Below are 140375 nucleotides of genomic sequence, written 5' to 3' on the forward strand. Positions count from 1 at the left end.
TAGACAAGTTCCTCAGGTTTCTTCCCCTATTTGAATAGGTGCTCATAAGTTACACACAGCCAATAACAAGGATGCCAGGTGCTCACTGAGCCACCCACACTGGTAACCTTCAGTGAGCAGATTTGGTGATCATGAGCTATTTGCAGAATGATCATTTTGGCCTCTGTGCTCCAAAGTGATGGAAACTTTTAGGGGTTCTATTCAGTGGGGCCAAGCGGATTAGCCAAGGAAATGGGATATCTTGTTTCCATAACTAGCAGATAAAAGAAACAGATGAGTTGTGCCAAATGGATGCAGCTCCATGCACCCCCAGCCCCCAAGCTCATTTCCACTCCAATTCAGGGCCATCTCCAGAGCAGCACAAATGGGTGGAGGGGAAGCACCACTTTCCAGCTATGATGCAGGGGCCTGAAAATTCACCTCCACTCTGAAAGGCGAAGAAAGAACTCTGCAAGCTGTACCCAAGCGTGTTTTTATTAGAAAGCAGGACAGGTGGGGGGCAGGGTGCCTGTGGCAGTCACAGCTCGAAGGTGTAGGAGATGATGTCCGAGCAGCGGAGCAGCGCCTCCCTGTGCACGCCCAGCGGGGTCTGCAGGTCGGACACCTGGAAGTTCAAGATGTCTATGTCTGAGGCGTCGAAGAAGGCCGAGACATTGACTCTCTCGTACATTGTGAAGTGGATGGTGCGGCCAACCATGGCAAACAGGCTGCGCAGGTACCGCTCCCGCAGAGCCACGCGGCCCTGCTGCTCCCGCTCCAGATCTGCCTCGTTCCCACAGCCCACAGTGGAGATGCTGATGGGGCTCAGAGCCTGGTACCGAGGGGAGTTGGGGTCAAAGCCGCGGCTTGTGCCATCCGGCCCACGGGGCAGGCGGGTCACGCTGACTGGCACCTTCATGGCAGGCTCCTGGGGGCAAAGGCAGCAACATGTGAGCTGGCAGCACAAGTGCCGTGCTAGAGCAATGCCTTCCACAGACTCGGGATGTAAACAGCAGTTAAAAAAGGTAACCGTGCAACCGATTACAATTTTATCAGTTACACGTTTAACCGGGGAACTAGCGGTGCAGGGGGTGCTGCAACACCCCCACGTTTTACGTGGGGCCCTAGCGCCCGTGCCTGGGGATGCTGGACCCAGGGGTCCCGGCTGCTGCCCCGGGACAGCAGCAGCGTCCTGGGCTCCGGCCAGCAGCAGGGTTTAACGGTTAGACTGATGCTTACTGGTTAAACTTTTACATCCCTACCACAGACCTGCTTGGGAAGGGCAGGCCCCTGGCTGCCACCCACCCCTGCCTTCCCCACAGAATTAACCCCTACGGGCAACCATCTTGATACACCAATCCCCCAGCCGCCACTCCCCACTCCCCCTAGAGATACCCCTACCAGTACCCCCCATACCCCCCCGAGTAACCAACCCCCAATACACCCAACCCCAGCTGCCACTCCCCCCTCCCCCAGAGATACCCCTACCAGCACCCCCACCATGCCCCCCCCGAGTAACCCACCCCCAATACACCCATCCCCCAGCTGCCACTCCCCCCTCCCCCAGAGATACCCCTACCAGCACCCCCCATACCACCCCCCGAGTAACCAACCCCCAATACACCCAACCCCAGCTGCCACTCCCCCCTCCCCCAGAGATACCCCTACCAGCACCCCCACCATGCCCCCCCCGAGTAACCCACCCCCAATACACCCATCCCCCAGCTGCCACTCCCCCCTCCCCGAGATACCCCTACCAGCACCCCCCCGATACAACCAGCACCCCCATACCCCCCCGAGTAACCCACCCCCAATACACCCACCCCCCCCCCCGCTGCCACCCCACCTCGACCCAGCTCCCTCCGGAGATACCCCATCCCCCCCGCCCCGATACACCCAGACCCCGAACTCCCAATTACCGCCCCCTCACCCCACCCTATAGCAGCCCCCCCTCACGCCCCCCCGAAATCTCCCCGCCGGCCCCCAGGCGCCACCCCCCGCGCTCCCTAGGCTACACCCCGCTCGCACCCCGGCCGGTCCGAGTCAGACCCGGAGGCTGCGGCCGGTCCCGGGCGGCTTCCGGCGATCGGTGGACTCGGTGCAGCAGCGAACAGAGCCCGGCCGGGAACACGAACCGCCCGTCTGGTTCCGCCCCCCGCGGCCCCGCCCAGCTCCCCCAGACCCGGCATAGCCCCGCCCCCCGCCGCTTCGTCCCCCCCAGACACCAGCCCCCCCCCCGCTCCTCCGACCCCGACACCTGCCCCCTGGGCCTCCGTCCTGGGCTCCCTCCGAGATGTGCCACTCGCCCTGCCCCCCCGGACACCTGCCTTCCCCCGACACCTGCCCCCTCGCACCTCCCCCGGACACCAGCCCCCCCCACACACCTCCCCCTCCCGACATTTGCCCCCCCTGCTCCTCCCCGCCCCTCCGACCCCGACACCTGCCCCCTGGGCCTCCGCCCTGGGCTCCCTCCGAGATGTGCCACCCGCCCTGCTCCCCACACCTCCGCCCTGCCCCCCCAGACACCTGCCCCCCGCGCCTCCGCCCTGCCCCCCCAGACACCTGCCTTCCCCGGACACCAGCCCCCCCCCACACCTCCCCCTCCCGACATTTGCCCCCCCTGCTCCTCCCCGCCCCTCCGACCCCGACAGCTGCTCCCTGGGCCTCCGCCCTGGGCTCCCTCCGAGATGTGCCACCCGCCCTGCTCCCCACACCTCCGCCCTGCCCCCCCCAGACACCTGCCCCCCGCGCCTCCGCCCTGCCCCCCCAGACACCTGCCCCCCGCGCCTCCGCCCTGCCCCCCCAGACACCTGCCCCCTCGCACCTCCACCCTGCCCCCAACACCTGCCCCCCCAGACACCTGCCTCCCCTCGCCTACGCTCTGCTCCCAGATACCTGCCCCCCACGCTTGCCCCTCCGTACCTTCCCCCTGCCCCCCGACACCTGTCCCCTGTGCCTGCCCCTCCAGACACCTGCTCTCCATGCCTCCGCCATGTCCCCCCAGAGGAGCCCTGCCCCAAGCCCGCGGTCACCGCCAGAGGCGTGCGCAGCGGGTGTGGCGGGCGTGCCCGGTCACACCCTAATCAGGGCCGCCCCAAGCGCAAAAAAAAAAAGGGGGGCGGCCGGAGATGGGGGCAGGGGAGTCCGGGCTGGGGGGGCCCAGCCCCTCTTCTCCGCCCCTGCTCTCCCCTGCGGGGCAGAAGCGTGGTGGGGCTGCGGCCCGGGCTCGGTCCTGCTGCTCCGCGGCAGCCGAGCTCCCGCCTCTTCCCCCAGCGCGCTGCGGACTCGCCCGCACTCCGCTCCCTGCCGCCGGTCCGTGGCGTGCGGGCAGAGAGAGGGGGAGGTGGAGAAGAGGCGGGGGCAGGGCCTCGGGGAAGGGGGTGGAACCGGGGTATACCCCCTCCAGCCCCCTGCTGTGAACCGCTCAGGGCAGGGGGCTGGGAGCACCCCCACCCCCCCAGCCCACCCCCCCCCTCACACACCCAGCCCTCTGCCCTGACTCCTGCACCCCCCCTCCCCTGACTCCTGCACCCCCCAACCCTTGCCCTGACTCCTGCAGCCCCTTACACACCCCAGCCCTCTGCCCTGACTTCTGCACCCCCCTCCTACACCCTGCTGTGACTCCTGCACCCCCCTCACACACCCCAGCCATCTGCCCTGACTCCTGCACCCCCCCACCCTGCCCTGACTCCTGCACCCCCCAACCCTTGCCCTGACTCCTGCAGCCCCTTACACACCCCAGCCCTCTGCCCTGACTTCTGCACCCCCCTCCTACACCCTGCTGTGACTCCTGCACCCCCCTCACACACCCCAGCCCTCTGCCCTGACTCCTGCACCCCCCTCCTACACCCTGCTGTGACTCCTGCACCCCCCTCACACACCCCAGCCATCTGCCCTGACTCCTGCACCCCCCCACCCTGCCCTGACTCCTGCACCCCCCAACCCTTGCCCTGACTCCTGCAGCCCCTTACACACCCCAGCCCTCTGCCCTGACTTCTGCACCCCCCTCCTACACCCTGCTGTGACTCCTGCACCCCCCTCACACACCCCAGCCCTCTGCCCTGACTTCTGCACCCCCCCAACCCCTGCCCTGACTCCTGCACCCCCTTGCACCCCCACACCCTGCCCTGGCTCCTGCACCCCTTTACACACCCCAGCCCTCTGTCCTGACTTCTGCAGCCCCCTCCCACACCCTGCCCTGACTCCTGCAGCCCCCTCCCACACCGCAGCCCTCTGCCCTGACTCCTGCACCCCCCTCCTACACCCTGCTGTGACTCCTGCACCCCCCTCACACACCCCAGCCCTCTGCCCTGACTCCTGCACCCCCCCAACCCCTGCCCTGACTCCTGCACCCCCCCACACCCTGCCCTAACTCCTGCACCCCCTTGCACCCCCACACCCTGCCCTGCCTCCTGCACCCCTTTCCACACCCCAGCCCTCTGTCCTGACTTCTGCAGCCCCCTCCCACACCCTGCCCTGACTCCTGCAGCCCCCTCCCACACCGCAGCCCTCTGCCCTGACTCCTGCACCCCCCTCCTACACCCTGCTGTGACTCCTGCACCCCCCTCACACACCCCAGCCCTCTGCCCTGACTCCTGCACCCCCCACACCCTGCCCTGGCTCCTGCACCCCTTTACACACCCCAGCCCTCTGCCCTGACTTCTGCAGCCCCCTCCCACACCCTGCCCTGACTCCTGCAGACCCCTCCCACACCGCAGCCCTCTGTCCTGACTCCTGCACCCCCCAACCCCAGCCCTGACTCCTGCACCCCCCTCCTACACCCTGCTGTGATTCCTGCACCCCCCTCACACACCTTAGCCCTCTGCCCTGACTCCTGCACCCCACACACCCCAGCTGGTGACCAATCCCCCCCATGCCCTGCTGTGCTCTGGCCCTTGCCTTGCTCCAGCTGGGGACCAATCCTTCCCGTCCCCCCATCCCCACCATGCCCAGCTGTTAGGGTGGATAAAAATCAATGACTTTAAAAAAAATCAAAAATATTGGATTTTTTTAAAATTTAAATTGGATTTTTGAGGAAAAAACATATCTAAAGATAGTTTTAATTAAGATACATTATATCTCATCATGCAATAGGGATTATGAATTCTAATTCTATAGTATGAGACAATATATTCGTGTAATGTTTAAGAAAAGTTTTGTAAATGAGTTCCAATAGTTCATGGATTAGGGACCCAACCTTATGGGGTTCCAGGGACTTCTGTATAGATTATTTAGGTTAATCTTTCTATCTACCCAATGGGACTCAGTCTAGAAGATACCATCAGAGATGCTTAGTTTTGCAGTTGTATTATGTTGTACTATGCAATAAGGGCCGACTTGCATAATATAGATGTAGAAATGTATAGAAAGCCTGTGTTCGCTCACAGCATGCGTCCCCACTACTGCGGCACCATATTACCGTTGGTTCTCCCCTCCCCCTCCGACTACTATTCTAGAAAATTCTTTGAGCTATATAAGCGGCCGCGTCAGGCATGCCCAGCACAGTGTCTACAGTGTTTGTAATCTTTGTTGCGCGTACTCTACTGAAATAGCATAACAAGCCCGTGGCTTTATGTTTTAATTCAGTCGTATGATACCCCCTTTTAATTTTAAAATATGGATCGGTTCATTGTTAATATAAGAAAAGGAGCAAACTGAATTATAATGAATGTGCTGATAGAAGTGCAAATACCTTGGACTCCTCGGTTAAGAACTTACATGAAGATAATGCCGCCACCAGTTCCAGTGTGTGCAATAAACTGAGTAATGACCAACAGTAACAGACTTTGTCTCTTAGTTCAGGTCAGTATAGTTCCTATTCAAAGCCATCAAACATTCCATCTGATGACCCGGTCTGTGATATTCCAAAAAATAGATTAGAACGCCAGTTTCGATTATCTAGAGGTCCTTATTACCCTAGATTGAGTATGTTTCCTAGAAGTAAAATAGGGAATAAACAAAGAAGCATTTATTGATAAGGGATTCAGAAACTGATATAAGGCCAACGAATGTTTTTAAAACCACCGACTGTCAAAATCTCATGTGTTGAGCTGTTCTTCATGGTCAAGTTTTAATGAAGGGAAACCTATTGATATATTGTTGGATGAGGGCAAGCAGGATTATCTGTCTAAACAAGAAGAAGAACGGTGCCATAACCGAAGTGTAATGGAGCAACTGATTGACATTGTTCTGTGTTTGGCGAAAGGTGGGAGACCATTCAGGGGTCACAATGCAAAAGCTGACAGTTTTGAGAAAGGTTTATTTCTAAATCTTGTCAATATGCTCCAAAAATATGATCCCATAATGGCAAAGCATGTGCAACAATCTCCTTGAAACGCTACCTCTCGGAGTAATCGCATCCCAAATGATTTAATTGTAGCCTTGCACAGCGTTGTGCAACAAAAGATTGTGTCTTCACTAAATGGAAAAAATGGTCTCAATAATTGCCAACGACACTACTGACTGTGGACACCATGAACAGATGTCCATTGTGGTGCGGTATTTTGACAATGAAAAACATAGTCCAGCTGAACATTTTGTGTCTGTTCAGAGACTATTAACAGTTGATGCTCAGTCTATTTTTGACCAGTTAAATGACGTCCTTGGCATTCTTAAAATTGACTGGACATCAGTGATGTCTGTCTGTTTTGATGGCGCGTCTACTATGTCTGGATGTACTGTGGGAGTTCAAATGAAATGTAAAGAAAGAAACAGTGAAATACTCTATGTACACTGCTATGTGCATTGTTTGAACCTCATCCTAGAAGATGCATGCACTGCTAGTAAACAGAACAGAACTGTCTTTGATTTTTTCCATGTTATTCAGACTCTTTATGCCTTCACGGAGGGGAGTCCTGTGCGACATGCAGTAATGGAGAAGATTTCACAAGAAGTAGGATCCCAGTTGAAGACTTTGAAGTCCCTGTCAAACACAAGATGGGCATGCAGAGCAGAAGCAGTGGCTGCTGGAAAGCAAAACTACTCCATCATTTTACAAGCTTTACAAGAGATTATCGAAACAACTCGCCTTGCTGATGCTAAAATAAAAGCCAGGGGCCTTATCCATGAACTAAATTCATTCAAGTTCATCTTTGCCCTTCACATGTTGCACCCTATTCTCCAGATGGTGGTAAAAGTGAGTAAGGCTCTTCAAGCTCCAGATCCAGGGCTGGCTCCAGGCACCAGTTTTCCAAGCAGGTGCTTGGGGCGACATTTAGAATGGGGCAGCAGTCCGTGTCCCGCAGCAGCAATTTGGCGGCAGCTCCGCTGCTCTTCCTGCCACAGCGGCTTGTGGCGGTGGCAATTCAGTGGCGACTGCTTAGGGCGGCAAAATTGGTAGAGCCATCCCTATCCAGATCTCAACTTACTGCAATGACAGGGGTGAAAAGATTGTGTAATTCTTTTGCTGCGATGAGAAGTGGCCCAGAATATTTTCAATCTATTTTCAATGAAAATGTGTGTAGAGAATGATATATCGATTCCTCCAGTTAAGAAGAGAAAAACGTCCACTCGTATTGATGATGCGTTTGAGTCCCAGCATCACTTTGATACAAAAGAGGAGCAGGAGAGAATAACTTCAGTTTACCCACTCCTAGACTCAATGATTACCAACATTGACCAGCAATTTGAACAGGAGACTTGTAAAATTGTGACTGCAATGGGAAAACTGCTGAGCTTAGACATTGGCCGGGACGATATGAGAATCATTGCCAACAAATTTAAAGTGTCCTTGGATGAGTTGGAAGCTGAAGTTGGATTGCTTTGGGGTTATGACGGATCTGTTCCTAAAGGTAGCACTATGAACACCACCAGAGTGTGGCTTGATTCGCTAAAGGAATTGGATCGGTCTTCCATGTTCCAGGCCTTTTACAAATCTATTCAGTGCTTTGCAGTCTTACCTGTTACAAGCTTCAGAGTAGCAGCCGTGTTAGTCTGTATTCACAAAAAGAAAAGGAGTACTTGTGGCACCTTAGAGACTAACCAATTTATTTGAGCATAAGCTTTCGTGAGCTACAGCTCACATCCGATGAAGTGAGCTGTAGCTCACAAAAGCTTATGCTCAAATAAATTGGTTAGTCTCTAAGGTGCCACAAGTACTCCTTTTCTTTTTGCTGTTACAAGCTGTTCATGTGAAAGAGCCTTTTCGAAACTAGCACATGTAAAAAACAAACTAAGAAGTACAATGTCCCAACAGCGCCTCGACTCACTCATGATTTTGTACATTGAACAAGAATTGGCTTTGTCAGTTAATTACAACAATGTGATTGAGGAATTTAAGTCCATAACACCTGGTGAGCGATGTCTCATTCTCTAGGACAGGAAGATGAAGAAACCTTAATCTGTTTTGGTCAGTTTGGGTTAGCTCATTATCTGGTTAAAGATAATGAAAATTGACTGTATCTTTGTATATGCCTGGTTAGCACTACAGAAAAATTTGAAATTTTGTGTCTCATTTTTTAAGTTTGTATTTTTTAAGTACAGTTTAGTTGTTAATTTAAAAAACATTAAGTTTAGTTAAGTTTTAGTTTCTTTAGTTTGTTTGATGAATAAAAATGTCCTTTATGATTGAGTATTCAATAAATGTTCGTCTTCAAAAAAAAAATTCCCTGGGTGCACACTCTAATGAAATGTGCACCCCAGCTGTGAATCACCAGATACGCCCACCCCAAGCTGCGACCATCCCCTCACACTCAGGGCGTAGCCTGGGCTGCAAGATCTGCACCAGAGCTAGGCCCTGATCTCTTTCAGCAACCTGGGCCCAGCCGCTCCCTGGCTCAGTTTCACCGACCCTGCAGCAGGGGCTGCTCCTCTCTGCACTGTCTGGGATACTTGTCCACCCTTTCCTACTGCAGCCTTGGGCAGCCCCCTCTCAGGTCTGTGGGGGAGCTCAAGGACCCAGGGCAGAGGGCAAATGAGGCAGATAGGTCCCTGCTTCTCCCAGCAGGAGAGTGTCCATCTTAACCATGCCTCCAGCCCACTCTTCCTCTCTAGACAGGAGCCACCCACTCCACATGCTACCCCCGGTCCCACTACACTGCCCCGCTGCTTGCGATGCTGGAGCAGCCTCCATGCTGGGCTCCTAGCCCCGCCATCGCTCCTTCTGTTACTAACTCTTTTGCTAAAACAGAGTGCTCAGCTGGGGAGAGCAATACACTTTTTTACAGAAGACTGGGAGCATCTATTTTAGCAGTCTGTAAGGATTTTTTAGGGGACCTATCTGACCAAAAGACTTTGGGGAGCCTTACAGTATACCTCCCGCTGGGTCCCCCCTTAAGCCCGTCTATCAGAGCTGGAACAAAAGAAACCACCCCACGGACGTAAACTCAGAACACCACTTTATTTACTAAAGGAGGGGGATGGATTAAGGACTCTGGAGATTTGGACTATGCACACACACTCGAGAAGGCAATGGTGCTCTTCTGCCTTCTTCAGGTGCGGCTGATGGAGTGGCTGCAGAATCCGGATCGGCGATGGCCACCGACGGTGGATCACAGGTGTAGAAGACAGGTATGTAACCCTATCTCAGACCCCTCCCCCCACCCATCCCTCGCTGCGCTGTCTATGGTCGTATGCCTGAACTAACTAATGGGACCGAGTCCGCGCTTCCCAAAAGAAAATAACAAACAACCCCCCCCCACCGACAGTGCTGTTTAGTGAGTGGCTGCTGCAGGCCAGTCCCCAGTGTGAAAGGGGGTCCCACACCACAGAGAGAGAGTGTCGGACACCTGAGCCCCCAAAGGCTCCAGAGCCCCTGACCCCTCCCCTCATCTGCCTTTATAGGAACCGGTTGCTTAGCAACAACAGATTCCCGCTCTTTCTACTTTCCCGCCTTTTGCTCAGCCTAGGGGAACAAGAACCTGCCACAACATGGAGGTCACCTTGTTCTTATCCCAGACCAAGATGGCCGCCGAATAAACAATACCTGACAACCCAGCTTTGGTGCCTTTCCCAATAATTTGGCAGGGGCGAAGCTGTGACTAACCTAGGGAGGGAATGGGGCAAGCTGCGGGGAGAAAGCGTAGAGAGGGGGGATGCATCGGGGCAGGAGCTGGGGGGATGGGAAGCTGCAGGGGAGGGGAGAGAGCCAGGGGAGGTAGTGGGGAGGCCGTAGGGAGGGATGCTCAAGGGGTGGTAGGCACGGGAGGCGGGAGCTCGTACATGGGTTGGGGTGTCAGGCCATCTCCTTGTGAATCCCACCAGGCTCCAGGGAACCCCACGGCCAGCAGATCCCCCGGCCTCACAGCCTGGATCCCCAGCATGTAGTCTCGGGGGGTGGGGGTGGGGGGCGATGTGACTGCCTCAGGGGCATTTACCCCACTCCCACCCCAGGAGGGAAGTGAGGCAGAAGCACAGGACCTGCGCTGCGTGCGTGGAGGCCTTGAGCTCCCCCAGCAAGTGCTTGGGGCAGCCCGCGCCCTGCGCACCATGTACAACCTCAACGGGTGAGCCGGGCACTGGGGGTGGGGGCGCAGAGTGAGCCTGGCAGCCAGGTGGGCGAGCAAGAGAGAATAGACCCCCTGGGGGGGGGACACTTCCAAACCCCACCCCACACTCCTTGGTGACCGCAAAGTTCTCAGTGGGGCAGGGGCTTGGAGAGGGGTTCAGACGCTCTTGGTTATGGGCCAAGGGATTGGGACACCTGATAGGGCAGGTGAGACTCTATGGGGGATCTATCACAAGTGGATCTCTCATGCATGGATCTATAGGGTTGGGATCTATTATTAGGGGATCTTAATCTGAGAGCTCTGTAGTGAGGAGATCCATAGTGAGGGGATCTCAGTGTTGGAGATACATAGTGAGGGGATCTCTCAGTGTTGGGGATTCATAGTGAGGGGATCTCTCTGTGGTGGGGAATCTCTAGTGAGGGGCTCTCTCAGTGTTGTAGATCTCTCTTTTGGGGGATCTCTAGTGGGGGCTCTCTCATTGTTGGGTCTCTCTCAGTGGGGATCCACAGTGAGGGGATCTCTCATGGGGGAATCTCTAGTGAGGGGATCGCTTGTGGGGATCCATAGTGAGGGGATCTCTCGGTGGTGGGGAATCTCTAGTGACGGGATCTTGGTGTTGGAGATCCATAATGAGGGGATCTCTCAGTGTTGTGGATCTCTAGTGAAGGGAAATTTTGTGGGGATCCCCATAGTGAGGGGACCTCTTGGTGGTGGGGAATCTCTAGTTAGGGGATCTTGGTGTTGGAGATCCATAGTGAAGGGATCTCTCAGTGTTGGGGATCTCTAGTGAGGGGATCCATAGTGAGGGGATCTCTCAGTGGTGGGGGATCTCTAGTGAGGGGCTCTCTCAGTTGTGGGGATGTATAGAGAGGGGCTGAGACAACCTGTAATAGGAGTACGGCTCCCCTTTGGGGATCGATGTACAGTACTGGGGTCTCTCGCTCAGGAGATCTATAAGGGGTGATCTGCAGGTCAGCACTCTCTCTCAGGGGGATGATTATGGGGTGAATTGGAACTCTGCCATGGGGTGGTTCTGCCTATGGGGAAGGTGGGGCTCCCTTTCTCCAGGGACTGCTCTATAGGGTGGGGTAGGGGCTCATGGAGGAGGCTGGTGGCACTGCAGTGCCGGCATCATGGAGTGATTTTACCTCCCCCCACTCCGGCTGACCCCAATTCATTTCCCTTTCGCTCAGAGCGATCCAGAGAGCCGGGATCCTCCCGTCCTGCAATCACAGCTACCAGGTACCTCCTTGCGCTCCTGCCCCACAGGCTTCCTAGGGCCCTGTCCCTGGTGTGAGGGGCTCGGCTCATCCCCGTCCCTTGGGATCCCTGGCCTTTTCTGGCTGGGTTTGGCCTTGGCCGCCGATGGTTTGTGGAGGGGGAATTCCTACCTCCCTGTCACCACCCCTGTGTCTTGTTCTCTGACTCATCTCATCCTGCCTCCGAAGCTCCACTCCCTTCAGGAGGCTTTGGTTCCCATCATGGGAAAGGAGCATGAGCTGCAGTGCATGGCCCATGGGCTTTCTTGTGCTCCCCAGGGACCTGCAGGCGACAGCTATGGGGCAGGGTAGGGGACACTGGGGATTCTGGGTAATATACAATGGGGCTCTGGGTGTGGGCAGGGGCTACAGGGAATTCTGGAAAACAGAGACTGGGGTGCCGGGGTTGGGCAGAGCCCCAGGGGATTCTGGGTAACAGAGAATGGGACATGAGAGTTGTGCAGGAGCAATGGGGGATTGTGGGTGCTGAGGCCAAGCAGGGCTTTGGGGTCAAAGAGAATGGGAACATGGGGCTGGGTAGGGTCGTATGTTTTTGCTGAGTTGAGCTCCTGCTCCACTCCCAGGCCTTCTCCAGAAGCTATGAGAGGACCTGGCCCTCCTGCAGCAGGGAGTTCCGCAAGTTGATGCATGGCAAAGCTTTTATTTCTGCTCCTTGGTTGTAGGCCTCACCACCTTTCTTCTCTCTCGGTGTGCTGCAGGCCCGCCAGGTCCTCTTCAGCAACTTCTCTGCTGGGTGCCTGGAGCAGGGAACCAGGGATTTTTCCCTCTATCGGCCCTACGAAAACCAGAGACGCATCTTCTACTTCCCTCCAAACCAGAAGAACCCACGGGACCCCTGCCCCTGCTGGTGGGGAGTGGGACGGTCTTGTGGCTCAGCAGCAGAGAGCCCATTTGGGAAGGTTCCCCCCGGGGAGGTTGGAAATCAGGGTCCCCGTCATCAGAATAAAGTCCTCAGTAAGGATCGACTGAGTCTTGTGCGAGGGATTATTTTGTTAGCATGGCCCCTGCTACAGAACAAAGGCTACACGGCACCCAGACGTCCGGGACACATAGTGGTTATAAGGGAAATAAATTCCTCCGGCGGAGGGGGTAAAGGGAGGGCAGCCCCTAGACAAGATGGGAAGCTGCGAGGTGGGTGACAGCAGGAAGGCTGAGACTCACCAACTCATCACAGCAGTGGCTGCACAAAGTGCCACCAGATCCTGTGTCCCTGCACCCCCCCTCCCTGCTGCATCCCGGGGGGGGGTCTGGTGACTGCAGCCCCCGCCACCCGCTGCACCCCAAGGGTCTCTCTAGCTCACTGCAGCCCCGCTGCACCCCAGGGGGGGGTGTCTGGCTCACTGCCCCCCCACCCAAACACGGGGCTGGGGAAGCGTCCTTCTTGCGCTCTAATTGGTGAGGGCTCTGTCTCCTCTTCCTATTGGCTGTGTCGGGGGGGGCGGAGCTTCCCAGGGCGGGGGCGGGGGCGGGTGTCAGGGCGCCCCGAGGCTCCGGGAGGCCGCTCTTGAGCAGCACGTGGAGTAGGGTAAAGGAGGTGGGGCCGCCTTGAGTTCCCCCCAAATACCCCCCCAGCCCCCTCTCCCCAAATGCCCCCACCCTCCCCCTTTTCTAGCCCCTGCTGCCAAATTCCTGTCCCCTCTTCTACCCCTTGCCCCCAAATACCTCACCCCCCCACCCAAATACCTCCCACCCCTTCTTTTCTAGCCCCCTGCCCCAATACCTCTCATCCTCCCCTCTTTTCTAGCCCCCCACCCCCAATATCGTCCATTTCCTTCCTCTTCTAGCCCCAAATATCTCCCATCCCCCTTCTTCTAGCCCCCCTTCCCCAAATACCTCCCTCCCTTCCAGCCCCCCAAATACCTCCCATCCCCTTCCTCTTCTAGCCCCCTGCCCCCAATACCTCCCACCTTTCCTCTTCTAGCTCCCCCATCCCCTCCTCCTCTTCTAACCACCTGCCACCCAAATACCTTCCACCCCTCCTCGTCCCTAGCCCCAAATATCTCCCATTCCCCCTCTTTTAGCCCCCAGCCCTGCCTCTAGCCTCCAAATATTTCCCATCCCCCCTCTTCTAGCCCCCCCCATACTTCTTCTAGCCCCCAGCCCTGCCTCTGTCCCCTTCCAAACACCTATCCTGAGCCCCCAGCACTCCCTCTAGACTCTCCCAAACACCATGACCCTTCCACTCCCTCCATTTGTAGACCCCCTCCCCTAGTACCTACCCTGATCTCTAACATCCTTTCCTGTAGCCCAGTGGTTTTCAACTTTTTTTCATTGGTGGACCCCCAAAACATTTCAAATGGAGGTGCGGAGCACTTTGGAAATCTCAGACATGCTCTGCAGACCCCTAGGAAGCTGCGTACCATAGGTTGAAAACCACTGACCTAGACCCCCCCAAATATCTACCCCAGCACCTCTGTCCTCTAAGCCCCCTGTCCACCCCCTCTTTCCTTCTCTAGCCTTCAGAGATAAAAGGAACCAGAAAGGTTCCCGAGAGCTGGGCAGGCGAATGTGTTCTGCTGAATGTGTTGCCCGCTCCACAGGCTGGATGGGGGGAACGGACTCTAGTGTTATTTATCCAATCCGAATAAATAATCCCTCTCCAATTGTAATCTCAGATCCTTCCCTAATTTGCCTCTGGCGCTAATCCTGCCTCCTACCCAGCTAAACCTGCCTGTTCCCTTTACCCTGGCTATAACCCTGCCCCCTCCTCTAATCCCACCTCCTTCCTAATCTGTTTCTGGCACTAATCCCACTTTCTCCTCCAATTCCCCCCACCCCCTGCAATGAACCTAGCCCCCTCTTCTAATTGGCTTCCCCAGGACCCATCTCTAATCCTGCCCCCTCCTCTAATTCCCTCATTCTGGAACTAACTCTGCTTCCCATGCTTGGCTCTAACCTCCTAATCTTCCCCATATCTAATTCCAGGCCCTGGTCCCCTCCTAGCCCCCACATTTCCCATTCTGCTGTCTGACCCACAGCTGGGCTCTTGCTCCTTTCAGCTGGCATGGAGGGGCTGCACCAGATGGTCACCAAAAACACCGGCTGGGGACTTAGCTCTGGATCCAGCTCTTGTCCCTGTGCGAGTGCCTGGACTCGGAGGGGAAGGATCCCTGGCCCGAGCCTGGCTCTCCAGGTTGCGCCTCCTGGCCAGGGGGTGCTAGTGTGCAGGGGGCAGCTGGTGGGGGTGAATTTGGTTGAGCAACTATCAGGGCTGCATTAAACCAGACCGCAGTCCTAGGTGCTGCATGGCATTGGGCTCTGCCCCCCTCGCTGTGTCTCTGCCCTACCCAAAGTGACAGGGGTGACGCTCCCCTCCCCGAGAGGCAAGGGCATTGGTATGGGGCCCTATCCCCAGGAGTGGTACAGGGTCTGCTCTTCTCTGGTGCAGCAGGAGTGACAGTCCTTGCAGGGGGCCATACTAGCCCCAGCAGCTGGGGTGTGTCTGCTGGTGTGGCCTGCTGCACTCTCCCCCTCCTGTCACACACAGCTCCCGGGGTTGGGGTTGGGGTTGGCCAGGCCCCCTGGAGCATAAGGCCTGGAGTCAACACCCAGTGAAGCTGAGGCAGCTCCCCCTCACAGTGATAGGCTCAGGCTCTCGGTGGGCTCAGGCTGTCGGCGGGTTCAGGCAGCGTTGGTCACATCCCGAGCAGCTTCCCCCTTGCAGCCATGGTCTTAGGCAGCATTGTTACCTCAGTTACGCTTGGGTTACATTTTTTGAGCTTTTCTTGCTAACCACAGGAACGGTATTTTGCTTTTGGGTGCAAGGCGAGATTCTGCTGGGGTCTCGTGACTCTGGGAGCCTCTGCCATCACCCCTGGTGGTTTGGGGACAGGCTGGCACATGGCAGGGAGCTCCCAGTACAGTTTAACCAGACAAGAATGAGATGGAACAGCGGGTAGGGAAGAGTGGACCCTGTTTGGGGGGGGAGCCAAGGTGGGTGAGTAGGGCGGGTGTGTGGCTGCAGGCTGTGGGGGAAAGCTGGACATCATGGCATAGTGTGGGGTTGGTAGAAAGGGCTGGGGTTGGATGGATGGATGGTGTGGCATAGTGTAGAGTGAGGATGGGGGGTGTGTATGGATGGCATGGCCTAGCATGGGGGGCCAGGAGGTGGGGTACAGGGGGTGGCTGGATGGCTTTGTATGGGGTGGGCAGTGAGGCAGGGGTGCAGTGGGTTTATCTGGAGAGATTCATGCCTGCATTTCCCCCTACCCTGTGCCAATATCTGTCCCTGGTGTCTGTCCCCCCTGCAGAGCCCTTGTCTGGGCCGATTCCACCCTGCGTCCCCTGTGAGTGGCAGTTCCTGAGGACGTGCGCCAGAAACCCCGAGCCAGCTGCTCCATATGGAGACGGGGAACCCAGGTGAGTCTGAAGGTGACTCCGAGCAGAGCAGCACTGGGCAGCCAGCCCCATAAAGCCAGGTGGGGACCCCAGAACCCCCAGCCTGTGCTGATAATGCTGAGCATCAAAGACCTTTAATCTCTAGGGAGTTAGTGACTAAGCTAGGAGTAGAACCCAGGCATCCTGGTTCCCAGCCCTCCCCCCAACCCCCTGCTCTAAGCACTAGACCCCCACGCCCCTTCCAGAAATGGGGAATAGTGATACCCCCTTCCCCCCTGCTCCGTGTGCTCAGTCTGAGCTCCCCGCCTCCTTCTCCGAGTGCCTGGTTTGACTCCGTCGCACTGCTCCCTCTCCCCCGTGTGCCCGGTCTGACCCCCACCGGGCATAAGAGGGTTATCCTGACGCCCATCACCGCAGCGCCTGGGCTGAGTCCCTCAATGCCCAGGAACCAGATCTGCTCTCTTCACATTCCCCGTCCCCCTGCTGCAGAAACCGTGTTCTCCCACATGCATCGTTGTGCGGCCCTCACCAGCGACACGTTCGACCGGCTCCTGGCAGGGGACCCGCAGTACTGGGGCTGTAAGAACAGCGTGGCAGCCTTCATCCTGGAGCGAGGTGAGGAGCATCTGGCTGGTCAGGCCCTGCCCCCGCCCCACCGCCAAGGCCGGATGGCTGCAGGAGAAGCTCACCCTTCCCCTGGCACCTTGAAGGAACCGGTTGAGCAGATGCAGCCAGGCAGCTGATGGCCTGCGGGGGCTGACCCAGGCTACACTGCGGTGTGCGTTGGACAGAGGTGGCACTCTCCCCAGCAGGGGAGATGCACCCAGCCCTATTGGTGGGGAGGTGGTCTATGGACTGGGGAGAACCCTCCGCAGATGAAAGAACAAATGGGTGGCTGATGATAAATGGGTTGGTGCGTTCCCTGGTGCTGGAAGCCAGGACTCCTGGGTTCTATCCCCAGCTCTCAGAGGGGTGTGTCATTTAAGGGTCGGAGCCAGGAATATTAGCTAGGAAACCTGCCCACTGCCTTCTTCCAAATTCTAAGTGATGCGGAAGTCCCAGAACCAGGAATAGAACCCAGGAGTCCTGGCTCCCAGACCCCTACCCTCTTTAACCACTCAAGCCCACTCCCCTCGCTGAGCTGGGAACAGAACCCAGGAGTCCTGGCTCCCAGCCCCCTGGCTCTGATCACTAAACTGGAGGAGTCACAGTAGTTTGAGGCTGGGGCAGTGATGAGGGCAGGTTACCCCTGGCCCCGCTGCCGCCTCAGCACTGTGGTTGAACCCTTCTCTGCCCTGCAGAGGTGATGGACACGCAGCAGGATTGCAGGGAGAGCTTTGAGCTCGTGGCGCTGGGCACTGGCGATACCTGCCACGGTGGCTGGCTGGATTTCAGTGGCCGGCGGCTCCATGACATGCACGGCATGGTGGTGGCTCGCCGGGCGCTGCAGAGGTGAGAAGTGCTCCGGTCACTAAGCTGCAATGTGAGGCTGGCTGGACAGGCTAGAGATGGGGGGCCGGGGGGGTGGGATCTGGAAGAGCCAGCCTATAACAGTCAGGGAGGGGCCCCGATCCTCCTTATCGAGGATGGAGCCTAGCAGTTGTAATAGGAGACTCCGTCCCTCCCTTAAGCAGGAATCAGACCCTAACTCCCCAGCTCTGCTCTAGCTACTGGACCCCACTCCCCTCCCAAAGCTGGGAATAGAACCCAGGAGTCCTGCCTCCTAGCTCTCCTTCTGTAACCCACTGTATGGACAGGGTGGCTGAGTCCTTGGGGGTGGAGATGAATTTAGGGTGTTATTTGGGCTGGAGAAGTTGGGGTGAGTGTTGGGTTTTAAAGCGACGGGGGGCAGAGAAAGGGATCTAGTCCTCTGTCCCATTGTGGATTTTCTATGGATGGATGTGAAGGTTGGGGAGATCAGTCCGATCCTGTGGGGGTGGGGGCGGGGGCAGAGTTCGGAGCTCTTGTGGGACCAGTCACTACTGTGATGGGGGATCTCTGCTTCCCCACTCCCCCCAGCAGGTACCTGTACAAACAGCTGTTGCTGGGGTGTAGCGTGAAGGAGCCGGTGGACCAGGAGAAATGCATCTTCCAGCCCTCGGCGGAGGGGGGGCGGCTGGCCCTCAAGCCGAAGGTCTTTGTGCACCTGTATCTGAGCTGCACACCCACAGGGGCCTCCGAAAACTTCCCGTGAGTGTGGGGGCGGGGCGGGGGGCTGGTGGGTAGAAGGGTCGAGGGTGTGGGGCGGTGCTGGGGAGTGCCAGGGCAGTGCCGTGGAACACAGGAGTGGGGTGGTGCTGTGGGGGGGTGGGCTGGGGAGGCAGAGCTGGGGATCAACAGTGCGGTGACGGAGGCAGAGGAGTGGGACAGAGCTAGGGGGCAGGGTGTGGCCATGGGGCAAAGGAGCATGGCGGAGCAGGGGAGCAGTACTAGGGTATGGCAGGGCAGTGGGGTAGAGCTGAGGGGCAGTTCTGGGCGGGGGGCAGAGGTGTGGGGCAGTGGGGTGGCAGGGACATGCTGGGGGTGTGGTGCTCAGGATGGTGGGGATCTGCTGAGGGACAGAGGCATGGGTTGATGCTGGGGGCGTGCTGCTGTGGGGTTGGGGCCTGTTTGTCTTTTTTCCCTAGAAATCAGCCCTCTTTCTAGTGGCTGATAAACCCTGAGCTGCCCCCAGCCCAGTGCCCCTGTTCCCTGCCCCCCTGTGACCTGCCGTGCCCGTCCCCCCGCCCTGCTCACTGCAGCATCCCGTTCCCTGGGAGGAAGCCCTCGGTCGGCCTCTACGTCCATGCCAAGGGCGCGCTGATGCCTGTCCCCAGCTGCCCCCCAAGCCTGCTGGCCGCCTGCGTCTGCTGCGCCTCCGGCAGCGACAAGCTGAGCCGCTGGAGCGTGCTGGGCCTGCAGGGGGCGCTCCTCAGCCACTTCATGGAGCCGCTGTACCTCTCCAGCATTATCCTAGGTGCGAACTGAGGCTACTCTGGGCAGAGGGGTTGAGTGGAGGGTGCTGGGCTGCAGGGGCCTCAGTGGGGAGGTGTAATGCGGGGGGGGGGGGGGGTCAGTAACAGTGCCAGACTGCAGGGAGTGGGGTGGAGGGCTCGTGGGGAGCACGATGATGCAGGTGGGTTCAGTAGGGGGCACTGTGCAGCAGGGAGCAGAGCATGGAGGGGGCTCGGTGGGGGTACCGTGCTGAGGAAGTGGGTGAGGGGGTGCTCGGGTCTGTGGAGCCGGGTGGAGGTTCAGTAGGGGGCGCTCTCCCCGCACAGCCCTGACCCCAGCATGGCTCAAGGGGATGCTGTGCTGTGGGACTGGGGGGCTCAGTAGGGGATGCTGTGCTGCAGGGGGAGGGCTCAGGAGGGGGCGCTCTCCCTGCACAGCGCTGATGCCAGCGTGGCACAAGGGGGCGCTGTGCCGCAGGGAGCGGGGCAGGGGGCTCAGTAGGGGGCGCTCTGCCCGCACAGCGCTGATGCCAGCGTGGCATAAGGGGGCGCTGTGCCGCAGGGAGCGGGGCAGGGGGCTCAGGAGGGGGCGCTCTCCCCGCACAGCGCTGATGCCAGCATGGCACAAGGGGGCGCTGTACCGCAGGGAGGAGGCGGGGCTCGGGAGGGGGCACTCTCCCCGCACAGCGCTGACGCCAGCGTGGCACAAGGGGGCGCTGTGCCGCAGGGAGGAGGCGGGGCTCGGGAGGGGGCACTTTCCCCGCACAGCGCTGACGCCAGCGTGGCACAAGGGGGCGCTGTGCAGCAGGGAGCGGGGCAGGGGGCTCAGTAGGGGGCGCTCTCCCCGCACAGCGCTGATGCCAGCGTGGCACAAGGGGGCGCTGTGCCGCAGGGAGGGAGCGGGGGGCTCAGTAGGGGGCGCTCTCCCCGCACGGCGCTGATGCCAGCGTGGCACAAGGGGGCGCTGTGCCGCAGGGAGGGAGCGGGGGGCTCAGGAGGGGGCGCTCTCCCTGCACAGCGCTGACGCCAGCGTGGCACAAGGGGGCGCTGTGCCGCAGGGAGGAGGCGGGGCTCGGGAGGGGGCACTTTCCCCGCACAGCGCTGACGCCAGCGTGGCACAAGGGGGCGCTGTGCAGCAGGGAGCGGGGCAGGGGACTCAGTAGGGGGCACTCTCCCCGCACAGCGCTGATGCCAGCGTGGCACAAGGGGGCGCTGTGCCACAGGGAGGGAGCGGGGGGCTCAGTAGGGGGCGCTCTCCCCGCACAGCGCTGATGCCAGCGTGGCACAAGGGGGCGCTGCGCTGCAGGGAGCAGGGCGGGGGGCTCAGTGCCTTGGAAGGGGCCCTGCAGCAATGGCTCTGCCTCTGCCTCTCTCTTCCCCCTGCCCAGCGGACCCCGGCCCCGACCAGCCCGCCCTGAACTGGGTCATCAATGAGCGGCTGCAGCTGGGCCCCGAGGCCGGCCTGCCAGCCCCCTATGCCCAGCACCAGATCTGCTTCTTCCTGGGGCCCCGTGTCGGCCCCCTCAGCTCCAGCGCCGAGTGCTGCAGACTCAGCCTCAACTGGTGCCGTGGGGACGCAGCCCCAGAGCGGGTGGACGGCGCCACTGGGCTGGCCGTGCTGAAGTGAGTGTGGGGACGGGGATCACGGTGCAGGGGGGTAATGAATCTCTGGGTCCCCTTGGTACCCTGAGTCCCCTGGCTGGTCCTGTAGTGCTAGCAGGATGGGCGATGCTGGGGGATGAAACCCAATGGACTGGGTGGCGGTTGTACCCGAGGGGCTGCTCTCTGAAGCCAAGCTCCTCTGTTAGATCCCCCATGAACACAGTGCTTGGGCTCCTCCCAGATGGTGTCTCTGCCTCCTGCAGTGCCCCCCATCTAAGCCCCCTCTGCAGTCCAAACCTCTATCCCCCTGGAGCTGGGCACTGGAGCCTGGTTCACCCTCCGGTGCGGCCACAGCGTGTTGACACGAGCGAGCGGCTCGGTTCCTAATGGCAGAGAACAGCCGACACCCCAGTGTTAACTGGCTGCGGATGGGTGGGCGGGTGGTGGGGCACTGGGGCAGAGGTGTGTCTGTCCCCAGGCTGTGGGTAAAGCCGGATCGCTGGCACCCACGGCTGTTGATCAGCAGCTGGAGCTGCCCTTGCCCCCTCTATCTGAGCGTCTCCTTCCGCCCCCCCCCCCTCCAGAAACCCTGCCGCGGAGGACCGGGTCTTCCCCAGCCAGATCTGCAAAGCTGCCATGCTGCGATACTTCCGGCAGTTGGTGCACCAGATGAACGAGAATGCTCTGCTGGCGCTGCCCACTTACCACCAAGCCAAGGTTGGGCACTGTGCGGGGTGGGGAAGGGGGGGCTGCCAAGTGCTGAAGGGAAGACACAGGAGCATGGGGTATGTGGGTGTCACGGAGTCCCCGGGCGATGCTCTGGAACTGCTCCCCATGAAGCCAGTCAGGACTCTGGGGAAGTCTCCTTTCTGGGAGCAGCCTGTCTGCAGGACACACAGCTCACACAGCTTCCACCTTCCTGGGTCTGACCTCGGAGCATTCAGCATCCTCTGCCCCTCCGTGCGCTTCCTACAGCGAATCCACCCAGGCAGGGTCCTGGGGAAGCCAGAGGGTCCTGCCCCCCAACTCCGCAGTCAGATGTGACTCTTAGCCAGTCAGTAAAACAGAAGGTTTATTAAACGACAGGAACATGGTCTAACACAGAGCTTGTAGGTGCAGAGAACGGGACCCCTCGGCTGGGTCCATTTTGGGGGGCAGTGAGCCAGACAACCACGTCTGCCCTTCACTCCATGTCCCAGCCAGCCCCCAAACTGAAACTCTCTCCAGCCCCCCTCCTCTGGGCTTTGTTCCTTTCCCGGGCCAGGAGGTCACCGGATTCCTTTATTCTCCAACCCTTTAGCTCTCACCTTGCAGGGGGGAAGGGCCCAGGCCATCAGTTGCCAGGAAACAGGGTGTCGGCCATTCTCTGTGTCCAGACCCCTGCACACACTTGCCCTCTAGGGCTCTGCAATGATCATACACCCTTACCCCACCCCCTAGAGACTTAAGAACTGCCTAGGGGAAACTGAGGCACCCCCCCACTATTCAGAGGAAACATTAAGAACAGTCCCACTTCGTCACAGTGGGTATGTCAGGAAGAATGGTAGGAGTCAGGACTCCTGGGTTCTGCTCCCAGCTGTGGGAGGGAAGAGGGGTCCAGTGGTTAGAAGAGGAGGGGATGGGGACTTGGGGTCAGGACTCTGGGGTTCTGTTCCCATCTGCCACTAACTCTGCATGTGACTTTAGTCAGATCACTTCCCCAGTTTATGCCTCAGTCCCTGTTCCGTCCCCCGCAGCTCCAGCTCTGTAACACGGGGCTGATTCTGACCCACGTCTGACTGCGAGACTGAAACCCTTTTGCTCAAGCGTCTGTTAAACCCTCCGTGCCCTGGCCAATTCCCACTGTGCCTCTTTCTCCCTCTTTAGACCCAGGCTGCGTCTTACCAGAGTGCCAAGGAACAGCTCTTCGCTCACCTGATCACCCAAGGTCTTGGCAAGTGGCCTGAGAAGCACCTGGTGGACAACTTCACCGGTTAGGCAGTGAAATAGACCCGGGGGGTCTGGGGAAATGCCCAGGAGAGGCCGGGAAGGAGTAAAATCTAGAGACTGTTGGAAATTTCGGGAGTTGGGGTTAGGGCTTTTAAACTCTGTTTGCTATGCTGCATGGGGGAGGGGCCAGGGCTGTGCAATTAACAGACTAGGCTGTGAAGAAGGCCCACTTTTCATTTGATTTTTCTTTGAAGTGCGAGGGCGATGGAGTCCCCAGAGTGCTCCGGCTGGTTCAGCCCTGTTGGCGCAGAGCAGCTGCCAACCTGCTTTCACGGATGGGTTAGGTCACCAGACTGCACAGCCCTGCCACAGCAATGCCAGCGCAGTTAGCCCAGAATTTCTCCCTCTGTATCAACCTTGTCCAGTGGTGAATTACACTTGTTTATTAGCTAGATTGAGCTGCTTTTAGTCTCGCTCGCTCGCTCGCTCTAAGGCAGATTTTCCATCCCTGGAATCATTCTCATGGCTCCTTGAGCCCTTTCCAGTGTGTCCTCAGCCCTTCTGAAGTGTGTCCATGAGAACAGGACGTGTGCCCCAGGCTGCATTGAAAGGTACCACCCCCTGTCCTTCCTCTGACAGGATCCCCCTTGGCTGTTCACCCTCTGAGCCCCAACAGTGCCCGAGTGCACCTGTGCAATTGTCTGCCACCAGACGCAGCGAAATCCTGTTCGTTCTGCTCCGGAGCTGCTGGTGGTGGTTTGAGTCACTGCAGTCTGGCCTTAAGAAGTGCAAGAACCTCAAGGAGTGAGCTGGAGCCTGCTGGCTGGGGAATGTGATGCAGGCAGGAGGGAGCATGGCCCAGGGGTTAGAGCACTGGACACCTGATTCTATTCCTAGCACAATACCTGGGCTTTTTGGGGGACCATGGGTGAGTCATTTCCCTGCTCTGTGCCTCAGTTTCCCCATCTGTAAAGTAGAGACAAGGCTGCTGACCTGCTTTGCAAAGTGCTTTGTGCTGGACTGATGCACAGCTGTAGCTGAGAGCGAGGAATCAATTTGAGGTGGAGCCTTTAATTCGCAAGCCCTACAAATCTCAGCGGTGTTAAATACTAGGAATAAATTGCTGGCCCTTGCCAGCATGTGCCATTTCTGGGCCCCACGACCGACCGCCAGCAGTGGCTGGTGACAGCCAAGCCCTGGCAGACATGCTCCTGTTCTGAGCGTTAACTTTATTTCAAAGGCAATAAGATAACTATCAAGAACAATTTTTCCAAGAAGTCCATTAACCCAGCTGCCAGTTCCAGCCCTCTGCCACCAACACCCATAACCTCCAGCCCCATCAAACACACATCCCTTAAATCCCCCATGCCTCAGGAGAGGGAACGTCTGGCTCCTATCATGCATTAGCCAATTAACACAGCAAGGTCCTCGTCTCTCCACAGGAGCACTCAGTGGGGAGAGATCCTGTCAAAATATTAGTTGTGAGCCAAGGGGGAAATGTTGCAAAGGGGGGGTGGGATGGGATTCTGCCAGGGAGACAGGAGATCCTGGGTTGAAATTTTCCCCTCTGTCACCTGCTCCCAGTCTTTCTAGTCAAAACCCGCCCAGTTCACATAAGTTTTGAACGGCCCATTCTGCTCATCCCATATGACCTCCTATGTAACCCAGGCTGGAGCCTCACAAACCCGAATTCCTGCATTCAGCCCCTAGCTGGTGGTGGGGCTAGCTTGGCTCGAGAATGAGGCAACAATCTCGCTGAAAAGCCAGAGTGCTGAAGGCTCCATCCTGGCTCTGAGCTGGTCCAATGGTTCCCCACCCACCGTGTTACAAACCTGCACCCCGTTTCCCAGCTGAGACTCCCCAGTCACAGGATCTCACGCTGCATTAACAAGGCCCCTGCTGTCAGAAATCACCTGCTGCTGCAGGCCCTGCAACACCCACATCACTTTGCCTTTTGACCCAAGCTTTGAATTTTCAAACAACCCTTCCAGCCAAACTCAGCCTCCAGCCGGGGTTGGGAGGGGAGAAGTTCAAGCGCTCATGATCTGCCTGCAATGACATGTCTGAAGAGAGACCAGTGGGGTGCGGGAATGTCATTCGTTGGCCCACTTCTTCCGAGGCTTTGGAGCTCCGGAGAGGCAGCCCCCAGCAGAGTCTCTCACCAGCACAAGTTGGTCCCCATGACCATGTTCCCTCCCCCACCTTGTCTCTCTTATGCCCCAGGACCAACAGCTATGCCAACTCTGTAGCCTGAACCATCAGGACATTTCCCCCCCCCCCCCCCCCATCCCATTTCACACCAACAGCAGGAAGAACCAGGGTCTCCGGCCGTGCCCCAGACACTAACTCAGCTCTCGGCTCCCAGGGGGCTGTGCTAAGAGGGGATGCAGACTGCGGAGCAGCTTGAGAAGACTCCTGGTTGTCCTGGGCATCGCAGCCTCGCTCCATGGGCTGGGTGGCTGTGTTGCTGTAACAAGAAGCCACTTCCAACACCAGCCGGGAAGGTGCTGTGCTGCGTATCCTCCGGCATTCAGGGGTTCCTTCCCCGGGGGTTTGGAGCAGCTTGAGCCCCTCCAAAGGCTGGAAGAGTGCAGAGCAGGGCTGGCCGGTGCAGTGGGGATCAGGAGGGATAATCCAGGGTGGGAATGGCTGGGGGAGGAGAGGATGGATCCTGGTGTAGCTCAGCCAGGAGCCCAGATTAGTAGCCGGCCCTGTGCACCGTGTGGCTAGTGAGGGGGAGAGGTGCACCCATGTGGTTGGAGAGGGATGGGGGGAGCTGTATCACAGCCTAGAAAAATCTATTGCAAATAAATAGGGCACTGCAAAGGCCCCCCCTGCCCAGCAGTCCTGGCCCCCAGCCATAGTCCCAGACACAGAGCAGCTCCCCGCAGGGGAATGAGGAAAAGCCCCTCTCCAACAGCAGCCCATGCCCCCATCTCTGCCCTCCCTGCGCCAGCCCAGCCACAGGGGGGCACTCTGGGGGTGGGGGTTGGGCTTGTGGTTGCACGGGGGGGCCCACCTGGTTCATGAGCTCGGCCGCCATGGTGACGGAGGGCTGCTCCATGTTGGTGGCGTTCTTGGGGCTAGTCTCCAGGAACGGCACCTCCAGCACGTCTGTGTCTTCCTGCCCGGGGGGCATGTGAAAGGCCACAGGGTGTGCCAGGCAGCTGCTGGGCAGGTGTAGGTACAGCTGCCCCCTCCCCCGGCATGCAGAGAGAGGGGCTGCCCCCTGGTGCAGGCAGTGATCGAGCAGTGCAGGGCATAATAGCAAAGAGCTTTCCATTATTAATTGGATCCCTACAGCCCTAGGAAGGGGGCTTGTAGATCCCCCCTGTGCCCTGCCAGCTGACCATGTCTTACGCTAGGCTCTCCTTGTTATTCATGGGAGACCTCCCCTCCCTCAGGATTATCGGTGCTTATGGGCTGGGATTTCAGGGTGTGAGGGGCGCACTAATCTGCCCCTCCCAAGGCCTGCCGTAGGCATTGGTGTAATCTGGTACCTTCTTGAAGGTCAGATCAGCTTGTTCCCATTCTCGCTGGCTAGCGGCTGGTCTCCTCCAGCCACAAGTGCATGTTGCTGAATGAGTCTTGGGAGAGGCTCCGAGAGCATCCAGCCCCTGCAGCCACTTCCACGGAGCCCAGCTTCCCTCCCCCCCATGAAGATCTGCTGCTGGGGAATCAGGGCAAGAGCATCGCCTGCAGTCTAATGCCTATCTACAGATGGGAGCAGCCTCATCAGCCTTCGCCTAGTCCATCCCCAGCCAGGGTGGAATTGGCCTCTACAAGTCCATTTGCCCCTTGCGGGGGAGAGAACATGGCACCTTGCGTCTCAAATGCAATACACCTTCTCATCCAAACCAGGCCCACCGGCTTCTATCACACACACATATCCCCCAGAGCGGCCTTTAACTGGGAGCAACTGTCAGTCATTACTCCCCTCAGCGGGATTAGAACCCACAGCCTGGAGGGAAAGGCTCCCTAGCCTCATTCCCAAGCAGCTGAGCTAACCAGTCTCAGAGCAGCTGCTCTCTTAAAGAGACACACACACTCCTGGCTACGCAGCTGCTGGGATTCAGCCCAGAAGATTCATTTAAATGTCCAGGGAGACTTGATTTCTACCCCTCAACTTTAAAAAGTTTGTGTTGTTATTTGTACAGAGCCCTGGGCTAGCACTGAGGGGTCTGAGAGAATACAAAGATCATTCATATGCAACGCTCCGGTCTCCCACCAAACACGTGCAGCTGCCTCTAAGGTGGAATGTGGCAGCTGTTTTAAACAACACGCAGAGCACCGCTTCATTGAAGAAGTCCTGCGTTTGAGATCAGTCCATGGCAGAAGGCAGCCAGGTCTGTATTCTCTACACAGACGCCATAGAAAAGGGCAATTCATTTAAAAATCATCTCCCCATGCAGTTACCATTAAACTTTCCCCTGCCCTTCCTTAGGATGCTGGATTCGACTTCCTTCCCCATCTTAAAAGGATGCAGTTTCTATACAGCTGTTGAAACATCTCCCATATCCCAACACAGACGTAGCTTTATCTCTGCAATAGGTGACATGATCCCTGTATATAGAGCCACTGTGCCTCACCCCAGAGGTGGCTGCATCTCAGTGCTGGGTGATGTGATCCTGGCATAAACAGCTGCCGTGTCCCACCCCAAGGCTATATACAGGTTGTGAAATATTTCAGGATTAGCCACAGCCATTTTTAACCAAGGGCTACAGCAAGTCAATTCCCCGCGTAACAGCACCTCCTTGATCATTCAGTTATTATCCACACCAAGCATCCATCCACATACATCCTCTGTCTCTATTTTAATCACAATTGTTAATACAACAAAAGGGCGGGGAGTCTCTGGGTGCTGTTTCTGTTGTTCGAGTATTGCTTTGAGTCTCTCTCTCTGTGAATTGCTTTGAGAACAGACTCAGTCTTAGAATGTACGAACACAATTAGCAGCTTGCAGGTTTCACACATAGAGGGAGAGAATCAGCACCAAAAACCAAGAGACCTCTTAATTAGTAATACCCTGGACTTTCAACTATGGGGAATCAAACTCATTTGTGATTTTAATACAGAACTTCTTTAATATGATCCAACACCGCTCCCCACAGTCGCAGACGTTAGGCCGGAAGGGACCTCTGGGCTCTTCTAGTCCCAGCTCCTGCAGACCCCAGGCCAGAGCCCCTCCCTGCGTCCATGCCACTGGAGCCAGGGGGTCTCTGGATCCCCGAGTGGGAGGATCACTTCCATCCCGGTTCCTCCTTCTCGTGACAGTGCAGAACGGGGATTCATGAACTCTCCCCACCCATAGCTCCCAGCCCACCTGAGCGGCTCTTTCCACTTTCCAAGCTGCCGGGTGCTTTGGCCATAGGGTGTAAAATGGTCCCATCTCTGCTTCCTCTCCCACCGCTGCAATGACGCAGAAGCTGCTTTAATAGCAGCTCCCCCTCCCCCGCCCCCGTACTGTGTCCCAGGCCTTGCTAACGCTCAGAGCCACGGCAGCCCCAGGAGATGATTGCTGCGGGGGTCTCGGCCCGGGGAGAGGCAGTGACTCCTAGAAGCAGGGAAAGCAGCAGCTGTGTAGATCAGGGAGGTCTGGTAATGCCAGTGGCTGTCTGGGGTCTGGCACCCCAGGTACTCAGAGCAGATTGTCAAAGGCCAAACCCCTCTCACCACCGGCTCTGTAGCTCCCCTTGCTTTCGGTCTGTCTTAGGCACCATCCTGGCTCTCATCCCCCTGGCATCCGAGCACTGCCCAACCTCGATTGCATTTATTCTAACTGCCCCCTTCAGGGCAGGGCCTGGCTGCTACCCTCACTGTACAGACAGGGAACCGATGCAGAGAGAGAATAAGGGACTTGCTCGAAGCCAAACAGAGCATCTGTGGCAGACCTGGGAAATGAACATGGGTCTCCTGGGTCCCGGGATGGCACCTTCTCGTTCAACCTCCTGCCCCCTTCGTCCCTGGTTCAGTGGGAGCTGTGGGAGCTCTCTGGGGCACAGGAGCTGGCTGGTGCCCAGATGGAGCTACGTTGCCTATTGCACAGATCTCGCTTTTCCCGAACATTGAAAATGTTGCTCCAACCATACCTGGGCCCGCCAGGATCCTTGCAGCTGGTCCGTGCTAAATTGTGAACTGTGCCCTGGCCTCCCAGAGCGGGGCAATGGGAGAGGGGGGGGCTGGCCCAAGGCCCTGCTGGATTGCGGCTCACGCGTACGGAGTCCCAGTGCTACAGAGCTCTGTGCTGGGACGGCGCTTTGTGGGGGTTTCGCAGCTCGTCTCTCCAAGGCCTGTGTGGGAGCAGCCACTGCAGAGAATCCCAGGCCTGATTCCCCCCAGGCTGGGTCTCCTGAATGGCCCCTGCCCTGGGGGGCTCCATTCCTCACCCAGTGTCTCCTGCTGACTCTGCAGCAGCTGCACGGCAGGCGTCCTAAGGCACCTCTAGTCCTCTCCAGAGCTCAGGGGGACTGTCCTGGCATCGGACTGTCCTGGGGAATGGAACAATGGCTCCGGGCAGTCGGAGAATGCCTGTTCCCCCGGCAACCTCAGTGCCATTCCCTCTGGAAGTGATGGTGTCCGCAAGGGTGCTGGAGGTGGTCAGGCTTCGTGGTTGGAGCTGGACTCAGGAGGCCGGGGCGTGGGTGGAGCGAGGCTGGAGCGAGAGCAGGGCTGGAGCAGGGCTGGAGCAGCCTAAGACTGTTGCCAATGTCAGGCAGGAGCGAGTTCCTGGCTCTGGAGTCGTGTTGAGCAGACTGAGCTGCTGCTGTGAGACTGAAATACTTGCTCCGGGAGTCACGGGCCTGTTCCTGGCTTGTGGATTGGCGGGAGCCCGGCACAGGAGGGACTCAGGGCCTGACACATGGCTCCAGGGGGCGCTTGGCTCCGGCCCCGCTGGGCACTGACAGGCCAGGTACAGGGGGCCAGGCGCAGCACCAGGGAGGACATTGGGGAGGCAGGAGCGCTGAGGTGGGGCTGAGCGGGCAGGTGCTGAGGAGCTGTGGCCGGCTGGCCAGCAGGGAGGAGGAGCAGCACCCAGCTGTGGAGGGCCCAGCTTCAGCTCCACACGGGGCGCGGCCAGAGCCTGGCAGGTGGCTGGCTGAAGTGGCACTTTGTGATCTGGCGCAGGCGGGAGCTGGCTCCCCACATCTGAACGCTCTGCAGCGCCGGCGGATTCACATCTAAACCCGGATCTGGCTCCCAATTCACAGCTGGCCCCTCCCCCCGTTCTGGAGTGGCTGAGACTCCAGCGCTCTGGGGAAGAGGCCAACAAATGCCAGCTCCTGGGGTGGGCTTCCCCCAGAGACAACCCCGTGCTGGGAAGGGAGGTTCCAAGAGCCGGCAGCTCCACCACTCACACTCCCAGCTTCCTGGGAATGAGCCAGGAGCAGAGTCCCAGTCCCCGTCCCCTGGCATTAATCCAGGGACTCCGCACTGGGGATGTGCACCTGGCAGCATGCAGCTTCCTGAGAACACACAGGCCAGGGTGCAGGGCGAGGGCTCCCAGAGAGAAACGGCAGGAGGGCAATGCTGGGAACCCCCAGGCCGTCTTCAGCTCAAGCATGAGGGCACCCCAGCATCCTGGAGAGCAGGAATCTAGCTTCAGCTCAGCCTTTATGTCCCCCCATTCTCTGTGCTAGATGGGTTGGTCTCCCGGAGGGACGAAAGTGCCCATCAGGAGTTCCTGGCTTATGCAACGTCAGTTTCCCGCTCTTGTGAAAAAAACGGTGACTTCCCTTACACAGGAGCTGGTGTTCTTCAGGCTGGGCTGGGCCTGTACACATTCCCCTGTCGGGGTGTGTGCACCCAGGGCCCGTGAGTCGCAGACGTTTGCCAACGAACATTTGCCAACAGACGTTTGCCCCCTGCTCTCCCCGTGTGCTCAGGGACCGCCATCAAAAGGGCACGTCTGCCACCTCCCTCTCAAGTCCTTCGCACCTGCATACTGCCAGGAGAACATCCCCATTTCTACTGAGGCCTCAGGGACAGGGTTTATGATGAACCGGCTGGAGTTGATCTCCCCTCCCCTCCGGCGTGTTGCACCCCTACGGCTAGCTGGGGATCCAAACTGACACTCCCCGGTTTGAGCCCCTGCCTAGCCAGGCCTCCCCCCAGGCAGTTGTTGGCCCTGAACTCCTGCAGGCAGCCATGACACAGAGGTGCTTAGGGGCTTGAGAGAAGGGCTTTCACCAGCTGAATGACCCCTGCCTGTACGGTGGGGACTGAGGCCACTTTGCCAGCAGGTGCCCCCCAAGTCCTGTGCTATGCTGAGTCTGGGGAGATGGGCAGGTTCAGCCTCATTAGAAGGGATCGGCCAGACAGAAAGGCAGAATCGGGTCCCCACATGGAGCCCCTCTACTACCTGCCTGTGTCCTAACCACCAGGACAGTGGCCAATCCCACCTTCAGGTCAGGTTCCAGCGTCGGGCCCTGTCCATACCCACAGCGTGTGGCACCCAGCATGCGCTGATAGACTCCGGTACATGCAGTAAGTTCACAGACACTAGAAACTGCCTAACACCAGGCTGGGGGCTGGGGATGTGTAGGGTACAGAGCACAGCACCCCCTAAGGCCGGGCAGGAGGGCTGGGAAATGCATATGATACAGAGCACAGCGCCTTCTAACACCTGGCAGGGGGGCTGAGAGATGGGGGCTGTAGGGTACAGAGCACAGCACCCCCTAAGACCGGGCAGGAGGGCTGGGAAATGCATATGATACAGAGCACAGCGCCCTCTAACACCTGGCAGGGGGGCTGAGAGATGGGGGGTGTAGGGTACAGAGCACAGCGCCCCCTATCGCCGGCCAGGGGCCCTGGAAGCTGGGGGAATATGTAGGATCCGGAGCACAGCATCCCCTAACACCAGGCTGGGGGGCAGGGAGAGGCGGGGTATGTGGGGTATAGAGCACAGCGCTCCCTAACACCAGGACACGAGGTCTCGTCCATCTCAGGGCGGAAATGATCACACCCTTCTAATGGGGGATCTGCCACGGGCACTGGCAGGAGTGCGCTGCTTTACATTAAGGTTCTTTGGCTGACGGGTGAATGTCACCCCGCCCTGCGTTTCGAGTGTGAACAGCTGTCGATGGAAACCCAGACAGCAGAGATGGAGCAGGACTAACCGGGGTCACTGAGTCTCGCCCTCACCCCGTGTCTACACTGTACAAGGGTGGGAAATAGCAGGTGCCTTTTCTTGCTCTGATACGATTTTGGAGATGCTGACGCTTGCGACAGCTTTCTCCCTGTGTGGGTTGTGGGATCCAGGGGAGCCGTCTGTGTGCTCTGTACAGGACAAGGTGTGTAGATCGTTTATACCTCAATATATCACTGTAAATACAGTTATTTAATATATCAAATAAAAGCAGAACAATACGTCAAAAAGCATGAAAATGAAACAGAGGATTGCTATGTACAGGGGGGATTGCTATGTACAGGGGGGATTGCACGTGACTAGTTAACTGCTCGAGAGCTTTCATCACCGTGTACTTTCTAACAGGTTTCTGCGCCCTGTGTAGGGTTTACGTCCCGCCCTCCGTCCCCGTTTCCGGTCGTGTACGTTTTTGGCGCCGTCGGCCCTTTTGAACATTTCTTTTGTATTGTTTTCTGTGTTTGGCCGGGGGAAGGTTGCATTCTTGTGTTTTGACATATTTAGAGAAAAAGTATGAACAAGTAGAAAGAAAGGCTGTAAGGGGTTTGCGGCTCCCTCCCCGTCCATCAGGGTGGGAGACCACGCCCCTCGCTACGATACTTCCGGGGTACCTTGGTTCAGGGGAAAATTAGCCCAGTGTTAATGGTTCAGGCCTGCAGTCAGGCCGAGCAATGGTAGAGAGTCTGTTTGCCTGGGGCCCTCATTCAGGGCAGGGCTGCAGTCAAGCAGGGGCTCTGGCCTACAGTCAGGCAGGCAGAGCAGCAGAAGGTCCATTTGCCTGGCCCTTGATCAGGGCGGGGCAGTAATCAAGTCGCGGGGCTCTGGCCTACAGTCCGGCAGAGCCGTTGCCGTCTAGGGGAGCTTAGCTCTCTGGTGGGAGAGTCAGCACAACCGTCTGGCGTCCTGATTCAGGCGGGTGCCAGACCAATCAGGCCTCCTGACAACCAGGTGGGGAACCTGCCACTCCTGACGGTGGCGTGGCGGTGGTAGGGGAACCCAGGCCTTCCCGCTCCATTGCGTCCCCACCCAGGGCCCTAAACAGCAGCGGAGTGGTCCGCCACTGGGTCAGCGGGGAAAATCCGATCACAACACGCTGGCCGGCTTGTAGTCAATAACACAGCTGAACCCGATTCGGCTGCCCTGGGCTCCTTCCTACACACCCATTCCGTGTGTACATGGGTTCCAGGGTTGTTGTTCGCTTCGCTGGGGTAGACAGCTAGTGGCAGCCCCACCAGCTCCTTGGAGTCCCCGGCGTCTGGCAGCGCCGGCAGCCCCTCTGGCTCTCTGTCAGGATAGCGCTCTCCATTAGGGGAGCAGGGAAGAGACGTCCTGCTCCTCCAGCAGTTCTCTCCCAACTCAGCTGGAGGGGCGGCCTTTTATAGTTCCGCTTCCTGTCCCACCCCTCTGCTTCCGGCAGGGTGGCATGCGGTGGGAGACAAGCCTGCTTTCTGCAACCCTCCTGCCCCCAACAACCCACTTCAGCGAGTCCCAAAATCAAATCCACTTACCAGGGGCCTCCTCTCCTCTTTGTGCTTCGCCAACATCCGGGTTAGAAAAGAACTCCTGGCAGCAGGCATCTCTGACTTCCGAGTCATCTTCTGCCTCTGGGTCCCCCTCCACATCCTCGTCCAAGATTTCCTCCTCCTGGCTCGGTCCACTCTCAACTGACATGTGAGCCACCGAAGTATCCACAGTGGTGTTAGCAATGGAGGTGGGGTCGCCGCGGAGTATCATGTCCAGCTCTTTGGAGAACCGGCAGCTCATAGGCGTAGCACCGGAGTGGCGGTTTGCCTCCCGCGCCCTGTGCTCGGCGTTCCGCAGCTCCTTCGCTTTCATCCTAAACTGCCGTGTGTCCCGGTCATCGCCCCTTTCTGTCATGCATCGTGAAATCTGTCCGTAGGTGTAATGATGCTGGTTCTGGCGGGACCCAACTGAGAGTGCCAGTTCAGGACAAACTGCTTCAAGCAGGGCAGTTACAGCCGAAGGCTGGGGGTTTTTCACCTTTAAGGCAAACCAAACCAGCCAAACAGAGCAGACTTTGGTCTCACCCCACTGGCTCACCACAAGTCACACAAGCAATTCCCTTAGACACTCCAGTTTCCCAGGATCACCAATTGTTATGGGGACAAATGGTTATGAAAACCAATACCACAGGTAAAGAAAAAAGGCTCTCTTGATCCCAAAGGACGAAGCCCCAGACCCAGGTCAATATACAAATTAGATCTTGTCCCAAATCACGCTGTTGCCAATCCTTTAGAATCTAAAATCTAAAGGTTTTGTTCATAAAAGGAAAAAGCTATAGATGAGAGCTAGAATTTGTGAAATGGAATCAATGACATACAGTCATGGCCAAGTTCTTGGTTCAGGCTTGTGGCAGCGACAGAATAAACTGCAGGTTCAAATCAAGTCTCTGGAGAACATCCACAGCTGGGATGCGTCTTTCAGTTCTTGGTTCAAAGCTTCAGTGTAGCAAAGTCCCTCCAGAGGGAGGAAGCAGGACTGAAGACAAGATGGAGGAGCTGCAGCAGCTTTTTATATTCTCTTGCCATGTGGTCTTTCTTTCTTTGTCCCAAAACAAGCTGTCCATCACGTGGCCTGGAAAAACCTCCGAGTTCTGTCCGTAGGCAGGTCCCTGCACACTGTGCTGAGTCCCAAGGCTTGTCTGCCTTCTCTCAATGGGTCAATTGTGTAGCTGATGGTCCTTAATCGGCCATCAAGCAGGCTAGGCATTGCATCCGATGAAGTGAGCTGTAGCTCACGAAAGCTTATGCTCAAATAAATTTGGGGCCACAAGTCCTCCTTTTCAACTTGTCTGGGGTGTCACCCAGACGCATAGTACAAGTTTGAACCACAGACAGTATCGAGTCAATACTTATAACTTAACATACAAAAATGACACAAACATATAGAGAGCATAATCATAACCAGCAAACCACAACCTTGCCTTAGACACCTTATTGGACCCCCCTTTATACAAGATTTGGTGCCACTACAGGACCTTGGTTGCAACAATGATCTATATGGTCCCAGTTCAAGTCAATAACGTCACAGTAGGTATCATAATTGCTACGTCCGGAGTGCAGCTGGGACTGTACAGCCTCCTCTCCCCAAATGCTGATGAGGTCCAGCAGCTCAGCATAGCTCCAAGCAGGGGGATCTCCTGGTGCGTGGAGCAGGCCTGGCCACCTGGAAAGATGCGCTGCACTCATCACTGAGCAAACAGGAAGGGGACTGTCAAAATGGCAAAGGAGTTTATGGAGTGGGGATGATGGATGGTCACCTGAGGGCCGGGCAGTAGAGTTCAAACCGATGACCAGAGAGGTGAGAGCAGGCATTGTGGGACACCTCCCGGAGGCCAATCGCAGCGCCGTAATCGACCTCGGTGTCTACACTGCCACCGCAGCCTGTAGCCCCGGCGCAGAGAGTTTTTTAAACTGTGCAGGGCTTTTTTTAAAGCGCTGCAACTGCCCTGTTTCTGCGCCCTGAGTGGCGTGGCCGTGCGTACACCTCACCAGTTACAGCGCAGAAAGCTGCTTTACCGCGCTGCAACTTGCCAGCGTAGACAGGACCTAAGGAAACAGTGCCATGACGTTAAACCTCCTGTTCACCAGAAAAAAACAAGGCTATGTTTTGGAGTGGAATAAAAATGCACCTTTTAAAAATGCAGTAACAGTTTTAACACATGATGAAAGTTATATTAAGCTTATTAAACATTTTAGATTTTTGTTGCATTATCAGACTGCTTTTGTTCTCAAATGTTTGCAGCCCACGGGCTGAGACATAAATACATGCTTCTGTGTTTGTTTTGGGTCTAGAAGCGGTATTAAAAGTAATGCTTTATAAAAGCAAAAAGGCTTTTTCATTTGTACTTTGTGTTTCTAAGAAGACAAAAAGCATTTTAGTAATAAGTTTGACAGGGGCATTTTTGAATTAGCCAGTTTGTTTTCCAAAGATGTCTAGTTACCATTAAGCAAAAGCCAGGGCCGTAAAGTTAATTAAAGGAAACAGGCATGTAGATTTCAAAGCCTCCTGGTTACAGAAATGGGAATGGCCATATCACCATTTACAAAATCTTTTTCTTAGCTCTTTAAATAAACTTACTATATAAAAGAATACAAAAAGAGACCCAAACCAAAACAGCTTTACCTTTAAATTGTAAAGAAAGCTTTAAAAATCAGGGTACAGTTAAAACCCTCATGTTTTTAAGGTTTGGATTTAGACAAAAAAGAAGAAAAAGCAGCTTATGTGAAAAAGTTCTGACAGAGATAAGGGGCTTGTTCTGTTCCCAACATACACACACATACGTTCTTCTTCTTTTCTCATGTTATTTTGAAATGTAAACCAGGACAAACAAGTTTGCTTTAGGCCTGTCATAGAAAATCTGCATGAAGTAGGATTTAAAAATAGCTGCCTTCCCCTGTTTAGCTCGCATGTCCTGTAACCAAAGTTGTTTCACTGTAAAGATGGCCAGAACATGTATGAATTTAAAACAAACAAGAACCCACAGCAGATTCCTTTTCAAAAGACACCCTTTGAACTTATTAAGAGTATAAAATAAAGAAGCATCTAGGGGTTAAAACCACAGGCAGTTTACAAAAGTAATTTCTTAAAGTTAAATTAAGTTTTTATTGACTTAGGGATTTTAATATGATTTTTTGTTGCATGATCAGACTGTCTTTGTTTCTAAATGTTTGCAGTCCGTGTGCTGAGACCAGGTACAAGCTCTTTTTTAACTGTTTAAATGGACTTAATATATCAAAGAATGCAAAAAGAGAAAGTTGGGTTTTTTTGGTTACCTTGAAATTGTAAAGAAAGCTTTAAAAATCAGGGTACAGTTAAAAACCTCATGTTTTGAAAGTATGGATTTCTACAAAACACAAGAAAAAGCAGCTTATGTGAACCAGTTAGCTTTTTTTTTTAAACCAGAGATAAGGTATTTGTTGCCCCCCTTCCCCCCGCCACATTTTTCTTTTCTAGTGATTTTTTAAGTGTAAACCGAAGGCCAAATTTGATCTATTTGAAGCAGGCCCTTCTGCTTTTAAATTTTTTTTGCAGCAAAGGCAGAGGATTAAAACTAAATGTAAATCTAAGGGGCTGCCAAGTTTTACTGAACACTAGTAAGATCAACACCTGTTTACAGGAACGTTAATGGTAAAGAGAAAGCAATATTACCATTCACAATCTATTTAACACATTTGTAACCCTTGAAATGAACTCCCCTGTTCTGTAGTGAAATAAAGAGGCCCCTTTGTAACACGAACTGGTTTAAGCTCTTAAGAAGGTGTCTACACTGCCCACGTGAAATCGCTGCCGCGACAACGCTTTAAGGTGGCAGTGTCCTCGCGGCTCCAGCTGAGGAGGGTGTTTTTCCACACCCCTGAGCGGGGCAAGTTTCAGCGCTGTAAGTGGCAGTGTAGACAAGCCCTAATTGAACTGTGACATTTTAAAACAGGGAACACTCTCTAAAAACCCCGAAAATTATTTTTGTTGTTTGTCTGTCAGCCCCAGTGAGAAAAGTTCCATAAAATTTAAAAGGGCTTAAAGCCAATGGGGTTATCTATCTATCTATCTATCTATCTATCTATCTATCTATCTATCTATCTATCTATCTATCTATCTATCTAGTGGGAAAGGTGCTTGGGGCCTGTTTTTTTAGATAAGAATAAGGCAGTTAAAGGGGGTGGGTGGTGAGGGGAGGGGCGGGGCGGGGAGGGGAGGGAGAGGGCTCTTGTTTAAAAATCTTGGGTTGATAGGATTGGTTCAGGAAAATGCATTCTATGATGCAGCTGTAGAACAGTTTCTGATTGGTCCGCCCGAGAGGCAGAGATAACCATGCTGGGGGCTGTGAGCCTTGGGAGCTCCCTCTTTTCCCGGGGGCAGCCGCAAGGGAAGAATTAGTAGGGGAAGCAAAAGTGGATGGGAACCTGGGAGGCAGTGACCATGAGATGGTCGAGTTCAGGATCCTGACACAAGGACGAAAGGAAAGCAGCAGAATATGGACCCTGGACTTGAGAAAAGCAGACTTTGACTCCCTCAGGGAACTGATGGGCAAGATCCTCTGGAAGAATAACATGAGGGGGAAAGGAGTCCAGGAGAGCTGGCTGTATTTTAAAGAATCCTTATTGAGGCTACAGGGACAAACCGTCCCGATGTGTAGAAAGAATAGTAAATATGGCAGGCGACCAGCTTGGCTTAACAGTGAAATCCTTGCTAATCTTAAATACAAAAAAGAAGCTTACAAGAAGTGGAAGATTGGACAAATGACCAGGGAGGAGTACAAAAATATTGCTCGGGCATGCAGGAGTGAAATCAGGAAGGCCAAATCACACCTGGAGTTGCAGCTAGCAAGAGATGTCAAGAGTAACAAGAAGGGTTTCTTCAGGTATGTTAGCAACAAGAAGAAAGTCAAGGAAAGTGTGGGCCCCTTACTGAATGAGGGAGGCAACCTAGTGACAGAGGATGTGGAAAAAGCTAATATACTCAATGCTTTTTTTGCCTCTGTCTTCACGAACAAGGTCAGCTCCTAGACTACTGCACTGGGCAGCACAGCATGGGGAGGAGGTGACCAGCCCTCTGTGGAGAAAGAAGTGGTTCGGGACTATTTAGCAAAGCTGGACGAGCACAAGCCCATGGGGCCGGATGCGTTGCATCCGAGAGTGCTAAAGGAGTTGGCGGACGTGATTGCAGAGCCATTGGCCATTATATTTGAAAACTCATGGCGATCGGGGGAAGTCCCCGACGACTGGAAAAAGGCTAATGTAGTGCCCATCTTTAAAAAAGGGAAGAAGGAGGATCCTGGGAACTACAGGCCAGTCAGCCTCACCTCAGTCCCTGGAAAAATCGAGCAGGTCCTCAAGGAATCAATTCTGAAGCACAAAGAAGAGAGGAAAGTAATCAGGAACAGTCAGCATGGATTCACCAAGGGCAAGTCATGCCTGACTAATCTAATTGCCTTCTATGACGCAATAACTGGCTCTGTGGATGTGAATAAAGCGGTGGACGTGTTGTTCCTTGACTTTAGCAAAGCTTTTGACACTGTCTTCCACAGTATTCTTGCCAGCAAGTTAAAGAAGTATGGGCTGGATGAATGGACTATAAGGTGGATAGAAAGCTGGCTAGATTGTCGGGCACAACGGGTAGTGCTCAATGGCTCTATGTCTAGTTGGCAGCCGGTATCAAGTGGAGTGCTCCAAGGGTCGGTCCTGGGGCCGGTTTTGTTCAATATCTTCATAAATGATCTGGAGGATGGTGTGGATTGCACCCTCAGCAAGTTTGCAGATGACACTGAACTGGGAGGAGAGGTAGATACACTGGAGGGTAGGGATAGGATACAGAGGGCCCTAGACAAATTGGAGGATTGGGCCAAAAGAAATCTGATGAGGTTCAGCAAGGACAAGTGCAGAGTCCTGCACTTAAGATGGAAGAATCCAATGCACCGCTACAGACTAGGGACCGAATGGCTCTGCAGCAGTTCTGCAGAAAAGGACCTAGGGGTTACAGTGGACGAGAAGCTGGATATGAGTCAACAGTGTGCCCTTGTTGCCAAGAAGGCCAATGGCATTTTGGGATGTATAAGTAGGGGCATTGCCAGCAGATGGAGGGACGTGATCGTTCCCCTCTATTCGACACTGGTGAGGCCTCATCTGGAGTACTGTGTTCAGTTTTGGGCCCCACACTACAAGAAGGATGTGGAAACATTGGAAAGAGTCCAGCAGAGGGCAACAAAAATGATGAGGGGACTGGAACACATGACTTTTGAGGAGAGGCTGAGGGAACTTGGGATGTTTAGTCTACGGAAGAGAAGAATGAGGGGGGATTTGATAGCTGCTTTCAACTACCTGAAAGGGGGTTCCAAAGAGGATGGCTCTAGACTGTTCTCAGTGGTAGCAGATGACAGAACAAGGAGTAATGATCTCAAGTTGCAGTGGGGCAGATTTAGGTTGGATATTAGGTCAAACTTTTTCACTAGGAGGGTGGTGAAACACTGGAATGTGTTACCTAGGGAGGTGGTGGAATCTCCTTCCTTAGAAGTTTTTACGGTCAGGCTTGACAAAGCCCTGGCTGGGATGATTTAATTGGGGATCGGTCCTGCTTTGAGCAGGGGGTTGGACTAGATGACCTCCTGATGTCCCTTCCAACCCTGATATTCTATGATTCTATGAAGGGTAAGTTCTCTTCCCCCTCCCCCTCCGCCCCTCCTGCAGCTTGCTATACTTTCCTTGCATAATGACAGGTTTCAGAGTAGCAGCCGTGTTAGTCTGTATTCGCAGAAAGAAAAGGAGGACTTGTGGCACCTTAGAGACCAACGCATTTGTTTGAGCATAAGCTCTCGTAGGCTACAGCTCACTTCATCGGATGCTCATGAAAGCTTATGCTCAGATAAATTTGTTAGTCTTTAAGGTGCCACAAGGACTCCTTTTCTTTATATTTTCCTTGTCTCACTAACCAAAAAGGATCTCTTCCTGTTTTCTATACTCTCCTTCTCTCACTAACCAAAAAAAGGATCTTTCACTCTTTTCCACAGTTCTGTGTTCTGCTTAGTAACAAAAAAGGATCTTTCTCTCTCTTTCCGTTTTCTGTACTTTACACAGCCCTGTGTCACTGACACCGGATCTCTAGCTCATTTTTCGGCCGTGTGATTTCTTTCACCCAACCTTCTCAACCTTCCTTTAGAGTTTCTTCTTTTCTTTAATGAGCCGTTGCTTTTTAAAATTGATTGCAATTTTTTTACTCTTATTATTTTTTAGTCCCAACAACAATAACCTTTTACCACGTTCTTACTTATCTATAACACTCACTCCTCTCTCTTGTTGCTTTCTATAGTTTTCCCTCTTCCTTCTATTTAAAATCACCTTTCTTTCCTTTTTTCTTCTAAGGCTAAGCAATCTTTCTTTTTTTAAAACTCCTTTCCTTTAAAACTCCTTTAAGGCCTCTGTCATGAGGGGGCGTGGCCTCCTGCCCTGGCAGCCTGGGAGGGAGCTACGAGCACCCCCTGGTGGGCAGAACCAGGACACCCATGGCAGCAGAGGGGCGGGGCAGGAAGCGTCACTATAAAAGGCTGGGCCTCCAGCTCAGAAGGGAGAGAGCTGCCAGATGAGCAGCATGTCTCTTCCCCACTGTGGAAGCATAGACGTAACGGAGAGTGCTATCCTGACAGAGATCCAGCGGGGCTGCCAGATGCCAGGGACACTGAGAAGCTGGTGGGGCTGCCACTCACTGTCCTCCCCCAGAGCTCGCTGTTGCTGGCAGGGAAAGGGCTGGGGGGAGTCCTCCTCTCTGGCCCCTATCCCGGAGCAGCCTTCCTGAACCCCAAACTCATCCCCAGCCCTGCCTCACCCCAGAGCCCACACCCCCAGCCAGAGCTTTCACCTCCCCACCGCATCCTCAACCCTCGCCCTGAGCCCCTCCAACACCCCAAACACTTTATCCCCAGTCCTAGCCAGAGCCCTCATCCCCCCATACCCCAACCCTCTGCGCCAGCCCTGAGCCCCCTCCAACACCACAAACCCCTCATCTCCAGCCCTTGACAGAGCCCCCATCCCCCCACACCCCAACCCTCTGCCCCAGCCCTGAGCCCCCTCCAACACTACAAACCCCTCATCTCCAGCCCTTGACAGAGCCCCCATCCCCCCACACCCCAACCCTCTGCCCCAGCCCTGAGTCCCCTCCAACACCACAAACCCCTCATCTCCAGCCCTAGACAGAGCCCTCATCCCCCCATATCCCAACCCTCTGCCCCAGCCCTGAGCCCCCTCCAACACTACAAACCACTCCTCTCCAGCCCTAGACAGAGCCCTCATCCCCCCCATATCCCAACCCTCAGCCCCAGCCCTGAGTCCCCTCCAACACCACAAACCCCTCATCTCCAGCCCTAGACAGAGCCCTCATCTCCCTACATTCCAACCCTCTGCCCCAGCCCTGAGCCTCTCTAACCCCCCAAACTTCCCAGCCCCAAACAGAACCCTCACCCCCTACACCCCTACTCTTGCCCTGAGTCCCTCCCATACCCCTCAGCCCTGCACCCCCTCCCTCTGCACCCCCTCCCATCCCCAAACTCCCTCCCAGAGCCTGCAGCCTGCACCCCAATACTCTGCCTAAACCTAGGGCCTGCACCCCAGACGTCCTTCCTCACCCAAACTCCCTCCTGGAGCCTTGGGCAGGTGGGGGGCGAAGTAGGGGCGGGTTCTGGGCACCACCAACATTTCTATAAACCTGCCACCCGTGAATCCATGTACACACGGAATGGGCGTGTAGCAAGGAGCCCAGGGCAGCCGAATTGGGTTCAGCTGTGTTATTGACTACAAGCCGGCCAGTGTGTTGCTGTCGGATTTTTCCCACTGACGCAGTGGCGGACCACTCCACGGCTGTTAGGGCCATGGGCTGGGACGCAGTGGAGGGAGAGGGCCTGGGTTCCCCAACCACCGCCACCCCACCGTCAGGAGTAGCAGCCTCCCCACTTTGTTGTCAGGAGGCCTGATTGGTCTGGCACCTGCCTGAATCAGGACGCCAGACGGTTGTGCTGACTCTCCCACCAGAGAGCTAACCTCCCCCAGACTGCGACGGCTCTGCCGGACTGTAGGCCAGAGCCCCCCTACTTGATTGCTGCCCCGCCCTGATCAAGGGCCAGGCAAATGGACCTTCTGCTGCTCTGCCTGCCTGACTGTAGGCCAGAGCCCCTACTCGACAGCAGCCCTGTCCTGAATGAGGGCCCCGGGCAAACAGACTCTCTACCGTTGGTCGGCCTGACTGCAGGCCAGAACCATGAACACTGAGCTATTTCCCCTGAACCAAGGTACCCCGGAAGTATCGTAGCGAGGGGCGTGGTCTCCCACCCAGACGGATGGGGAGGGAGCCGCGAACCCCCTACAGACTCTCTTTCTACTCGTTCATACTTTTTCTCTAAATATGTCAAAACACAGCACGCTGTTAGGGTCCTGGGCGGGGACGCAGTGGAGCGGGAGGGCCTGGGTTCCCCTATCCCTGCCACCGTCCCTTCAGGAGTGGCAGCCTACTTGGTTGCTGCCCCGCCCTGATCAAGGGCCAGGCAAACGGACCTTCTGTTGCTCTGCCTGCCTGACTGTAGCACAAGCATGCAACCTTCCCCCGGCCAAACACAGAAAAATAATACAAAAGAAATGTTCAAAAGGGCTGATGGTGCCAAAAATGTACACGACCGGAAACGGGGACGGAGGGCGGGACGTAAACTCTACACGGGGCATGGAAACCTGTCAAAAAGTACATGGTGATAAAAGCTATTGAGTGGTTAACTACTCACGTGGCTGGGCAGGGCAGGCGGCCAATGGGGAGGAAGCCATGGTGCGGCATGATGTGTTCCACCCTGCTCCAGGCGGGCTCTGGTGCACCAAACCCCGAGAGTAGGGAGGCTGGCTTTTACTGGGGCAGCTGGGCAGCTTCAATGACTGGGTTCTCCCTTGTATGCATCAGTCTCATCCTGTGCAAGAGTGTCCGTAGGCTGGCGCGGGCTGGACGGTGTTTCTTGCAGGCATTGAGGATCAGCATGGTCTGCAAAGCCAGGCACCTGACAGAGGACTTGCTGTCCTGCTGGAAGCCTTTGAGGACTAAGATTGAAAGGAAGGAAATGGAGGTTAGAGCCATGGTGCTCTGGAAAGCCCTGGCAGACCAAGCCAGCACTGTACCTCTCAGCCCGTGACAAGGAGGCAGCAGGCTGGGAGGCGGGAGGCAGGGGACTAGCAGGAACAACCACCAACCCTCACTAAACATCCCCACTGCCCTTCATAGCTGGGGGAGCCCCCAGACACAGGCAAGAAGTCCCATTCACTCACTATTTTTAGGACTGCCCCGTCCCTGCAGGAACTGGTGGCCTCATCCCTGCCTGTATTTACGCTCCCCCTTCCCCCCAGTGCACAGATGGGCACTTAAACCCAGAGAGAGGGAGATTCACAAAGGGGGCTTGGGCATTGTTAGGCTACGCCTAACTTCCGGTGCCTTGCTGCCCTCCAGGAAATGCCGAGGAGGGAGCTCAGCCATTCTCTAGCTCTGGTTGGAGCCCAGCTGTGAACCTGCTCTGGGAGTGAGGAGCCTGAGCTATGTCACACCCCCCCCCCCGTCCCCTTTTTCCCCAACATATGTGGAGGAGACGCTGCTCTGCCCTGCGCTGGCCCAGGATTCCGGGCACGCAGCAGGGAGGTAGATGACCGGACGTCACCTCAGTCTCCATTGGAGCAGTGGCTTGACACCAGGCACCCCACCTGGAGGTGACTGCAACAAACCCTGGGCTAGTGAGTGCAAGGGGGGGAGGCAGGACCCCACCTTTGCTGTGTTGCGGGGGCGGGGAGGGGGCAATCGTCTGCGAAGGCCAGCCAGCTCAGGCCCAGTTTGGGGATTTGCCAGGCCACAGCTCTGAGGTCAGGGTAAGTGCCTGGGCACATGCCAACCAGCAGACACCACAGGGTGAGGGGGAAGCTGATCAGGGGTTTGGGGATCTACAGTTTGCAACCCTTTGTGGCTCTCGCCCAAGATCACATTGCTGGCGTCGGAGATTGAACCCAGCCCGCGGCCCTGGGCCATTCGTCCCTCTAGCGCTCAGTGCTCAAAGCAGACACCACTCACCGTTGCAGATGGCCTCCAACTTCTCCTGGCTCTGCTGGTCCAGCTGCCGGGCAGTGAGCCCTACACACACAAACAGCTCGTCACATCCCTGCGTCCCCAGCGAGGGTGTCAAAGCGTCTGTCACCCTCCAAGCAGTGGGGCTTTCCCCTGCCCCTCGCTGTCCAGGACGCACTCCTGAGTCCCCAGGGGAGAGGGCGAGGCCCCAGGGATGGCTGTGGGGCTGGCTGCCAAAGGAGAGCACAGCGCCTTGAGGTTCCACTACCAAGAGCCCATGGTGGGGTGGGGGAGGGGGGATGGGGACTGCATGGGGAGCAGTGGGGTTCGAGGGGCCCATCAGCCGATCAGGGCAGTTTGGGGTGAGCTTGCTCCTGCGGGTTTCTGACACCCCTGAGCCTTCATTCGGCAATCAGGAGCCCAGGGGTTACTTCTCGCTGCCGGCAGGGACTGAGGAGAGCCTGGGACTGGATCCAGCCCCTCTGCTTAAGAGACCCCCCTGCTCTGTGGTTACCTAGAAACCTGATGGCCGCTTCTCTAATGGGAGCCTGCAGGTTTTCCACAAAGGCCATGGTCTGGCAGAGGAAGGTTTCTGCCCTCCCTTTGTAGCACGCCACCTAGGAGCCAGAACAAGAGAGCACAAGGTTATTAAAGGCCTTTCCATCCTGCAGGCCAGGTTCCAGATCTGTGGAGTGTCCTGCTTTCAGCCCTCCTTCCTGTGCCGGGGGGATCACGCAGAGGGACTACAGCCAGGGCCAGGTGTGGTCCCGGGGCTGGGGCTCGGTGTGGGCACGGAGCCGGGCAATGGAAGGCTCCCTCACCAGGCAGTCACAGCCTCGCCAAAGCTCCTTTTTCTTGACAAGGGCACTGAGCTGGCTCCACCTTAGGAATTTCACCGCACTCCTGAGGGTGTCCCAACACACCTGCAAAACAAGAGGGGCCGGGGCAAGCCGACAACGGTTATGGGAGCTGGAAGCCAGGGCCGTCCCTCGGCAGACGCGCCTGCATAGGGCACCATGAAATTTGGGGCACCAAATTGCCCCAAATTTCATGGTGTCACTAGGTGGCTGCATGCTGCACATGCAGCAGCCCCAGCCCCAGTGACCCGCCCTATACCTCAGTCAGCCCCGCCGCGGGCTGCGCCCACTACAAAGGGCAGGGCCGTCCCTGGGGGGGGCCCAGACAATTCCCTCCACCCTGCCTCTTCTCCTTCCCCCCTGCTCCGTCCCCGGCCCGCCCCCATTCCACCTCTTCTCCGCAAGCCTCTTTCCCCAGCGACCCCACACTCACTGGCAGTGGCAGGAAGTGGAGTAACATGGTCCCAGCCCGCTCTCCTCCAAAAGGATTGCCCCCCGCACTCACCGGCAGTGGGAAACCGAGTGCTGCGGCTGGGAGCTGGCAGAGTAGAGTGGGCTGGGGCCAGGCTGCTCCGCTTCCCGCTGCTGTCAGTGAGTGTGTGTGTGGGAGGGATCCCTTTCCCCAAACCCCCTCCCTCGAGCCACACGGCTGGAGCCGGGGCGAGGGAAGCAGAGCGGGCTACTCCCAGCTCTCCGCTAATCCCCCAGGCCACTCTGGGCCTGTGGGCCCCCCAAAAGTGGCCCCACACAGCTCCTGCCTCCCAGACCCCAGTGGGGGGGAGGGGAAGGCCTGGGACCCCACACAGCCCCACTGCGGGGGAGCTGGATAGGGCACCCAAATGGCTAGGGACAGCCCAGCTGGAAGCCACTAACATAGTTACTGGAAGCCGTGTGTGCGGAACGGTTCCCGGCCCGCGGCTGCTCGCGGAAGGGCGGAGGTTTGGCTAAGGCCATGGCTGGAGACCTGACTCAATTCCCAGCTCTTCCTGCAGGAACTCAGGCAAGTTGCTTTGGCCCAGGGCTACAAAGGGATTTAGGTGCCTAATGTCCATGGGCATTCAATACTTTTGAGGCACTAGGCCTCACGCTGTGCCTTAGTTCCCCACCTCATGGGGGGTAGGAGAGTGAATTCATTACTGCTGGGGGCATTTGGCTCCCAAGTGATGGGGGCCATGAGAGCGAGCGTGTGCACAGGCACCTGGGGCGGGGCGGAGGGGGGGCTTGGGCATGTCATGGCGAGTAAGAGCTGTCCGGGCTGCTTGGCCAAGGGCACATTGGGTCTTGGGCACCATCCGGAGGCTGGGTAGCTCTGCTCCTGGTAGGGACCATGGCCAGGGTTGTGCTCTTCCCACCAGCACAGCCAGGGGAACGTGCAGAGGCCAGTGGCTGTAGGAGTGGTGAGCTGACCCCTCCGCCCACCCATTCTCTCAGCCTGGCTGCAGCGGGGAGTGTTGGGCTCAGAGGAGGCAGGGAAGACTCGGCAGTTGGGTGGGTTGCCATGGTCATGGCGCTACTGGACTCAACGTTCAAGTGTTCTTGAGCACGTGATTGTCACAGCACTGAGCACCTGCCCTCTGCCGGCCAGACCTTTCAAAGGGGGGTGTCTCATGTTGGCCCCCCCAACAAATTCCTGGTCACTCTGTAACAATCTCAGCTGCAGGCTCCATCTCGTGGCCTCACCTGGGACACATTGGGACGCTCATCGTGCAGGAGGAGGAGCAGAGGGACCAGGCTGCGGAGGACGTGCTCCTTCATCTTCCTCCTGCTGGGCTCCCTAACAAGCTCCAGCAGGTGTTTAAAGAGGGTGATGGAGAGCACCCGGAGTTTGCTGGGCTCCTGCAAGAGAGGATGTGGGGAGGAGACGCTGTGACGGTCGTGCCCACCCAGGAGGGTGAGCGCTCACTGTGACAGAGATGTCTGCCCTGTGGGGGGTATTGCTAACTCACCCCCAGTCATACAGGCACAGCTGGGGGCCAGAGTCTCATGGGCATAGCGCCATTGAAGGCAATAGAGATGCAGGTTTCCACCAGCTGAGGGGCTGGCCTGGTAACTTCTTGGCCAGAGAGAGCAGTAAGGTGGGGTGAGACAGCCCCTGGGATCTCACAGCCAGCTCTGGGCACACTGACATCAGCACCCGCCTGTCAAGCCAAAGGGAAACGCTCAGGGCAGAGCAGCACCAGGACAGGGGCGGCAGAGAGGGAGCGATGAGGAAAGATTCAAAGAGGGAAGGGATGTGTGTACTTTGTCCTCCTGCTTTGCGTGCCTGATTCAAACTGGTGCTGACCTACAGCGACCCTTTAACGAGGCCAAGGGGGCCAGGCATGGGGGGCAAATTCCTACACTGGTGTTTGTTCGGGCCACGCACAGGGACCTGGGGGGGATTTAACCAGGAGCAAGGGGTGGTAAATGTGCAGGAGCTCCCAGATAGGGGGCCTTGGAAGCCATGACTGGAAACCACCCAGCCTCCAGGGGCTTGGGCTTTGGCAAGGGCTGCCCCACTCCTACACATGGGTTTCTTGTTAACTCAGGGTCGGCCCCACTTGGTCACATGATGCCCCCTCGCTGCATGGCAGCTGGCAGAGCTGGACCAGTCCAGTGACCTGGGAGGCCGGGCGAGCTGTGCCCACCAGGGAGAACCAGGAGAAATAGCTGGGGGCTGTAGGGTGGGGCCACTGCTTTCTGGGAGGTGAGGCTGAGGGTAAGGGGGGGCAGCCTGGGGGGGGCGGGTTGACTTGAGCTGTTCTGAGAGTGGCTGAACCTTTAAATGGTGCCCCCCCAATCAGCAGTTACATGTTGCCTCTGGGCACCAGGTTCTAGAGCAGGCAGTTCTCTGAGTGACGTCTGTTGTAAAAGTGTTCCTAAGTTCTTTTAGTCTGTTTATCTGATTTGGCTGCGCTCTCCTGTCTGGCCACTTTGGAGGCAGGCTCTTGGAACAGTAATTCTCAGTTGTCTTTCCATCAGGAGCGGGTGCTGGACTAGATGCAGGAGCTGCTCTTGGTGTTGATCTTTAGCTGGGCCTGTGCCACTGCTTAATAAAGAGCGGCCGGGTCCCAGCAGAGTTCGGGAGGGCTGAGGGTAGGATTTAGCGTTGTGAGAGCTGGGGAGGTGGGTGTTCCCTCCAGGAGCCCCCACTGGGGCGTTACCCCTGGAAGGCAGTAATGGATGGGTCCCTTTCTTCCGCCCACTTTGCTGGCTCTCGCCGTGCAGTGAGGGACTGAACATCAGTCTGGTGAACACGCTGGCGGGGGCTACTTTTTTTTTGGTTACAAAAGGCCTGGGGAGAACTAGCCCCTCCTTTGATGCTGCCCTGCCATGAGAACGAAGGGGAGAGGAAAGGGCGGTAGCTGCAGAACCTACAGACGGAGCCGTTTCCTTATGGAGCTGACAGGTCAGCTGTGGGATTCCTGGCCAGGGAGGGGAGGGGCAGGATTTTCACCAGGGTACCATCACTTGTTACCCTGGAAGCCAGCAGAAGCATTGCGGCACCCTGTGCTGCAGAGGCCCCCTCGCTGCATGCAGGCTCAGGAATGCATGTTCTTCACTCAAGGGGAGCTTCGTCCCCAGGCTGCCCTGATCCTTGTCAGCAGGCCTGCAGGACACCAGGGTTCCCACCCTTATTGCCATATGCTCTGATGGAGAATGGGGTAGTAGAAGAAAGCAGGAATGGGTTCATGTAATTTACGACAATCCTTTTTCTGGCTAGGGCCATAGCATAGGTCCCGCTAGCCCACCCGCCAGCCCCCATTCACACGTCTGTGGCTTGAAGGGTCTCCCGCGGGCCGCCAGGCCTTACATCATGAAAGAACGGCAGGAGTTTCTCAGCCACTCGCACAGCCACGGGGCTGGCGCTCTGCCTGTCCATGCCGGCGAGGATGTCTCTCAGCACGGTGATGGCGTTGGAGATGACGTCCCTGTCTGCCTTGTGTAGCTGCTCCACGACGACTGGCAGTTGATGCTGGAGTTTCCCCACCTGTGTGAAAGGAGGAGCTGCTTTACGAAACACCCTCCGGTGACCCAACAAGCCATTTCCAAAACAACGTCTGCCTCCCCTGCAGACAGAGCCACGGGAACTAGGAGTGCAGGGGGTGCTGCAGCACTCCAAGGTTTTTCGCGGGGCTCTGCTCCTGGCCCCACACACAAGGTCCCAGCTGCCGGCCCTGCGCCAACTCCCAGCTGTGGCCCCAGCCTCGGCCCCCTTGCCCCATCCATCTCCCGCCCCCCTGGAGCCATGGCCCTGCTCCTGACCCCAGCTCTAGGGGTGGTGGGGTGTGTAGACAGGTGTAAGGGGGTGCTCAGCACCTCCACTATAAAAAGTCTTCTAGCGCCCCGCCTCCAGATGACATGTTAGAGCCTCAAAGCCCTTGCACAGCCCCAGCTAGGATCGCAGGCATCGGGGCCGGCTACCTGCAACATAGACAGCTGCTTCCTTGTACCCCCGATCTCAGGGGGTGGTATTTATTAGCAGGTATCATCTGTGGAAACTTCTCTGCACAACACCTTGACCCCAAACAAATCAAGTGTATTATTGTTAGAAGGGTTGGAATAGCACCTCCAGCGCCTATCTGCAATCAGGGCATGTGCTGGGGCCTTTCCAGGCACAGAAAGAGACATTCCCTGGCCTAGAGCTTACAGGCTAGACACACAAAGGAAGGATTTCTATCCCCGTTGTACAGACATGGAACTCAGGCCCAGAGAGGCGACGTGACTCACCCATGGTCACCCAGGGAGTCTGGCAGAGCCCAAAACTGAACTTGGGTTCTCCTGAGTCCCGGGCCTTACAGCCCAGCCTCGGCGAGGGAGCCGATTTTGTACACGACTTCTAGGGTTGGTCTGTTACTAAAAGCCAGATTCAATCATTTCTGTGTTTGGCTTTTGAACTGTTCAAAGACAGCCCCACAAAACCTCAACCAGGATGAGGGGAAAAAGTGTCCAATACAGACTTACCGGTTCCAGAAGGAAAAATAAAACACAAGCAAGTGAAAACCAGGCTGAGGACATGGAACAATGGGAATGGTGGATAACAAAGAGAATTACAGTCATGCCCTCTCCATGTCTGATCGATTCATCGTCCGGCTTTAATAAACCGGACTGACCTGCTATTCTCAGGGTAAGTAAATTATCATTAGGGAGAGTTGCCTTCAGATGGTCTCCTCTTTGACCAGGCTGCCAGATCTGTGTATTTAAGTCCCAAGGGTTTTCTCTGCCTTCACTGTACCGTGTCTATCACACTTGGTATGAGGTCTGAGCAGCAAAAGGCCTTTCTCGAGCTCTTCAGAGGAGCGAGTGCTGCGGGACAGAGCTGTGACGTCAACAGTTAAAACCTATGAGGCTCAAAAAGGGGATTCGTAGGAAAAAATGGTTCCAATTGAAGCAAAATGGCTCTGTCCGGGCGTCCCAGATCACTGGTGTCACCAGCATTCCCCGGAGGTCTAGAGTCCACAGCTCTGCTGCTACTCTAGTGCTAGGGTTCTTTGGATCACACACCCAGAGATGCACCGTGCAGGAGCCAGGCCCTGCCCTGCAGAACAACAGACAAAAGCCAGGCAGGGACTTGCCCAAGGTCACCCAGCAGGTCAGTGGCAGAGCCAGGAAGAGAAACCAGGGCTCCTGACTCCAGGCCAGGGCCAGGTCCCCTGGGAAGCTTTCAATGACCCCAGCCCTGCATCAGCTCCCTGATGAAGGAGTTGCCAAGACTTTGAAGGAAAGAGCTCATATTCAGAGGGATCATGGTAAATTGGAGGACTGGGCTATAGACAACAAAATGAAACTCACCAAAGACAACAGTGAGGTGCTACATTTAGAGAAGAAAAAGCAAATGCACAGAAACAGAATGGGGGATAACCGGTTGTACTGCTGAGAAGGATCTGGGAGCTGCAGTGGATCACAGCCTCAGCATGAGGCAGCAAAGCGATGGTGTTGCAAAAAAAAAAAAAGAAAAGAAAAAAAAAAAAGCAAATGCAATCTTAGGTTGCATTAACAGAGGTATAGCCTGCAAGTCATGGGAGGTGATAGTACCACTCTACTCAGTGCTGGTTAGGCCTCAGCTGGAGTAAGGTGTCCACTTTTGGTCACCAATGTCTACAAAAGATGTGGAGAAACTGTAATGGATCCAGAGGCGAGTGACAAAGATGATCAGAGGGATGGAACACACGCCATACGAGCAAAGGTTGAAGGAACTGGCTATGTTTAGTTTGGAAAAGAGGAGATTAAGGGGAGACGTGCTAATGGTCTTCAGATTCTTTGAAGGCTGCCAAAAAAAAGATGGCGAAAAATTGTTCTCTCTTGCCACAGAGGGCAGGACAAGAGGGGATGGGTTCAAACGACAGCACTGCAGATTTAGATTAAATCTCAGGAAAACCTTCCTAACTGTAAGAAGAGTAGGACAATGGGACAGACGGCTAGGGAGCTTGTGGAAGCCCCTTTGCTGGAGGTTTATAGAAGGAGGCTGGAGCCATCTGTCTGGGCTGGGATAGACACAACAAATCCTGCATCTTGGCAGGGGGCTGGACAAGCTGACCTTGCGATCCCTTCTCACCCTGCGGTTCTATGAGAGGTGTCCCAGAGCACCAGGAGAGGGTTTCGGCGTGTTCTGCCTCCACTATAGCGCTGGCTAGAGTCACGCTCTCTCTCTTCGACCAAATGGCGATACCCAGTGGGAGACAGAGAGACACCCTCAGGCCATGGTGGGGACACACGGCGCTCCTTCCCTTGCTGCAGGGGCTGGAACTTACGGCCACGGAGGCGACGCCAGCCTCTTGCTGAGAGACGTCGTGATGCTGGCGCAGCGGCCGTTCCTGCAGCCTGTCGAGCAGCTCCCGTAGGACCTTTCCTGCGGTCTTGGGGTGGGATGTCAGCACCCTCCACATCTCCACAGCAACGCTGCAAAGGGAGAGAGCCGATTTCAGCTGGTCAGAGCCCTGCCAGCCTCCTGCACCCACCGCCACCCGCACCCTGCTGGGTCTCCTGCCCCCGGATGGCCCTTTGTTGCCCTCCTGCTGCAGCAAAGGCCCCCACTGCCTGGCGCAGGCTGCATGGGGGCCAGGTCTGAGTGTCAGCCCCGGGGGAGGCCGAGGGCTGCCATATGGGGTTTTGCAGGCTGGCCTGTCTCCACGGCATGTCAGCCTGAAAAACCCTCCAGAAGAAGCAGCAGCTCTGCAGGGAGCAGGAGGTCTCTGGAAGGTTCTGCACGCCCCTGTCCCTGGCAGCGGGACCAGTCCGGGGGACCTGGAGCGCAAGCGGCAGCAGCCCCAGCCCCGTACCTGTCACATGACAGCGAGCAGCCCAGCAGGGTTGTGACCAGCTCCTCGCTGTACTGGTCGCCCAGCACGACAAGGGCCTTGAGCAGCTGCTGCTGGGCCAGCGGCTCGCTGATGGAGTGCAGGTTGTGGTAGATGCTCGTCACAGCCTCCGACACCTGGAAGGGAAATGGGGAGATGGGAGCCTTGGCTTCCTCGCGCTGCTTTTGATCTGGGGTGCCAGGGAGCTGCCGTACCTGAGAGCCATCTGCCCTCCCACATCCTCTTCTCCAGCTCCAGGCCTAGAACACAGGGCCAATTCCCGGCCTATCGATTCATAGACTGCAAGACCACAAGCGGCCATGGAGATCACCTAGACTGACCCCCGCATTGCACAGGACCTGCCCCCCAGTAATGCCGAGTGCCCAGAGACAGAGTCTCCCACGGATGGGCTCCCCCAGCAGGCTGTTCTCACTGCAGCTCTTACCCTCTCCAAGCTTGGGCTGGGGACCCACAGGATCACATGCAGCATGTGCCTGGCTGCCACCGAGTCATGGACGCTGGTGTCTCTCATGCCCTCGATAGCAGTGAGGAGGAAGTCCAGGCGCTCGGATGGGTTGAAGTACTTCCCAAACATCTGAAACAAACCTGCCAGTGAAACCCTTTTTGCTGCCCAGTGTGGTTCCAGTTGGACCGAGCAGCCAGGACTGGCCCAGCCAGGAGTGCAGGCAAAGCCCGCTCTGCCGGGACAGGGCTGGGTTACTGCACCTGGGACGCACAGCACCCAGCCAGCAATCAGGAGCTGTCGTGCATGGCACAGGCCAGCGTGGCAGTGCACGGGGGCACAATACTGCACTGCACGGATACACTCTCTAGTGCTCAGCAGGGGCTGGCAATGGTGCGTGGACGCAATGATGCCTTGGAGAGCATTAATCTCTGGGGAAGCTCCCACCACACCTGACAAGGAGCTGGGATTAGGTTTGGATGAGACCCAGTGCATCTTGGGATGTGGCATGGAGGGAGGCATATTGGCCCGCAATAGTAGAAGCCTTGCCAGCAGATTGAGGGAAGTGATTATTCCCCTCTGTTCGGCACTGGTGAGGTCACATCTGGCCCCCCACAAGAGAAGGGATGTGGACAAATCGGAGAGAGTCCAGCAGAGGGTAACGAAAATGATTAGCGGGCTGAAGCACATGAATTATGAGGAGAGACTGAGGGAAGTGGGCTTATTTAGTCTGCAGAAGAGAAGAATGAGGGGGGATTTGATAGCAGCCTTCAACTACCTGAAGGGGGTCTCCAAAGAGGCTGGAGCTCGGCTGTTCTCAGTGGTGGCAGGTGACAGAACAAGCATCAATGGTCTCAAGTTGCAGTGGGGGAGGTCCAGGTTGGATATGAGGAAACACTATTTCACTAGGAGGGTGGTGAAGCACTGGAAAGGGTTACCTAGGGAGGTGGGGAATCTCCATCCGTTGAGATTTTTAAGGTCAGGCTTGACAAAGCCCTGGCTGAGATGATTTAGTTGGGGTTGGATTAGATACCTCCTGAGGTCTATGATTCTGTGAGGTGGAGTGGGCCATAGGCAGGGCTCCGGCCCAGCTGGATGGGGTCAGTCACATGCCTGGGTCTGTCCCTTCCCCCTGACTCCTAGGGTCTTAATTTCTCTCTCCTGGTAACTCTGGGCACAACAATCCCAGGAAGCATTGAAAGTAGTTACCATGGCGATATTGCTGGTGTTGGTGAACCAGGTGACCCAGAAGGTGTTCTCCGCTCGCCACTCCCTGAAGACCTGCAGATACTCTGCACTCTGCTTTGCCAGCGTCGTGCCTGAACCAGGGAGGGGAAACAGACAGCAGGCAATATAAATCAGAGGTTAGCTTTGGAAACGGGAGTTTTGCAAGGAAGTTTAGAGACAAGTACATCTAAGAAACATACTGTAAATTCAGGCCAATAAACTCCCCCTCCCTCCCCAACAAAAGTAAACAAACTAACCCCCCTGGAAGAGTAAAAATAAACCAGGCGGAAGTGCAGCAGCAGTGTGAGGCTCTCCAGTTGATTGCACTGAACGCAGCAAGTAGGATTCCCAGCCCTGTGGGCAGGTAGCACATCTGGGCATTTGGCCCAAGGAGCTACTGCCCTCGGAGACCAGGAGGCCAGAGGATCTGAACTGGTGGAGCCAAGGGAGACAGCGAGGTACAGAGAGGAGACTTTTAGGGATGCAGTAGAGTGGTCCCACCCCCAGTCTGACAGCTTCTGTGCTGCTGAGGAGGGTGAAAGTTTCTGGGAAGGAGAACATCGAGCTGGAGCAGAGGGAGATGATCCCATAGTTGGGACCCACCTGCCAGATGAAGTCAGGATATCCTCTCACACTGAGGCTGCCCCTCCTGAGGCGGGAAGCCCAGTTACAAAGAAAAGCCAGGTAATAGTAATGGGGGATTCAATCAATAGACATATAAGCAGTTGGGTTTGTGATGAGTGGGAGAACCGCATGGTAAATTGCCTGCCTGGTGCAAAGGTTGCAGCTCTCACGAGACATCCAAACATACTTACGTGCAGTGCTGTGGTATGTAAGCTAATGTTTAAATCGGCCTCTGTACGAGATAGCGAATGTGACAGTGAATTTTATAAAAGTCTCCAGATGTGATCCCTGGCAAGCCTGACTTCAGTATCAGGCAAATTGTTGAAATGATAGGAAAGAACAGAATTATCAGACACATAGGTGAACACAATTTGTTGGGGCACAGTCAACATGGCTTTTGGAAAGGGAAATCATGCCTCACCAATCTACTAGAATTCTCTGAAGGGGGTCAACAAGAATGTGGAGAAGGGTGATCCAGTGGATATAGTGTATTTGGACTTTCAGAAAGCCTTTGACAGGGTCCCCCACCAAAGGCTCTTAACCAAAGTAAGCTGTCATGGGATAAGAGGGAAGGTTCTCTCATGGGTCAGCGGTTAAAAGATAGGAAGCAAACAACAGGAATAAATGGTCAGTTTTCACAGTGGAGAGAGGTAAAGAGCGGGGCACCCCAAGGATCTGTGTTGACACCAGTCTAGTTCAACATAGTCATCAATGATCCAGAAAAAGGGGTAAACAGTGAGGTCACAAAATTTGCAGATGATACAAAATGACTCAAGATAGTTAAATCCAAAGCAGACTGCGAAGAGCTACAAAGGGACCTCACAAAACTGGGGGGGGGGACTGGGCAACAAAATGGCAGATGACATTCAATATTGATAAATGCAAACTGGACACCACAATCTCAACTATACATACACAATTATGGGGTTTAAATGATTAGGGGGATGGAAGAGCTTCCATATGAGGAAAGATTAAAAAGACTGGGGGCAAGTCTACACTTCAGCCACTCTATCGCCATAGCTGCACCAGTGCTGTAGTGTTGAAGAGAAGATGGTCCTCTGCCAACAAGCTCTTAATCCACCTCCCGAAGAGGCGCTAGCTATGTCAGTGGGAGGGGTGCTTCTGTCAACAGGGGTGTGGATTTTTCACAGCCCTGAGCAATGGAGTGATAACAATATAGGTCTACAGTGTAGACCTGGGACCATTTAGTTTAGAAAAGAGCTTACTAAGGGGGGATATGACAGAGGTCTATAAAATCATGACTGGTGTGGAGAAAGTGAATAGGGAAGTGTTATTTACCCCTGCACATAACACGGGAACTAGGGGTCACTTTCTGAAATTAATAGGCAGCAAGTTAAAAGCAAAGAAAAGAAGGTATCTCTGCACACAATGCACAGGCAACCTGTGGAAATTGTTGCCGTGGGATGTTGTGAAGACTAAAAGTATAATTGGGTTCAAGATAATTAGGCCATGCAACCCCAGACTCTGCATGACCCTAAACCTCTGACTACCAGAAGTTGGGACTGGATGAGAGGGGATGGATCACTCAAAATTTCCCTTTTCAGTTCATTCTCTCTGAAGCATGAGGCACTGGCCGTTATCAGAAGACACAATACTGGGCTAGATGAACTGATCTGAGTCAGTATGTCCATTCTTATGTGAGTTATGAAGAGTAGAATATGGGCAGGGGAAGCTAAAGACAACAGGGGAAACTCCATGGCTTGAAGGAATATGGATACTAAAGAGGTTTTTTTAAAAAAGTGTATTAGGAACAAAAGAAATCCGAGCAATGGTGTAGGCTCATTGCTAGATGGAGACTGTTTAAAAGGATGCAGAAAAGGAAGAAGTGTTCAATAAATTTGTTTCCCATGTTTGGAAACCCCATGTCAATGTATTTAGGAAGGACAAGGGTCTCCAGTGCTCTTACGTTTTTGCCACAGCATGAAGGCGTAGAGGTGGTGAAGTCCCTCCATAGCCGATCGGCAGATCTCCTGCTCCTGCTCAGCACAGTGTAGAGTGAGACAGCCCACCAGCTGGCCCAGGACTCTGAACTCCTCCACTCCCTGACGGAGAGAGGGAGCAAGGGGAGTCACTCGCTCCTGGAGGCCAAGCGCAGTATGTCCCCCGGCATTGCACTAGCAACGGTCTAGAACCGGGGGAGGCAGAGCCCAGCGCAGAGAGACTGGGGACAATGAGAGCAGGAGGAGCCATGGGACCCATCACCAGGGACTGAGGGAAGCTCAGCAGGGACGGGAAGTCTGGGTAGCAAAGTCAGCAAACGTTGCCCTCGAGTGGGGACCTGGGTAAGGAATGAACTAACGTCCAGTCTCCATCTCAAGGGCAAGCTCCTAATCCCAGCCCCTTCTCCCATCCCCCTCCCTCCACTGACCTCAGGTCCAGGAGCGTGAGGTCACCTTGGACTCCTCTTCTCTGCATTCCGCCTCTCTCACTCCATCCTGGAGTTCCCCACAACCCCCACTTTCTGCGCCGCACCCAGCCTGCCGGCTCTCTCCTGCCGGCTCTCTCCTGCAGCCTTGTCCTCTAGCCTCCCCCTCCTGCCAGACCTTCCCTTGCCCCTCCTGCAGCCCCTGCGCTCGCTCCCTGCTCTTCCCCACGTCGCACCAAGCCCCTGGCCCTCCTCTCCTGGGGTCTGCACGGCCTCCCCTGACCCACTCCCCATTGCTCTGGCTCCTTTGGCCCCTCCCATCCCTTTCACTGTGTCCCCTCCCACCTCCCTCCTTCTCTTCTGCTGCCCCAGCCTCTGGGGGCATATCATCCAAGCGCCCCCCTCCAGCTGCCGGAGGGGAGGCCCTGCCACAGGGGGGATGGAGCAGCTGCAGCAGCTCAATGGCCCTGAGCACCCAGAGCAGGGGGTGTTCATCTGGCAGCCTGGCAGGAGCTGATGCCAAAGCATCCCGGGGGCAACTGACAAAGGGGGTGAAGAGACACCTGGGTTCAGAGGGTGCTCTCAAGGCGATCCTGTGTAAATCCGCTGACCCTGCGGAGCAGACTTTGGTCCTAGGGGAACAGCGGGGAGAGTCCTTGGAGATAGAATGATGGGGCTCCACCCAAGGCCCACTGGAGTCAGAGGACGGACCTGTCCACATCAGGACTCATTAGGTTGGACTCCTACCAAGGATCTTGCTGAGTCACTATTCCAGGCACAGGTTTTCCCTACCAGGGAGTGCTGCACCGTGAGGCTGCTCAGTGCAGTTAGGAGATGGCCAGAGTCACAGGCTGCTCACCTTGAATTTGTGTTGACCGGAGATGAATTTGGTCAGCCAGGTGATTCTTCCCACTGCCCTCAGCCGCACATGCACCTCCTTGGATGCGGTCCAGGGGAGCAGGACCTGAGAGAAACAGATTGAGACAAATTGAGAAGGAGAAGGACCAAAAAATAGCACAAGCACATAGAGTGAAAATCAGAAAGGCTAAGGCAAAAATGAGTTCTAACTGGCAAGGGACATAAAAGGCAATCAGAAGCAGCTCTGTAAATGCATTAGGAGCAAGAGAAAGACAAAGGAAAGTGTGGGGCCACTACTCAGCAGGGAAGCAGAGCAAATAATGGATGATACAGACAAAGCCAAGGTATGTAATGCCTTTTTTGCTTCAGTTTTCACTAAAAAGGTTAATGGCGACTAGATGATGAACACAATATTAACAACAGAGGGGAAGAAATACAGGCCAGAGTAGGGAGAGAACAGATAAAAGACAATTTAGGTCAGTTAGATGTATTCAAGTTGGCAGAGCCTCATGATATTCACACGAGATGGAGCTAGACAAAGCAATCTCTGAACCTTTAGGAGGGCTGAAGGTCCCAGAGGACTGGAGAAGGGCAGCCACAGAGCCTATCTTCAGAAAGGGGAACAAGGAGGCCCCAAGGAATTATCCACCTGTCAGCCTATCTTTGGTACCCAGAAAGATTAATGAACAAATTATTAAAGAGTTTGTAAGAACCTAGAGGAGATAATAGGGCGATAAGGAATAGCACCATGGATTTGTCCACAACAAACCATGCCAAACAAATCTAACTTCCTTCTTTGACCGGGTTACTTGCCTAGTGGATGGAGGGAGGCCGTATGTGATGATGTATATCAAGTTTTGTAAGGCTTTTGACACAGTTCCACAAGACATTCTCATAAGCAAACTAAGCCAATATGATCCAGATGAGACTGCTCGAAAGTGGGCGCACAACTGATGTAAAAGCAATCCTCAAAGAGGAGTTATCACTGACTCGCTGGCAAACTGGGAGGGTGTCTGAAGTGGGGTCCCCCAGGGGTGTGCCTGGGTCCAGTACTGCTCAATATTTTCATGAAGAACTTGGTTAACAGAGAGGAGAGTATGCTTGTCAAGTTGGCGGATGACACCAAGCTGGGGAGAGTTACATGCACTTTGGAGGACAGATTAGACTTCAGAATGAGCTTGCCAAATTGGAGAGTTGGTCTGAAGTCAACAAGATGAAATTCAGTCAAAACCAATGTGACGTAACGCACTTAGGAAGGAAAAATCAAATGCATAAAAAGAAAGTGGGGGATGACCGGCTAGGTGGCAGGACTGCAGAAAAGGATCTGGGGGTTAGCGTGAATCTCACACTGAATAGGAATCAAGAGTGTGATGCTGTTATTAAAGAGGGAAATGTCATTCTGAGGTGTATTAGCTTGGAGCACTGTGTCCAGTTCTTGGCACCCCGCTTTAAGAAAGATGTGAACAAACTGGGGCCCGTCCAGAGGACAGCAACAAAAATGATCAGCGGTTTAGAAAACCTGACCTATGAAGAAAGGGTGAACGACTTGGGCATGTTTCGTCTTGAGAAGACAGAGGGGGCACCTCCTAACACTCTTCAAATATGTTAAGGGCTGTTTTACGGAGGATGGTGACTAATTGTTCTCCACGTCCCCTGAAGGTAGGACAAGAAGTAATGGGCTTAATCTGCAGCAAGGGAGATTGAGGTTAAATATTCGGAAAAAGTCTGAGGGTGGCTAAGCACTGGAACAGGTGACCTAGGGCAGTGGTGGACTCCCCATCATGGACGTTTTAAAAAAAACAGGCTGAACAAACACTCCTCAGGGACGGTCGAGGAATGTTTGGCTCTGCCTCAGTGCAGAGGGTGGAGTAGATGACCTCTTGAGATCCCTTCCAGCCCTGCACTTCTGTGATTCCCTCTTCCCAAGCTCTGGGATCGAGAAGACCGAATATCTGCCGAGGACATTTCCCTCTTTTTGGAGCACAAACCACCCACAGAATCGACTTCCTGTGGCCCCAGAACTAGAACGTTGGGGGAATCTAGCTCTGGGCTCTGGCCAGTATGGTGAACACAGATGAATCCCGGGCTCAGATGAGGCTCAGTGGAGAACATGGCAGATCCCACACTCCTGCACCCCCACCCAATGCAGAGGTTTTTCATATATAGCGGGGGCACTTGGTCCTCCAGCCCAAGAACCTTTGTATAGAACGTACTCTGAGGAGCAGAAGGCATGGGGGTGTCCCATGCTTGGGATTAAATGAAGCCTTGGTCCCAGAGCCCCATTCCCGCTACAGGACTCATCCCCTTCCTGCCCCCATGCCTCCACACCTCCACGATGTTTTGCAGCACCCCAAGGTTGGGCTTCTCATCCTCGCACACCAAGGCCTTCAGCAGCTCATCCATGGTGTTCAGAGTCTGCGTGCAGAGCAGAGGAGAAACCACAGCAAGTGGCGTTACCCAGCCAGGCGACAAACCAATGCCCTGGCATGTGACACGCCCCAGGCCATGGCAGCCCCTGCTATTCCAGCTCACCCACTCACTTGTACCCGCAGGGGACCGACTGCAAACTCCTCCTGGCAACAGGAGCCCACCCGCTTTTTTTGTCCCCAGGGAGGCCACTGCACACAGTCGAACGCATTAGAAGAGTCAGGAAGGACTCCGCATTTGAGGGGGAGGGGAGATTTCCAGCCAAGCTTCACTTTCCCTGGCCTGTGTGCGTCTCAAGCAGCTGATCTCAGGCCTGTGCCCCCAGCCATGCACTGGGGATGAATGTGCTTGTGAAGGGAGTGTCTGTTCCCCACTAATTGCCGGTGCCTGTGAAGGATAAATGCCTACTACTGCTACCCTATGAGGGAGTTACTCCTTTATCTGAGGCGGTGGGGCTTGTGCTTTGGTACTGCAGGTCCTGAGCTGAAGCGCTGCCAAGGAGCTGTGATCATTACACTCTTATGCCAGCGCCAGGTAACGCAGGGGGCAGGGACACAAGTGACTTGCAGGATTTCCCCTTGGTTTGGGGGCGGCTCCTCATGGCTAGTTTGGGGCTTACGTTGTTGTAAAGAGCAGCCTCCACGACCTGGTTGGTCTCTGCTGGAGGCAGGGAGAAGACGCTGGAGAAGCAGACGGTGAGCAGGTTGGATAGCTCCGTTCCCCGCAGCAGTGGCTTCACTTTGCTAAGAGAAGAGACACGCGCGGATTGGAGGGCTGAGGCGAGACTGATGCAGTGATGTTGGCCTCAGGCTCCCAGGACATGATGGGCAGGCTTCTGGGAAGCTGAGAGCCGGGCGCCAGCGGCACTGAGAGAGAGCCCCCCATGGCGCAGGCTGTGCCACGTGCCAGGGCTCAGCCTGCCCAGCCTCTGAGCCACAGGGAGTCGCTGAGCTGCCGGTGGGATGCAGCTGGCACAGCTGGCGGCGACTCCAGTGGCTCCGCTCCGGCAGTGCCCAACTGCCCCTCTCCCCCCGGAGCCATCGCCTGCGGGTCCCAGAGGGGACCGGTCCAACCCCCTCGCTCCCTCCCCACATCTTCACACGGCCACTTGGAGAGGTCGCCAGGCACCGAAGGATCCTCCACCACCAACCCACGGGTGCCACGTGCCCGGGGGAATCGGAAGACGGGGGAGGAGCAGAGGGGGCAATGCCCTGGAGAACTGGCCACGCCAAGAGGCTGGCGTGTCTGGCTGCACACAGCACTAGCTGGGGCTGCGCGGGCAGGCCGGGTACCTCAGCTCCATGATGGCGAGCATCGCTTGCTGGTCAGGGAGTCGACGGACTCAAGATCAATCAGCTCCTGGGGAGACAATGTGGGGAAGTGCCAGCCGGGCTCCGAGCTCCCGTAAGGCTCCGGCTGGGGAGCAAAGCGCAGGGCCTGCAACACGTGGCCTCGGCAGACAGGTCGTCCTACTGTGGGCTTGACGGTGTGCAGGGCTCCAGCTGGGGAGCGCAGTGCAGGGCCTGTGGTCAGTGCCCCAGCGTCACGCACCAGTGCACTGCAAAAGCTCCATCAGCATTAGCGCCCAGGGACTCCACCTGAGATCAGGCTCCTTGTGCCAGGTGCTGCACACACACGGTGAGAGCCAGTCCCTGCCCCAGAGAACTCACGAGCTAACTGGATGAGACAAGGCATGGGAGGGAAACTGAGGCACAGAGGGGGAAGTGCTTTGCCCAAAGGTCTCACTGAGGAACTGAGCCCCAGCCCACTGGACCACCCACCAGCACACGCTGTCCCACGTTCAGGGAAGGGAGATAAGCTCCGGAAAGCTTTCTGCAGCGCCGCAGAGCAAAGACTTTCCAAATCTACGGAGCAGATTTGTTGCTAGTTCCCTAGTGGGCACTGACTGCGGAGTGTTGGGGCTCTGTGCAGGGAGACTGGTGTATACAGAGCGACCTGGTGACTTGGGAAGCTGGGTGCAAGGGAAATACCTATGTTTCAATACAGTGACATGTTCAGGAACAAAGAACGCAGGCCACACTCACAGCATGGGGTCTCTAACCTGGGAAGCGGTGACTCTGGAAAAGACTTGGCAGTCATGGTAATCAGGTGCACAGGAGCGCCCAGTGCGAGGCTGGGGCCAAAAGGGCTTATGCCATCCTGGGCTGTGCAAACAGGGCAATCTCCAGTTGTTAGAGAGGTTATTTTCCCTCGGTATTTGGCAGTGGTGCGACCTCTGCTGGGATCCTCTGTCCAGGTCTGGTGCCCACAATTCAAGGAGAATGTTGATAAATTGGAGAGGGGTCAGAGAAGAGCCACAAGAGTGACTGAAGGACTGGGAAACATGCCTTATAGTGAGAGACTCCAGAAATCAATCAGTTCAGCTTCACAAAGAGAAGGTTACAGGGTGCCTTGATGATAGTCTGTAAGTACCTACACAGGGAGCAAATGCTTGATAATGGGCTCTTCAGTCTAACAGACAAACGTCCAACACGATCCAGCGATTGGCAGTTGAAGGTAGACAAATCTGCAGAGCTCTCCAGGCCAATCACTAAACCCGCCAAGTAACATAGCCTGAGTGTGTGTTTTACTCACCTTTATCTTCTCCACAAGGAGGGCTTTGCAGAGAAAAGCTGCCAGGTTTTGTTCTGGGTGCCTCGTGAGGGCGGCCCTGCTGATGGTGATGACACGATCCAAGAATTCAAGTTTCTTGGCCTCCTCCTATGCCCCGCAGAGATTAGAGAAAAACAGGAAGGTCAGCGTAGAAAGGAGCTGCCAGTGGGAGAGATGTCAGAAAGCTTCCCCCCAGCGCTGCTCAGGCTTTGATATGCTGAAGGGCAGAAGGCCATTCATCTCCCAACAGGAGTGACTATGTGGGGAGGGCAGGGCAGCTCTGTGTGAAACCAGACCAGAGAGGGAGCAGATCTCACGGGGTAGGTGTCCAAAGAGGAACTGCAACATGGTGGCTAAGCATCCAGACAGTCTTACTGGGGGCCTTGATAGAGTGGGAGGAACATCTGGGTGTGACACCCTGACACCCCAATATTCGCCACTGTCATATAATTAGGATATGTTTGGTACCAAGTATGTCTTGTAAGGTATCAGTCTAAAAGTCTTTATCTGCTAGACATTAATGTCTCATTGGATTGCATGTGCTATCGTTGTATGTGACGTTCTGAAGTTCAGCTGTGTATGTGTTCCTGAAAAACACTGTGAGGTTCAAAACAGCCTTTCAGGTAGAACAGCAAAAAAGCCAAACACTGGCTCCTGGAGGAAATGCACAAGCATTAGGGCTACCCCAGGAATTGTGTGCAATAGAAACCTCCCCGAGATAACGCGACACAACGGGACCTGTTGGATCCAGGTCACAGCAAAAGAGTTATCCAGCAGGTGGGAAGAGAAGATAAAAGGGGAACAATAAAATCGCAGGGGGGACGGGACGGGACTTCAGACTCCCTGCAATAAGATACCTGGAAACACCTGAGAGACAAAGATTGAACCATGAGAAGTGATGGTCCTAGGCTAGAGAGAGAGATTCCTAGCCTGTGCAAGAAAACCTGGGAAATCCAAGCTGGAAAACCAAGGCAGCTTCTGCCTTAAGAATCTGCCAATCTGTTTATCAGTCGGGGAGAATTTGTTAATGGATATCCTATCTATCTGGTGTATAAAGCTTTGTTTGTGTGTTTTCTTTATTTACTAGGGTAATCTGCTTTGTTCTGTTTGCTATCTCTTCTAACCGCTTAAAATCTACCTCTTGTAGTTAATCATCTTGTTTCTTGTTTATACCACAACCCAGTTTGTAGTATAAATTAGTAACTGGGAGGAGGGGCAAAGAGTTGTTCATACCTCTCTCGACATCGAGGGAGGGGGCGAATGTCATAAAACCTTTGGGTCCGTACTCCAAAGGAGGTGGGCACCAGAGAACTGGGACAAGGCCCTTCAGCTGAGTCTTCCCAGAGCTGATCTCAGTGTCTGTGTCTTTCTGCAGCTGGGTGTGGCCCTGCCTGTGTGTATGGCTGGAAGAGGCTTGTGAGCCGAGCCCAACAAGACAAGGTAACGGGGGCCCAGGCTGGCAGAACAGGCGGGCTCAGTGATAAGGCAGGACATCAGGTGGCACCTCAAAGGGGGGCAACCCATCACGCTGGGGACTGGCCAAATCCAGTGGGCAAGGGGCATGGTGGGTGCCTTTTGTAACTCAAGAGAGGATGTTTTTAAGATACTCTAGTTTAAACAGGAATTATTTGGGGGCAGGTCTCTGGCCTGTGTTATACAGGAGGTCACAGTGGGGAGGTCCCGTCTGGCCTTAGAATCCATGTCTCATCCGGAGACGGACGGATACTGCATGTGGACAGGGCAGTAGCTGAGAGATCAGAGGAGGGCTCTTGGTACCTGTTCATTGCCCTTGAGAAAGGTGTTGATGTAGTCTAGGGTCTCTTTCTCCTGCGAGTCTGGTCCCATAAAACAGGAGGCATTCCCAGGTGATGGTGAATCTGATCAAAGACAGAGCAGTGGTCATACCTGGGGCTGCCAAGCTGCAGGCTGGGTGACAGAGATCTTAGCAGAAACCCTTGCCCCCCGCTCCCACCCCAGCAGGGTAGCAGCCCCGATGCACAACAGGGTCTGGCACAGCCATCCCTGGTTTCCCCAACTCTTTGCTGCTCAGCCCAGCAAAGATCCTGTCAGAGCCCTGGTTCCCAGCGGCCACCCCACTTCCCTGCCCGCACCCAGCATGCAGCACCACACCTGGAAGGAGACATGATGTCAGGCTCTGAGTGGTGTCCCCGCTCTCCGGGCCATTGCTGGAGGGGGCAGAGGGACTGGCAGTGAATCGCTCTGCTCCCTGCTGCGGGAGAGGGAGGGGCTACCCAGTCTGCGCAGGATATGGGGACCCAGCGCCTGCCCGTTCTGCTTCCTCTGACTGCTTCCCCTGCCATTGACAGCCACGGGGTGTAACCTGGGCAAGCCCTGGGCTCCCATCATCAACCCCCCCACCCAAATGCCCTGTGCTGTGCAATGCATAACCCCCCTGCAAAGGAGCCAGCAGATGGGGCTGCAACATCAGGGGGCATCTCATGCTTTGGCCGGCGCCCTGCAATCCTAGGCTTAACAACCCACCGTGCACAGAGCATCCCCTTCGACTGGTGGAAAACATCTTCCGACCCTGTGTGTGACGGATCGGGGTGGGCAATTCAGTCAGTCTCCACCTGATGCTTCTGCTGCCGCCCCTAATGCCCCGATCAGATGTAGGGGCTGCAGCTGCTGCCAGCAGGAGGGGCCATTCCCCCCTGCCTGGGTTTTCCTGTCTCTCCATCTCATGGCAGCCCAGAGTTGTACAAAGGTGATGGAGTCTTCTCCCGCCACTGACACCCTGGTCTTGCAACCCCAACCCCCAGAGGGGCAAGCCCCACCGCAATGCAGGGCCATGGCCCCGGCCATTTTTGCAGCCCCTCCGCCCACCCAGGAGGCACCCACTCACCAGCATGGAAGGGCTGAGGCACACACAGCTCCTGCTGCTGCTGTGGGCTCTTCCGCGGACTCTTCCTTCGAGGAGGTCTCGTCTCCTCCCAGGCACGGATGGGCTTCAAGGGGACCTTGCGGACTTCCTCAGCCATCCTGCAAGAAGCCAGGACAAGGCATTGCTTGTGAGAGGTGAGAGGCGACTGCCCCGTTCAGCATCAGGGCCAGTCCACGTATGGCCGTTCCACCAGTGCCTACAGCTGCCAGCAGGGAAACAAGCCAATGGATGTGCTCAAAGTCACCCAGGCAGTCAGCAGTACAGGCAGGATTAGAACCCAGGTCTCCGGACTCCCAGGCCCATCCCGCAGGCCAAACGGCCTCCCCCGGGTCACTCCCGCCTCTCCTTCTGCTGGTTCACAAACTGCCCAGCAGACAGGCTGCATCCAACCACTCAGGATTCTTCCTGCCCAGGGAAATTACCCTGATCCCTTCCCCCAGGAACCTTGGGGCCGTGGCAGGTCCCAGGTGGGGGAGGAAAGCGGGGTGGGGTGCGGGGGGCGGGCTGGTGAGCAGCAGGAGTTGCTCTGACACCACCGTGAAGGGGAAGGAGCAGAAGGCGGGAGAGCAGCAGGCAGGCAGGCTGTGCCGGGGCAGAGCTTTGTGGTGATTTCGCAGCTCGTCTCTCCAAGGCCTGTGTGGGAGCAGCCGTTGCAGAGAATCCCAGGCCTGATTCCCCCCACGCTGGGTCTCCTGAATGGCCCCTGCCCTGGGGGGCTCCATTCCTCACCCAGTGTCAACTGCTGACTCTCCAGCAGCTGCACGGCAGGCGTCCTAAGGCACCTCTAGTCCTCTCCAGAGCTCAGGGGGACTGTCCTGGCATCGGACTGTCCTGGGGAATGGAACAATGGCTCCGGGCAGTCGGAGAATGCCTGTTCCCCCGGCAACCTCAGTGCCATTCCCTCTGGAAGTGATGGTGTCCGCAAGGGTGCTGGAGGTGGTCAGGCTTCGTGGTTGGAGCTGGACTCAGGAGGCCGGGGCGTGGGTGGAGCGAGGCTGGAGCGAGAGCAGGGCTGGAGTAGGACGAGGGGCAGGGCCACCAGCTACCTCCCGGTCTGGGCACTTACCTGGCCCCACCATGCCAGTGGCTGAGCACACGGGTGTTGTGGTATTTAGGCTCTCAACCCCCCCGCAGAGCAAGGACCTGCTCTCCCTCATTAGCTGAGGCCAGGGGCGGCGGGGACTCATCTGATCTCACGCAGAAGACTTACAGAGGAGCGGGGAACTGAACACAGCTCTCCTGGGTCCCAGCCCAATGCCTCATCTAACCACCTGTGCTGCCTTCCCGTGCCGTGCCACCAGCCCTGCCAAACCCTCCTCCTTGTCTCCGTCCCCTCCAGGCTCGACTGGTGCGACCCCTTCTGTCGAGCCGCCCCAGACTCCCTCCTGTGCGCATGCCGGTGCCCACTTCCTCACTGGCACCAGGCTAGACAGCCGGCACTGGGGCACTTGGCAGACATGCACCGCCCAGCCAGGAGCTCGGGGAAGGCTCGGTGTGGTTGGCGATGCAATGGAAAAGCAGAGGTGGGCAATAGAAGATTCTCCTACCTGGAGTCAGGAGTGGGCAGAAACCTGTCTGTAAATGGGCCACCCACTTTCTGCTGCCGGTGGCGGAGCTGGATCTGCTGGCTCAGCGTTCCCCAGCGGCACCTGCCAGCTCTCGCTCTGCCAGAGCCAAGCCTGGCAGTGAGGGGATGAGGCTGTGCCAGCCAGCAGGGGCGTGTCACAATGGGCAGGCGAGTCACAGGCCAGCCAATGTGTGACTCCCCAGCCATGGGATGCCCCAGCCCAGACTTGCTCTGGCCTCGCCAAGGCTTTAGAGCCTGTCCTTCCCCACCGGGGCCATGGCAGGGACCTTCCGCTCCCCACAGTCACAGACGTTAGGCCGGAAGGGACCGCTGGGCTCCTCTAGTCCCAGCTCCTGCAGACCCCAGGCCAGAGCCCCTCCCTGCGTCCATGCTATTGGAGCCAGGGGGTCTCTGGATCCCCGAGTGGGAGAATCAGTTCCATCCCGGTTCCTCCTTCTCGAGACAGTGCAGAACGGGGATTCATGAACTCTCCCCACCTCCGGCTCCCAGCCCACCTGAGCGGCTCTTTCCACTTTCCCAAGCTGCCGGGTGCTTTGGCCATAGGGTGTAAAATGGTCCCATCTCTGCTTCCTCTCCCACCGCTGCAACGACGCAGAAGCTGCTTTAATAGCAGCCTCCTCCTCCCGCCCAACTGAGTCTCAGACCTTGCTAATGCTCAGTGTCATGACAACCCCAGGAGATGATTGCTGTGGCATGTGACGAAGTCGGACTGTTCTTAATGTTTCCTCTGAATAGTGTGGGGGTGCCTCAGTTTCCCCTATGCAGTTCTTAAGTATCTAGGTGGTGGCGTAAGGGTGTATGATCATTGCAGAGCCCTAGAGGGCAGGTATGTGCAGGGTTCTGGACACAGAGAATGGCCGACACCCTATTTCCTGGGTGCTGATGGCCTGGCCCTTCCCCCCTACAAGGTAAGAGCTAAAAGGGTTGGAGAAAAAAGGAATCAGGTGACCTCCTGGCCCGGGAAAGGGACAAAGCCCAGAGGAGGAGGGGCTGGAGAGAGTTTCAGTTGAGGCTGGCTGGGGACATGGAGTGAAGTACAGGCGTGGTTGTCTGGCTTACTACCTCCCAAAATGGACTCAGCTGAGGGGTCCTGTTCTCTGCACCTACATGCTCTGTGTTAGACCATGTTCCTGTCATCTAATAAACCTTCTGTTTTACTGGCTGGCTGAGAGTCACGTCTGACTGCGGAGCTGGGGTGCAGGACCCTCTGGCTTCCCCAGGAGCCTGCCTGGACGGGCTCGCTGTGGGAAGCTCACGGAGGAGCAGAGGATGCTGAATGCTCAGAGGTCAGACCCAGGAAGGTGGAAGCTGTGTGAGCTCTTTGCCCTGCAGACAGGCTGTTCACAGAAAGGAGACTTCCCCAGAGTCCTGACTGACTTCGTAGGGAGCAGTTCCAGAGCGTCGCCCAGGGACTCCGTGACACGGGGGTCTCGGCCAGGGGGAGGCAGTGACTCCTAGAAGCAGGGAAAGCAGCAGCACCGTAGATCAGGGAGGTCTGGCAATGCCAGTGGCTGCCTGGGGTCTGGCACCCCAGGCACTCAGAGCAGATTGTCAAAGGCCAAACCCCTCTCACCACCGGCTCTGTAGCTCCCCCTTGCTTTCGGTCTGTCTTAGGCACCATCCTGGCCCTCATCCCCCTGGCATCAGAGCACTGCCTATTGCTTTTATTCTAACTGCCCCCTTCAGGGCAGGGTCTGGCAGCTACCTCAACTGCACAGACAGGGAACTACAGCACAGAGGGAAGAAGGGACTTGCTCAAAGACAAACAAAGCATCTGTGGCAGAGCTGGGAAATAAACATGGGTCTCCTGGGTTCCAGGATGGCACCTTCTCTTTCAACCTCCTGCCCCCTTCGTCCCTGGTTCAGTGGGAGCTGTGGGAGCTCTCTGGGGCACAGGAGCTAGCTGGTGCCCAGATGGAGCTACGTTGCCTATTGCACAGATCTCGCTTTTCCCGAACATTGAAAATGCCGCTCCAACCATACCAGGGCCCGCCGGGATCCTTGCAGCTGGTCCGTGCTAAATTGTGAACTGTGCTCTGGCCTCCCAGAGCGGGGCAATGGGAGAGGGTGGGGCTGGCGCAAGGCCCTGCTGGATTATGGCTGACGCGTACGGGGTCCCAGTGCTACAGAGCTCTGTGCCGGGGCAGCGCTTTCTGGGGGTTTCACAGCTCCTCTCTCCAAGGCCAGTGCGGGAGCAGCCGCTGCAGAGAATCCCAGGCCTGATTCCCCCCACGCTGGGTCTCCTGAATGGCCCCTGCCCTGGGGGGCTCCATTCCTCACCCAGTGTCTCCTGCTGACTCTCCAGCAGCTGCACGGCAGGCGTCCTAAGGCACCTCTAGTCCTCTCCAGAGCTCAGGGGGACTGTCCTGGCATCAGACTGTCCTGGTGAATGGAACAATGGCTCCAGGCAACCGGAGAATGCCTGTTCCCCCGGCAACCTCAGTGTCTGGGCACTTACCTGGCCCCATCATGCCAGTGGTTTAGCACACGGGTGTTGTGGTATTTAGGCTCTCAACCCCCCCTCCACAGAGCAGGGACGTGCTCTCCCTTGTTAGCTGAGGCCCAGAGCGGCGGGGACTCATCTGATCTCATGCAGAAGACTTACAGAGGAGCGGGGAACTGAACACAGCTCTCCTGGGTCCCAGCCCAATGCCTCATCTAACCACCTGTGCCGCCTTCCCGTGCCATGCCACCAGCCCTGCCAAACCCTCCTCCTTGTCTCCGTCCCCTCCCGGCTCGACTGGTGCGACCCCTTCTGTCGAGCCGCCCCGGGCTCCCTCCTGTGCGCATGCCGGTGCCCACTTCCTCACTGGCACCAGGCTAGACGGCCGGCACCGGGGCGCCTGGCAGACGTGCGCCACCCAGCCAGGAGCTCGGGGAAGGCTCGGTGTGGTTGGCGATGCAATGGAAAAGCAGAGGTGGGCAATAGAAGATTCTCCTACCTGGAGTCAGGAGTGGGCAGAAGCCTGCCCGTAAATGGGCCACCCACTTTCTGCTGCCGGTGGCGGAGCTGGATCTGCTGGCTCAGCGTTCCCCAGCGGCACCTGCCAGCTCTCGCTCTGCCAGAGCCAAGCCTGGCAGTGAGGGGATGAGGCTGTGCCAGCCAGCAGGGGCGTGTCACAATGGGCAGGCGAGTCACAGGCCAGCCAATGTGTGACTCCCCAGCCATGGGATGCCCCAGCCCAGACTTGCTCTGGCCTCGCCAAGGCTTTAGAGCCTGTCCTTCCCCACCGGGGTCATGGGAGGGACATTCCGCTGTTATACCAATAAAATAAAAACCAACAGGATCTCATGAAAGGGAAAAAGGCAAAATACCACATTTATTGTGAATACAGAAAGAATCATAGTAAGCAGTTAGTTATAGCTATAACATTCCATTCAATCTCATATTTATTCACACATTCATTCATACAAACACACACACACAGGTTCTGCAAAGTTGTTATCATAGTTACCAGCCTTAGAGTTGCTCATGCCAAGCCACTGGCCAGGTGGCCTGGACATGAGGAGAGAGCAGGGCCTTGTCAGATGGTCATCTGATGCTCCTGGAAGTTGGTTTGCAGAATCAGACCCCAAAGTTCTCACTTTTTAGAGTCTATTTTTATAGGAATTTCTTCCTATGCCAGTCTATGGGAATTCCTTCATCATGCTGTTGCTGAATCAATCAGCAGATAGCACATTCCTGAGGGCTCCGAGCTGCTAGATGTTATCTTGTTCTTTGGTTCTCCCATTCTTGAGGCTGTTGGGTGGATTCCAGTCTGCCCTCCGGGGGTCCTCTAGTTATTTCCACTTGACGCCTTCTTCAGCGGATGGACACTGGATTCTTAGGCTGGCACCTCCCTGATCATTCAGTTATTATCCACACCAAGCATCCATCCACATACATCCTCTATCTCTATTTTAATCACAATTGTTAATGCAACAAAAGGGCGGGGAGTCTCTGGGTGCTGTTTCTGTTGTTCGAGTATTGCTTTGAGTCTCTCTCTCTGTGAATTGCTTTGAGAACAGACTCAGTCTTAGAATGTACGAACACAATTAGCAGCTTGCAGGTTTCACACATAGAGGGAGAGAATCAGCACCAAAAACCAAGAGACCTCTTAATTAGTAATACCCTGGACTTTCAACTATTGGGAATCAAACTCATTTGTGATTTTAATACAGAACTTCTTTAATATGATCCAACACCGCTCCCCACAGTCACAGACGTTAGGCCGGAAGGGACCTCTGGGCTCCTCTAGTCCCAGCTCCTGCAGACCCCAGGCCAGAGCCCCTCCCTGCGTCCATGCTATTGGAGCCAGGGGGTCTCTGGATCCCCGAGTGGGAGGATCACTTCCATCCCGGCTCCTCCTTCTCATGACAGTGCAGAACGGGGATTCATGAACTCTCTGCACCCCCGGCTCCCAGCCCACCCGAGCGGTTCTTTCCACTTTCCCAAGCTGCCGGGTGCTTTGGCCACGGGATGTAAAACGGTCCCGTCTCTGCTTCCTCTCCCACCGCTGCAATGACGCAGAAGCTGCTTTAATAGCAGCTCCCCCTCCCCCGCCCCCGTACTGTGTCCCAGGCCTTGCTAACGCTCAGAGCCACGGCAGCCCCAGGAGATGATTGCTGCGGGGTTCTCGGCCCGGGGAGAGGCAGTGACTCCTAGAAGCAGGGAGAGCAGCAGCACCGTAGATCAGGGCTGTCTGGCAATGCCAGTGGCTGCCTGAGGTCTGGCAGCCCAGGTACTCAGAGCAGATTGTCAAAGGCCAAACCCCTCTCACCACCGGCTCTGTAGCTCCCCCTTGCTTTCGGTCTGTCTTAGGCACCATCCTGGCCCTCATGCCCCTGGCATCTGAGCACTGCCCAACCTCGATTGCATTTATTCTAACTGCCCCCTGCAGGGCAGGGCCTGGCTGCTACCCCCACTGTACAGACAGGGAACCGCTGCAGAGAGAGAATAAGGGACTTGCTCGAAGACAAACAGAGCATCTGTGGCAGAGCTGAGAAATGAACATGGGTCTTCTGGGTGCCAGGATGGCACCTTCTCTTCCAACTTCCTGCCCTCTTCGTCCCTGGTTCAGTGGGAGCTCTCTGGGGCACAGGAACTGGCTGATGCCCAGATGGAGCTGCGTTGCCTATTGCACAGATCTCGCTTTTCCCCAACATTGAAAATGCTGCTCCAACCTTACCAGGGCCCGCCAGGATCCTTGCAGCTGGTCCGTGCTAAATTGTGAACTGTGCTCTGGCCTCCCAGAGCAGGGCAATGGGAGAGGGTGGGGCTGGCGCAAGGCCCTGCTGGATTGCGGCTCACGCGTACGGGGTCCCAGTGCTACAGAGCTCTGTGCCGGGGCAGTGCTTTGTGGGGGTTTCGCAGCTCCTCTCTCCAAGGCTGTGTGGGAGCAGCCGCTGCAGAGAATCCCAGGCCTGATTCCCCCCACGCTGGGTCTCCTGAATGGCCTCTGCCCTGGGGGGCTCCAGTCCTCACCCAATGTCTCCTGCTGACTCTCCAGCAGCTGCACGGCAGGTGTCCTAAGGCACCTCTAGTCCTCTCCAGAGCTCAGGGGGACTGTCCTGGCATCAGGCTGTTGCTGGCACCCAGTGCCGAGAGGCTGAACAACAGCTTGAGTTGGTTCGTTACCCGGTGTGCTACACCCAATAATCACAACGGGTTGGAGAAGCAGAAAAGTTTATTTGAAGCTTCAAAAAGGTACAGGGAGATTTGAATTTCAAATCCTGTACAACAGAGCAGGAAGTTACACAGGCTTTTATACATTCTTTTTTTCAGCATACTTATCCAATAGCAAGCTGCTCCAAGTAAGTATCCATATAGCCAGCCAATCCAGTTTCCAGCTAGTTTCCTGATTCTCTGTATCATTTGTTAAACTATACATAAAACTTCTTTATTCAGCATTGTTCTTCCATATCTGCCCTGTGTGGCCTTGCTTAGTTTCAGGCAGTCTGACTCTGCAACATACTGTTGCAGATTCTCAGCATAACTGCTGTGTGTGCCTCCAGGCAGGGGGGCCAAGGACACTTGGGCCTAGTACGCAGAGCTGCTGCAAGTGCCTCCAGGCGGGAGGGGGGGCCAAGGACACCTGGGCCTAGTGCGAGGGGGCTTCATCGCCACTCGTGGTCTTCCATCCCCTCGAGTTACCTAGCGGCCATGCCCCAGTGTCCCCAACACAAGGACACCTGGGCCTAGTGCGAGGGGGCTTCATCGCCACTCGTGGTCTTCCAACCCCTCGACTTACCTAGTGGCCATGCCCCAGTGTCCCCAACGGGACTGTCCTGGTGAATGGAATAATGGCTCCGGGCAGCTGGAGAATGCCTGTTCCCCCGGCAACCTCAGTGCCATTCCCTCTGGAAGTGATGGTGTCAGCGATGGTGCTGGAGGTGGTCAGGCCTCGGGGTTGGAGCTGGACTCAGGAGGCCGGGGCGTGGGTGGAGCGAGGCTGCTGCTGTGAGACTGAAATACTTGCTCCGGGAGTCACGGGCCTGTTCCTGGCTTGTGGATTGGCGGGAGCCCGGCACAGGAGGGACTCAGGGCCTGACACATGGCTCCAGGGGGCGCTTGGCTCCCGGCCCCGCTGGGCACTGACAGGCCAGGTGCAGGGGGCCAGGCGCAGCACCAGGGAGGACATTGGGGAGGCAGGAGCGCTGAGGTGGGGCTGAGTGGGCAGGTGCTGAGGAGCTGCGGCCGGCTGGCCAGCAGGGAGGAGGAGCAGCACCCAGCTGTGGAGAGCCCAGCTGCAGCTCCACACGGGGCGCGGCCAGAGCCTGGCAGGCAGCTGGCTGAAGTGGCACTTTGTGATCTCGCGCAGGCGGGAACTGGCTCCCCACATCTGAACGCTCTGCAGCGCCGGCGGATTCACATCTAAACCCGGATCTGGCTCCCAATTCACAGCTGGCCCCTCCCCCCGATCTGGAGTGGCTGAGACACCAGCGCTCTGGGGAAGAGGCCAACAAATGCCAGCTCCTGGGGTGGGCTTCCCCCAGAGACAACCCCGTGCTGGGAAGGGAGGTTCCAAGAGCCGGCAGCTCCACCACTCACACTCCCAGCTTCCTGGGACTGAGCCAGGAGCAGAGTCCCAGTCCCCGTCCCCTGGCATTAATCCAGGGACTCCGCACTGGGGATGTGCACCTGGCAGCACGCAGCCTCCTGAGAACACACAGGCCAGGGTGCAGGGCGAGGGCTCCCAGAGAGAAACGGCAGGAGGGCAATGCTGGGAACCCCGAGGCCGTCTTCAGCTCAAGCATGAGGGCACCCCAGCATCCTGGAGAGCATGAATCTAGCTTCAGCTCAGCCTTTATGTCCCTCCATTCTCTGTGCTAGATGGGTTGGTCTCCCGGAGGGACGAAAGTGCCCATCAGGAGTTCCTGGCTTATCCAACGTCAGTTTCCCGCTCTTGTGAAAAAAACGGTGGCTTCCCTTACACAGGAGCTGGTGTTCTTCAGGCTGGGCTGGGCCTGTACACGTTCCCCTGTCGGGGTGTGTGCACCCAGGGCCTGTGAGTCGCAGACATTTGCCAACAAACATTTGCCAAGAGACGTTGGCCCCCTGCTCTCCCCGTGTGCTCAGGGACCGCCATCAAAAAGGCACATCTGCCACCTCCCTCTCAAGTCCTTCGCACCTGCATACTGCCAGGGGAACATCCCCATTTCTACTGAGGCCTCAGGGACATGGTTTATGATGAACCAGCTGGAGTTGATCTCTTCCCCCCCCGCCCCCGGCGTGTTGCACCCCTACGGCTAGCTGGGAATCCAAACTGACACTCCCCGGTTTGAGCCCCTGCCTAGCCAGGCTGGGAAATGCATATGATACAGAGCACAGCGCCCTCTAACACCTGGCAGGGGGGCTGAGAGATGGGGGGTGTAGGGTACAGAGCACAGTGCCTCCTAACGCCTGCCAGGGGCCCTGGAAGCTGGGGGAATATGTAGGATCCGGAGCACAGCATCCCCTAACACCAGGCTGGGGGGCAGGGAGAGGGGGGATATGTGGGGTACAGAGCACAGCGCTCCCTAACACCAGGACACGAGGTCTCGTCCATCTCAGGGCGGAAATGATCACACCCTTCGAATGGGGGATCTGCCACGGGCACTGGCAGGAGCGCGCTGCTTTACATTAAGGTTCTTTGGCTGATGGGCGAACCTCACCCTGCCCTGCGTTTCGAGTGTGAACAGCTGTGGATGGAAACCCAGACGGCAGAGATGGAGCAGGACTAACCGGGGTCACTGAGTCTCGCCCTCACCCCGTGTCTACACTGTACAAGGGTGGGAAATAGCAGGTGCCTTTTCTTGCTCTGATACGATTTTGGAGATGCCGACGCTTGCGACAGCTTTCTCCCTGTGTGGGTTGTGGGATCCAGGGGAGCCGTCTGTGTGCTCTGTACAGAACAAGGTGTGTAGATCGTTTATACCTCAATATATCACTGTAAATACAGTTATTTAATATATCAAATAAAAGCTGAACAATACGTCAAAAAACATCAAAATGAAACAGAGGATTGCTATGTACAGGGGGGATTGCTATGTACAGGGGGGATTGCACGTGACTAGTTAACTGCTCGAGAGCTTTCATCACCGTGTACTTTCTAACAGATTTCTGCGCCCTGTGTAGGGTTTACGTCCCACCCTCCGTCCCCATTTCCGGTCGTGTACGTTTTTGGCGCCGTCGGCCCTTTTGAACATTTCTTTTTTATTGTTTTCTGTGTTTAGCTGGGGGAAGGTTGCTTTCTTGTGTTTTGACATATTTAGAGAAAAAGTATGAACAAGTAGAAAGAAAGGCTGTAAGGGGTTCGCGGCTCCCTCCCCGTCCATCAGGGTGGGAGACCACGCCCCTCGCTACGATACTTCCGGGGTACCTTGGTTCAGGGGAAAATTAGCCCAGTGTTAATGGTTCAGGCCTGCAGTCAGGCCGAGCAATGGTAGAGAGTCTGTTTGCCTGGGGCCCTCATTCAGGGCAGGGCTGCAGTCAAGTAGGGGCTCTGGCCTACAGTCAGGTAGGCAGAGCAGCAGAAGGTCCATTTGCCTGGCCCTTGATCAGGGCGGGGCAGCAATCAAGTAGGGGGGCTCTGGCCTACAGTCCGGCAGAGCCGTCGCCGTCTAGCGGAGCTTAGCTCTCTGGTGGGAGAGTCAGCACAACCGTCTGGCGTCCTGATTCAGGCGGGTGCCAGACCAATCAGGCCTCCTGACAACCAGATGGGGAACCTGCCACTCCTGACGGTGGCGTGGCGGTGGTAGGGGAACCCAGGCCTTCCCGCTCCACTGCGTCACCACCCAGGGCCCTAAACAGCAGCGGAGTGGTCCGCCACTGGGTCAGCGGGGAAAATCCGATCACAACACGCCGGCCGGCTTGTAGTCAATAACACAGCTGAATCCGATTCAGCTGCCCTGGGCTCCTTCCTACACACCCATTCCATGTGTACATGGGTCCCAGGGTTGTTCGCTTCGCTGAGGTAGACGGCTAATGGCAGCCCCACCAGCTCCTTGGAGTCCCCGGCGTCTGGCAGCGCCGGCAGCCCCTCTGGCTCTCTGTCAGGATAGCGCTCTCCATTAGGGGAGCAGGGAAGAGACGTCCTGCTCCTCCAGCAGCTCTCTCCCAACTCAGCTGGAGGGGCGGCCTTTTATAGTTCCGCTTTCTGGCCCGCCTCTCTGCTTCCGGCAGGGTGGCATGCGGTGGGAGACAAGCCTGCTTTCTGCAACCCTCCTGCCCCCAACAACCCACTTCAGCGAGTCCCAAAATCAAATCCACTTACCAGGGGCCTCCTCTCCACTTTGTGCTTCGCCAACATCCGGGGTAGAAAAGAGCTCCTGGCCGCAGGCATCTCTGACCTCCGAGTCATCTTCTGCCTCTGGGTCCCCCTCCACATCCTCGTCCAAGATTTCCTCCTCCTGGCTCGGTCCACTCTCAACTGACATGCGAGCCACCGAAGTATCCACAGTGGTGTTCGCAATGGAGGTGGGGTCGCCGCGGAGTATCATGTCCAGCTCTTTGGAGAACCGGCAGCTCATAGGCACAGCACCGGAGTGGCGGTTTGCCTCCCGCGCCCTGTGCTCGGCGTTCCGCAGCTCCTTCACTTTCATCCTAAACTGCCGTGTGTCCCGGTCATCGCCCCTTTCTGTCATGCATCGTGAAATCTGTCCGTAGGTGTAATGATGCTGGTACTGGCGGGACCCGACTGAGAGTGCCAGTTCAGGACAAACTGCTTCAAGCAGGGCAGTTACAGCCGAAGGCTGGGGGTTTTTCACCTCTAAGGCAACCCAAACCAGCCAAACAGAGCAGACTTTGGTCTCACCCCACTGGCTCACCAGAAATCACACAAGCAATTCCCTTAGGCACTCCAGTTTCCCAGTATCACCAATTGTTATGGGGACAAATGGTTATGAAAACCAATACCCCAGGAAAAGAAAAAAGGCTCTCTTGATCCCAAAGGACCAAGCCCCAGACCCAGGTCAATATACAAATCAGATCTTGTCCCAAATCACGCTGTTGCCAATCCTTTAGAATCTAAAATCTAAAGGTTTTGTTCATAAAAGGAAAAAGCTATAGATGAGAGCTAGAATTGGTGAAATGGAATCAATGACATACAGTCATGACCAAGTTCTTGGTTCAGGCTTGCGGCAGCGACAGAATAAACTGCAGGTTCAAATCAAGTCTCTGGAGAACATCCACAGCTGGGATGCGTCTTTCAGTTCTTGGTTCAAAGCTTCAGTGTAGCAAAGTCCCTCCAGAGGGATGAAGCAGGACTGAAGACAAGATGGAGGAGCTGCAGCAGCTTTTTATATTCTCTTGCCATGTGGTCTTTCTTTCTTTGTCCCAAAACAAGCTGTCCATCACGTGGCCTGGAAAAACCTCCGAGTTCTGTCCATAGGCAGGTCCCTGCACACCGTGCTGAGTCCCAAGGCTTGTCTGCCTTCTCTCAAGGGGTCAATTGTGTAGCTGATGGTCCTTAATCGGTCATCAAGCAGGCTAGGCATTGCATCCGATGAAGTGAGCTGTAGCTCACGAAAGCTTATGCTCAAATAAATTTGTTAGTCTCTAAGGGCCACAAGTCCTCCTTTTGAACTTGTCTGGGGTGTCACCCAGACGCATAGTACAAGTTTGAACCACAGACAGTATCGAGTCAATACTTATTACTTAAAATACAAAAATGACACAAACATATAGAGAGCATAATCATAACCAGCAAACCGTAACCTTGCCTTAGACACCTTATTTGACCCCCCTTTATACAAGATTTGGTGCCACTACAGGACCTTGGTTGCAACAATGATCTATATGGTCCCAGTTCAAGTCAATAACGTCACAGTAGGTATCATAATTGCTACGTCCGGAGTGCAGCTGGGACTGTACAGCCTCCTCTCCCCAAATGCTGATGAGGTCCAGCAGCTCGGCATAGCTCCAAGCAGGTGGATCGCCTGGTGCGTGGAGCAGGCCTGGCCACCTGGAAAGATGCGCTGCACTCATCACTGAGCAAACAGGAAGGGGACTGTCAAAATGGCAAAGGAGTTTACGGAGTGGGGATGATGGATGGTCACCTGAGGGCCGGGCAGTAGAGTTCAAACCGATGACCAGAGAGGTGAGAGCAGGCATTGTGGGACACCTCCCGGAGGCCAATCGCAGCGCCGTAATGGACCTCGGTGTCTACACTGGCACCGCAGCCTGTAGCCCCGGTGCAGAAAGTTTTTTAAACTGTGCGGTGCTTTTTTTAAAGCGCTGCAACTGCCCTGTTTCCGCGCCCTGAGTGGCGTGGCCGTGCGTCCACCTCACCAGTTGCAGCGCAGAAAGCTGCTTTACCGCGCTGCAACTTGCCAGCGTAGACAGGACCCGCCCTCTGTGGAGAAAGAAGTGGTTCGGGACTATTTAGCAAAGCTGGACGAGCACAAGTCCATGGGGCCGGATGTGTTGCATCCGAGAGGCTTAAAGGAGTAGACGGATGTGATTGCAGAGCCATTGGCCATTATCTTTGAAAACTCTTGGCGATCGGGGGAAGTCCCGGACGACTGGAAAAAGGCTAATGTAGTGCCCATCTTTAAAAAAGGGAAGAAGGAGGATCCTGGGAACTACAGGCCAGTCAGCCTCACCTCAGTCCCTGGAAAAATCGTGGAGCAGGTCCTCAAGGAATCAATTCTGAAGCACTTAGAGGAGAGGAAAGTGATCAGGAACAGTCAGCATGGATTCACCAAGGGCAAGTCATGCCTGACTAATCTAATTGCCTTCTATGACGCGATAACTGGCTCTGTGGATGAGGGGAAAGCGGTGGACGTGTTGTTCCTTGACTTTAGCAAAGCTTTTGACACTGTCTCCCACAGTATTCTTGCCAGCAAGTTAAAGAAGTATGGGCTGGATGAATGGACTATAAGGTGGATAGAAAGCTGGCTAGATTGTCGGGCTCAACGGGTAGTGCTCAATGGCTCCATGTCTAGTTGGCAGCCGGTATCAAGTGGAGTGCCCCAAGGGTCGGTCCTGTGGCTGGTTTTGTTCAATATCTCCATGAATGATCTGGAGGATGGTGTGGATTGCACCCTCAGCAAGTTTGCAGATGACACTGAACTGGGAGGAGAGGTAGATATGCTGGAGGGTGGGGATAGGATACAGAGGGCCCTAGACAAATTGGAGGATTGGGCCAAAAGAAATCTGATGAGGTTCAGCAAGGACAAGTGCAGAGTCCTGCACTTAAAATGGAAGAATCCAATGCACCGCAACAGACTAGGGACCGAATGGCTCGGCAGCAGTTCTGCAGGAAAGGACCTAGGGGTTACAGTGGAGGAGAAGCTGGATATGAGTCAACAGTGTGCCCTTGTTGCCAAGAAGGCCAATGGCATTTTGGGATGTATAAGTAGGGGCATTGCCAGCAGATGGAGGGACGTGATCGTTCCCCTCTATTCGACACTGGTGAGGCCTCATCTGGAGTACTGTGTCCAGTTTTGGGCCCCACACTACAAGAAGGATGTGGAAAAATTGGAAAGAGTCCAGCGGAGGGCAACAAAAATGATTAGGGGTCTGGAACACATGACTTTTGAGGAGAGGCTGAGGGAACTTGGGATGTTTAGTCTGCAGAAGAGAAGAATGGGGGGGATTTGATAGCTGATTTCAACTACCTGAAAGGGGGTTCCAAAGAGGATGGCTCTAGACTGTTCTCAGTGGTAGCAGATGACAGAACAAGGAGTAATGGTCTCAAGTTGCAGTGGGGGAGATTTAGGTTGGATATTAGGAAAAACTTTTTCACTAGGAGGGTGGTGAAACACTGGAATGTGTTACCTAGGGAGGTGGTGGAATCTCCTTCCTTAGAAGTTTTTAAGGTCAGGCTTGACAAAGCCCTGGCTGGGATGATTTAGTCGGGGATCGGTCCTGCTTTGAGCAGGAGGTTGGACTAGATGAACTCCTGAGGTCCCTTCCAACCCTGATATTCTATGATTCTATGATTCTATGAAGGGTAAGTTCTCTTCCCCCTCCCCCTCCGCTCCCCCTGCAGCTTGCTATACTTTCCTTGTATAATGACAGGTTTCAGAGTAGCAGCCGTGTTAGTCTGTTTTCGCAAAAAGAAAAGGAGGACTTGTGGCACCTTAGAGACCAACGCATTGGATGCTCATGAAAGCTTATGCTCAGATATATTTGTTAGTCTCTAAGGTGCCACAAGGACTCCTTTTCTTTATACTTTCCTTGTCTCACTAACCAAAAAGGATCTCTTCCTGTTTTCTATGCTCTCCTTCTCTCACTAACCAAAAAAAGGATCTTTCCCACAGCTCTGTGTTCTGCTTAGTAACAAAAAAGGATCTTTCTCTCTCTTTCTGTTTTCTGTACTTTACACAGCCCTGTGTCACTGACACAGGATCTCTAGCTCATTTTTCGGCCGTGTGATTTCTTTCACCCGACCTTCTCAACCTTCCTTTAGAGTTTCCTCTTTTTTTTAATGAGCCTTTGCTTTTTAAAATTGATTTCAATTTTTTTACTCTTATTATTTTTTAGTCCCAACAACAATAACCTTTTACCACGGTCTTACTAATCTATAAAACACACTCCTCTCTCTTGTTGCTTTCTATAGTTTCCCCTCTTCCTTCTATTTAAAATCACCTTTCTTTCCTTTTTTCTTCTAAGGCTAAGCAGTCTTTCTTTTTTTAAAACTCCTTTCCTTTAAAACTCCTTTAAGGCCTCTGTCATGAGGGGGCGTGGTCTCCTGCCCTGGCAGCCTGGGAGGGAGCCGCGAACACCCCCTGGTGGGCAGAACCGGGACACCCATGGCAGCAGAGGGGCGGGGCAGGAAGCGGCACTATAAAAGGCTGGGCCTCCAGCTCAGAAGGGAGAGAGCTGCCAGATGAGCAGCATGTCTCTTCCCCACTGTGGAAGCATAGACGTAACGGAGAGTGCTATCCTGACAGAGACCCAGCGGGGCTGCCAGATGCCAGGGACACTGAGAAGCTGGTGGGGCTGCCACTCACTGTCCTCCCCCAGAGCTCACTGTTGCCGGCAGGGAAAGGGCTGGGGGGAGTCCTCCTCTCTGACCCCTATCCCAGAGCAGCCTGCCTGCACTCCAAACTCATCCCCAGCCCTGCCCCACCCCAGAGCCCACACCCCCAGCCAGAGCTTTCACCTCTCCACCACACTCTCGCCCTGAGCCCCTCCAACACCCCAAACACCTTATCCCCAGTCCTAGCCAGAGCCCTCATCCCCCCATACCCCAACCCTCTGCCCCAGCCCTGAGCCCCCTCCAACACCACAAACCCCTCATCTCCAGCCCTAGACACAGCCCTCATCCCCCCACACCCCAACCCTCTGCCCCAGCCCTGAGCTCCCTCCAACACCACAAACCCCTCATCTCCAGCCCTAGACAGAGCCCTCATCCCCCCATACCCCAAACCTCTGCCCCAGCACTGAGCCCCCTCCAACACTACAAACCCCTCTCTTCCAGCCCAAGACAGAGCCCTCATCCCCCCATACCCCAACCCTCTGCCCCAGCCCTGAGCCCCTTCCAACACCACAAACCCCTCATCTCCAGACTTGACAGAGCCCTCATCTCCCTACATTCCAACCCTCTGCCCCAGCCTTGAGCCTCTCTAACCCCCCAAACCTCCCAGCCCCAAACAGAACCCTCACCCCCTACACCCTGACTCTTGCCCTGAGCCCCTCCCAAACCCCTCAGCCCCGCACCCCCTCCCTCTGCACCCCCTCCCATCCCCAAACTCCCTCCCAGAGCCTGCAGCCTGCACCCCAATACTCTGCCTAAGCCTAGGGCCTGCACCCCAGATGTCCTTCCTTACCCAAACTGCCTCCCGGAGCCTTGGGCAGGTGGGGGGCGAAGTAGGGGCGGGTTCTGGGCACCACCAAAATATCTACAGACCTGCCACCCATGAACCCATGTACACATGGAATGGGCGTGTAGCAAGGAGCCCAGGGCAGCCGAATTGGGTTCAGCTGTGTTATTGACTACAAGCCGGACAGTGTGTTGCTGTCGGATTTTCCCCACTGACGCAGTAACGGACTGCTCCACGGCTGTTAGGGCCCTGGGATGGGACGCAGTAAAGCGAGAGGGCCTGGGTTCCCCAACCACCGCCACCCCACCGTCAGGAGTAGCAGCCTCCCCACTTGGTTGTCAGGAGGCCTGATTGCTCTGGCACCCGCCTGATTCAGGACGTCAGACAGTTGTGCTGACTCTCCCACCAGAGAGCTAACCTCCCCCAGACTGCGACGGCTCTGCCGGACTGTAGAACAGAGCCCCCCTACTTGATTTCTGCCCCGCCCTGATCAAGGGCCAGGCAAATGGACCTTCTGCTGCTCTGCCTGCCTGACTGTAGGCCAGAGCCCCTACTCGACAGCAGCCCTGCCCTGAATGAGGGCCCCGCGCAAACAGACTCTCTACTGTTGGTCGGCCTGACTGCAGGCCAGAACCATGAACACTGAGCTATTTCCCCTGAACCAAGGTACCCCGGAAGTATCGTAGCGAGGGGCGTGGTCACCCGCCCAGACGGATGGGGAGGGAGCCGCGAACCCCCTACAGCCTCTCTTTCTACTCGTTCATACTTTTTCTCTAAATATGTCAAAACACAGCACGCTGTTAGGGCCTTGGGCGGGGACGCAGTGGAGCGGGAGGACCTGGGTTCCCCTATCCCCGCCACCCCACCGTCAGGAGTGGCAGCCTACTTGGTTGCTGCCCCGCCCTGATCAAGGGCCAGGCAAATGGACCTTCTGCTGCTCTGCCTGCCTGACTGTAGCACAAGCACGCAACCTTCCCCCAGCCAAACACAGAAAAATAATACAAAAGAAATGTTCAAAAGGGCTGATGGTGCCAAAAATGTACACGACCGGTAACGGGGACGGAGGGCGGGACGTAAACTCTACACGGGGCATGGAAACCTGTCAAAAAGTACATGGTGATAAAAGCTATTGAGTGGTTAACTACTCACGTGGCTGGGCAGGGCAGGCGGCCAATGGGGAGGAAGCCATGGTGCGGCATGATGTGTTCCACCCTGCTCCAGGCAGGCTCTGGTGCACCAAACCCCGAGAGTAGGGAGGCTGTCTTTTACTGGGGCAGCTGGGCAACTTCAATGACTGGGTTCTCCCTTGTATGCATCAGTCTCATCCTGTGCAAGAGTGTCCGTAGGCTGGCGCGGGCTGGACGGTGTTTCTTGCAGGCCTTGAGGATCAGCATGGTCTGCAAAGCCAGGCACCTGACAGAGGACTTGCTGTCCTGCTGGAAGCCTTTGAGGACTAAGATTGAAAGGAAGGAAATGGAGGTCAGAGCCATGGTGCTCTGGAAAGCCCTGGCAGAGCAAGCCAGCGCTGTACCTCTCAGCCCGCGACAAGAAGGCAGCAGGCTGGGAGGCGGGAGGCAGGGGACTAGCAGGAACAACCACCAACCCTCACTAAACATCCCCACTGCCCTTCATAGCTGGGGGAGCCCCCAGACACAGGCAAGAAGTCACAATGAACCCCATTCACTCAAAAAGAAAAGGAGTACTTGTGGCACCTTAGAGACTAACCAATTTATCTGAGCATAAGCTTTCATGAGCTACAGCTCACTTCATTGCATGCATACTGTGGAAACTGCAGAAGACATTATATACACAGAGACCATGAAACAATACCTCCTCCCATCCCACTCTCCTGCTGGTAATAGCTTATCTAAAGTCATCACTCTCCTTACAATGTGTAAGCCCTCTACACCAACATTCCACAAAAAGATGGACTACAAGCCGTCAAGAACACTATCCCCGATAATGTCACGGCTAACCTGGTGGCTGAACTTTGTGACTTTGTCCTTACCCATAACTATTTTACATTTGGGGACAATGTATACCTTCAGATCAGCGGCACTGCTATGGGTACCCGCATGGCCCCACAGTATGCCAACATTTTTATGGCTGATTTAGAACAACGCTTCCTCAGCTCTCGTCCCCGAACGCCCCTACTCTACTTGCGCTATATTGATGACATCTTCATCATCTGGACCCATGGAAAAGAACCCCTTGAGGAATTCCACCATGATTTCAACAATTTCCATCCCACCATCAACCTCAGCCTGGTCCAGTCCACACAAGTGATCCACTTCCTGGACACTACAGTGCTAATAAACAATGGTCACATAAACACCACCCTATACCAGAAACCTACTGACCGCTATTCCTACCTACATGCCTCCAGTTTAAACCCTGACCACACCACACAATCCATCGTCTACAGCCAAGCTCTGCGATACAACCGCATTTCCTCCAACCCCTCAGACAGAGACAAACACCTACAAGATCTCTATCAAGCATTCTTACAACTACAATACCCACCTGCAGAAGTGAAGAAACAGATTGATAGAGCCAGAAGAGATCCCAGAAGTCACCTACTACAGGACAGGCCTAACAAAGAAAATAACAGAACGCCACTAGCCGTCACCTTCAGCCCCCAACTAAAACCCCTCCAACGCATTATTAAGGATCTAAAACCTATCCTGAAGGATGACCCAACACTCTCACAAATCTTGGGAGACAGGCCAGTCCTTGCCTACAGACAGCCCCGCAACCTGAAGCAAATACTCACCAACAACCACATACCACACAACAGAACCACTAACCCAGGAACCTATCCTTGCAACAAAGCCCGTTGCCAACTGTGCCCACATATCTATTCAAGGGACACCATCACAGGGCCTAATAACATCAGCCACACTATCAGAGGCTCGTTCACCTGCACATCCACCAATGTGATATATGCCATCATGTGCCAGCAATGCCCCTCTGCCAGGTACATTGGTCAAACTGGACAGTCTCTACGTAAAAGAATAAATGGACACAAATCAGATGTCAAGAATTATAACATTCATAAACCAGTCGGAGAACACTTCAATCTCTCTGGTCACGCAATTACAGACATGAAGGTCGCTATCTTACAACAAAAAAACTTCAAATCCAGACTCCAGCAAGAAACTGCTGAATTGGAATTCATTTGCGAATTGGATACTATTAATTTAGGCTTAAATAGAGACTGGGAGTGGCTAAGTCATTATGCAAGGTAGCCTATTTCCCCTTGTTTTTTCCTACCCATCCCCCCCCGCCCCCAGACGTTCTGGTTAAACTTGGATTTATGCTGGAAATGGCCCACCTTGATAATCATACACATTGTAAGGAGAATGGTCAGTTTGGATGAGCTATTACCAGCAGGAGAGTGAGTTTGTGTATGTATGGGGGTGGGGAGGTGAGAAAACCTGGATTTGTGCTGGAAATGGCCCACCTTGATTATCATGCACATTGTAAGGAGAGTGGTCACTTTGGATAAGCTATTACCAGCAGGAGAGTGAGTTTGTGTGTGTGTGTGGTTTTTTTTTTTGGGGTGGGGGGGGGTGAGAAAACCTGGATTTGTGCTGGAAATGGCCCACCTTGATTTTCATACACATTGTAAGGAAAGTGGTCACAAGGGGAGCAAGGGGAGTCACTCGCCCCTGCAGGCCCAGTGCAGCATGTCCCCCAGCATTGCACTAGCAACGGTCTAGAACCGGGGGAGGCAGAGCCCAGCGCAGAGAGACTGGGGACAATGAGAGCAGGAGGAGCCATGGGACTCATCACCAGGGACTGAGGGAAGCTCAGCAGGGACGGGAAGTCTGGGTAGCAAAGTCAGCAAACGTTGCCCTCGAGTGGGGACCTGGGTAAGGAATGAACTAACGTCCAGTCTCCATCTCAAGGGCAAGCTCCTAATCCCAGCCCCTTCTCCCATCCCCCTCCCTCCACTGACCTCAGGTCCAGGAGCGTGAGGTCACCTTGGACTCCTCTTCTCTGCATTCCGCCTCTCTCACTCCATCCTGAAGCTCCCCACAACCCCCACTTTCTGCGCCGCACCCAGCCTGCCGGCTCTCTCCTGCCGGCTCTCTCCTGCAGCCTGTCCTCTAGCCTCCCCCTCCTGCCAGACCTTCCCTTGCCCCTCCTGCAGCCTCTGCGCTCACTCCCTGCTCTTCCCCACGTCGCACCAAGCACCTTGCTCTCGTCTCTTGGGGTCTACACAGCCTCCCCTGACCCACTCCCCATTGCTCTGGCTCCTTTGGCCCCTCCCATCCCTTTCACTGTGTCCCCTCCCACCTCCCTCCTTCTCTTCTGCTGCCCCAGCCTCTGGGGGCATATCATCCAAGCGCCCCCCTCCAGCTGCCGGAGGGGAGGCCCTGCCACAGGGGGGATGGAGCAGCTGCAGCAGCTCAATGGCCCTGAGCACCCAGAGCAGGGGGTCTTCATCTGGCAGCCTGGCAGGAGCTGATGCCAAAGCATCCCGGGGGCAACTGACAAAGGGGGTGAAGAGACACCTGGGTTCAGAGGGTGCTCTCAAGGCGATCCTGTGTAAATCCGCTGACCCTGCGGAGCAGACTTTGGTCCTAGGGGAACAGCGGGGAGAGTCCTTGGAGATAGAATTATGGGGCTCCACCCAAGGCCCACTGGAGTCAGAGGACAGACCTGTCCACATCAGGGCTCATTAGATTGGACTCCTACCGAGGATCTTGCTGAGTTACTATTCCAGGCCCAGGTTTTCCCTGCCAGGGAGCGCTGTACCACGAGCCTGCTCAGTGCAGTTAGGACATGGCCAGAGTCACAGGCTGCTCACCTTGAATTTGTGTTGACCGGAGATGAATTTGGTCAGCCAGGTGATTCTTCCCACTGCCCTCAGCCGCACATGCACCTCCTTGGATGCGGTCCAGGGGTGCAGGACCTGAGAGAAACAGATTGGGACAAATTGCGAAGGAGAAGGACCAAAAAATAGCACATGCACATAGAGTGAAAATCAGAAAGGCTAAGGCAAAAATGAGTTCTAACTGGCAAGGGACATAAAAGGCAAAGAGAAGCAGCTCTGTAAATGCATTAGGAGAAAGACAAAGGAAAGTGTGGGGCCAAACTCAGCAGGGAAGCAGAGCAAATAATGGATGATACAGACAAAGCCAAGGTGTGTAATGCCTTTTTTGCTTCAGTTTTCACTAAAAAGGTTAATGGCGACTAGATGATGACCACAATATTAACAACAAGGGGGAAGAAATACAGGCCAGAGTAGGGAGAGAACAGATAACAGACAATTTAGGTCAGTTAGATGTATTCAAGTTGGCAGAGCCTCATGATATTCACACGAGATGGAGCTAGACAAAGCAATCTCTGAACCTTTAGGAGGGCTGAAGGTCCCAGAGGACTGGAGAAGGGCAGCCACAGAGCCTATCTTCAGAAAGGGGAACAAGGAGGCCCCACGGAATTATCCACCTGTCAGCCTATCTTTGGTACCCAGAAAGATTATTGAACAAATTATTAAAGAGTTTGTAAGAACCTAGAGGAGATAATAGGGTGATAAGGAATAGCACCATGGATTTGTCCACAACAAACCATGCCAAACAAATCTAACTTCCTTCTTTGACCGGGTTACTTGCCTAGTGGATGGAGGGAGGCAGTATATGATGATGTATATGAAGTTTCATAAGGCTTTTGACACAGTTCCACAAGACATTCTCATAAGCAAACTAAGCCAATATGATCCAGATGAGACTACTCTAAAGTGGGCACACAACTGATGGAAAGGCAATCCTCAAAGAGGAGTTATCACTGACTCGCTGGCAAATTAGGAGGGTGTCTGAAGTGGGGTCCCCCAGGGGTGTGCCTGGGTCCAGTACTGCTCAATATTTTCATGAAGAACTTGGTTAACAGAGAGGAGAGTATGCTTGTCAAGTTGGCGGATGACACCAAGCTGGGGAGAATTACAAGCACTTTGGAGGACAGATTAGACTTCAGAATGAGCTTGCCAAATTGGAGAGTTGGTCTGAAGTCAACAAGATGAAATTCAGTCAAAACCAATGTGACGTAACGCACTTAGGAAGGAAAACTCAAATGCATAAAAACAAAGTGAGGGATAACCGGCTAGGTGGCAGGACTGCAGAAAAGGATCTGGGGGTTAGCGTGAATCTCACACTGAATAGGAATCAAGAGTGTGATGCTGTTGTGAAAGAGGGAAATGTCATTCTGAGGTGTATTAGCTTGGAGCACTGTGTCCAGTTCTTGGCACCCCGCTTTAAGAAAGATGTGAACAAACTGGGGCCCGTCCAGAGGACAGCGACAAAAATGATCAGAGGTTTAGAAAACCTGACCTATGAAGAAAGGGTGAATGACTTGGGCATGTTTCGTCTTGAGAAGACGGAGGGGGCACCTCCTAACACTCTTCCAATACGTTAAGGGCTGTTTCACAGAGGATGGTGACTAATTGTTCTCCACGTCCTCTGAAGGTAGGACAAGAAGTAATGGGCTTAATCTGCAGCAAGGGAGATTGAGGTTAAATATTTGGAAAAAGTCTAAGGGTGGCTAGGCACTGGAACAGGTGACCTAGGGAAGTGGTGGACTCCCCATCATGGATGTTTTAAAAAAACAGGCTGAACAAACACTCCTCAGGGACGGTCGAGGAATGCTTGGCCCTGCCTCAGTGCAGGGGGTGGAGTAGATGACCTCTTGAGATCCCTTCCAGCCCTGCACTTCTGTGATTTCCTCTTCCCAAGCCCTGGGATCGAGAAGACTGAATATCTGCTGAGGACATTTCCCTCTTTTTGGAGCACAAACCACCCACAGAATCGACTTCCTGTGGCCCCAGAACTAGAACGTTGGGGGAATCTAGCTCTGGGCTCTGGCCAGTATTGGTGGGGCCCATGGTGAACACAAATGAATCCCGGGCTCAGATGAGGCTCAGTGGAGAACACGGCAGATCCCGCCCTCCTCCAGCCCCATGCCATGCAGACTTTTGACATGCCATGCAGTCCTCCAGCCCAAGAACCTTTGTCTAGAATGTACTCTGAGGAGCAGAAGGCACGGGGGTGTCCCATGCTTGGGATTAAATGGAGCCTTGGTCCCAGAGCCCCACCCCAGCTACAGGACTCGTCCCCTTCCTGCCCCCATGCCTCCACACCTCCACGATGTTTTGCAGCACCACAAGGTTGCGCTTCTCATCCTCACACACCAAGGCCTTCAGCAGCTCATCCATGGTGTTCAGAGTCTGTGTGCAGAGCAGAGGAGAAACCACAGCAACTGGCGTTACCCAGCCAGGCGACAAACCAATGCCCTGGCGTGTGACACGTCCCAGGCCATGGCAGCCCCTGCTATTCCAGCTCACCCACTCACTTGTACCCGCAGGGGACCTACTGCAAACTCCCCCTGGCAACAGGACCCCACCCGCTTTTGCTGTCCCCAGGGAGGCCACTGCACACAGTCTAACGCATGAGAAGAGCCAGGAAGGACTCCGCATTTGAGGGGGAGGGGAGATTTCCAGCCAAGCTTCACTTCCCCTGGCCTGTGTGCATCTCAAGCAGCCGATCGATCTCAGGCCTGTGCCCCCAGCCATGCACTGGGGATGAATGTGCTTGTGAAGGGAGTGTCTGTTCCCCACTAATTGCCGGTCCACAGCGGAAGCGCTGCCAAGAAGCTGTGATCATTACACTCTTATGCCAGCGCCAGGTAACCCAGGGGACAGGGACACGAGCGACTTGCAGGATTCCCCCTCGGTTTGGGGCGGCTCCTCATGGCTAGTTTGGGGCTTACGTTGTTGTATGGAGCAGCCTCCACGCCCGGGTTAGTCTCTGCTGGAGGCAGGGAGAAGACGCTGGAGAAGCAGAGGGTGAGCAGGCTGGATAGCTCCATTCCCCGCAGCAGTGGCTTCACTTTGCTAAGAGAAGAGACACGCGCGGATTGGAGGGCTGAGGCGAGACTGATGCACTGATGTTGGCCTCAGGCTCCCAGGACATGATGGGCAGGCTTCTGGGAAGCTGAGAGCAGGTCGCCAGCGGCACTGAGAGAGAGCCCCCCATGGCGCAGGCTGTGCCACGTGCCAGGGCTCAGCCTGCCCAGCCTCTGAGCCACAGGGAGTCGCTGAGCTGCCGGTGGGATGCAGCTGGCACAGCTGGTGGCGACTCCGGTGGCTCCGCTCCGGCAGTGCCCAACTGCCCCTCTCCTCCCGGAGCCATCGCCTGCGGGTCCCAGAGGGGACCGGTCCAACCCCCTCGCTCCCTCCCCCACATCTTCACACGGCCACTTGGAGAGGTCGCCAGGCACCGAAGGATCCTCCACCACCAACCCACGGGTGCCACGTGCCCGGGGGAATCGGAAGACGCGGGAGGAGCAGAGGGGGCAATGCCCTGGAGAACTGGCCATGCCAAGAGGCTGGCGTGTCTGGCTGCACACAGCACTAGCTGGGGCTGGGCGGGCAGGCCGGGTACCTCAGCTCCATGATGGCGAGCATCGCTTGCTGACGCACCCCACTGGTCAGGGAGTCGACGGACTCAAGATCAATCAGCTCCTGGGGAGACAATGTGGGGAAGTGCCAGCCGGGCTCCGAGCTCCCGTAAGGCTCCAACTGGGGAGCAAAGCGCAGGGCCTGCAACACGTGGCCTCGGCAGACAGGTCGTCCTACTGTGGGCTTGAGGGTGTGCAGGGCTCCAGCTGGGGAGCGCAGTGCAGGGCCTGTGGTCAGTGCCCCAGCGTCACGCACCAGTGCACTGCAAAGGCTCCATCAGCATTAGCACCCAGGGACTCCACCTGAGATCAGGCTCCTTGTGCCAGGTGCTGCACACACACGGTGAGAGCCAGTCCCTGCCCCAGAGAACTCACGAGCTAACTGGATGAGACAAGGCATGGGAGGGAAACTGAGGCACAGAGGGGGAAGTGCTTTGCCCAAAGGTCTCATTGAGGAACTGAGCCCCAGCCCACTGGACCACCCACCAGCACACGATGTCCCACGTTCAGGGAAGGGAGGTAAGCTCCGGAAAGCTTTCTGCAGCACCACAGAGCAAAGACTTTCCAAATCTACGGAGCAGATTTGTTGCTAGTTCCCTAGTGGGCACTGACTGCGGAGTGCTGGGGCTCTGTGCAGGGAGACTGGTATATACAGAGCGACCTGGTGACTTGGGAAGCTGGGTGCAAGGGAAATACCTATGTTTCAATACAGTGACATGTTCAGGAACAAAGAACGCAGGCCACACTCACAGCATGGGGTCTCTAACCGGGGAAACGGTGACTCTGGAAAAGACTTGGCAGTTATGGTAATCAGCTGCACAGGAGCGCCCAGTGCGAGGCTGGGGCCAAAAGGGCTTATGCCATCCTGGGCTGTGCAAACAGGGCAATCTCCAGTTGTTAGAGAGGTTATTTTCCCTCGGTATTTGGCAGTGGTGCGACCTCTGCTGGGATCCTCTGTCCAGGTCTGGTGCCCACAATTCAAGGAGAATGTTGATAAATTGGAGAGGGGTCAGAGAAGAGCCACAAGAGTGACTGAAGGACTGGGAAACATGCCTTATAGTGAGAGACTCCAGAAATCAATCAGTTCAGCTTCCCAAAGAGAAGGTTACAGGGTGCCTTGATGACAGTCTGTAAGTCTACACAGGGAGCAAATGCTTGATAATGGGCTCTTCAGTCTAACAGACAAACGTCCAACACGATCCAGCAATTGGCAGTTGAAGGTAGACAAATCTGCAGAGCTCTCCAGGCCAATCACTAAACCCGCCAAGTAACATAGCCCGAGTGTGTGTTTTACTCACCTTTATCTTCTCCACAAGGAGGGCTTTGCAGAGAAAAGCTGCCAGGTTTTGTTCTGGGTGCCTCGTGAGGGCGGCCCTGCTGATGGTGATGACACGATCCAAGAATTCAAGTTTCTTGGCCTCCTCCTATGCCCCGCAGAGATTAGAGAAAAACAGGAAGGTCAGCGTAGAAAGGAGCTGCCAGTGGGAGAGATGTCAGAAAGCTTCCCCCCAGCGCTGCTCAGGCTTTGATATGCCGAAGGCCAGAAGGCCATTCATCTCCCAACAGGAGAGACTATGTGGGGCGGGCAGGGCAGCTCTGTGTGAAACCAGAGCAGAGAGGGAGCAGATCTCACGGGGTAGGTGTCCAAAGAGGAACTGCAACATGGGGGCTAAGCATCCAGACAGTCTTACTGGGGGCCTTGATAGAGTGGGAGGAACATCTGGGTGTGACACCCTGACACCCCAATATTCGCCACGGTCATATAAAGAGGATATGTTTGGTACCAAGTATGTCTTGTAAGGTATCAGTCTAAAAGTCTTTATCTGCTAGACATTAATGTCTCATTGGATTGCATGTGCTATCATTGTATGTGACGTTCTGAAGTTCAGCTGTGTATGTGTTCCTGAAAAACACTGTGAGGTTCAAAACAGCCTTTCAGGTAGAACAGCAAAAAAGCCAAACACTGGCTCCTGGAGGAAATGCACAAGCATTAGGGCTACCCCAGGAACTGTGTGCAATAGAAACCTCCCCGAGATAACGCGACACAACGGGACCTGTTGGATCCAGGTCACAGCAAAAGAGTTATCCAGCAGGTGGGAAGAGAAGATAAAAGGGGAACAATAAAATCTCAGGGGGAACGGGACGGGACCTCAGACTCCCTGCAATAAGATACCTGGAAACACCTGAGAGACAAAGATTGAACCATGAGAAGTGATGGTCCTAGGTAGAGAGAGAGATTCCTAGCCTGTGCAAGAAAACCTGGGAAAGCCAAGCTGCAAAACCAAGGCAGCTTCTGCCTTAAGAATCTGCCAACCTGTTTATCACTCGGGGAGAATTTGTTAATGGATATCCTATCTATCTGGTGTATAAAGCTTCGTTTGTGTGTTTTCTTTATTTACTAGGGTAATCTGCTTTGTTCTGTTTGCTATCTCTTCTAACCACATAAAATCTACCTCTTGTAGTTAATCATCTTGTTTCTTGTTTATACCACAACCCAGTTTGTAGTATAAATTAGTAACTGGGAGGAGGGGCAAAGAGTTGTTCATACCTCTCTCGACATCGAGGGAGGGGGCGAATGTCATAAAACCTTTGGGTCCATACTCCAAAGGAGGTGGGCACCAGAGAACTGGGACAAGGCCCTTCAACTGAGTCTTCCCAGAGCTGATCTCAGTGTCTGTGTCTTTCTGCAGCTGGGTGTGGCCCTGCCTGTGTGTATGGCTGGAAGAGGCTTGTGAGCCGAGCCCAACAAGACAAAGTAACAGGGGCTCAGTGATAAGCCAGTACATCAGGCCTCAAAGGGGGGCAACCCATCATGCTGGGGACTGGCCAAATCCAGTGGGCAAGGGGCATGGTGCGTGCCTTTTGTAACTCAAGAGAGGATGTTTTTAAGATGCTCTAGTTTAAACAGGAATTATTTGGGGGCAGGTCTCTGGCCTGTGTTATACAGGAGGTCACAGTGGTCCCGTCTGGCCTTAGAATCCATGCCTCATCCGGAGAAGGACGGATACTGCATGTGGACAGGGCAGTAGCTGAGAGATCAGAGGAGGGCTCTTGCTACCTGTTCATTGCCCTTGAGAAAGGTGTTGATGTAGTCTAGGGTCTCTTTCTCCTGCGAGTCTGGCCCCATAAAACAGGAGGCATTCCTAGGTGATGGTGAATCTGATCAAAGACAGATCAGTGGTCATACCTGGGGCTGCCAAGCTGCAGGCTGGGTGACAGAGATCTTAGCAGAAACCCTTGCCCCCCGCTCCCACCCCAGCAGGGTAGCAGCCCCGATGCACAACAGGGTGTGGCACAGCCATCCCTGGTTTCCCCAACTCTTTGCTGCTCAGCCCAGCAAAGATCCAGTCAGAGCCCTGGTTCCCAGCAGCCACCCCACTTCCCTGCCCGCACCCAGCATGCAGCACCACACCTGGAAGGAGGCATGATGTCAGGCTATGAGTGGTGTCCCCGCTCTGCGGGCCATTGCTGGAGGGGGCAGAGGGAATGGCAGTGAATCGCTCTGCTCCCTGCTGCGGGAGAGGGAGGAGCTACCCAGTCTGCGCGGGATACGGGGACCCAGGGCCTGCCCGTTCTGCTTCCTCTGACTGCCTCTCCTGCCATTGACAGCCACGGGGTGTAACCTGGGCAAGCCCTGGGCTCCCATCATCAACCCCCACACCCAAATGCCCTGTGCTGTGCCATGGGTCACCCCCCTGCAAAGGAGCCAGCAGATGGGGCTGCAACATCAGGGGGCATCTCATGCTTTGGCCGGCGCCCTGCAATCCTAGGCTTAACAACCCACCGTGCACAGAGCATCCCCTTCTACTGGTGGAAAACATCTTCCGACCCTGTGTGTGACGGATCATAGAATCATAGAATCAGAGAATATCAGGGTTGGAAGGGACCCCAGAAGGTCATCTAGTCCAACCCCCTGCTCAAAGCAGGACCAATTCCCAGTTAAATCATCCCAGCCAGGGCTTTGTCAAGCCTGACCTTAAAAACCTCTAAGGAAGGAGATTCTACCACCTCCCTAGGTAACGCATTCCAGTGTTTCACCACCCTCTTAGTGAAAAAGTTTTTCCTAATATCCAATCTAAACCTCCCCCACTGCAACTTGAGACCATTACTCCTCGTTCTGTCATCTGCTACCATTGAGAACAGTCTAGAGCCATCCTCTTTGGAACCCCCTTTCAGGTAGTTGAAAGCAGCTATCAAATCCCCCCTCATTCTTCTCTTCTGCAGGCTAAACAATCCCAGCTCCCTCAGCCTCTCCTCATAACTCATGTGTTCCAGTCCCCTAATCATTTTTGTTGCCCTTCGCTGGACTCTCTCCAATTTATCCACATCCTTCTTGAAGTGTGGGGCCCAAAACTGGACACAGTACTCCAGATGAGGCCTCACCAATGTCGAATAGAGGGGAACGATCACGTCCCTCGATCTGCTCGCAATGCCCCTACTTATACATCCCAAAATGCCATTGGCCTTCTTGGCAACAAGGGCACACTGCTGACTCATATCCAGCTTCTCGTCCACTATCACCCCTAGGTCCTTTTCTGCAGAACTGCTGCCTAGCCATTCGGTCCCTAGTCTGTAGCTGTGCATTGGGTTCTTCCGTCCTAAGTGCAGGACCCTGCACTTATCCTTATTGAACCTCATCAGATTCTTTTTGGCCCAATCTTCCAATTGGTCTAGGTCCTTCTGTATCCTATCCCTCCCCTCCAGCGTATCTACCACTCCTCCCAGTTTAGTATCATCCGCAAATTTGCTGAGAGTGCAATCCACACCATCCTCCAGATCATTTATGAAGATATTGAATAAAACCGGCCCCAGGACCGACCCTTGGGGCACTCCACTTGATACCAGCTGCCAACTAGACATGGAGCCATTGATCACTACCCGTTGAGCCCGACAATTTAGCCAGCTTTCTACCCACCTTATAGTGCATTCATCCAGCCCATACTTCCTTAACTTGCTGACAAGAATACTATGGGAGACCGTGTCAAAAGCTTTGCTAAAGTCAAGAAACAATACATCCACTGCTTTCCCTTCATCCACAGAACCAGTAATCTCATCATAAAAGGCGATTAGATTAGTCAGGCATGACCTTCCCTTGGTGAATCCATGCTGGCTGTTCCTGATCACTTTCCTCTCATGCAAGTGCTTCAGGATTGATTCTTTGAGGACCTGCTCCATGATTTTTCCAGGGACTGAGGTGAGGCTGACTGGCCTGTAGTTCCCAGGATCTTCCTTCTTCCCTTTTTTAAAGATTGGCACTACATTAGCCTTTTTCCAGTCATCCGGGACTTCCCCGGTTCGCCACGAGTTTTCAAAGATAATGGCCAGTGGCTCTGCAATCACAGCCGCCAATTCCTTCAGCACTCTCGGATGCAACTCGTCCGGCCCCATGGACTTGTGCACGTCCAGCTTTTCTAAATAGTCCCTAACCGCCTCTATCTCCACAGAGGGCTGGCCATCTCTTCCGCATTTTGTGATGCCCAGCGCAGCAGTCTGGGAGCTGACCTTGTTAGTGAAGACAGAGGCAAAAAAAGCATTGAGTACATTAGCTTTTTCCACATCCTCTGTCACTAGGTTGCCTCCCTCATTCAGTAAGGGGCCCACACATTCCTTGGCTTTCTTCTTGTTGCCAACATACCTGAAGAAACCCTTCTTGTTATTCTTGACATCTCTGGCTAGCTGCAGCTCCAGGTGCGATTTGGCCCTCCTGATATCATTCCTACATGCTCGAGCAATATTTTTATACTCTTCCCTGGTCATATGTCCAACCTTCCACTTCTTGTAAGCTTCTTTTTTATGTTTAAGATCCGCTAGGATTTCACCATTAAGCCAAGTTGGTCGCCTGCCATATTTACTATTCTTTCGACTCATCGGGATGGTTTGTCCCTGTAACCTCAACAGGGATTCCTTGAAATACAGCCAGCTCTCCTGGACTCCTTTCCCCTTCAAGTTAGTCCCCCAGGGGATCCTGGCCATCCGTTCCCTGAGGGAGTCGAAGTCTGCTTTCCTGAAGTCCAGGGTCCGTATCCTGCTGCTTACCTTTGTTCCCTGCGTCAGGATCCTGAACTCAACCAACTCATGGTCACTGCCTCCCAGATTCCCATCCACTTTTGCTTCCCCCACTAATTCTACCCGGTTTGTGAGCAGCAGGTCAAGAAAAGCACCCCCCCTAGTTGGCTCCTCTAGCACTTGCGCCAGGAAATTGTCCCCTACGCTTTCCAAAAACTTCCTGGATTGTCTATGCACCGCTGTATTGCTCTCCCAGCAGATATCAGGAAAATTAGTCACCCATGAGAATCAGGGCATGCGATCTAGTAGCTTCCGTGAGCTGCCGGAAGAAAGCCTCATCCACCTCATCCCCCTGGTACGGTGGTCTATAGCAGACTCCCACCACTACATCACTCTTGTTGCACACACTTCTAAACTTAATCCAGAGACACTCAGGTTTTTCTGCAGTTTCGTACCGGAGCTCTGAGCAGTCATACTGCTCCCTTACATACAGTGCTACTCCCCCACCTTTTCTGCCCTGCCTGTCCTTCCTGAACAGTTTATAACCATCCATGACAGTACTCCAGTCATATGAGTTATCCCACCAAGTCTCTGTTATTCCGATCACGTCATAGTTCCTTGACATCACCAGGACCTCCAGTTCTCCCTGCTTGTTTCCAAGGCTTTGTGCATTCGTATATAAGCACTTGAGATAACCTGTTGATCGCCCCTCATTGCCAGTATGAGGCAGGAGCCCTCCCCTCACAGACATTCCTGCCTGTGCTTCCTCCCGGTATCCCGCTTTCCCACTTACCTCAGGGCTTTGGTCTCCTTCCCCCGGTGAACCTAGTTTAAAGCCCTCCTCACTAGGTTAGCCAGCCTGCTGGCAAAGATGCTCTTCCCTCTCTTCGTAAGATGGAGCCCGTCTCTACCCAGCACTCCTCCTTCATGGAACACCATCCCATGGTCAAAGAAACCAAAGCCTTCTCTCCGACACCACCTGCGTAGCCATTCGTTGACTTCCACGATTCGACGCTCCCTACCTAGGCCTTTTCCTTCCACGGGGAGGATGGACGAGAACACCACTTGCGCCTCCAACTCCTTTATTCTTCTTCCTAGAGCCACATAGTCCGCAGTGATCCGCTCAAGGTCATTCTTGGCAGTATCATTGGTGCCCACGTGGAGAAGCAGGAAGGGGTAGCGATCCAAGGGCTTGATGAGTCTCGGCAGTCTCTCCGTCACATCACGAATCTTAGCCCCTGGCAAGCAGCAGACTTCTCGGTTTTCCCGGTCAGGGCGGCAGATAGATGACTCAGTCCCCCGGAGGATCGGGGTGGGCAATTCAGTCAGTCTCCACCTGATGCTTCTGCTGCCACCCCTAATGCCCGATCAGATGTAGGGGCTGCAGCTGCTGCCTGCAGGAGGGGCCATTCCCCCCTGCCTGGGTTTTCCTGTCTCTCCATCTCATGGCAGCCCAGAGTTGTACAAAGGTGACAGAGTCTTCTCCCGCCACTGACACCCTGGTCTTGCAACCCCAACCCCCAGGGGGCCAAGCCCCACCGCAATGCAGGGCCATGGCCCCGGCCATTTTTGCAGCCCCTCCGCCCACCCAGGAGGCACCCACTCACCAGCATGGAAGGGCTGAGGCACACACAGCTCCTGCTGCTGCTGTGGGCTCTTCTGCGGACTCTTCCTTCGAGGAGGTCTCGTCTCCTCCCAGGCACGGATGGGCTTCAAGGGGACCTTGCGGACTTCCTCAGCCATCCTGCAAGAAGCCAGGACAAGGCATTGCTTGTGAGAGATGAGAGGCGACTGCCCCGTTCAGCATCAGGGCCAGTCCACGTATGGCCGTTCCACCAGTGCCTACAGCTGCCAGCAGGGAAACAAGCCAATGGATGTGCTCAAAGTCACCCAGGCAGTCAGCAGTACAGGCAGGATTAGAACCCAGGTCTCCGGACTCCCAGGCCCATCCCGCAGGCCAAACGGCCTCCCCCGGGTCACTCCCGCCTCTCCTTCTGCTGGTTCACAAACTGCCCAGCAGACAGGCTGCATCCAACCACTCAGGATTCTTCCTGCCCAGGGAAATTACCCTGATCCCTTCCCCCAGGAATATTGGGGCCGTGGCAGGTCCCAGGTGGGGGAGGGAAGCGGGGTGGGGTGCCGGGGACGGGCTGGTGAGCAGCAGGAGTTGCTCTGACCCCACCGTGAAGGGGAAGGAGCAGAAGGCGGGAGAGAGGCAGGCAGGCAGGCTGTGCCGGGGCAGAGATTTGTGGCGATTTCGCAGCTCGTCTCTCCAAGGCCTGTGTGGCAGCAGCCGCTGCAGAGAATCCCAGGCCTGATTCCCCCCACGCTGGGTCTCCTGAATGGCCCCTGCCCTGGGGGGCTCCATTCCTCACCCAGTGTCAACTGCTGACTCTGCACCAGCTGCACGGCAGGCGTCCTAAGGCACCTCTAGTCCTCTCCAGAGCTCAGGGGGACTGTCCTGGCATCGGACTGTCCTGGGGAATGGAACAATGGCTCCGGGCAGACGGAGAATGCCTGTTCCCCCGGCAACCTCAGTGCCATTCCCTCTGGAAGTGATGGTGTCCGGAAGGGTGCTGGAGGTGGTCAGGCTTCGTGGTTGGAGCTGGACTCAGGAGGCCGGGGCGTGGGTGGAGCGAGGCTGGAGCGAAAGCAGGGCTGGAGTAGGACGAGGGGCAGGGCCACCAGCTACCTCCCAGTCTGGGCACTTACCTGGCCCCACCATGCCAGTGGCTGAGCACACGGGTGTTGTGGTATTTAGGCTCTCAACCCCCCCGCAGAGCAAGGACCTGCTCTCCCTCATTAGTTGAGGCCAGGGGCGGCGGGGACTCATTTGACCTCATGCAGAAGACTTACAGAGGAGCGGGGAACTGAACACAGCTCTCCTGGGTCCCAGCCCAATGCCTCATCTAACCTCCTGTGCCGCCTTCCCATGCCGTGCCACCAGTCCTGCCAAACCCTCCTCCTTGTCTCCGTCCCCTCTGGGCTCAACTGGTGCGACCCCTTCTCTCGAGCCGCCCCGGGCTCCCTCCTGTGCGCATGCCGGTGCCCACTTCCTCACTGGCACCAGGCTAGACGGCCGGCACCAGGGCACTTGGCAGACGTGCGCCGCCCAGCCAGGAGCTCGGGGAAGGCTCGGTGTGGTTGGCGATGCAATGGAAAAGCAGAGGTGGGCAATAGAAGATTCTCCTACCTGGAGTCAGCAGTGGGCAGAAACCTGCCCGTAAATGGGCCACCCACTTTCTGCTGCCGGTGGCGGAGCTGGATCTGCTGGCTCAGCGTTCCCCAGCGGCACCTGCCAGCTCTCGCTCTGCCAGAGCCAAGCCTGGCAGTGAGGGGATGAGGCTGTGCCAGCCAGCAGGGGCGTGTCACAATGGGCAGGCGAGTCACAGACCAGCCAATGTGTGACTCCCCAGCCATGGGATGCCCCAGCCCAGACTTGCTCTGGCCTCGCCAAGGCTTTAGAGCCTGTCCTTCCCCACCGGGGTCATGGGAGGGACCTTCCGCTCCCCACAGTCACAGACGTTAGGCCGGAAGGGACCGCTGGGCTCCTCTAGTCTCAGCTCCTGCAGACCCCGGGCCAGAGCCCCTCCCTGCGTCCATGCTCTTGGAGCCAGGGGGTCTCTGGATCCCCGAGTGGGAGAATCAGTTCCCTCCCGGTTCCTCCTTCTCGTAACAGTGCAGAACGGGGATTCATGAACTCTCCCCACCCATAGCTCCCAGCCCACATGGGAGGCTCTTTCCACTTTCCCAAGCTGCCGGGTGCTTTGGCCATGGGGTGTAAAATGGTCCCATCTCTGCTTCCTCTCCCACCGCTGCAACGACGCAGAAGCTGCTTTAATAGCAGCCTCCTCCTCGCGCCCAACTGAGTCTCAGACCTTGCTAATGCTCAGTGCCATGACAGCCCCAGGAGATGATTGCTGTGGGATGTGATGAAGTGGGACTGTTCTTAATGTTTCCTCCGAATAGTGTGGGGGTGCCTCAGTTTCCCCTATGCAGTTCTTAAGTATCTAGGTGGTGGGGTAAGGGTGTATGATCATTGCAGAGCCCTAGAGGGCAGGTATGTGCAGGGGTCTGGACACAGAGAATGGCCGACACCCTGTTTCCTGGGTGCTGATGGCCTGGCCCTTCCCCCCTACAAGGTGAGAGCTAAAAGGGTTGGAGAAAAAATGAATCAGGTGACCTCCTGGCCCGGGAAAGGGACAAAGCCCAGAGGAGGAGGGTCTGGAGAGAGTTTCAGTTGAGGCTGGCTGGGGACATGGAGTGAAGTACAGACGTGGTTGTCTGGCTCACTACCTCCCAAAATGGACTCAGCTGAGGGGTCCTGTTCTCTGCACCTACATGCTCTGTGTTAGACCATGTTCCTGTCATCTAGTAAACCTTCTGTTTTACTGGCTGGCTGAGAGTCACGTCTGACTGCGGAGCTGGGGTGCAGGACCTTCCGGCTTCCCCAGGAGCCTGCCTGGACGGGCTCGCTGTGGGAAGCTCACGGAGGAGCAGAGGATGCTGAATGCTCAGAGGTCAGACCCAGGAAGGTGGAAGCTGTGTGAGCTCTTTGCCCTGCGGACAGGCTGTTCACAGAAAGGAGACTTCCCCAGAGTCCTGACTGACTTCGTAGGGAGCAGTTCCAGAGCGTCGCCCGGGGATTCCGTGACACGGGGGTCTCGGCCAGGGGGAGGCAGTGACTCCTAGAAGCAGGGAAAGCAGCAGCACCATAGATCAGGGAGGTCTGGCAATGCCAGTGGCTGTCTGGGGTCTGGCACCCAGGCACTCAGAGCAGACTGTCAAAGGCCAAACCCCTCTCACCACCGGCTCTGTAGCTCCCCCTTGCTTTTGGTCGGTCTTAGGCACCATCCTGGCCCTCATCCCCCTGCATCTGAACACTGCCCATTGCATTTATTCTAACTGCCCCCTTCAGGGCAGGGTCTGGCAGCTACCCCCACTGCACAGACAGGGAACTACAGCACAGAGGGAAGAAGGGACTTGCTCAAAGACAAATAGAGCATCTGTGGCAGAGCTGGGAAATAAACATGGGTCTCCTGGGTTCCAGGATGGTACCTTCTCTTTCAACCTCCTGCCCCCTTCGTCCCTGGTTCAGTGGGAGCTGTGGGAGCTCTCTGGGGCACAGGAGCTGGCTGGTGCCCAGATGGAGCTACGTTGCCTATTGCACAGATCTCGCTTTTCCCGAACATTGAAAATGCTGCTCCAACCATACCAGGGCCCGCCAGGATCCTTGCAGCTGGTCCGTGCTAAATTGTGAACTGTGCTCTGGCCTCCCAGAGCGGGGCAATGGGAGAGGGTGGGGCTGGCGCAAGGCCCTGCTGGATTACGGCTCACGCGTACGGGGTCCCAGTACTACAGAGCTCTGTGCCGGGGCAGCGCTTTGTGGGGGTTTCACAGCTCCTCTCTCCAAGGTCTGTGTGGGAGCAGCCGCTGCAGAGAATCCCAGGCCTGATTCCCCCCACGCTGGGTCTCCTGAATGGCCCCTGCCCTGGGGGGCTCCATTCCTCACCCAGTGTCTCCTGCTGACTCTCCAGCAGCTGCACGGCAGGCGTCCTAAGGCACCTCTAGTCCTCTCCAGAGCTCAGGGGGACTGTCCTGGCATCAGACTGTCCTGGTGAATGGAACAATGGCTCCAGGCAACCGGAGAATGCCTGTTCCCCCGGCAACCTCAGTGTCTGGGCACTTACCTGGCCCCATCATGCCAGTGGTTTAGCACACGGGTGTTGTGGTATTTAGGCTCTCAACCCCCCCTCCGCAGAGTAGGGACGTGCTCTCCCTCGTTAGCTGAGGCCCAGAGCGGCGGGGACTCATCTGATCTCATGCAAAAGACTTACAGAGGAGCGGGGAACTGAACACAGCTCTCCTGGGTCCCAGCCCAATGCCTCATCTAACCACCTGTGCCGCCTTCCCGTGCCGTGCCACCAGCCCTGCCAAACCCTCCTCCTTGTCTCCGTCCCCTCCGGGCTCGACTGATGCCACCCCTTCTGTGGAGCCGCCAAGGGGTCACTCCTGTGTGCATGCCGGTGCCCACTTCCTCACTGGCACCAGGCTAGACGGCTGGCACCGGGGCACTTGGCAGACGTGCGCCGTCCAGCCAGGAGCTCGGGGAAGGCTCGGTGTGGTTGGCGATGCAGTGGAAAAGCAGAGGTGGGCAATAGAAGATTCTCCTACCTGGAGTCAGGAGTGGGCAGAAGCCTGCGTGTAAATGGGCCACCCACTTTCTGCTGCCGGTGGCGGAGCTGGATCTGCTGGCTCAGCGTTCCCCAGCGGCACCTGCCAGCTCTCGCTCTGCCAGAGCCAAGCCTGGCAGTGAGGGGATGAGGATGTGCCAGCCAGGGGCGTGTCACAATGGGCAGGCGAGTCACAGGCCAGCCAATGTGTGACTCCCCAGCCATGGGATGCCCCAGCCCAGACTTGCTCTGGCCTCGCCACGGCTTTAGAGCCTGTCCTTCCCCACCGGGGTCATGGGAGGGACATTCCGCTGTTATACCAATAAAATAAAAACCAACAGAATCTCATGAAAGGGAAAAAGGCAAAATACCACATTTATTGTGAATACAGAAAGAATCATAGTAAGCAGTTCGTTACAGCTATAACATTCCATTCAATCTCATATTTAGTCACACATTCATTCATACAAACACACACACACAGGTTCTGCAAGGTTGTTAACATAGTTACCAGCCTTAGAGTTGCTCATGCCAAGCCACTGGCCAGGTGGCCTGGACATGAGGAGAGAGCAGGGCCTTGTCAGATGCTCATCTGATGCTCCTGGAAGTTGGTTTGCAGAATCAGACCCCAAAGTTCTCACTTTTTAGAGTCTATTTTTATAGGAATTTCTTCCTATGCCAGTCTATGGGAATTCCTTCATCATGCTGTTGCTGAATCAATCAGCAGATAGCACATTCCTGAGGGCTCCGAGCTGCTAGATGTTATCTTGTTCTTTGGTTCTCCCATTCTTGAGGCTGTTGGGTGGATTCCAGTCTGCCCTCCGGGGGTCCTCTGCTTATTTCCACTTGACGCCTTCTTCAGCCCATGGACACTGGATTCTTAGGCTGGCACCTCCCTGATCATTCAGTTATTATCCACACCAAGCATCCATCCACATACATCCTCTGTCTCTATTTTAATCACAATTGTTAATGCAACAAAAGGGCGGGGAGTCTCTGGGTGCTGTTTCTGTTGTTCGAGTATTGCTTTGAGTCTCTCTCTCTGTGAATTGCTTTGAGAACAGACTCAGTCTTAGAATGTACGAACACAATTAGCAGCTTGCAGGTTTCACACACAGAGGGAGAGAAACAGCACCAAAAACCAAGAGACCTCTTCATTAGTAATACCCTGGACTTTCAACTATGGGGAATCAAACTCATTTGTGATTTTAATACAGAACTTCTTTAATATGATCCAACACCGCTCCCCACAGTCACAGACGTTAGGCCGGAAGGGACCTCTGGGCTCCTCTAGTCCCAGCTCCTGCAGACCCCAGGCCAGAGCCCCTCCCTGCGTCCATGCTATTGGAGCCAGGGGGTCTCTGGATCCCCGAGTGGGAGGATCACTTCCATCCCGGTTCCTCCTTCTCGTGACAGTGCAGAACGGGGATTCATGAACTCTCTGCACCCCCGGCTCCCAGCCCACCCGAGCGGTTCTTTCCACTTTCCCAAGCTGCCGGGTGCTTTGGCCACGGGATGGAAAACGGTCCCCTCTCTGCTTCCTCTCCCACCGCTGCAATGACGCAGAAGCTGCTTTAATAGCAGCTCCCCCTCCCCCGCCCCCGTACTGTGTCCCAGGCCTTGCTAACGCTCAGAGCCACGGCAGCCCCAGGAGATGATTGCTGCGGGGTTCTCGGCCCGGGGAGAGGCAGTGACTCCTAGAAGCAGGGAGAGCAGCAGCACCGTAGATCAGGGCTGTCTGGCAATGCCAGTGGCTGCCTGAGGTCTGGCAGCCCAGGTACTCAGAGCAGATTGTCAAAGGCCAAACCCCTCTCACCACCGGCTCTGTAGCTCCCCCTTGCTTTCGGTCTGTCTTAGGCACCATCCTGGCCCTCATGCCCCTGGCATCTGAGCACTGCCCAACCTCGATTGCATTTATTCTAACTGCCCCCTGCAGGGCAGGGCCTGGCTGCTACCCCCACTGTACAGACAGGGAACCGCTGCAGAGAGAGAATAAGGGACTTGCTCGAAGACAAACAGAGCATCTGTGGCAGAGCTGAGAAATGAACATGGGTCTTCTGGGTGCCAGGATGGCACCTTCTCTTCCAACTTCCTGCCCTCTTCGTCCCTGGTTCAGTGGGAGCTCTCTGGGGCACAGGAACTGGCTGATGCCCAGATGGAGCTGCGTTGCCTATTGCACAGATCTCGCTTTTCCCCAACATTGAAAATGCTGCTCCAACCTTACCAGGGCCCGCCAGGATCCTTGCAGCTGGTCCGTGCTAAATTGTGAACTGTGCTCTGGCCTCCCAGAGCAGGGCAATGGGAGAGGGTGGGGCTGGCGCAAGGCCCTGCTGGATTGCGGCTCACGCGTACGGGGTCCCAGTGCTACAGAGCTCTGTGCCGGGGCAGTGCTTTGTGGGGGTTTCGCAGCTCCTCTCTCCAAGGCTGTGTGGGAGCAGCCGCTGCAGAGAATCCCAGGCCTGATTCCCCCCACGCTGGGTCTCCTGAATGGCCTCTGCCCTGGGGGGCTCCAGTCCTCACCCAATGTCTCCTGCTGACTCTCCAGCAGCTGCACGGCAGGTGTCCTAAGGCACCTCTAGTCCTCTCCAGAGCTCAGGGGGACTGTCCTGGCATCAGGCTGTTGCTGGCACCCAGTGCCGAGAGGCTGAACAACAGCTTGAGTTGGTTCGTTACCCGGTGTGCTACACCCAATAATCACAACGGGTTGGAGAAGCAGAAAAGTTTATTTGAAGCTTCAAAAAGGTACAGGGAGATTTGAATTTCAAATCCTGTACAACAGAGCAGGAAGTTACACAGGCTTTTATACATTCTTTTTTTCAGCATACTTATCCAATAGCAAGCTGCTCCAAGTAAGTATCCATATAGCCAGCCAATCCAGTTTCCAGCTAGTTTCCTGATTCTCTGTATCATTTGTTAAACTATACATAAAACTTCTTTATTCAGCATTGTTCTTCCATATCTGCCCTGTGTGGCCTTGCTTAGTTTCAGGCAGTCTGACTCTGCAACATACTGTTGCAGATTCTCAGCATAACTGCTGTGTGTGCCTCCAGGCAGGGGGGCCAAGGACACATGGGCCTAGTACGCAGAGCTGCTGCGAGTGCCTCCAGGTGGGAGGGGGGGCCAAGGACACCTGGGCCTAGTGCGAGGGGGCTTCATCGACACTCGTGGTCTTCCAACCCCTCGACTTACCTAGTGGCCATGCCCCAGTGTCCCCAACGGGACTGTCCTGGTGAATGGAACAATGGCTCCGGGCAGCTGGAGAATGCCTGTTCCCCCGGCAACCTCAGTGCCATTCCCTCTGGAAGTGATGGTGTCAGCGATGGTGCTGGAGGTGGTCAGGCCTCGGGGTTGGAGCTGGACTCAGGAGGCCGGGGCGTGGGTGGAGCGAGGCTGCTGCTGTGAGACTGAAATACTTGCTCCGGGAGTCACGGGCCTGTTCCTGGCTTGTGGATTGGCGGGAGCCCGGCACAGGAGGGACTCAGGGCCTGACACATGGCTCCAGGGGGCGCTTGGCTCCCGGCCCCGCTGGGCACTGACAGGCCAGGTGCAGGGGGCCAGGCGCAGCACCAGGGAGGACATTGGGGAGGCAGGAGCGCTGAGGTGGGGCTGAGCGGGCAGGTGCTGAGGAGCTGCGGCCGGCTGGCCAGCAGGGAAGAGGAGCAGCACCCAGCTGTGGAGAGCCCAGCTGCAGCTCCACACGGGGCGCGGCCAGAGCCTGGCAGGCGGCTGGCTGAAGTGGCACTTTGTGATCTCGCGCAGGCGGGAACTGGCTCCCCACATCTGAACGCTCTGCTGCGCCAGCAGATTCACATCTAAACCCGGATCTGGCTCCCAATTCACAGCTGGCCCCTCCCCCCGATCTGGAGTGGCTGAGACACCAGCGCTCTGGGGAAGAGGCCAACAAATGCCAGCTCCTGGGGTGGGCTTCCCCCAGAGACAACCCCGTGCTGGGAAGGGAGGTTCCAAGAGCCGGCAGCTCCACCACTCACACTCCCAGCTTCCTGGGACTGAGCCAGGAGCAGAGTCCCAGTCCCCGTCCCCTGGCATTAATCCAGGGACTCCGCACTGGGGATGTGCACCTGGCAGCACGCAGCCTCCTGAGAACACACAGGCCAGGGTGCAGGGCGAGGGCTCCCAGAGAGAAACGGCAGGAGGGCAATGCTGGGAACCCCCAGGCCGTCTTCAGCTCAAGCATGAGGGCACCCCAGCATCCTGGAGAGCAGGAATCTAGCTTCAGCTCAGCCTTTATGTCCCTCCATTCTCTGTGCTAGATGGGTTGGTCTCCCGGAGGGACGAAAGTGCCCATCAGGAGTTCCTGGCTTATCCAACGTCAGTTTCCCGCTCTTGTGAAAAAAACGGTGGCTTCCCTTACACAGGAGCTGGTGTTCTTCAGGCTGGGCTGGGCCTGTACACGTTCCCCTGTCGGGGTGTGTGCACCCAGGGCCTGTGAGTCGCAGACATTTGCCAACAAACATTTGCCAAGAGACGTTGGCCCCCTGCTCTCCCCGTGTGCTCAGGGACCGCCATCAAAAAGGCACATCTGCCACCTCCCTCTCAAGTCCTTCGCACCTGCATACTGCCAGGGGAACATCCCCATTTCTACTGAGGCCTCAGGGACATGGTTTATGATGAACCAGCTGGAGTTGATGTCTTCCCCCCCCGCCCCCAGCGTGTTGCACCCCTACGGCTAGCTGGGAATCCAAACTGACACTCCCCGGTTTGAGCCCCTGCCTAGCCAGGCTGGGAAATGCATATGATACAGAGCACAGCGCCCTCTAACACCTGGCAGGGGGGCTGAGAGATGGGGGGTGTAGGGTACAGAGCACAGTGCCTCCTAACGCCTGCCAGGGGCCCTGGAAGCTGGGGGAATATGTAGGATCCGGAGCACAGCATCCCCTAACACCAGGCTGGGGGGCAGGGAGAGGGGGGATATGTGGGGTACAGAGCACAGCGCTCCCTAACACCAGGACACGAGGTCTCGTCCATCTCAGGGCGGAAATGATCACACCCTTCGAATGGGGGATCTGCCACGGGCACTGGCAGGAGCGCGCTGCTTTACATTAAGGTTCTTTGGCTGATGGGCGAACCTCACCCCGCCCTGCGTTTCGAGTGTGAACAGCTGTGGATGGAAACCCAGACGGCAGAGATGGAGCAGGACTAACCGGGGTCACTGAGTCTCGCCCTCACCCCGTGTCTACACTGTACAAGGGTGGGAAATAGCAGGTGCCTTTTCTTGCTCTGATACGATTTTGGAGATGCCGACACTTGCGACAGCTTTCTCTCTGTGTGGGTTGTGGGATCCAGGGGAGCCGTCTGTGTGCTCTGTACAGAACAAGGTGTGTAGATCGTTTATACCTCAATATATCACTGTAAATACAGTTATTTAATATATCAAATAAAAGCTGAACAATACGTCAAAAAACATCAAAATGAAACAGAGGATTGCTATGTACAGGGGGGATTGCTATGTACAGGGGGGATTGCACGTGACTAGTTAACTGCTCGAGAGCTTTCATCACCGTGTACTTTCTAACAGATTTCTGCGCCCTGTGTAGGGTTTACGTCCCACCCTCCGTCCCCATTTCCGGTCGTGTACGTTTTTGGCGCCGTCGGCCCTTTTGAACATTTCTTTTTTATTGTTTTCTGTGTTTAGCTGGGGGAAGGTTGCTTTCTTGTGTTTTGACATATTTAGAGAAAAAGTATGAACAAGTAGAAAGAAAGGCTGTAAGGGGTTCGCGGCTCCCTCCCCGTCCATCAGGGTGGGAGACCACGCCCCTCGCTACGATACTTCCGGGGTACCTTGGTTCAGGGGAAAATTAGCCCAGTGTTAATGGTTCAGGCCTGCAGTCAGGCCGAGCAATGGTAGAGAGTCTGTTTGCCTGGGGCCCTCATTCAGGGCAGGGCTGCAGTCAAGTAGGGGCTCTGGCCTACAGTCAGGTAGGCAGAGCAGCAGAAGGTCCATTTGCCTGGCCCTTGATCAGGGCGGGGCAGCAATCAAGTAGGGGGGCTCTGGCCTACAGTCCGGCAGAGCCGTCGCCGTCTAGCGGAGCTTAGCTCTCTGGTGGGAGAGTCAGCACAACCGTCTGGCGTCCTGATTCAGGCGGGTGCCAGACCAATCAGGCCTCCTGACAACCAGATGGGGAACCTGCCACTCCTGACGGTGGCGTGGCGGTGGTAGGGGAACCCAGGCCTTCCCGCTCCACTGCGTCACCACCCAGGGCCCTAAACAGCAGCGGAGTGGTCCGCCACTGGGTCAGCGGGGAAAATCCGATCACAACACGCCGGCCGGCTTGTAGTCAATAACACAGCTGAATCCGATTCAGCTGCCCTGGGCTCCTTCCTACACACCCATTCCATGTGTACATGGGTCCCAGGGTTGTTCGCTTCGCTGGGGTAGACGGCTAATGGCAGCCCCACCAGCTCCTTGGAGTCCCCGGCGTCTGGCAGCGCCGGCAGCCCCTCTGGCTCTCTGTCAGGATAGCGCTCTCCATTAGGGGAGCAGGGAAGAGACGTCCTGCTCCTCCAGCAGCTCTCTCCCAACTCAGCTGGAGGGGCGGCCTTTTATAGTTCCGCTTTCTGGCCCGCCCCTCTGCTTCCGGCAGGGTGGCATGCGGTGGGAGACAAGCCTGCTTTCTGCAACCCTCTTGCCCCCAACAACCCACTTCAGCGAGTCCCAAAATCAAATCCACTTACCAGGGGCCTCCTCTCCACTTTGTGCTTCGCCAACATCCGGGGTAGAAAAGAGCTCCTGGCCGCAGGCATCTCTGACCTCCGAGTCATCTTCTGCCTCTGGGTCCCCCTCCACATCCTCGTCCAAGATTTCCTCCTCCTGGCTCGGTCCACTCTCAACCGACATGCGAGCCACCGAAGTATCCACAGTGGTGTTCGCAATGGAGGTGGGGTCGCCGCGGAGTATCATGTCCAGCTCTTTGGAGAACCGGCAGCTCATAGGCACAGCACCGGAGTGGCGGTTTGCCTCCCGCGCCCTGTGCTCGGCGTTCCGCAGCTCCTTCACTTTCATCCTAAACTGCCGTGTGTCCCGGTCATTGCCCCTTTCTGTCATGCATCGTGAAATCTGTCCGTAGGTGTAATGATGCTGGTACTGGCGGGACCCGACTGAGAGTGCCAGTTCAGGACAAACTGCTTCAAGCAGGGCAGTTACAGCCGAAGGCTGGGGGTTTTTCACCTCTAAGGCAACCCAAACCAGCCAAACAGAGCAGACTTTGGTCTCACCCCACTGGCTCACCAGAAATCACACAAGCAATTCCCTTAGGCACTCCAGTTTCCCAGTATCACCAATTGTTATGGGGACAAATGGTTATGAAAACCAATACCCCAGGAAAAGAAAAAAGGCTCTCTTGATCCCAAAGGACCAAGCCCCAGACCCAGGTCAATATACAAATCAGATCTTGTCCCAAATCACGCTGTTGCCAATCCTTTAGAATCTAAAATCTAAAGGTTTTGTTCATAAAAGGAAAAAGCTATAGATGAGAGCTAGAATTGGTGAAATGGAATCAATGACATACAGTCATGACCAAGTTCTTGGTTCAGGCTTGCGGCAGCGACAGAATAAACTGCAGGTTCAAATCAAGTCTCTGGAGAACATCCACAGCTGGGATGCGTCTTTCAGTTCTTGGTTCAAAGCTTCAGTGTAGCAAAGTCCCTCCAGAGGGATGAAGCAGGACTGAAGACAAGATGGAGGAGCTGCAGCAGCTTTTTATATTCTCTTGCCATGTGGTCTTTCTTTCTTTGTCCCAAAACAAGCTGTCCATCACGTGGCCTGGAAAAACCTCCGAGTTCTGTCCATAGGCAGGTCCCTGCACACCGTGCTGAGTCCCAAGGCTTGTCTGCCTTCTCTCAAGGGGTCAATTGTGTAGCTGATGGTCCTTAATCGGTCATCAAGCAGGCTAGGCATTGCATCCGATGAAGTGAGCTGTAGCTCACGAAAGCTTATGCTCAAATAAATTTGTTAGTCTCTAAGGGCCACAAGTCCTCCTTTCCAACTTGTCTGGGGTGTCACCCAGAAGCATAGTACAAATTTGAACCACAGACAGTATCGAGTCAATACTTATAACTTAAAATACAAAAATGACAGAAACATATAGAGAGCATAATCATAACCAGCAAACCACAACCTTGCCTTAGACACCTTATTTGACCCCCCTTTATACAAGATTTGGTGCCACTACAGGACCTTGGTTGCAACAATGATCTATATGGTCCCAGTTCAAGTCAATAACGTCACAGTAGGTATCATAATTGCTACGTCCGGAGTGCAGCTGGGACTGTACAGCCTCCTCTCCCCAAATGCTGATGAGGTCCAGCAGCTCGGCATAGCTCCAAGCAGGTGGATCGTCTGGTGCGTGGAGCAGGCCTGGCCACCTGGAAAGATGCGCTGCACTCATCACTGAGCAAACAGGAAGGGGACTGTCAAAATGGCAAAGGAGTTTATGGAGTGGGGATGATGGATGGTCACCTGAGGGCCGGGCAGTAGAGTTCAAACCGATGACCAGAGAGGCGAGAGCAGGCATTGTGGGACACCTCCCGGAGGCCAATCGCAGCGCCGTAATCGACCTCGGTGTCTACACTGGCACCGCAGCCTGTAGCCCCGGTGCAGAAAGTTTTTTAAACTGTGCAGGGCTTTTTTTAAAGCGCTGCAACTGCCCTGTTTCCGCGCCCTGAGTGGCGTGGCCGTGCGTCCACCTCACCAGTTGCAGCGCAGAAAGCTGCTTTACCGTGCTGCAACTTGCCAGCGTAGACAGGAGCAGCCCTCTGTGGAGAAAGAAGTGGTTCAGGACTATTTAGCAAAGCTGGATGAGCACAAGTCCATGGGGCCGGATGCGTTGCATCCGAGAGTCCTAAAGGAGTTGACGGATGTGATTGCAGAGCCATTGGCCATTATCTTTGAAAACTCTTGACGACTGGAAAAGGCTAATGTAGTGCCCATCTTCAAAAAAGGGAAGAAGGAGGATCCTGGGAACTACAGGCCAGTCAGCCTCACCTCAGTCCCTGGAAAAATCGTGGAGCAGGTCCTCAAGGAATCAATTCTGAAGCACTTAGAGGAGAGGAAAGTGATCAGGAACAGTCAGCATGGATTCACCAAGGGCAAGTCATGCCTGACTAATCTAATTGCCTTCTATGACACGATAACTGGCTCTGTGGATGAGGGGAAAGCAGTGGACGTGTTGTTCCTTGACTTTAGCAAAGCTTTTGACACTGTCTCCCACAGTATTCTTGCCAGCAAGTTAAAGAAGTATGGGCTGGATGAATGGACTATAAGGTGGATAGAAAGCTGGCTAGATTGTCGGGCTCAACGGGTAGTGCTCAATGGCTCCATGTCTAGTTGGCAGCCGGTATCAAGTGGAGTGCCCCAAGGGTCGGTCCTGTGGCTGGTTTTGTTCAATATCTCCATGAATGATCTGGAGGATGGTGTGGATTGCACCCTCAGCAAGTCTGCAGATGACACTAAACTGGGAGGAGAGGTAGATACGCTGGAGGGTGGGGATAGGATACAGAGGGCCCTAGACAAATTGGAGGATTGGGCCAAAAGAAATCTGATGAGGTTCAGCAAGGACAAGTGCAGAGTCCTGCACTTAAGATGGAAGAATCCAATGCACCGCTACAGACTAGGGACCGAATGGCTCGGCAGCAGTTCTGCAGAAAAGGACCTAGGGGTTACAGTGGACGAGAAGCTGGATATGAGTCAACAGTGTGCCCTTGTTGCCAAGAAGGCCAATGGCATTTTGGGATGTATAAGTAGGGGCATTGCCAGCAGATGAAGGGACGTGATCGTTCCCCTCTGGATTTGACACTGGTGAGGCCTCATCTGGAGTACTGTGTCCAGTTTTGGGCCCCACACTACAAGAAGGATGTGGAAAAATTGGAAAGAGTCCAGCGGAGGGCAACAAAAATGATTAGGGGTCTGGAACACATGACTTTTGAGGAGAGGCTGAGGGAACTTGGGATGTTTAGTCTACGGAAGAGAAGAATGGGGGGGATTTGATAGCTGCTTTCAACTACCTGAAAGGGGGTTCCAAAGAGGATGGCTCTAGACTGTTCTCAGTGGTACCAGATGACAGAACAAGGAGTAATGGTCTCAAATTGCATTGAGGGAGGTTTAGGTTGGATATTAGGAAAAACTTTTTCACTAGGAGGGTGGTGAAACACTGGAATGTGTTACCTAGGGAGGTGGTGGAATCTCCTTCCTTAGAAGTTTTTAAGGTCAGGCTTGACAAAGCCCTGGCTGGGATGATTTAGTCGGGGATCGGTCCTGCTTTGAGCAGGGGGTTGGACTAGATGACCTCCTGAGGTCTCTTCCAACCCTGATATTCTATGATTCTATGAAGGGTAAGTTCTCTTCCCCCTCCCCCTCCGCCCCCCCTGCAGCTTGCTATACTTTCCTTGTATAATGACAGGTTTCAGAGTAGCAGCCGTGTTAGTCTGTTTTCGCAAAAAGAAAAGGAGGACTTGTGGCACCTTAGAGACCAACGCATTGGATGCTCATGAAAGCTTATGCTCAGATAAATTTGTTAGTCTCTAAGGTGCCACAAGGACTCCTTTTCTTTATACTTTCCTTGTCTCACTAACCAAAAAGGATCTCTTCCTGTTTTCTATACTCTCCTTCTCTCACTAACCAAAAAAAGGATCTTTCCCACTTTTGCACAGCTCTGTGTTCTGCTTAGGAACAAAAAAGGATCTTTCTCTCTCTTTCTGTTTTCTGTACTTTACACAGCCCTGTGTCACTGACACAGGATCTCTAGCTCATTTTTCGGCTGGGTGATTTCTTTCACCCGACCTTCTCAACCTTCCTTTAGAGTTTCCTCTTTTCTTTAATGAGCCTTTCCTTTTTAAAATTGATTTCAATTTTTTTACTCTTATTATTTTTTAGTCCCAACAACAATAACCTTTTACCACGGTCTTACTAATCTATAAAACACACTCCTCTCTCTTGTTGCTTTCTATAGTTTCCCCTCTTCCTTCTATTTAAAATCACCTTTCTTTCCTTTTTTCTTCTAAGGCTAAGCAATCTTTCTTTTTTTAAAACTCCTTTCCTTTAAAACTCCTTTAAGGCCTCTGTCATGAGGGGGCGTGGTCTCCTGCCCTGGCAGCCTGGGAGGGAGCCGCGAACACCCCCTGGTGCGCAGAACCAGGACACCCATGGCAGCAGAGGGGCGGGGCAGGAAGTGGCACTATAAAAGGCTGGGCCTCCAGCTCAGAAGGGAGAGAGCTGCCAGATGAGCAGCACCTCTCTTCCCCACTGTGGAAGCACAGACCTAACCGAGAGCGCTATCCTGACAGAGACCCAGCGGGGCTGCCAGATGCCAGGGACACTGAGAAGCTGGTGGGGCTGCCACTCAGTGTCCTCCCCCAGAGCTTGCTGTTGCCGGCAGGGAAAGGGCTGGGGGGAGTCCTCCTCTCTGGCCCCTATCCCGGAGCAGCCTGCCTGGACCCGAAACTCATCCCCAGCCCTGCCCCACCCCAGAGCCCACACCCCCAGCCAGAGCTTTCACCTCTCCACCTCACCCTTAACCCTCGCCCTGAGCCCCTCCAACACCCCAAACACCTTATCCCCAGTCCTAGCCAGAGCCCTCATCCCCCCATACCCCAACCCTCTGCCCCAGCCCTGAGCCCCCTCCAACACCACAAACCCCTCATCTCCAGCCCTAGACACAGCCCTCATCCCCCCACACCCCAACCCTCTGCCCCAGCCCTGAGCTCCCTCCAACACCACAAACCCCTCATCTCCAGCCCTAGACAGAGCCCTCATCCCCCCATACCCCAAACCTCTGCCCCAGCACTGAGCCCCCTCCAACACTACAAACCCCTCTCTTCCAGCCCAAGACAGAGCCCTCATCCCCCCATACCCCAACCCTCTGCCCCAGCCCTGAGCCCCTTCCAACACCACAAACCCCTCATCTCCAGACTTGACAGAGCCCTCATCTCCCTACATTCCAACCCTCTGCCCCAGCCTTGAGCCTCTCTAACCCCCCAAACCTCCCAGCCCCAAACAGAACCCTCACCCCCTACACCCTGACTCTTGCCCTGAGCCCCTCCCAAACCCCTCAGCCCCGCACCCCCTCCCTCTGCACCCCCTCCCATCCCCAAACTCCCTCCCAGAGCCTGCAGCCTGCACCCCAATACTCTGCCTAAGCCTAGGGCCTGCACCCCAGATGTCCTTCCTTACCCAAACTGCCTCCCGGAGCCTTGGGCAGGTGGGGGGCGAAGTAGGGGCGGGTTCTGGGCACCACCAAAATATCTACAGACCTGCCACCCATGAACCCATGTACACATGGAATGGGCGTGTAGCAAGGAGCCCAGGGCAGCCGAATTGGGTTCAGCTGTGTTATTGACTACAAGCCGGACAGTGTGTTGCTGTCGGATTTTCCCCACTGACGCAGTAACGGACTGCTCCACGGCTGTTAGGGCCCTGGGATGGGACGCAGTAAAGCGAGAGGGCCTGGGTTCCCCAACCACCGCCACCCCACCGTCAGGAGTAGCAGCCTCCCCACTTGGTTGTCAGGAGGCCTGATTGCTCTGGCACCCGCCTGATTCAGGACGTCAGACAGTTGTGCTGACTCTCCCACCAGAGAGCTAACCTCCCCCAGACTGCGACGGCTCTGCCGGACTGTAGAACAGAGCCCCCCTACTTGATTTCTGCCCCGCCCTGATCAAGGGCCAGGCAAATGGACCTTCTGCTGCTCTGCCTGCCTGACTGTAGGCCAGAGCCCCTACTCGACAGCAGCCCTGCCCTGAATGAGGGCCCCGCGCAAACAGACTCTCTACTGTTGGTCGGCCTGACTGCAGGCCAGAACCATGAACACTGAGCTATTTCCCCTGAACCAAGGTACCCCGGAAGTATCGTAGCGAGGGGCGTGGTCACCCGCCCAGACGGATGGGGAGGGAGCCGCGAACCCCCTACAGCCTCTCTTTCTACTCGTTCATACTTTTTCTCTAAATATGTCAAAACACAGCACGCTGTTAGGGCCTTGGGCGGGGACGCAGTGGAGCGGGAGGACCTGGGTTCCCCTATCCCCGCCACCCCACCGTCAGGAGTGGCAGCCTACTTGGTTGCTGCCCCGCCCTGATCAAGGGCCAGGCAAATGGACCTTCTGCTGCTCTGCCTGCCTGACTGTAGCACAAGCACGCAACCTTCCCCCAGCCAAACACAGAAAAATAATACAAAAGAAATGTTCAAAAGGGCTGATGGTGCCAAAAATGTACACGACCGGTAACGGGGACGGAGGGCGGGACGTAAACTCTACACGGGGCATGGAAACCTGTCAAAAAGTACATGGTGATAAAAGCTATTGAGCGGTTAACTACTCACGTGGCTGGGCAGGGCAGGCGGCCAATGGGGAGGAAGCCATGGTGCGGCATGATGTGTTCCACCCTGCTCCAGGCAGGCTCTGGTGCACCAAACCCCGAGAGTAGGGAGGCTGTCTTTTACTGGGGCAGCTGGGCAACTTCAATGACTGGGTTCTCCCTTGTATGCATCAGTCTCATCCTGTGCAAGAGTGTCCGTAGGCTGGCGCGGGCTGGACGGTGTTTCTTGCAGGCCTTGAGGATCAGCATGGTCTGCAAAGCCAGGCACCTGACAGAGGACTTGCTGTCCTGCTGGAAGCCTTTGAGGACTAAGATTGAAAGGAAGGAAATGGAGGTCAGAGCCATGGTGCTCTGGAAAGCCCTGGCAGAGCAAGCCAGCGCTGTACCTCTCAGCCCGCGACAAGAAGGCAGCAGGCTGGGAGGCGGGAGGCAGGGGACTAGCAGGAACAACCACCAACCCTCACTAAACATCCCCACTGCCCTTCATAGCTGGGGGAGCCCCCAGACACAGGCAAGAAGTCACAATGAACCCCATTCACTCAAAAAGAAAAGGAGTACTTGTGGCACCTTAGAGACTAACCAATTTATCTGAGCATAAGCTTTCATGAGCTACAGCTCACTTCATTGCATGCATACTGTGGAAACGGCAGAAGACATTATATACACAGAGACCATGAAACAATACCTCCTCCCATCCCACTCTCCTGCTGGTAATAGCTTATCTAAAGTCATCACTCTCCTTACAATGTGTAAGCCCTCTACACCAACATTCCACAAAAAGATGGACTACAAGCCGTCAAGAACACTATCCCCGATAATGTCACGGCTAACCTGGTGGCTGAACTTTGTGACTTTGTCCTTACCCATAACTATTTTACATTTGGGGACAATGTATACCTTCAGATCAGCGGCACTGCTATGGGTACCCGCATGGCCCCACAGTATGCCAACATTTTTATGGCTGATTTAGAACAACGCTTCCTCAGCTCTCGTCCCCGAACGCCCCTACTCTACTTGCGCTATATTGATGACATCTTCATCATCTGGACGCATGGAAAAGAACCCCTTGAGGAATTCCACCATGATTTCAACAATTTCCATCCCACCATCAACCTCAGCCTGGTCCAGTCCACACAAGTGATCCACTTCCTGGACACTACAGTGCTAATAAACAATGGTCACATAAACACCACCCTATACCGGAAACCTACTGACCGCTATTCCTACCTACATGCCTCCAGTTTTCACCCTGACCACACCACACAATCCATCGTCTACAGCCAAGCTCTGCGATACAACCGCATTTCCTCCAACCCCTCAGACAGAGACAAACACCTACAAGATCTCTATCAAGCATTCTTACAACTACAATACCCACCTGCAGAAGTGAAGAAACAGATTGATAGAGCCAGAAGAGATCCCAGAAGTCACCTACTACAGGACAGGCCTAACAAAGAAAATAACAGAACGCCACTAGCCGTCACCTTCAGCCCCCAACTAAAACCCCTCCAACGCATTATTAAGGATCTAAAACCTATCCTGAAGGATGACCCAACACTCTCACAAATCTTGGGAGACAGGCCAGTCCTTGCCTACAGACAGCCCCGCAACCTGAAGCAAATACTCACCAACAACCACATACCACACAACAGAACCACTAACCCAGGAACCTATCCTTGCAACAAAGCCCGTTGCCAACTGTGCCCACATATCTATTCAGGGGACACCATCACAGGGCCTAATAACATCAGCCACACTATCAGAGGCTCGTTCACCTGCACATCCACCAATGTGATATATGCCATCATGTGCCAGCAATGCCCCTCTGCCAGGTACATTGGTCAAACTGGACAGTCTCTACGTAAAAGAATAAATGGACACAAATCAGATGTCAAGAATTATAACATTCATAAACCAGTCGGAGAACACTTCAATCTCTCTGGTCACGCAATTACAGACATGAAGGTCGCTACCTTACAACAAAAAAACTTCAAATCCAGACTCCAGCAAGAAACTGCTGAATTGGAATTCATTTGCGAATTGGATACTATTAATTTAGGCTTAAATAGAGACTGGGAGTGGCTAAGTCATTATGCAAGGTAGCCTATTTCCCCTTGTTTTTTCCTACCCATCCCCCCCCGCCCCCAGACGTTCTGGTTAAACTTGGATTTATGCTGGAAATGGCCCACCTTGATAATCATACACATTGTAAGGAGAATGGTCAGTTTGGATGAGCTATTACCAGCAGGAGAGTGAGTTTGTGTATGTATGGGGGTGGGGAGGTGAGAAAACCTGGATTTGTGCTGGAAATGGCCCACCTTGATTATCATGCACATTGTAAGGAGAGTGGTCACTTTGGATAAGCTATTACCAGCAGGAGAGTGAGTTTGTGTGTGTGTGTGGTTTTTTTTTTTTGGGTGGGGGGGGGGGGGTGAGAAAACCTGGATTTGTGCTGGAAATGGCCCACCTTGATTTTCATACACATTGTAAGGAAAGTGGTCACAAGGGGAGCAAGGGGAGTCACTCGCCCCTGCAGGCCCAGTGCAGCATGTCCCCCAGCATTGCACTAGCAACGGTCTAGAACCGGGGGAGGCAGAGCCCAGCGCAGAGAGACTGGGGACAATGAGAGCAGGAGGAGCCATGGGACTCATCACCAGGGACTGAGGGAAGCTCAGCAGGGACGGGAAGTCTGGGTAGCAAAGTCAGCAAACGTTGCCCTCGAGTGGGGACCTGGGTAAGGAATGAACTAACGTCCAGTCTCCATCTCAAGGGCAAGCTCCTAATCCCAGCCCCTTCTCCCATCCCCCTCCCTCCACTGACCTCAGGTCCAGGAGCGTGAGGTCACCTTGGACTCCTCTTCTCTGCATTCCGCCTCTCTCACTCCATCCTGGAGCTCCCCACAACCCCCACTTTCTGCGCCGCACCCAGCCTGCCGGCTCTCTCCTGCCGGCTCTCTCCTGCAGCCTGTCCTCTAGCCTCCCCCTCCTGCCAGACCTTCCCTTGCCCCTCCTGCAGCCTCTGCGCTCACTCCCTGCTCTTCCCCACGTCGCACCAAGCACCTTGCTCTCGTCTCTTGGGGTCTACACAGCCTCCCCTGACCCACTCCCCATTGCTCTGGCTCCTTTGGCCCCTCCCATCCCTTTCACTGTGTCCCCTCCCACCTCCCTCCTTCTCTTCTGCTGCCCCAGCCTCTGGGGGCATATCATCCAAGCGCCCCCCTCCAGCTGCCGGAGGGGAGGCCCTGCCACAGGGGGGATGGAGCAGCTGCAGCAGCTCAATGGCCCTGAGCACCCAGAGCAGGGGGTCTTCATCTGGCAGCCTGGCAGGAGCTGATGCCAAAGCATCCCGGGGGCAACTGACAAAGGGGGTGAAGAGACACCTGGGTTCAGAGGGTGCTCTCAAGGCGATCCTGTGTAAATCCGCTGACCCTGCGGAGCAGACTTTGGTCCTAGGGGAACAGCGGGGAGAGTCCTTGGAGATAGAATTATGGGGCTCCACCCAAGGCCCACTGGAGTCAGAGGACAGACCTGTCCACATCAGGGCTCATTAGATTGGACTCCTACCGAGGATCTTGCTGAGTTACTATTCCAGGCCCAGGTTTTCCCTGCCAGGGAGCGCTGTACCACGAGCCTGCTCAGTGCAGTTAGGAGATGGCCAGAGTCACAGGCTGCTCACCTTGAATTTGTGTTGACCGGAGATGAATTTGGTCAGCCAGGTGATTCTTCCCACTGCCCTCAGCCGCACATGCACCTCCTTGGATGCGGTCCAGGGGTGCAGGACCTGAGAGAAACAGATTGGGACAAATTGCGAAGGAGAAGGACCAAAAAATAGCACAAGCACATAGAGTGAAAATCAGAAAGGCTAAGGCAAAAATGAGTTCTAACTGGCAAGGGACATAAAAGGCAAAGAGAAGCAGCTCTGTAAATGCATTAGGAGAAAGACAAAGGAAAGTGTGGGGCCAAACTCAGCAGGGAAGCAGAGCAAATAATGGATGATACAGACAAAGCCAAGGTGTGTAATGCCTTTTTTGCTTCAGTTTTCACTAAAAAGGTTAATGGCGACTAGATGATGACCACAATATTAACAACAAGGGGGAAGAAATACAGGCCAGAGTAGGGAGAGAACAGATAACAGACAATTTAGGTCAGTTAGATGTATTCAAGTTGGCAGAGCCTCATGATATTCACACGAGATGGAGCTAGACAAAGCAATCTCTGAACCTTTAGGAGGGCTGAAGGTCCCAGAGGACTGGAGAAGGGCAGCCACAGAGCCTATCTTCAGAAAGGGGAACAAGGAGGCCCCACGGAATTATCCACCTGTCAGCCTATCTTTGGTACCCAGAAAGATTATTGAACAAATTATTAAAGAGTTTGTAAGAACCTAGAGGAGATAATAGGGTGATAAGGAATAGCACCATGGATTTGTCCACAACAAACCATGCCAAACAAATCTAACTTCCTTCTTTGACCGGGTTACTTGCCTAGTGGATGGAGGGAGGCAGTATATGATGATGTATATGAAGTTTCATAAGGCTTTTGACACAGTTCCACAAGACATTCTCATAAGCAAACTAAGCCAATATGATCCAGATGAGACCACTCTAAAGTGGGCACACAACTGATGGAAAGGCAATCCTCAAAGAGGAGTTATCACTGACTCGCTGGCAAATTAGGAGGGTGTCTGAAGTGGGGTCCCCCAGGGGTGTGCCTGGGTCCAGTACTGCTCAATATTTTCATGAAGAACTTGGTTAACAGAGAGGAGAGTATGCTTGTCAAGTTGGCGGATGACACCAAGCTGGGGAGAATTACAAGCACTTTGGAGGACAGATTAGACTTCAGAATGAGCTTGCCAAATTGGAGAGTTGGTCTGAAGTCAACAAGATGAAATTCAGTCAAAACCAATGTGACGTAACGCACTTAGGAAGGAAAACTCAAATGCATAAAAACAAAGTGAGGGATAACCGGCTAGGTGGCAGGACTGCAGAAAAGGATCTGGGGGTTAGCGTGAATCTCACACTGAATAGGAATCAAGAGTGTGATGCTGTTGTGAAAGAGGGAAATGTCATTCTGAGGTGTATTAGCTTGGAGCACTGTGTCCAGTTCTTGGCACCCCGCTTTAAGAAAGATGTGAACAAACTGGGGCCCGTCCAGAGGACAGCGACAAAAATGATCAGAGGTTTAGAAAACCTGACCTATGAAGAAAGGGTGAATGACTTGGGCATGTTTCGTCTTGAGAAGACGGAGGGGGCACCTCCTAACACTCTTCCAATACGTTAAGGGCTGTTTCACAGAGGATGGTGACTAATTGTTCTCCACGTCCTCTGAAGGTAGGACAAGAAGTAATGGGCTTAATCTGCAGCAAGGGAGATTGAGGTTAAATATTTGGAAAAAGTCTAAGGGTGGCTAGGCACTGGAACAGGTGACCTAGGGAAGTGGTGGACTCCCCATCACGGATGTTTTAAAAAAACAGGCTGAACAAACACTCCTCAGGGACGGTCGAGGAATGCTTGGCCCTGCCTCAGTGCAGGGGGTGGAGTAGATGACCTCTTGAGATCCCTTCCAGCCCTGCACTTCTGTGATTTCCTCTTCCCAAGCCCTGGGATCGAGAAGACTGAATATCTGCTGAGGACATTTCCCTCTTTTTGGAGCACAAACCACCCACAGAATCGACTTCCTGTGGCCCCAGAACTAGAACGTTGGGGGAATCTAGCTCTGGGCTCTGGCCAGTATTGGTGGGGCCCATGGTGAACACAAATGAATCCCGGGCTCAGATGAGGCTCAGTGGAGAACACGGCAGATCCCGCCCTCCTCCAGCCCCATGCCATGCAGACTTTTGACATGCCATGCAGTCCTCCAGCCCAAGAACCTTTGTCTAGAACGTACTCTGAGGAGCAGAAGGCACGGGGGTGTCCCATGCTTGGGATTAAATGGAGCCTTGGTCCCAGAGCCCCACCCCAGCTACAGGATTCGTCCCCTTCCTGCCCCCATGCCTCCACACCTCCACGATGTTTTGCAGCACCACAAGGTTGCGCTTCTCATCCTCACACACCAAGGCCTTCAGCAGCTCATCCATGGTGTTCAGAGTCTGTGTGCAGAGCAGAGGAGAAACCACAGCAACTGGCGTTACCCAGCCAGGCGACAAACCAATGCCCTGGCGTGTGACACGTCCCAGGCCATGGCAGCCCCTGCTATTCCAGCTCACCCACTCACTTGTACCCGCAGGGGACCTACTGCAAACTCCCCCTGGCAACAGGACCCCACCCGCTTTTGCTGTCCCCAGGGAGGCCACTGCACACAGTCTAACGCATGAGAAGAGCCAGGAAGGACTCCGCATTTGAGGGGGAGGGGAGATTTCCAGCCAAGCTTCACTTCCCCTGGCCTGTGTGCATCTCAAGCAGCCGATCGATCTCAGGCCTGTGCCCCCAGCCATGCACTGGGGATGAATGTGCTTGTGAAGGGAGTGTCTGTTCCCCACTAATTGCCGGTCCACAGCGGAAGCGCTGCCAAGAAGCTGTGATCATTACACTCTTATGCCAGCGCCAGGTAACCCAGGGGACAGGGACACGAGCGACTTGCAGGATTCCCCCTCGGTTTGGGGCGGCTCCTCATGGCTAGTTTGGGGCTTACGTTGTTGTATGGAGCAGCCTCCACGCCCGGGTTAGTCTCTGCTGGAGGCAGGGAGAAGACGCTGGAGAAGCAGACGGTGAGCAGGCTGGATAGCTCCATTCCCCGCAGCAGTGGCTTCACTTTGCTAAGAGAAGAGACACGCGCGGATTGGAGGGCTGAGGCGAGACTGATGCACTGATGTTGGCCTCAGGCTCCCAGGACATGATGGGCAGGCTTCTGGGAAGCTGAGAGCAGGTCGCCAGCGGCACTGAGAGAGAGCCCCCCATGGCGCAGGCTGTGCCACGTGCCAGGGCTCAGCCTGCCCAGCCTCTGAGCCACAGGGAGTCGCTGAGCTGCCGGTGGGATGCAGCTGGCACAGCTGGTGGCGACTCCGGTGGCTCCGCTCCGGCAGTGCCCAACTGCCCCTCTCCTCCCGGAGCCATCGCCTGCGGGTCCCAGAGGGGACCGGTCCAACCCCCTCGCTCCCTCCCCCACATCTTCACACGGCCACTTGGAGAGGTCGCCAGGCACCGAAGGATCCTCCACCACCAACCCACGGGTGCCACGTGCCCGGGGGAATCGGAAGACGGGGGAGGAGCAGAGGGGGCAATGCCCTGGAGAACTGGCCATGCCAAGAGGCTGGCGTGTCTGGCTGCACACAGCACTAGCTGGGGCTGGGCGGGCAGGCCGGGTACCTCAGCTCCATGATGGCGAGCATCGCTTGCTGACGCACCCCACTGGTCAGGGAGTCGACGGACTCAAGATCAATCAGCTCCTGGGGAGACAATGTGGGGAAGTGCCAGCCGGGCTCCGAGCTCCCGTAAGGCTCCAACTGGGGAGCAAAGCGCAGGGCCTGCAACACGTGGCCTCGGCAGACAGGTCGTCCTACTGTGGGCTTGAGGGTGTGCAGGGCTCCAGCTGGGGAGCGCAGTGCAGGGCCTGTGGTCAGTGCCCCAGCGTCACGCACCAGTGCACTGCAAAGGCTCCATCAGCATTAGCACCCAGGGACTCCACCTGAGATCAGGCTCCTTGTGCCAGGTGCTGCACACACACGGTGAGAGCCAGTCCCTGCCCCAGAGAACTCACGAGCTAACTGGATGAGACAAGGCATGGGAGGGAAACTGAGGCACAGAGGGGGAAGTGCTTTGCCCAAAGGTCTCATTGAGGAACTGAGCCCCAGCCCACTGGACCACCCACCAGCACACGATGTCCCACGTTCAGGGAAGGGAGGTAAGCTCCGGAAAGCTTTCTGCAGCACCACAGAGCAAAGACTTTCCAAATCTACGGAGCAGATTTGTTGCTAGTTCCCTAGTGGGCACTGACTGCGGAGTGCTGGGGCTCTGTGCAGGGAGACTGGTATATACAGAGCGACCTGGTGACTTGGGAAGCTGGGTGCAAGGGAAATACCTATGTTTCAATACAGTGACATGTTCAGGAACAAAGAACGCAGGCCACACTCACAGCATGGGGTCTCTAACCGGGGAAACGGTGACTCTGGAAAAGACTTGGCAGTTATGGTAATCAGCTGCACAGGAGCGCCCAGTGCGAGGCTGGGGCCAAAAGGGCTTATGCCATCCTGGGCTGTGCAAACAGGGCAATCTCCAGTTGTTAGAGAGGTTATTTTCCCTCGGTATTTGGCAGTGGTGCGACCTCTGCTGGGATCCTCTGTCCAGGTCTGGTGCCCACAATTCAAGGAGAATGTTGATAAATTGGAGAGGGGTCAGAGAAGAGCCATAAGAGTGACTGAAGGACTGGGAAACATGCCTTATAGTGAGAGACTCCAGAAATCAATCAGTTCAGCTTCACAAAGAGAAGGTTACAGGGTGCCTTGATGACAGTCTGTAAGTCTACACAGGGAGCAACTGCTTGATAATGGGCTCTTCAGTCTAACAGACAAACGTCCAACACGATCCAGCGATTGGCAGTTGAAGGTAGACAAATCTGCAGAGCTCTCCAGGCCAATCACTAAACCCGCCAAGTAACATAGCCCGAGTGTGTGTTTTACTCACCTTTATCTTCTCCACAAGGAGGGCTTTGCAGAGAAAAGCTGCCAGGTTTTGTTCTGGGTGCCTCGTGAGGGCGGCCCTGCTGATGGTGATGACACGATCCAAGAATTCAAGTTTCTTGGCCTCCTCCTATGCCCCGCAGAGATTAGAGAAAAACAGGAAGGTCAGCGTAGAAAGGAGCTGCCAGTGGGAGAGATGTCAGAAAGCTTCCCCCCAGCGCTGCTCAGGCTTTGATATGCCGAAGGCCAGAAGGCCATTCATCTCCCAACAGGAGAGACTATGTGGGGCGGGCAGGGCAGCTCTGTGTGAAACCAGAGCAGAGAGGGAGCAGATCTCACGGGGTAGGTGTCCAAAGAGGAACTGCAACATGGGGGCTAAGCATCCAGACAGTCTTACTGGGGGCCTTGATAGAGTGGGAGGAACATCTGGGTGTGACACCCTGACACCCCAATATTCGCCACGGTCATATAAAGAGGATATGTTTGGTACCAAGTATGTCTTGTAAGGTATCAGTCTAAAAGTCTTTATCTGCTAGACATTAATGTCTCATTGGATTGCATGTGCTATCATTGTATGTGACGTTCTGAAGTTCAGCTGTGTATGTGTTCCTGAAAAACACTGTGAGGTTCAAAACAGCCTTTCAGGTAGAACAGCAAAAAAGCCAAACACTGGCTCCTGGAGGAAATGCACAAGCATTAGGGCTACCCCAGGAACTGTGTGCAATAGAAACCTCCCCGAGATAACGCGACACAACGGGACCTGTTGGATCCAGGTCACAGCAAAAGAGTTATCCAGCAGGTGGGAAGAGAAGATAAAAGGGGAACAATAAAATCTCAGGGGGAACGGGACGGGACCTCAGACTCCCTGCAATAAGATACCTGGAAACACCTGAGAGACAAAGATTGAACCATGAGAAGTGATGGTCCTAGGCTAGAGAGAGAGATTCCTAGCCTGTGCAAGAAAACCTGGGAAAGCCAAGCTGCAAAACCAAGGCAGCTTCTGCCTTAAGAATCTGCCAACCTGTTTATCACTCGGGGAGAATTTGTTAATGGATATCCTATCTATCTGGTGTATAAAGCTTCGTTTGTGTGTTTTCTTTATTTACTAGGGTAATCTGCTTTGTTCTGTTTGCTATCTCTTCTAACCGCATAAAATCTACCTCTTGTAGTTAATCATCTTGTTTCTTGTTTATACCACAACCCAGTTTGTAGTATAAATTAGTAACTGGGAGGAGGGGCAAAGAGTTGTTCATACCTCTCTCGACATCGAGGGAGGGGGCGAATGTCATAAAACCTTTGGGTCCATACTCCAAAGGAGGTGGGCACCAGAGAACTGGGACAAGGCCCTTCAACTGAGTCTTCCCAGAGCTGATCTCAGTGTCTGTGTCTTTCTGCAGCTGGGTGTGGCCCTGCCTGTGTGTATGGCTGGAAGAGGCTTGTGAGCCGAGCCCAACAAGACAAAGTAACAGGGGCTCAGTGATAAGCCAGTACATCAGGCCTCAAAGGGGGGCAACCCATCATGCTGGGGACTGGCCAAATCCAGTGGGCAAGGGGCATGGTGCGTGCCTTTTGTAACTCAAGAGAGGATGTTTTTAAGATGCTCTAGTTTAAACAGGAATTATTTGGGGGCAGGTCTCTGGCCTGTGTTATACAGGAGGTCACAGTGGTCCCGTCTGGCCTTAGAATCCATGCCTCATCCGGAGAAGGACGGATACTGCATGTGGACAGGGCAGTAGCTGAGAGATCAGAGGAGGGCTCTTGCTACCTGTTCATTGCCCTTGAGAAAGGTGTTGATGTAGTCTAGGGTCTCTTTCTCCTGCGAGTCTGGCCCCATAAAACAGGAGGCATTCCTAGGTGATGGTGAATCTGATCAAAGACAGATCAGTGGTCATACCTGGGGCTGCCAAGCTGCAGGCTGGGTGACAGAGATCTTAGCAGAAACCCTTGCCCCCCGCTCCCACCCCAGCAGGGTAGCAGCCCCGATGCACAACAGGGTGTGGCACAGCCATCCCTGGTTTCCCCAACTCTTTGCTGCTCAGCCCAGCAAAGATCCAGTCAGAGCCCTGGTTCCCAGCAGCCACCCCACTTCCCTGCCCGCACCCAGCATGCAGCACCACACCTGGAAGGAGGCATGATGTCAGGCTATGAGTGGTGTCCCCGCTCTGCGGGCCATTGCTGGAGGGGGCAGAGGGAATGGCAGTGAATCGCTCTGCTCCCTGCTGCGGGAGAGGGAGGAGCTACCCAGTCTGCGCGGGATACGGGGACCCAGGGCCTGCCCGTTCTGCTTCCTCTGACTGCCTCTCCTGCCATTGACAGCCAGGGGGTGTAACCTGGGCAAGCCCTGGGCTCCCATCATCAACCCCCACACCCAAATGCCCTGTGCTGTGCCATGGGTCACCCCCCTGCAAAGGAGCCAGCAGATGGGGCTGCAACATCAGGGAGCATCTCATGCTTTGGCCGGCGCCCTGCAATCCTAGGCTTAACAACCCACCGTGCACAGAGCATCCCCTTCTACTGGTGGAAAACATCTTCCGACCCTGTGTGTGACGGATCATAGAATCATAGAATCAGAGAATATCAGGGTTGGAAGGGACCCCAGAAGGTCATCTAGTCCAACCCCCTGCTCAAAGCAGGACCAATTCCCAGTTAAATCATCCCAGCCAGGGCTTTGTCAAGCCTGACCTTAAAAACCTCTAAGGAAGGAGATTCTACCACCTCCCTAGGTAACGCATTCCAGTGTTTCACCACCCTCTTAGTGAAAAAGTTTTTCCTAATATCCAATCTAAACCTCCCCCACTGCAACTTGAGACCATTACTCCTCGTTCTGTCATCTGCTACCATTGAGAACAGTCTAGAGCCATCCTCTTTGGAACCCCCTTTCAGGTAGTTGAAAGCAGCTATCAAATCCCCCCTCATTCTTCTCTTCTGCAGGCTAAACAATCCCAGCTCCCTCAGCCTCTCCTCATAACTCATGTGTTCCAGTCCCCTAATCATTTTTGTTGCCCTTCGCTGGACTCTCTCCAATTTATCCACATCCTTCTTGAAGTGTGGGGCCCAAAACTGGACACAGTACTCCAGATGAGGCCTCACCAATGTCGAATAGAGGGGAACGATCACGTCCCTCGATCTGCTCGCAATGCCCCTACTTATACATCCCAAAATGCCATTGGCCTTCTTGGCAACAAGGGCACACTGCTGACTCATATCCAGCTTCTCGTCCACTATCACCCCTAGGTCCTTTTCTGCAGAACTGCTGCCTAGCCATTCGGTCCCTAGTCTGTAGCTGTGCATTGGGTTCTTCCGTCCTAAGTGCAGGACCCTGCACTTATCCTTATTGAACCTCATCAGATTCTTTTTGGCCCAATCTTCCAATTGGTCTAGGTCCTTCTGTATCCTATCCCTCCCCTCCAGCGTATCTACCACTCCTCCCAGTTTAGTATCATCCGCAAATTTGCTGAGAGTGCAATCCACACCATCCTCCAGATCATTTATGAAGATATTGAATAAAACCGGCCCCAGGACCGACCCTTGGGGCACTCCACTTGATACCAGCTGCCAACTAGACATGGAGCCATTGATCACTACCCGTTGAGCCCGACAATTTAGCCAGCTTTCTACCCACCTTATAGTGCATTCATCCAGCCCATACTTCCTTAACTTGCTGACAAGAATACTATGGGAGACCGTGTCAAAAGCTTTGCTAAAGTCAAGAAACAATACATCCACTGCTTTCCCTTCATCCACAGAACCAGTAATCTCATCATAAAAGGCGATTAGATTAGTCAGGCATGACCTTCCCTTGGTGAATCCATGCTGGCTGTTCCTGATCACTTTCCTCTCATGCAAGTGCTTCAGGATTGATTCTTTGAGGACCTGCTCCATGATTTTTCCAGGGACTGAGGTGAGGCTGACTGGCCTGTAGTTCCCAGGATCCTCCTTCTTCCCTTTTTTAAAGATTGGCACTACATTAGCCTTTTTCCAGTCATCCGGGACTTCCCCGGTTCGCCACGAGTTTTCAAAGATAATGGCCAGTGGCTCTGCAATCACAGCCGCCAATTCCTTCAGCACTCTCGGATGCAACTCGTCCGGCCCCATGGACTTGTGCACGTCCAGCTTTTCTAAATAGTCCCTAACCGCCTCTATCTCCACAGAGGGCTGGCCATCTCTTCCGCATTTTGTGATGCCCAGCGCAGCAGTCTGGGAGCTGACCTTGTTAGTGAAGACAGAGGCAAAAAAAGCATTGAGTACATTAGCTTTTTCCACATCCTCTGTCACTAGGTTGCCTCCCTCATTCAGTAAGGGGCCCACACATTCCTTGGCTTTCTTCTTGTTGCCAACATACCTGAAGAAACCCTTCTTGTTATTCTTGACATCTCTGGCTAGCTGCAGCTCCAGGTGCGATTTGGCCCTCCTGATATCATTCCTACATGCTCGAGCAATATTTTTATACTCTTCCCTGGTCATATGTCCAACCTTCCACTTCTTGTAAGCTTCTTTTTTATGTTTAAGATCCGCTAGGATTTCACCATTAAGCCAAGTTGGTCGCCTGCCATATTTACTATTCTTTCGACTCATCGGGATGGTTTGTCCCTGTAACCTCAACAGGGATTCCTTGAAATACAGCCAGCTCTCCTGGACTCCTTTCCCCTTCAAGTTAGTCCCCCAGGGGATCCTGGCCATCCGTTCCCTGAGGGAGTCGAAGTCTGCTTTCCTGAAGTCCAGGGTCCGTATCCTGCTGCTTACCTTTGTTCCCTGCGTCAGGATCCTGAACTCAACCAACTCATGGTCACTGCCTCCCAGATTCCCATCCACTTTTGCTTCCCCCACTAATTCTACCCGGTTTGTGAGCAGCAGGTCAAGAAAAGCACCCCCCCTAGTTGGCTCCTCTAGCACTTGCGCCAGGAAATTGTCCCCTACGCTTTCCAAAAACTTCCTGGATTGTCTATGCACCGCTGTATTGCTCTCCCAGCAGATATCAGGAAAATTAAAGTCACCCATGAGAATCAGGGCATGCGATCTAGTAGCTTCCGTGAGCTGCCGGAAGAAAGCCTCATCCACCTCATCCCCCTGGTACGGTGGTCTATAGCAGACTCCCACCACTACATCACTCTTGTTGCACACACTTCTAAACTTAATCCAGAGACACTCAGGTTTTTCTGCAGTTTCGTACCGGAGCTCTGAGCAGTCATACTGCTCCCTTACATACAGTGCTACTCCCCCACCTTTTCTGCCCTGCCTGTCCTTCCTGAACAGTTTATAACCATCCATGACAGTACTCCAGTCATATGAGTTATCCCACCAAGTCTCTGTTATTCCGATCACGTCATAGTTCCTTGACATCACCAGGACCTCCAGTTCTCCCTGCTTGTTTCCAAGGCTTTGTGCATTTGTATATAAGCACTTGAGATAACCTGTTGATCGCCCCTCATTGCCAGTATGAGGCAGGAGCCCTCCCCTCACAGACATTCCTGCCTGTGCTTCCTCCCGGTATCCCACTTTCCCACTTACCTCAGGGCTTTGGTCTCCTTCCCCCGGTGAACCTAGTTTAAAGCCCTCCTCACTAGGTTAGCCAGCCTGCTGGCAAAGATGCTCTTCCCTCTCTTCGTAAGATGGAGCCCGTCTCTACCCAGCACTCCTCCTTCATGGAACACCATCCCATGGTCAAAGAAACCAAAGCCTTCTCTCCGACACCATCTGCGTAGCCATTCGTTGACTTCCACGATTCGACGCTCCCTACCTAGGCCTTTTCCTTCCACGGGGAGGATGGACGAGAACACCACTTGCGCCTCCAACTCCTTTATTCTTCTTCCTAGAGCCACATAGTCCGCAGTGATCCGCTCAAGGTCATTCTTGGCAGTATCATTGGTGCCCACGTGGAGAAGCAGGAAGGGGTAGCGATCCAAGGGCTTGATGAGTCTCGGCAGTCTCTCCGTCACATCACGAATCTTAGCCCCTGGCAAGCAGCAGACTTCTCGGTTTTCCCGGTCAGGGCGGCAGATAGATGACTCAGTCCCCCGGAGGATCGGGGTGGGCAATTCAGTCAGTCTCCACCTGATGCTTCTGCTGCCACCCCTAATGCCCGATCAGATGTAGGGGCTGCAGCTGCTGCCTGCAGGAGGGGCCATTCCCCCCTGCCTGGGTTTTCCTGTCTCTCCATCTCATGGCAGCCCAGAGTTGTACAAAGGTGACGGAGTCTTCTCCCGCCACTGACACCCTGGTCTTGCAACCCCAACCCCCAGGGGGCCAAGCCCCACCGCAATGCAGGGCCATGGCCCCGGCCATTTTTGCAGCCCCTCCGCCCACCCAGGAGGCACCCACTGACCAGCATGGAAGGGCTGAGGCACACACAGCTCCTGCTGCTGCTGTGGGCTCTTCTGCGGACTCTTCCTTCGAGGAGGTCTCGTCTCCTCCCAGGCACGGATGGGCTTCAAGGGGACCTTGCGGACTTCCTCAGCCATCCTGCAAGAAGCCAGGACAAGGCATTGCTTGTGAGAGATGAGAGGCGACTGCCCCGTTCAGCATCAGGGCCAGTCCACGTATGGCCGTTCCACCAGTGCCTACAGCTGCCAGCAGGGAAACAAGCCAATGGATGTGCTCAAAGTCACCCAGGCAGTCAGCAGTACAGGCAGGATTAGAACCCAGGTCTCCGGACTCCCAGGCCCATCCCGCAGGCCAAACGGCCTCCCCCGGGTCACTCCCGCCTCTCCTTCTGCTGGTTCACAAACTGCCCAGCAGACAGGCTGCATCCAACCACTCAGGATTCTTCCTGCCCAGGGAAATTACCCTGATCCCTTCCCCCAGGAATATTGGGGCCGTGGCAGGTCCCAGGTGGGGGAGGGAAGCGGGGTGGGGTGCCGGGGACGGGCTGGTGAGCAGCAGGAGTTGCTCTGACCCCACCGTGAAGGGGAAGGAGCAGAAGGCGGGAGAGAGGCAGGCAGGCAGGCTGTGCCGGGGCAGAGATTTGTGGCGATTTCGCAGCTCGTCTCTCCAAGGCCTGTGTGGCAGCAGCCGCTGCAGAGAATCCCAGGCCTGATTCCCCCCACGCTGGGTCTCCTGAATGGCCCCTGCCCTGGGGGGCTCCATTCCTCACCCAGTGTCAACTGCTGACTCTGCACCAGCTGCACGGCAGGCGTCCTAAGGCACCTCTAGTCCTCTCCAGAGCTCAGGGGGACTGTCCTGGCATCGGACTGTCCTGGTGAATGGAACAATGGCTCCGGGCAGACGGAGAATGCCTGTTCCCCCGGCAACCTCAGTGCCATTCCCTCTGGAAGTGATGGTGTCGGCAAGGGTGCTGGAGGTGGTCAGGCTTCGTGGTTGGAGCTGGACTCAGGAGGCCGGGGCGTGGGTGGAGCGAGGCTGGAGCGAAAGCAGGGCTGGAGTAGGACGAGGGGCAGGGCCACCAGCTACCTCCCAGTCTGGGCACTTACCTGGCCCCACCATGCCAGTGGCTGAGCACACGGGTGTTGTGGTATTTAGGCTCTCAACCCCCCCGCAGAGCAAGGACCTGCTCTCCCTCATTAGTTGAGGCCAGGGGCGGCGGGGACTCATTTGACCTCATGCAGAAGACTTACAGAGGAGCGGGGAACTGAACACAGCTCTCCTGGGTCCCAGCCCAATGCCTCATCTAACCTCCTGTGCCGCCTTCCCATGCCGTGCCACCAGTCCTGCCAAACCCTCCTCCTTGTCTCCGTCCCCTCTGGGCTCAACTGGTGCGACCCCTTCTCTCGAGCCGCCCCGGGCTCCCTCCTGTGCGCATGCCGGTGCCCACTTCCTCACTGGCACCAGGCTAGACGGCCGGCACCAGGGCACTTGGCAGACGTGCGCCGCCCAGCCAGGAGCTCGGGGAAGGCTCGGTGTGGTTGGCGATGCAATGGAAAAGCAGAGGTGGGCAATAGAAGATTCTCCTACCTGGAGTCAGGAGTGGGCAGAAACCTGCCCGTAAATGGGCCACCCACTTTCTGCTGCCGGTGGCGGAGCTGGATCTGCTGGCTCAGCGTTCCCCAGCGGCACCTGCCAGCTCTCGCTCTGCCAGAGCCAAGCCTGGCAGTGAGGGGATGAGGCTGTGCCAGCCAGCAGGGGCGTGTCACAATGGGCAGGCGAGTCACAGACCAGCCAATGTGTGACTCCCCAGCCATGGGATGCCCCAGCCCAGACTTGCTCTGGCCTCGCCAAGGCTTTAGAGCCTGTCCTTCCCCACCGGGGTCATGGGAGGGACCTTCCGCTCCCCACAGTCACAGACGTTAGGCCGGAAGGGACCGCTGGGCTCCTCTAGTCCCAGCTCCTGCAGACCCCAGGCCAGAGCCCCTCCCTGCGTCCATGCTATTGGAGCCAGGGGGTCTCTGGATCCCCGAGTGGGAGAATCAGTTCCATCCCGGTTCCTCCTTCTCGTGACAGTGCAGAACGGGGATTCATGAACTCTCCCCACCCCCGGCTCCCAGCCCACCTGAGCGGCTCTTTCCACTTTCCCAAGCTGCCGGGTGCTTTGGCCATGGGGTGTAAAATGGTCCCATCTCTGCTTCCTCTCCCACCGCTGCAACGACGCAGAAGCTGCTTTAATAGCAGCCTCCTCCTCGCGCCCAACTGAGTCTCAGACCTTGCTAATGCTCAGTGCCATGACAGCCCCAGGAGATGATTGCTGTGGGATGTGATGAAGTGGGACTGTTCTTAATGTTTCCTCCGAATAGTGTGGGGGTGCCTCAGTTTCCCCTATGCAGTTCTTAAGTATCTAGGTGGTGGGGTAAGGGTGTATGATCATTGCAGAGCCCTAGAGGGCAGGTATGTGCAGGGGTCTGGACACAGAGAATGGCCGACACCCTGTTTCCTGGGTGCTGATGGCCTGGCCCTTCCCCCCTACAAGGTGAGAGCTAAAAGGGTTGGAGAAAAAATGAATCAGGTGACCTCCTGGCCCGGGAAAGGGACAAAGCCCAGAGGAGGAGGGTCTGGAGAGAGTTTCAGTTGAGGCTGGCTGGGGACATGGAGTGAAGTACAGACGTGGTTGTCTGGCTCACTACCTCCCAAAATGGACTCAGCTGAGGGGTCCTGTTCTCTGCACCTACATGCTCTGTGTTAGACCATGTTCCTGTCATCTAGTAAACCTTCTGTTTTACTGGCTGGCTGAGAGTCACGTCTGACTGCGGAGCTGGGGTGCAGGACCTTCCGGCTTCCCCAGGAGCCTGCCTGGACGGGCTCGCTGTGGGAAGCTCACGGAGGAGCAGAGGATGCTGAATGCTCAGAGGTCAGACCCAGGAAGGTGGAAGCTGTGTGAGCTCTTTGCCCTGCGGACAGGCTGTTCACAGAAAGGAGACTTCCCCAGAGTCCTGACTGACTTCGTAGGGAGCAGTTCCAGAGCGTCGCCCGGGGATTCCGTGACACGGGGGTCTCGGCCAGGGGGAGGCAGTGACTCCTAGAAGCAGGGAAAGCAGCAGCACCATAGATCAGGGAGGTCTGGCAATGCCAGTGGCTGTCTGGGGTCTGGCACCCAGGCACTCAGAGCAGACTGTCAAAGGCCAAACCCCTCTCACCACCGGCTCTGTAGCTCCCCCTTGCTTTTGGTCGGTCTTAGGCACCATCCTGGCCCTCATCCCCCTGCATCTGAACACTGCCCATTGCATTTATTCTAACTGCCCCCTTCAGGGCAGGGTCTGGCAGCTACCCCCACTGCACAGACAGGGAACTACAGCACAGAGGGAAAAAGGGACTTGCTCAAAGACAAATAGAGCATCTGTGGCAGAGCTGGGAAATAAACATGGGTCTCCTGGGTTCCAGGATGGTACCTTCTCTTTCAACCTCCTGCCCCCTTCGTCCCTGGTTCAGTGGGAGCTGTGGGAGCTCTCTGGGGCACAGGAGCTGGCTGGTGCCCAGATGGAGCTACGTTGCCTATTGCACAGATCTCGCTTTTCCCGAACATTGAAAATGCTGCTCCAACCATACCAGGGCCCGCCAGGATCCTTGCAGCTGGTCCGTGCTAAATTGTGAACTGTGCTCTGGCCTCCCAGAGCGGGGCAATGGGAGAGGGTGGGGCTGGCGCAAGGCCCTGCTGGATTACGGCTCACGCGTACGGGGTCCCAGTACTACAGAGCTCTGTGCCGGGGCAGCGCTTTGTGGGGGTTTCACAGCTCCTCTCTCCAAGGTCTGTGTGGGAGCAGCCGCTGCAGAGAATCCCAGGCCTGATTCCCCCCACGCTGGGTCTCCTGAATGGCCCCTGCCCTGGGGGGCTCCATTCCTCACCCAGTGTCTCCTGCTGACTCTCCAGCAGCTGCACGGCAGGCGTCCTAAGGCACCTCTAGTCCTCTCCAGAGCTCAGGGGGACTGTCCTGGCATCAGACTGTCCTGGTGAATGGAACAATGGCTCCAGGCAACCGGAGAATGCCTGTTCCCCCGGCAACCTCAGTGTCTGGGCACTTACCTGGCCCCATCATGCCAGTGGTTTAGCACACGGGTGTTGTGGTATTTAGGCTCTCAACCCCCCCTCCGCAGAGTAGGGACGTGCTCTCCCTCGTTAGCTGAGGCCCAGAGCGGCGGGGACTCATCTGATCTCATGCAAAAGACTTACAGAGGAGCGGGGAACTGAACACAGCTCTCCTGGGTCCCAGCCCAATGCCTCATCTAACCACCTGTGCCGCCTTCCCGTGCCGTGCCACCAGCCCTGCCAAACCCTCCTCCTTGTCTCCGTCCCCTCCGGGCTCGACTGATGCCACCCCTTCTGTGGAGCCGCCAAGGGGTCACTCCTGTGTGCATGCCGGTGCCCACTTCCTCACTGGCACCAGGCTAGACGGCTGGCACCGGGGCACTTGGCAGACGTGCGCCGTCCAGCCAGGAGCTCGGGGAAGGCTCGGTGTGGTTGGCGATGCAGTGGAAAAGCAGAGGTGGGCAATAGAAGATTCTCCTACCTGGAGTCAGGAGTGGGCAGAAGCCTGCGTGTAAATGGGCCACCCACTTTCTGCTGCCGGTGGCGGAGCTGGATCTGCTGGCTCAGCGTTCCCCAGCGGCACCTGCCAGCTCTCGCTCTGCCAGAGCCAAGCCTGGCAGTGAGGGGATGAGGATGTGCCAGCCAGGGGCGTGTCACAATGGGCAGGCGAGTCACAGGCCAGCCAATGTGTGACTCCCCAGCCATGGGATGCCCCAGCCCAGACTTGCTCTGGCCTCGCCACGGCTTTAGAGCCTGTCCTTCCCCACCGGGGTCATGGGAGGGACATTCCGCTGTTATACCAATAAAATAAAAACCAACAGGATCTCATGAAAGGGAAAAAGGCAAAATACCACATTTATTGTGAATACAGAAAGAATCATAGTAAGCAGTTCGTTACAGCTATAACATTCCATTCAATCTCATATTTAGTCACACATTCATTCATACAAACACACACACACAGGTTCTGCAAGGTTGTTAACATAGTTACCAGCCTTAGAGTTGCTCATGCCAAGCCACTGGCCAGGTGGCCTGGACATGAGGAGAGAGCAGGGCCTTGTCAGATGCTCATCTGATGCTCCTGGAAGTTGGTTTGCAGAATCAGACCCCAAAGTTCTCACTTTTTAGAGTCTATTTTTATAGGAATTTCTTCCTATGCCAGTCTATGGGAATTCCTTCATCATGCTGTTGCTGAATCAATCAGCAGATAGCACATTCCTGAGGGCTCCGAGCTGCTAGATGTTATCTTGTTCTTTGGTTCTCCCATTCTTGAGGCTGTTGGGTGGATTCCAGTCTGCCCTCCGGGGGTCCTCTGCTTATTTCCACTTGACGCCTTCTTCAGCCCATGGACACTGGATTCTTAGGCTGGCACCTCCCTGATCATTCAGTTATTATCCACACCAAGCATCCATCCACATACATCCTCTGTCTCTATTTTAATCACAATTGTTAATGCAACAAAAGGGCGGGGAGTCTCTGGGTGCTGTTTCTGTTGTTCGAGTATTGCTTTGAGTCTCTCTCTCTGTGAATTGCTTTGAGAACAGACTCAGTCTTAGAATGTACGAACACAATTAGCAGCTTGCAGGTTTCACACATAGAGGGAGAGAAACAGCACCAAAAACCAAGAGACCTCTTCATTAGTAATACCCTGGACTTTCAACTATGGGGAATCAAACTCATTTGTGATTTTAATACAGAACTTCTTTAATATGATCCAACACCGCTCCCCACAGTCACAGACGTTAGGCCGGAAGGGACCTGTGGGCTCCTCTAGTCCCAGCTCCTGCAGACCCCAGGCCAGAGCCCCTCCCTGCGTCCATGCTATTGGAGCCAGGGGGTCTCTGGATCCCCGAGTGGGAGGATCACTTCCATCCCGGTTCCTCCTTCTCGTGACAGTGCAGAACGGGGATTCATGAACTCTCCGCACCCCCGGCTCCCAGCCCACCTGAGCGGCTCTTTCCACTTTCTCAAGCTGCCGGGTGCTTTGGCCACGGGATGGAAAATGGTCCCGTCTCTGCTTCCTCTCCCACCGCTGCAATGACGCAGAAGCTGCTTTAATAGCAGCCCCCCTCCCCCGCCCCCGTACTGTGTCCCAGGCCTTGCTAACGCTCAGAGCCACGGCAGCCCCAGGAGATGATTGCTGCGGGGTTCTCGGCCCGGGGAGAGGCAGTGACTCCTAGAAGCAGGGAGAGCAGCAGCTGTGTAGATCAGGGAGATCTGGCAATGCCAATGGCTGCCTGGGGTCTGGCAGCCCAGGCACTCAGAGCAGATTGTCAAAGGCCAAACCCCTCTCACCACCGGCTCTGTAGCTCCCCCTTGCTTTCGGTCTGTCTTAGGCACCATCCTGGCCCTCATCCCCCTGGCATCCGAGCACTGCCCAACCTCGATTGCATTTATTCTATCTGCCCCCTTCAGGGCAGGGCCTGGCTGCTACCCCCACTGTACAGACAGGGAACCGCTGCAGAGAGAGAATAAGGGACTTGCTCGAAGACAAACAGAGCATCTGTGGCAGAGCTGGGAAATGAACATGGGTCTCCTGGGTGCCAGGATGGCACCTTCTCTTTCCACCTCCTGCCCCCTTCGTCCCTGGTTCAGTGGGAGCTCTCTGGGGCACAGGAACTGGCTGGTGCCCAGATGGAGCTGCGTTGCCTATTGCACAGATCTCGCTTTTCCCCAACATTGAAAATGCTGCTCCAACCTTACCAGGGCCCGCCAGGATCCTTGCAGCTGGTCCGTGCTAAATTGTGAACTGTGCTCTGGCCTCCCAGAGCGGGGCAATGGGAGAGGGTGGGGCTGGCGCAAGGCCCTCCTGGATTGCGGCTCACGCGTACGGGGTCCCAGTGCTATAGAGCTCTGTGCCGGGGCAACGCTTTGTGGGGGTTTCGCAGCTCCTCTCTCCAAGGCTGTGTGGGAGCAGCCGCTGCAGAGAATCCCAGGCCTGATTCCCCCCACGCTGGGTCTCCTAAATGGCCTCTGCCCTGGGGGGCTCCAGTCCTCACCGAATGTCTCCTGCTGACTCTCCAGCAGCTGCACGGCAGGTGTCCTAAGGCACCTCTAGTCCTCTCCAGAGCTCAGGGGGACTGTCCTGGCATCAGGCTGTTGCTGGCACCCAGTGCCGAGAGGCTGAACAACAGCTTGAGTGGTTCATTTCCCGGTGTGCTACACCCAGTAATCACAACGGGGTGGAGAAGCAGAAAAGTTTATTTGAAGCTTCAAATAGGTACAGGGAGATTTGAATCTCAAATCCTGTACACAGAGCAGGAAGTTACACAGGCTTTTATACATCCTTTTTCCCAACATACTTATCCAATAGCAAGCTGCCCCAAGTATCCATATAGCCAGCCAATCCAGTTCCCAGCTATTTCCCTGATTCTCTGTATCATTTGTTCAACTCTACATAAAGCTGCTTTATTCAGCATTGTTCTTCCATATCTGCCCTGTGTGGCCTTGCTTAGTTTCAGGCAGTCTGACTCTGCAGCATATTGTTGCAGATCCTCAGCATAACTGCTGTGTGTGCCTCCAGGCAGGGGGGGCCAAGGACACTTGGGCCTAGTACGCAGAGCTGCTGCAAGTGCCTCCAGGCGGGAGGGGGGGCCAAGGACACCTGGGCCTAGTGCGAGGGGGCTTCATCGCCACTCGTGGTCTTCCATCCCCTCGAGTTACCTAGCGGCCATGCCCCAGTCTGCCTAACAACTCCCCTCTTTGAGAACACTCAACAGCCTTGGCTCTGAGTTTTCTCACTTGGGCTACTTATTTCTTTACAATATGACTTTGCATAAGCACTTTGTGATAGCCCTGAAGAGAATGACTTATTAACTTTCGCAAAAGGGCCCTGACACATGATACCGCACAGCATAATACCAGTAATACAAGCAATACAGGAAAGAGAAGTTTCAATAGCAGGCTAAATAAACCACCAAGCCAAGACGACAAACCCCAGCCTGAAAACAAGGTTTGCAACCAATCGTTCTCTGGGGCAGTATAGGCAACCTGTGCTCCGGCTCGGGCATGGGCCTCAGCCTGTACCATCTTTTCATAGATCTCATAACTGCTATCATTTACAGATAGACACCATCGGGGCGCGACGAGGGCACAAACCCCTCCTTGGGATGCCAAGAGATAGTCCAAAGCCAACCTGTTTTGGAGGGAAAACGTCCTGAGCTGCTGTACCTCTTTATTTAATGTTTTTACTGCTGACCCTAAATCACTAACCGAGTCCTCTAACTCTAAGGCCACTTTCTCAAGTACCATCTGCAGCCTTATAGTATAGCGGCCTATGCATGCCATGGCTGGTCCGGTAAACAGTGGCGCTATTCCCAGTACAGAGCACCCTACAAGCTTCTCGGTTGTGAGGGGATTCTTCATCTTGCCCTCCAATGCCTTAGTCAGTCACCGCAGGGTCTTTTCTCATGACTCAACAGAGGTGTCTCGGGCATTTCTAATCTTTCCTTTGGGCAGTGTGGCAGTTATGGAAAGATGAGGAACTCCATGAGCTATATAACAGCTACCTGTCCAGTTGGCTGGCAGCACCTTGTAAGCCTTTCGGCCACATACAAAATAGTGACCCTGTAGGGCCCAGTAAGGACTGTTTCTTAAGAGGATTCCTGGGATATTTAAGGCTGCTTTGGCGGCTTTTTTAAACAATTTATATGCCCCTAAGGGGGCATCTTATTTTTTTGATTGGGTACAAGTGGGGGCATTTCTAATTGTGC

The 140375-nt window shown here is 55.2% G+C and overlaps 4 protein-coding genes and 2 long non-coding RNA genes across 8 annotated transcripts in view; 1 reads left to right on the top strand and 5 right to left on the bottom strand.

The window, feature by feature from the left end:
• Positions 1-456: 456 nt before the first annotated feature.
• On the bottom strand, positions 457-3227 carry GEMIN7 (gem nuclear organelle associated protein 7). 2 transcript variants are annotated; one of them, XM_084612242.1, is made up of 2 exons: positions 2952-3227; positions 457-907 (listed from the first exon to the last, which is right to left on the bottom strand). In XM_084612242.1, exon 2 carries the CDS (start codon positions 896-898, stop codon positions 518-520), a length of 381 nt encoding a protein of 126 aa, XP_084468368.1. In that variant the 5' UTR covers positions 899-907; positions 2952-3227; the 3' UTR covers positions 457-517. The 2 variants fall into 2 exon arrangements, with proteins under 2 accessions (XP_084468368.1, XP_084468367.1); XM_084612241.1 differs by lacking the exon at positions 2952-3227 and adding an exon at positions 2008-2115.
• Positions 3228-9387: 6160 nt separating this feature from the next.
• ADAD2 (adenosine deaminase domain containing 2) lies at positions 9388-22958 on the top strand (the record flags this gene model as incomplete). The annotated part of the gene is given in 13 exon segments (XM_084612934.1): positions 9388-9486; positions 10309-10421; positions 11618-11666; positions 12403-12658; positions 15955-16025; positions 16027-16063; positions 16532-16657; positions 17344-17494; positions 18065-18232; positions 18784-18998; positions 20364-20598; positions 21162-21294; positions 22444-22958. Coding segments are annotated over 13 exon segments (1764 nt in total). The 3' UTR covers positions 22555-22958.
• A 21674-nt stretch (positions 22959-44632) lies between these two features.
• LOC311511874 lies at positions 44633-45657 on the bottom strand. 2 transcript variants are annotated; one of them, XR_014709363.1, is made up of 3 exons: positions 45596-45657; positions 45055-45156; positions 44633-44850 (listed from the first exon to the last, which is right to left on the bottom strand). It is a non-coding gene; the product is annotated as an uncharacterized lncRNA (long non-coding RNA). The 2 variants fall into 2 exon arrangements; XR_014709364.1 differs by having other exon boundaries at positions 45524-45627.
• A 1083-nt stretch (positions 45658-46740) lies between these two features.
• LOC311511960 (uncharacterized protein) lies at positions 46741-65964 on the bottom strand (the record flags this gene model as incomplete). The annotated part of the gene is made up of 16 exons (XM_084612935.1): positions 46741-46926; positions 48884-49060; positions 51822-51969; positions 52350-52504; positions 52813-52962; positions 54040-54149; positions 56609-56744; positions 57927-58031; positions 60254-60340; positions 60972-61095; positions 61695-61854; positions 62023-62029; positions 62948-63073; positions 64742-64842; positions 65218-65279; positions 65855-65964. The coding sequence occupies 16 exons, from the start codon at positions 65962-65964 to the stop codon at positions 46741-46743; spliced, it is 1944 nt and encodes a 647-aa protein (XP_084469061.1).
• A 50656-nt stretch (positions 65965-116620) lies between these two features.
• LOC311512027 (maestro heat-like repeat-containing protein family member 7) lies at positions 116621-123394 on the bottom strand. The gene is made up of 4 exons (XM_084613012.1): positions 123272-123394; positions 122643-122729; positions 120321-120425; positions 116621-116953 (listed from the first exon to the last, which is right to left on the bottom strand). Exons 1-4 carry the CDS (start codon positions 123368-123370, stop codon positions 116888-116890), a joined length of 357 nt encoding a protein of 118 aa, XP_084469138.1. The 5' UTR covers positions 123371-123394; the 3' UTR covers positions 116621-116887.
• Positions 123395-138846: 15452 nt separating this feature from the next.
• Positions 138847-140375, bottom strand: part of LOC311511934 — a 6870-nt gene continuing 5341 nt past the window's right edge. The window contains exon 2 of the long non-coding RNA XR_014709370.1: positions 138847-140375. This exon is cut by the window's right edge and continues 963 nt beyond it. This is a non-coding gene — a long non-coding RNA (uncharacterized lncRNA).

This window comes from Lepidochelys olivacea (genome assembly GCF_965140295.1).
Source record: "Lepidochelys olivacea isolate rLepOli2 genome assembly, chromosome: 23".
In the NCBI taxonomy this organism is placed as follows: domain Eukaryota; kingdom Metazoa; phylum Chordata; order Testudines; family Cheloniidae; genus Lepidochelys; species Lepidochelys olivacea.

Excerpts from the sequence above, each read along its gene's own strand:
- GEMIN7 (XM_084612242.1), bottom strand. The coding sequence starts at position 898 with ATGAAGGTGCCAGTCAGCGTGACCCGCCTGCCCCGTGGGCCGGATGGC.
- LOC311512027 (XM_084613012.1), bottom strand. The coding sequence starts at position 123,370 with ATGGAGCTATCCAGCCTGCTCACCGTCTGCTTCTCCAGCGTCTTCTCC. Across the intron at positions 122,730-123,271 it reads AGGCTGCTCCATACAACAAC|ACTCTGAACACCATGGATGA; the intron begins GTAAGCCCCAAA and ends CTCTGCACACAG. Across the intron at positions 120,426-122,642 it reads TGCTGCAAAACATCGTGGAG|GTCCTGCACCCCTGGACCGC; the intron begins GTGTGGAGGCAT and ends TGTTTCTCTCAG.